Source organism: Podarcis filfolensis, assembly GCF_964270895.1.
Source record: "Podarcis filfolensis genome assembly, chromosome: 17".
NCBI classification, from domain to species: domain Eukaryota; kingdom Metazoa; phylum Chordata; class Lepidosauria; order Squamata; family Lacertidae; genus Podarcis; species Podarcis filfolensis.
In genome coordinates this window covers 6,019,518-6,141,611 of record NC_139621.1, presented here as the reverse complement: position 1 = coordinate 6,141,611, position 122,094 = coordinate 6,019,518, and the positions used below count along the sequence as shown (strand labels likewise).

Here is a 122,094-nt window from a genome sequence, read left to right as displayed (position 1 = left end):
CCAGAAGGAATTGCTTCTGTCTCAGTAATGGGCGACTTTAAGTCGGAATGGTAGATTTTCATCCATCCAACTGAAATGGAGTGGATGGAGGGCTCATCTGGGAATCTCCAGTTTGAGGGCAGAATGAATTCAATTCACAAACCCAAGCACCACACAGCAACTTGGACAAACACTGGTGGCAACATGAAAAGGTCCCGCCACTGAACTTGTGTGTGGGATATGCTGGATCAGGCCAGTGGTCCATCTATTCCAGCATCCTGTTTCCACAGCAGCCAACAAGATCCCATGGGAAACCCACAAGCAGGAGCAGAGTACAACAGCCCTATGTGCTCCAGAGGTTTCCAGCAATTGGTGTTGTTGTTTAGTCGTTTAGTCGTGTCCGACTCTTCGTGACCCCATGGACCAGAGCACGCCAGGCACTTCTGTCTTCCACTGCCTCCCGCAGTTTGGTCAAACTCATGCTGGTAGCTTCAAAGACACTGTCCAACCATCTCATCCTCTGTCATCCCCTTCTCCTTGTGCCCTCCATCTTTCCCAAGATCAGGGTCTTTTCCAGGGAGTCTTCTCTTCTCATGAGGTGGCCAAAGTATTGGAGCCTCAGCTTCACGATCTGACCTTCCAGTGAGCACTCAGGGCTGATTTCCTTAAGAATGGATACATTTGATCTTCTTGCAGTCCGTGGGACCCTCAAGAGTCTCCTCCAGCACCATAATTCAAAAGCATCAATTCTTTTTTTTTTAAGGAATATTTATTAAGATTTTACAAAAACAAATATACAAAAACACATAATAAAAAAATAAAAAAATAAGTAAACATACAAAAAAATAAGAAAAATTAAAAACAATTATTTTTCATAACTTAAAACTCATTTGCTTGTTTCTTTGACTTCCTCACACCTCCCCTTCTTGTATTGCCATTTAAATAATCAAATCAGCAAATCCTTACCCTCTTTCATTTATCTTATCTCTATAACTTAACATTTTATAACTCAGTATTTTCATCCATTATCAATTCATTTTTGCATATTCTTATTAACTTTGTTGCTAAACCCTTCTTCCATATTCTTAAAGCATTACAGCTGGAAACCACTTGATTTCTATCCAACATCATTCTAACATTCATTAATTTTACAATATTTCTGTAAATAGTCTTTAAATTTCTTCCAATCTTCTTCCACCGTCTCTTCTCCCTGGTCTCGGATTCTGCCAGTCATTTCTGCCCAAAAGCATCAATTCTTCGGCGATCAGCCTTCTTTATGGTCCAGCTCTCACTTCCATACATCACTACTGGCCAGCAATTGGTATTCCGAAGCATTACTGCCTCTGACTGTGGAAGCAGAGTGTGGAATCATGTCTTGCAGCCATTGATAACCCTTTCCTCCATGAATATGTCCAATTCTCTCTCTCTCTCTCTCTCTCTCTCTCTATTTGGTTTTATAAATTTTCCAGAAAAGGGATATAAGAATAACATAACTATCAAAATAATTGGTTTCCCCCCTCCCACATCTCCCCTAGAAGGCAAATACAGCAAATTTCCCCATAAATCTATATTTGTAGTTGCTGGGTGCCACTCATTAAAAATTGTCAATAAACCTATGCATGAATTGCATTGTACACCCCGATTCATAATTCTGCATATTTCTGTAAATACCCTTTTCTAAAATAACTGTACTAATTCCAATATCCAATACTCTCTTAAAGTCATCTCTCTCTCTCTCTCTCTCTCTCTCTCTCTCTCTCTCTCTCTCTGTGATAGTTATGGAAGGTTTTGCAATTAATTATATGCTTTCCACTCCAGGGCCGGAAACACAGTGAAGCATTAAAAATATACTTTTGGTTTCAGCCACCCATGCATTCTCATGTCGTGTCCAAACTTTTTTCAAAGAGGGCAGATTTGATGAAGGGCTGTGAGGGCCAACCATAGTTGTTAACCTTTTTTTAGGATTGAAGTTGTTGAGCTTTTTTATGATTTTACTCCAAAGTTATTGAGCTTCTTTTAGGATTGAAATTGCTGAGGTTTAGGATTTTACCCCAGGAAATAAACTGCCACAGGGGCCAATTAAACCAACCGGCGGCCCGGATTAGACCCCCGAAACGGACTTTGGACATGCCTGTCAGAGATCAACCATGGTTGCCCATGAAAACATGATGAGAACCATCTTGACAGTAGGCTTGGCAAAGCCTCCATTATCTGAGATTAACCTCCTGCCTGTGAGGTGAGCTTGAACGTGCTGAAACAGCTATTCTGGGGAATTAAAAATGATAGAATACGCAGAGTTAGCAGGTTTAACTAGTAAAATAAGAGAACAAGAGGTTCAAATATATAAAGAGGAATGGGAAAACTTTGTGGAGTATCTGGGAAATAACTGTAAACTATTCTGTAAACTATGCACCATGTTGGGGCAGAGAACTTGTGGCCCTTCAGATGTTTGGCTCCAATTCCCACCATGCATGGATGGCGATCAAGGATGATGGAAGCTGTAGTCCAACAAAAGCAGTAGGGCCACATGTTCCCCATCACAACACTATCTGGACTGTGTCTGCAATGGCACACTTACCAAGCTATAGAGCAGGGATTGGGGAACCTGTGGCCTTCCAGGTGTTGTTGGGCTTCAGCTCCCATCATCCCTGACCATTGGCCATTCTGGCTGGGGCTGATGGGAGTTGGAGTCCAGCAGTAGCCAGAAGAAGTCCATGGGTTCCCCATGTTGAAGGAAGACATAAGAAAAATAGAACCCTACAGTCTAGATGGAAAAACTCCAGGAAGCCACTAGGCATGATCTGGCGGATCACAAGTTTGGCCTAAGGAAGCTGGAAAGGAGGATTTTTGGCTTCTAGAGAAGGTAGCAACAGAAACTCTTGGAAAGGAGCAGACTTGGAGAACTTCTCTTTGGCCTTAGGTTCATTTCCCTATCAATTGAAAGTTGATTATGGAGTGTCTTTGCAAGTCAACCTTGGCTCCAGGCTTCTGAAACAGTTCCAGGAAGATGCTTATGATGGGTGGGGGATGTTGAGATAGTATGTGGCAGGACACTTAATCTTCCCATCACAAAGCCTCTCTGTCTATTGAACTTTCATTCAAATGCAGAGATATCCTCCCCCACCCCAACCCCCTATGGGCCAAAGATTTCCTGCCTGTGCCCTCCTCTCAAGACTCTTCCCAAAAACTATTGATATGCAGGAATCTTCAACTCCCCCCCCCCCAGCCCTTGCTGTAAGCCATCAACAGCCAGTAGAATGGGAAGCTTGATCCTGGTGGCCAGGATTCTACCCCCACCCACCCCACCTTCACTGTTAACCACTTCAGTTCTGGAGCAAGATTCCTGATGACGAAAATAAAATAACTCCTGTTTTCAGCCAGATTTGTCCCCAATTAGCACATCTTCTTTCATTGCTATGGATTTAATGGAAAGGGTCCGTATATTTGTGTGTGTGTTTATGAAGGATGATTTTATAAAGAATTCTTTATAAAAGTCCCATAGAGTTCAATCAACAGAGATTTCTATAGCAAATACTGTGGCCCAAAGTTATGCTTAAACACCATTAACTTAAAATGCATTATAAGATTACTCAAATTCCCCCCTCAATAAGTATTTATTTTTCCTTTTCCCCGTATTCCCTTTATTTCACGTTTCTGTATTGGTGTGTGAGAGAGGTTTGTTAGCCTCACCAATTTTGCTGTTTTCCCCAATTTGCTTAAGCAGTTTTATAGATTTCCATTTATATTTTGCAAATAACAAACATAAGGAAAGAGCAAGAATAAATGGCCTATATAAGCCTGTATTTACTATAGAAACTTAATTTTTAAAAATGCATTTATTACTACCTCTGCATTTGGCCATCTGATCAGTTCAATATTTTAGATGCCACTGTGAAAAACACTCAACGTACATCAAAACACTTAGATGTCCAATCTTTATAGTGCAGGCTTTGAAACTCAGGGCTACACTGACTGGGTAGTGTGTCCCAGACCTGGACCTGTTTTAATTCTTTGTATTACCTTTTTAACCTAATGTGCCGAGCCTATTTTGGGGCCATTATATGTTTTATATACATCTGCATTTTAGATTCCCGGCGCTGGCAACTAAATTTTTACATTATTGTTTTAGGGTAATTTAAATGTCACAATGCCAGTAATATCATTTGAATCTTGTTAGGTTGCTTCTCTCTAGCATTTTTGTCTTATCCTGCTATGGCTGTATGCTAATGCAATAAAGGTTTGATGATGATGAACTTAGATGCCTTTGGGGGTATTTTTTAATATGTTGTGAGACACTCTGAAAAAAAATTATTTTTAACAATGGAAGTATAGGATATAAATCCTCTTAAATAAATAATAAATACTTGTTCGCTCCCCCCCCCCCCGTCCCTTAGAATTAAAAGACACGCTGTTAATGTGTAAGGGAGTATGAGGAAGACAATCTACCCAAATATTCCTGGTTTAGGGAATTAATTCTGAATCCTTGATCTTCCATTATCACTCTAATGCTGATTTCCAAAGGATACTCAGAGATTACTGGATTACTCAGAAGCAGCTAAATCTGCCAAAGCAATAAATAATAGTGGAGGGGTCACTAATTTCCAGGGATAATTACCAGCAGTGGACTAATACTGTACGGGTTTTCAATCTTTCTTCCTCTGTTTTCTTCTTTTTTCTTTTTTTGCTGCAATCCTATACTGAGGTTCCTGGAAGCAAGTCTCATTTAACTCAGTGTGACTTATTTCTGACAGAGTAGACATTTATACAAGATTGTGCCAATAAAAATTGACTAGGGACATCAACAACAATAAGACTGAGCATTTTAGACTGCTGGAAGTTATTCAAAATCATTGTATTGTGGCCCTTATACCCCTGCAAATTAGGTCAGATTAATTACCTGCATATTTTGGATTTTAAGCCGCTCTGTTTTCTTCTGAGGAAGTGCAAAATATACCTGTTTATGCTTTTATGGTGAATGACATTGCACCCTGCACACACCTCGAAATCAACTGTTTAACTTACTAAAACAGATTGGAATGGAAAGGGAAGGAAATGCTTCACAAATATTTAGTATGCATATGAAAATTCTCAGAATCTTACATTTGAAATTGTTATGCACAGTGCTTTTTTCAGGGGGTACTCCAGAGTATGCAGTCCCAGCACCTCTTTTTGTTGTTGTTGTTGTTGTTGTTAAAAAGTGTGTCACAACTTCATGGTGAGTAGGTATACTTGTTTTTAAAAATACAAAACATTTTAAAAAATAAAATAATAATTGTGGGGTGGGGTGTAGCGGTGAAAATGGTAGATTAATACTGGGGAGAGTTGGGTTCAAATCCCCACTCTGACATGAAGTTACCAGGGTGACCTGGGGATACCCACTATCTCTCAGCCTAACCTACCTCACAGGGATGTTGTGAAAGTAAAATGGGGAGGGGGAAGTCATGGATGCTGCACTGAGCACATTTAGTCTTCCTGAGACAGCAGGGATAACTGTGGCCAGCTTCAGTGATCAATTGCTCTGGGGCTAGTTAATAATAATTCTGGGTTATTATTAAATTGCAATTTTGACTGTTTCGTGTGCTCCCTACCTTAAATCTTATTAACTGTAAGCAAGATCAATTTGATTGTCCTTGAAGAGAGGATATGGGGATTGAGGCTAAGAAATTGGGGGGGGGCTGGGGCTGGCTAAGACCACCTGTTTTGTCCATGTCAGAGGGAAATTTTCAGCTGGAGATTTTGAGATTTCCTTGCTCAGACCATGCTGGCTTTTAGTGCTACTGCCAACATGTTGGGCTAGGACTAGGCTTAAATCCTGATGCTATACAGCTCCCAGGGTAACCTCATAAAATTGGCTCCTGTGCCAAACCCCAAATTGTTATACTCTGACATGTTACAAATGAAAACAAATCTGGCACCAGCTTTCCTAGCTAAGGGCCTATATCATCAGTTGCATGAATCAGATAAGAGATTGATGAAGCTATACATGCACAAATATTATATACGTTGCTAGTCATCGTGTGAAGTCTATAGATGGTTGGCCTTATAAAACCATATATACATATATATAACACATATATACATTGTTATTTATCCTGCGAAATCTGTTGATTATGTGAAGGCTGCATATTATTTGCCATTTTTGGTTTTACATGTTTGTTAACCAACCCTGAGAAGAAAAACGTGTGTGTGTGTGGAGTGGGACAAAAATCTCTTAACAAAATTAAATAAAGTGTGCACATAAGGGAGGAATCACATAAAGTCGGGAGGGAGGAAAATGGTTTTGGAAGGTTAAAATGGAAGGAATAAAATGGATGAGCCCTCCAGCGTGAATAGATCATACAAGCCTATAGGTTTTCTTTCCAACTTCCCTCCTTCCTCCCAATACTTGGGCATTTTCAATTGATTCAAAATAATTGGCTTTAGCATGATGATCACCTCAACTTCTTTAAAACAAAGGGACTCTTCTCACTCCCCAGGGCTTAAGGAAAGGCTGGCCCATTGGAATGGGATGGGCGGGAATCTGCATGCTTGAGGCTCTCCTCTCTTTCCCACCTTCCTGGGTGTGGGGCTGATGGCTTGGCCCATTGTCTCCAGCAAAGGCTTGCGCTATCTGCCCTCCATCACCCCCTTGATTGTTTCACCTCTCTACCCCACCCATTCCTTGATCCATTCACCAGGCAAGGGCTTGGTCAGGGAAAGGTGGGAGGGGATGGGGACCCCAGCTATTGAACTTGATTGGAGGAAGATAGCCAATGGAGGGAAGTGGCGAGCCAATGGCACCCTCGAGGCTGCAGGCTTTATAAAGGGCGCCCCTCGACTGGGACAGCACATCTCTGGACCCCAGGAGCAGAGACCACCACGGAAGATGGCACGGCTGGTGAGCATTGGAGGGAAAGGGATCGGGGCGCTGGTGGGCTTGGGAAGACCTCTCCCAGACCATGCTTTGGATTTTGGGACGGCCAAGGGGAGATCTCTTTATCTGCCCGGGAGGTTTAAATTCTTGGGATTCTTTTGGCTCTGTTCATGGAAATTTGCAGGACGGGCCGGACTTTTTTTTTGTGTTCCCCGAACGTGAAACCTTTCAGGTTGATCTCTTTACCTTCAAAAGTCTATTTTTTTGCGGTTTCCGGGAGGTGGGATGCAGAAATTTGAACCTTATATAGCTTGCAGACGTAGGAGTTGGGGGCTTTAAACCGCGCAATGACACTTGGAGGGGGAATGGTCGTTTCTTAACTGGTTGTATTTTCAAGCATTACACAGCAAAAACCTCTCTACTCAACCCTGAATGTTTTTGTTTGGTAAATATGAGGGAGGGGATAACTGGGTGGGGGGTTTTCATATGGGGACTGGGGAGGCGTATTCATTTGGTTTGGGGAAGCTTTGAAAGAGTCTTGTCTTCCCAGAAGACTGGCAACTTAATACGTAATTTTCCACAATCGAGGCCACGTGTTTGAGATGGTCAAAAACTGGAAGTTTTGAGTTGTGGGCAACCAGTAGACGGGAGAAGGAAGTTAGGTCTCCTTTTCTTTGGTGTTGGTCTGACATCCTTTCTGCAGCTGGGGTAAAGGATCTCTTGTGGCGTTTCGCGGGGTTTTGGGGGGGGGTTGGGTCGGGACTGCATCCTGGAGCCACGAGGGTTGGACCCAAGCACGCTTTCTCCGCTGCCTAGACGCCGCCAATACGATAGCACTGCCTTGTGATTTTAAAACTGAGAAAGTGCTTCATTATATTGGCAACGTCTTGGTCAGGTTTTCGCTTAAAATTTCTTGACTTGGTCAAATGCCCAACCAGGTACACTGCTCTGGCTGCCGTCCATTAAAACTACCCGGGTGGTGGTTGAACTGTTGGCGCCTCTAGCGGTAGCAATCGGATTAGCCAGTTTCGCTCCGCTTTTGTCAACCCAGTGCAAATCTCTTGGTTATTTTTAATGCTTTTAGCATTTCTCGTGTTTTGAGCAGCGTGGGGTTATTCTTGTGTTCTTCATAGGCCAAGGTACCTTTTCCCGTGCTGTTCAGTATCCGCTGTGCAGAGTTTAAAGCAGGATCAGCTGTCTGCGCATCCCATCGCGACCGCAAAGAGGAAATCCCGAGTTCATCCCGAGCAATTTTAATGAAGGGCTGCAAACTTTTCCCCATTCCCACAGATCTGGAAACCGAGGGCCTTCTGAACTCCACGCAGACAGTGGCACTTTCTTGTTTATATTCAGAGTCAATTAAGTGCTATATTGTTTGTGTGGAGTTCAGGCCTGACTGAGCTACAAACTACAAGCTACAGCAGATTTTAACAACGATTTCTTCTTGTTCTTTAACTTCTCAAATTTGTATCGATCTTTCCCTAATCTTAAATCTTGTGATTTTTGAGGTGTCGGGAGTCCCGTCTTGCCTTCCAGATCTTTAACACTGTTTTTCTTGCTATTTTACAGGGAATATAAGCAAAGCCTGCACTTCCTCATCACCTGGAACCAAGTCAAAGCTTCTTTGACCAGACTAGGATTATTTATCTTCAATGTATCCTAGCAGGATGATCTTTGAGCCAACCCTTACTGAACCTTGCCCAGGCACTGGCACTTTCTGTTGCATTACACCAGGAAAGTGCTTCATTGTTTGGGTGAGGTTCTGGCTCTAGTTCACTCTTCAGAGACCTTGTCCATTGGTATATGTCCTCTTTTTGCAAGTCTTCCCTGCCAAAGGTGTTACTCCTTTCTCCTCCTCATAGGCTACTTCACCTCTGAGCACTTCTGTAGCCTGTACGCCTAAGTGCTCCTTGATGAAGTGGCTTCTAGGGGGTCCTGCACCAAAAAGGATTAATCTCTGGCCAGATGCTGCTCAAACATTAGCACTCTACTGTTGTGGCAATATGGGGTAAGTGCTACATTGTTTGGGTAGTTTCCAGTCAGAATTTGCAACAAGTGTTTTTCATAGTGTTTTCCCTATTTTCCCTAACATAATGTCACAATGTATGGTTGCATAAGTTTTGTTTAAACTAAAGCAAAAGGAGCGGAGAACACTGAATTAAACAAAACTTGATACATTCCCCAGTCATCTTGCTTTTTTAAGCTTGCAAAAAAACCACAACCCTCCCCTGCAATCTTTCCCTTTAACTAACTGACTAAACTTTGTTCTTTATTACTGTACACCTGTATTGTAGCTACTGCATGAAACTACTAAAAGCTGTTTAAATTAATAAAAATTGTGCTCTAATGAATTGTAATGTGACTTTTGTGGTTTTGTCAAAATAGTTTGCCATGCCTGGTAAATAGCTCAATAGACCCATTTCTTGGTCTCTCAACACTTGGGAGCCACATTAGGTCAAACAACATTAACTGTAAAACCTCAGTTGCATTTTGCACATAAACTAGATGTTTCCATCCTTCCGGTTTAATTCTCTTTTCCACACCCCCATACTTTTCCTCCCTTAGGTGTTCTATACACACTCACCTTGCACCATAACTAATGCTAGCCTTTTAAAACACCCAAATATTGCATGCTACACTAGTACAATTAAATTATTCAGTACTAGTTGGCTGCAGTGTCTTGTAGCCATAAGTGGCAATAAGATTGTCTTCCATAAGAAGTTTTAACCATGAGTCTGGAGGCCAATTCTGGATCCACACATCCTTCCACAGTGGGGACATTGGTTTCTGGGTGAGAGTTGATCACTGGATTTGCCGAGCCTTATCACTTTCAAGGGATCTGCTGCCCCTTATACAGTATTTGGGAAAACACATGCAAGTATTGTGTAGCTAGAGTTCAAATCCCCCTCCAACCATGAAATTAGATGACTTTCATCCATTCACTCTTAACTTTTTCAACTTATTACAAGATTAAGTGTAAAGTAGCCCATGTTGGTCACTTTGAGGTCCTTTGAGGAAAAGTTGAGATACCTCGACCTGCAAATCCTGTTGTCCTTATATAGAATATAGATCTTTCCAATGACTTAACAACAAACATACATGAACCACCACCAACCAGTGACCTATTTTCTCAATGTTGTAATGAAAAACAGTGAGGCTATATAAAGTGTTATTCACATTGGGGCACATTTTACACATTCCAGGGCAAATATTTGCTTTTTGGGAATTTAATTATTGAGGCAATTGTGGGATTTAATACTGTATTTTATCTAATGATGGAGCCACAATGTGTGCATCCCTGCAGTGGCTCCTGAAAATGGGAAGTAATTGGTCAAGAAACAACATGCATATTGGGAGAGGTGCATAGAGGTCAAAGACACCAAAATAAAGCTGGAGGGGTGTGGAATTAGCAATCATGGGCAATATTGTTTGTGCAATAGGCTCAGAACCTCAATTGTTGCTGGCCCAAGTCAGTGCCTTCCCCCCAAGGGTATGCAGTCAGCTATTTTTCTGGAAGATAGTTGGGATTTGAACCCTGCGCTCCCAAAGGTTACATTATGTAAAGGTTTAGCTGCTAAATCTGGCCAAAGGCCCAGCAGCCTGTTCTCAAGGTGGCCCCACAAGTAGAACATGAGCTCATTGCCAAGCAGCTGGTACCTTTCACAGCAAGGGGTTGGACTAGATGACTTACATCCTTTACAACTCTGCTACTATCACATCACTTTGTTAAATGACTCCAGATTCTTATTTTCTCAACACAGTGTATGATGGTATATGCCTCTGTAATGTTTTCTTATTTACTCCTTTTATTAATAAAAGGGGGGGGGAACAACCCAAATTGTGGGAATTATCCAACCCCCCCCCAATTAACAGTGGCCATATGCCTGTGAAACTGATGCATGCATCTTCCTCAGTGGTTCTCAGACTGCATTATGGAGAAGCCTGGGGCCTTGGAAGCTTATCAGGGATTCCTCAGTGGGTTAAGTGGTTGTGTTTGACAGATGCTTCCCCAGGGACAACTGGCCACCACTTTTTGCAATGCAAACCACTGAAGGCTGGCTTGTGGTGTAGTGGGCAGAGTCTCAGCCTAGGACACAAGAGGCCAGGATTCAAATCCTCACTCAGACATGAAGCCCTTGTTCCAGTCACTATGGCAGCATAAACACAAGAATTCTCGGAGCTGTAGTTAAGGGTTCTGAGAATTCTAGCTGTGTGAAAAGGAAATTACCATGATTATTTTTTTGGGTGTGAGGAGTGGAGGATGTGCTTAAAATGTATGGTGTGTACACAGCCCATCTCTTAGCAGACCCTGCCTCACAGGGTTGTTGCAAGGAAAAAGTGGAGAGGGAGAAGAACATCTATGTAATAATAAAAATAAATGTAAGAATAAATACAAATGTAAGTAAAATGTAAGAATTCTCCTATGTTCCTTGTTTAAACTGGGGGTATACTAGGGCCTTTTCTGCAGTGGCTCCCCATTTGTAGAATGCTCTCCCCAGGGAGGTTTGGTTGGCACCTTCGTAAAACGTTTTTAGGCTTTCAAATGTTCTGTGGAAGGTGGCTTATTTGTTCCCGTTCTTATTTTTATTGTATATTTTGTGTTTTTTATATTGTAATTTTATGTTGAGAACCACCCTGAGTTCTATCGGTATAGAGTGGCATACAAATTTAATTAACAAAATAAACAACCAACTTGTCCTTGCAGGAATCTTGTTTGCCATTACTGACCTTTAAACTGAGGAAGCCCCGATAAGGTCCTGAGGGACCTCTTGGAATACAGTTTGAAAACTTAGGCATCATAGATCCCAACGCGTCCCCTCACATGAGCTGCAATACACGGTACCTCAAATCACAGAGTCTGAAGAAATATTTTTATAGCACAAGATTTGGTTCTCAATGTCCAAGTTACAATCACTCTCCCCACTGCAGGGCCCAGCCGAGAGCTTTAAAAGAGTTTATTCATGCAGCACTATTTAGCTCCAGGAAGGCAGTAGTCCCAGGGCGCAAGCCACACATCCAGCGCCCAGCCCTTCCACAGCCGCCTTTCTGTCCTCCTTGTTATTCTCTCACAGAATACATCCTTTCAACCAGGCAGACAAATCGAGGCCTTCGCAATTTTCCCTCCAACCCATCCTGAGTGAGAGAAAGAAAGGGAATCTCATTAAAGAGAAATTCATGGATAAAGTATGGAATGTAAATTTACAGGATAGCTTCTGCTGTACAAGTCCCAAAGAAACAGACAGGAAGAGTATAACCTGTGCTTGGAATAAACTCATTCAAATTAACTAATGCACTGAATAAATTCAAAAACCTCTGGATCACACCTGAGAGTAATTCCTATAATTTCCAGGTGAGCTAAATGGTGGAAATTAGGACACTTTTTAATTCAATTCAATCTGTGTTCGATTGTGGCCATTGCATGTACCATTTTAAGCTATCTGAAAAGTGATGCTGCAGCAGACCCTACAAGTGTCCCTTTTTTCTAGGGACATCCCTGATTTAGAGAAGCTGTCCCAGTTTCTGATATGATCCTGAAATGCCCTACTTTTCCTTAGGCTGTCCCTATTTTCATTGGAGAAATGTTGGAGGGTATGGAGTTATCCAACCCCCAAGCCATCTAAGGGTAATCCTGTATAGGGAAGGTTTTTTAAAAAAAATGTTATGTTTTTATATATGTTGGAATCTGCTCAGAGTGGCTGGGGCAACCCAAGTAAGATGTATGGGGTATAAATAGTAAAATTATCCTTATGGAATGAGACATCCCTATTTTCATCGGAGAAATGTCGGAGGGTATGCTGCAGTTGAAGATTAAAGCTCATGATTGTTGGAAAGAAGAAATGAAACAAGTGTTCACATTACACTGGGGATGGTGGGGATTTAAAAAAAAATGTTTCATAGTCTTCTTAAGCAGATTTTATACTTTAGCAATTTAAAATTCTGAAGACTAGGGGGAAATGCTGAGAACCATGTGAATGAATTGTGAACTGAGCTGTGAAGTGAACTGGAACAGAGTTAGTTGCTTTCTGCAAGGGTGAACTGAAACAAAGTCCTTTTAAAATGAACTTTCCAAGCCCTGAGCATAACTCCATCTTCACCAACTGGATGATTTGGACTACAACTTCCATCAGCCCCTGCATCGTATGCCTGTCCCAGATGGGGCTCATGGGAACTGTAATCCAATACATCTGGATGGCACCAGACTGGCAAGGGCCACCATAACCAGACAACTAGCTTCTGCACAGCTGCAGAGACATAATGGTCCACTGGAATCTGAATGGTCAAGGAATCTATAATGTCAGGCTTACAATATGATTCTTCTAAGGGCCATAGCTCCATGGTAGAGCATCTGGTTTGCTTTGCAGAAGGTCCCGGGTTCAGTCCCCAGGAGCATCTCCAGGTAGGGCTGGGAGAGACCACCTGAAACCTTGGAGAGCCATTGCCAGTCAGTCTAGGCACAGTTGAGAGGGAAATGCCAATGATCTGACTCAGTATGGCAGCTTCTATCTTCTATGAGCCTGTGATAAACTCTTTAGGCTGGGGTAGCTGGCAGGGGTCTGATAGAGGTTGGAGTCCGCCACCATGGGCAGCCAGTGTGGTGTAATAGTCAGGGTGCCTGACTAGGATGTGGGAGACCAGGGTCCAAATCTCTACTCAGCCATGAAATTCACTGGGTGATGAGCGTCAGCCCTACAGCATCTGTAGGGCCACAGCTTCCTTACTCCTAAACTGTGGGGCTGTTATTGCATTTCTTCAATCAATGAACAAATCTGGTCTGCTGTAAAGGTAAAGGTAAAGGTAAAGGGACCCCTGACCATTAGGTCCAGTCGTGACCGACTCTGGGGTTGCGGTGCTCATCTCGCTTTACTGGCCGAGGGAGCCGGCGTACAGCGTCCGGGTCATGTGGCCAGCATGACTAAGCCGCTTCTGGCGAACCAGAGCAGCGCACGGAAACGCCGTTTACCTTCCCGCCGGAGCAGTACCTATTTATCTTCTTGCACTTTGAGGTGCTTTTGAACTGCTAGGTTGGCAGGAGCAGGGACCGAGCAATGGGAGCTCACCCCATCGCAGGGATTCAAACCGCCGACCTTCTGATCGGCAAGTCCTAGACTCTGTGGTTTAACCCACAGCGCCACCCGCGTCCCAGTCTGCTGAGGTTACCCTAAATAGGATTTTGTAAGAACAGGCCCAATGACTCCTGATCAGCTAACACTGAGATCTGAATTTTTTGGACCTTGAAATCTCTCTGTTATTTAAAAGTGTATCAGACTTAATAAGGGATTTTTATTTGGGCATTTTGTGGCTTTGCAAGGCAATTGTTCATTATTGCTTTTAAAATTATCCTGTGCATCAGATCCTTGTATGTGTTTGTGGTTTCTAAGTGCTATGTATTATATTTTAAAAAGATCGTTGCAATTCTGCACTATACAGTGGTACCTTGGGATGCGAACGGGATCCGTTCTGGAGCCCCGTTTGCATCCTGAATAGAACGTAAGACGCGACGGCATTTCTGCGCGTGTGCGGGTCGTGTTTTGCCGCTTCCTCGCATACGCGTAACATCATTTTGAGCGTCTGTGCATGTGCGAGCGGCGAAACCTGGAAGTAATGTGCTCCGTTACTTCCGGGTTGCCATGGAGCGCAACCTGAAAGCGCTCAACCTGAAGCACATTCAACCCGAGGTATGACTGTACTTTAATAATAATTTCTGTTGCTTGATTTCTTTGGATTTTTTCAACATTGATTTACCATCCATCTTAAGAGACAAGATCCTTTTGATGGCCTCTGGTTGTCCAGAGGATGGGGACTAACAGTAAGGCTGGATATCACCACAGTTCCTTGCTAACAAATTTCCCTGTTTTGCTTAGCATGCAGCAGAAGTGCAGGACCTAGTGGTGGTCACCAGATTCTACCCCGCTACCCCCGAGAGCTCCCCTTACCATGCTCCTAGGCCTCTTGGTCCTTGTGCTATCCTCATGGCACAGACAATGTCATCCTTGATGTCACTGGTCAGCAGATCTGTGGGGACAGAGGAAAAGAAGGCATGAGGGGCTGAGGCAACACCCGCAACTCCTGCTTCTGCAGAGGTGACCTTCTGCAGAGAAGAAGCCTGCAGAGGTGACCCATGAGTTACAACATCCCTCCGGAGCCTCTCTCCAACCAGCTCCTTAGCCTGCATCTTGTGCCTTCCTATTGGAAAGAGAATATCTCTGCAGACCAGCACATCCCCCTAGTACAGAAACCCCCAAAATGTCTGCCAGGGGACATAAACATGCCATGAGATGGACAGCCCTCCATAATTTGCTGGGCTACAACTCCCAACATCCCTGGCCATTGGTCAGGCTGGCTGGGGCTGATAGGAGTTGTACTCCAACAACATCCAAAGGTCCATGGGTTCCCCATTCCTTCTATAAGAGGACAGCAGGGAATCAAACCTCCCACCTGTGTGGATGTTTGCCTATTGCTTCTCTGCATGGGACCCAGGTCTGGCTTGGCCAGCTTCTGATGAAGCAGGCTTGGGGCACAGGTAATTCTGCCTTGTTGCCACATTGTCTGGGCATGGATCTTTCAATTGCAGCACCTTGGAGGAGGAGGCCAGTGTCTCTCTCCCTAGGTCCCTGTGCTTGCCCTCTTCCAATCAGAAGGTGTGTGTCCAAGATCAGTGGCTCACGCAGGACGCAGGAAGCAGGCTCCACTGAATGGACTTTACAAGCAAAGGCGGCAGCAGATGCTGCAGTCCCTGCAGGGAACTTGGCTGCAACCTGGTCCCATATGGCTGCTGAGCAGCGCCCTCTAATGCCAGGATGTAGAACTGAAGCCAACCCACTTCAGAGCTCACCGCTGCAATGCATTTTGCAGAAGTTTGGCTGGAAGTGTTTGTAATCTTCACACCAAAGGTGGCTGTTGATCTGGAAGATGCCATTGCTGGTGCTGCCGTCAGCTTCGTGGTCCACAATTGCCGTGTCAAAGTGGCTCTCATAGAAGGCCAAGCAGACCCCTATAAGGTGGAGAGGGAGAAGGATCCAGGAATTCTGCGCCAAGATTAACACAAATTCTGCTCCAGGAAATGCTGGGGTTTGGGCCACCTGTATAAATTATGCAAATTAAGCATATTTACATATAGGTCCTTGTTTTGCATAATTTATTTGCTTCTGTCAGTCATGCGGGAGGGACAAGGAGCTAGGCGGGGCACACATGCAGCAAGGTGGCTCAGATATTGCAATGTGCTCCATGCAAGGCTACGCTTGGGCCTGGCCTGCAGGCTGCCGCTGGTGAAAAGGCTAGACTGTTGACGGGAACAGAACAACACCAGCACATAACTTGAGTGCTTGAAAGCTTGCACTGGCTGCCCACACCTGGGCCAGGCTCAAGGTGTTTGTCTCAATTTACAAGGCTCTTAACAAAGCGCTTGAATCTTTATATCCTGCCCAAGCCCTGAGGTTTCCAGGGGAGACACTGGTAGCAGTCTCCCCACCCCCCAGCTAAGATGCACAGCTTAAATTTCCCAGGAAGAGTCCATTCAGCATTTGGGGCCCAATTTTATGGAACCGCTTTCCAGATGAGGTCAGACAGGCTCCCTCCCTTTTGAACTCCCAGAGCCTGTTGAAAATTGCTATGCCAGCAGCCATTTTAACTGAATTCTGATTTTATAATTTGAACCAATGTTCATTTTCAGTGTCTTCAGTTTCCCATACACCGCTTGGGGATGGATGACTGCAATTAAGCAGTAGATAAATTGTCATAATGTATAAATAATAAATAACTAAACGTACATTTCCAAGTCTTTCTCTTCACAGTCATGAGAGCTAGAAGTATGCCTTTTTCTTTTGGGGATTAAAGCTCACACATTCTCACCACTAAATTTCATGTGACACTTTTTTTTACTGCCCTTGCACATGCTTGTAGAACAGAGCTTTCCAAACTGTGCATTGTGACACATTAGTGTGTCATCTGCAGTGTGTAGGTCTGTTGCATGAAAGCTCCCTGTGCTCCTCGTGGGACAGGAAAGGGGTCAGTTTAACTTCTGGTTTGCTAGTAAAACTCAATTACTGTGTCGCAAATGATGCATGTCTAAAAAGTGTGCCACCAACAGGAAAGTTTGGAAAGCTCTGCTGTAGAATATGCAGCCCTGATTATTACAACCACCCCACCCCAATACCCAGGTCCTGAACAGGAGGGCCAGGAGATCCTGCTCCCCATACATGAGGGCTGACCTCAGTTCAGGTGAGAGGGACGGAGGGAAGAGATGGAGAGAAGCACTCACAGTCAGCTAGACTGTATCCACGGTAACCTTCCAAGCCAGACACCTTCAATAAGTGGGCCAGTTCACAGCGTCCGAAGATCTTTCCCCCAACTCTGGATGTAAAGCACATGAGGAGAGGCAGCAGGAAAAGAAGCTTCTTCCCTGAAAAAAGTGTTGGGAAGGACATGATCCCCGGGGAACGACAGGTGGGGCATGGGACTCCAAGGCAGCCTATGGAGAAAGAGAAAACCACCATGAGGCCCCTTGTGGTGGAAAGGTTCAGTTAGCAAGCAACTAGGCCACTGTGATTTGTCCTTACATTTGAGGAATGGGGAGAAAGCTCACTACTTATTCCTGGTGTGTGAACACTTCCATGCACATCACCAGACCTCATTCAGACTGTGCAATACTTGAGTCCTCAGACAAAACAATTCATCAGCTCACATTTCTGGATATGAATGTTTAAAACTTTTTGGATGCCGAAGACTACATGTATGATTATGTTTATACCTGATACTTCCTCTTTACATGGGGAACTGTGGTCCTCCAGATACAACTGGACTCCAACTCCCATCAGCTCCAGCCACCATTGAGAACAATGGGAGCTGTAGTCCAGCAACATCTGTAGGACCATCCCAGAAGAGTGAGCTAGTAGGCTTTGTCTTAGCCACACTCCCTGTCTTGGCCGTAGTGTTGACTAACTTTGTGAAAGGCAACAAAATGTTGGTCCCAGGGTATGTGGTCTTAACGCACATGATAAGACTCTGCACCCGGCTAAGCTAAGTAGGTCTGTGTTTGGTCACTGTCTGGATGGGGAACTATCGGGGAACCTTGGGTTCCATGTTGAAAGAAAAGCTGGATACAAATGTAAGATCAATGAAGAAAACTCTCTGGCACAGAAGCACTCCAGTCCTTCGACTATGCCCAGATGGCTATCTTTCAAGAGTACTCCTAAAGTGAAGATTGTCTGCTCCCCCTCTACACACAGTAAGTGTGCCTTAGCTGACTAAGATAAGGTTACCAGATTTTTTTCAATGAATCCAGGGACACATTTCAACTTCAATGGATTTTGTATGGGGACTGATCTGTAAATCTGGGGACTGTCCCCAGGAAACAGGGATGTCTGGTAACCTTAGACTAAGAGTTTGTAGCAGAATCAACTTTCCTTGTAGGATTTGAAAGAGAAGCCCTCCACAAATATACATTCCAGCCAATCAGAGATATGCAGATGAAAACACGAGTCCCCACTTCCCTTGTAGATCAGCTAGAACTCAAGAATTGAGCCTCATGCACCTGTTCCACTCTGTTTATCCCATGAGAACACATGTCCATCCCAAAGCTGTGGCTGAGGTCTACACATCATGACTCCACACCCAGCCTGGCTCTTCTCCCACCCTTCTAGAAAGCCACTTACTGAACAAGCCCTGCGTGAGTGAGAGAATCACTTGGGTCCCTCTGCAATTGGAGGCAGACGTTCCCAAGGGGCAGGTGCTTCTGGAATCCGAGGGGTTTCCTGTGACGTCACAGCAACTGGGCTTCTAGAACATGACCTGCTTCTGCTTCCCACTGCCAGCAGAGCTACGCTGCTGAGAAATGGGTGCACCCATCCCCGCCATTCTTCAATTTTGCGCCCGTTGTGAGCGGTGGGAGTAGGAGTCATGGGATCTTCTGGGTGATTGTCCAATAGGCTCCACAGCTGAGTCAGGATAAGCTAAGCTATATGTAGATAAGAGAGTCCATTCTGTACAACAGCTCTGAAGGGTATTCTTTATTGGCTTGCGTTTTGTGTGAAGGACTGACAAAGAAGCCACCATTTCCGTTTATTTGGTTGCTCTCTTGTGTCTATTTGATGGATTAAAGAGTCCCTCTCACCTCCTCCCTTTAGCAAATCTTTAAATACGGAGCTGATCTTATCACAACCCAAAAAAGTGGGGTTTATCGTAATCCCAAAAAAGGGGAGTCCAAGAACAACATTCACCTATAGCTGCAACTTAGCCCCATTAGCTACTGAGGGCTGCATGTGCACAGGTCTCAGAGACATTTTTTGGCACAGGATGGAGCCTCTGGATTGGTCAGACTTGGTCTATAAATAGACCAGGGTCTTCTTTCCCTTGCCTGTTCAAAAGAACAGCTCCTTCGGTCTGCTGTATTTCAGCAGGACCCTTGGGTCCAGCTCCCTGCTTTGGTTAGGAAGGTGAGAAGAGCGCAACTGGATCAAACAAAAGGTCTCTCTCGGGGTTGGGGAATCTTTTTCAGTCCAAGGGCCACGTTTCATTTATGGGCTACATGCCAGTGGTGGGTGGGGCCAGAGGCAGAAGTAGATGGAACAACAAATGTACATTTGCTTTTGTGCAATACAGTGGTACCTCGGGTTACATACGCTTCAGGTTACAGACTCTGCTAACCCAGAAATAGTGCTTCAGGTTAAGAACTTTGCTTCAGGATGAGAACAGAAATTGTGCTCCGGCGGCGCGGCAGCAGCAGGAGGCCCCATTAGCTAAAGTGGTGCTTCAGGTTAAGAACAGTTTCAGGTTAAGAACGGACCTCCGGAACGAATTAAGTACTTAACCTGAGGTACCACTGTACGCTGTTTTCTACCTGTGCTCCACACCCCATTTCCAGCTTCCATCCAGACAAGCAAAAGGCATCGTCAGAGTGCCAGGGCATATTCCAACCAGGCAGATATACTCAAGGAGGGTGTGAAGCAGGGCTGGTGAGAGGGGGGCCAAGGGAGAAGAGGTGTGTGGCTTGGGGGAGAATCCTGGGGGCTGGGTAGAGAAACTTGGAGGGCTGAATTTCCCCACCCTTGGCCTCTCTTGCCTACCATCTTGCTTCCCTGCAGTGGCCAACCAAATACCCGTGCAAACGGACAGTTCAAAACACTGGAAAGCCCAAACTCCCCTTCTGGCTTTCTTCCCACATACTTGTTTTTGTGCTTCACGTTACTTTATTGAAAGCTTGGGTGAAGGAAAGGAGAAGCAGGGCGGGTTGTCCTGACCTCCTGGCCCTGCTGCCCAACTCCCACATCTGCTCAACTCACCTGGATGCTTTGTCAGCCAGGGCTCCCTTTACCTCATGGGCTGGGGACCCTTAGCAGGGTTGTGCCACAAAATATTGGGCCACCAAGACCTGTTTTTGAAGAACTAATATGCAAGAATACACAGACATGAAAATACTCGGCACCCTTCCCAGCGGTGAAGGAACAGGCTGTGCCAGTTGACTGCCTTTGCAAATAACTAGGTGCCAGTTTTTCCACTGGACAAAAACAATAAGCAGGGAACAAATCCGAGGGCATCACTCCCACTGTTTGTTCTGGGTTCAGGAGGTGGTAAGATAAGATAAGGTGGTGAAAGTCAAGCGACAGCCATAGGAACGTCCTTTCGACTAGACCATGGAAATTGCCAAGAGCAGAGGCAAAGCCAATTGCTATAGTGAAAGAAGGTGTCATGTGGTTGAAGGGGTGCCCCATCATCATCATCATCATCATCATCATCATCATTTTATTTGTATGCCACCTTTCCACAGTTAGGGGATGTGGGTGGTGCTGTGGGTTAAACCACAGAGACTAGGGCTTGCCGATCAGAAGGTCAGCAGTTCAAATCCCCACGATGGGGTGAGCTCCCGTTGCTTGGTCCCTGCTCCTGCCAACCTAGCAGTTCGAAAGCACGTCAAAGTGCAAGTAGAGAAATAGGTACCTTTCCGGTGGGAAGGTAAACGGCATTTCCGTGCGTTGCTCTGGTTCGCCAGAAGCGGCTTAGTCATGCTGGCCACATGACCCGGAAGCTGTACGCCAGCTCCCTCAGCCAATAAAGCGAGATGAGCGCCGCCACCCCAGAGTCGGCCATGACTGGACCTAATGGTCAGGGGTCCCTTTACCTTTTTTCCACAGTTAATACTCAAGGCAGCTTACGATATGAAAAGATTTACATAATTACAAACATAGCAAAGTAGTCATAAAAATAAACAAAACACATCAAAAACTCCATAACCAAACTGAACAATTTCCACATAAAAAGAAAGATACAAAAAATTAATATCAATAACAACAAAAACTCCAAACAAAATTATCCCCCAAATACCCCAGTCCTTGCTAGGTGGCAGCAGCAGCAGCAGCAATTCTTACCAAGCCTGTCAGGCCCCGCCCTGAGCCAGGTGGAGAGAGGCAGGAATGGGGCCCTCAAGCTCTCAGCAGGTCAGACTTCCCCACCCACTTGCCTTTTCCTTGCCAGGCTGATCCTGATCCGGCTCTGTCCCATGGAGCCAAAAAGTTTCTCCACTTGTGCACTAGTGCAAAAAATTCCTTCAATATGGCCCGTTAGGTCTATTAATTTCAGCCGGTCTACGCTAAGTAAAACTTAGCTGAATACCAACCATAGAAAGTTCTCATAAATTACCCTATTTGTACATTAAAGTAAAAATTCTAATACAGGAATTAAATTGGTTAGATTGTGAATTTATCAACTATAGCATGGCAAGACTTTTTTTTTAATGAATGAATTAAAATCTAGTAATACAACATGGATCCTGGAGCTACAGCTCTCAGCACCTCCAGCACAGAGAGTGGGACCCAAAGAGTCATGTCCCCTTCTTCTTGTTGACACACACATGCAGATTAGCTAAGCAAGGTCAGGCTGAACGTCCTCAAGGGTCTGGCAACACCATGCAGACCTTGGCTGCTTTCCAGAGGAGTGCCCAAGAGCCCATATAAAAGCAGGCGTGACACCTTCACCATCTACCTTGACCTCCTGCACTACAACGATGAAGGCTCTTTGGCTGCTACCCTTCCTTGCTGGTCTCCTCACCACAGGAGAAGGCATGATCTATGGCCGCTGTGAGCTGGCTCAGAGGCTCCAGCAGCTGGGCTTAGATGGTTATGCTGGCTATAGCCTGGCCAACTGTAAGTCCATTGGGGGACATCTGGGTATTGGCTAGGCAAGCATTATGAAAAGACAGAATTTATCTGAGTGGGGGGCAGCAGGGGGCAGCGGTGGCAGGTGCACTGCATCTGGGGAGAGTGCTTAATCTTCTGGGTCTGACTGACTAGGTGTGTAGCTGTAATTATGAGAGGATGGTGTCCTCCCTCCGCATTTCTATAGCTAATTTGGAACATGCCATGCTGCATCCTGCTATAGGGCTGCTATAGGACGCAGGTGGCTCTGTGGTCTAAACCACAGAGCCCTTTGGGCTTGCCAATCGGAAGGTTGGGGGTTCAAATCGCCACGATGGGGTGAGCTCCCGTTGCTCTGTCCCAGCTTCTGCCAATCTAGCAGTTCGAAAGCACACCAGTGCAAGTAGATAAATAGGTACTGCTCCAGCGAGAAGGTAAATGTTGTTTCCGTGCACTCTGGTTTCTGTCATGGTGTCCCGTTGGGCAGAAGCGGTTTAGTCATCCTGGCCACATGACCCAGGAAGCTGTCTACAGACAAACGCCGGCTCCCTCAGCCTGAAAGCAAGATGAGCGCCACACCCTATAGTCACCTTTGACTGGGGTCCTTTACCTTTTTACCTTATAGGGCTGCAGGAATAGGGTGTAAATGATGTGTGTGAATGAATGAATCAGGGTGAAGAATGTGGTTTGTGCATCCACAGACAGAGAAGTGGAAGGGTGCAGCGTAGAGGTGGATGTGGTGAAGCCAAGAACTCACTGGACAGCTGGATTTTTTATTTTTGAATTTGCATTTTATTTATTTGTTAACATTCTTATATTACATCGGTAAATGTTGTCATATTACATTACAGGACATACTATAATATAATTTCCAACATGTATACAAAAATTATATAAAAAATTTATATACCTAGAAAAAAATGAAACAAAAAAAGAAAGAAAGAACAAAGAGGGAGGGGGAAAACAATTCCCCCCCAAAATCATATACATACCTTTTTAAAAAAATAAATAAATATTTATTAAGGTTTTGAAAGATTTACAAAATTAAAGAAAAAGAAAAGAAAAAAGAGCAAAAACACAGAAAAATAAAAAAATTAAGAAAAAAAACAACAAATCAATCCTTCCATAACTTATCTTTCATTTGCTTGTTTCCTTGACCTCCTCACACCTCCCTTTTTTGTGTTCTAGTTCAATTAGCTATTTCAGCAAATCCTTTCCATCTTTGTTTTTATCCTAATAATTTATCTTAATATAATGTAACTTTACATTCTCACCAATTAACAATCTATTTTTACTTAATCTTTTATAACCTTTCTGCTAAAACCACCTAACTTCATTCCAACATCCTTCTTACATTCATTAATTTTACAATGTTTCTGTAAATAGTCTTTAAATTTCTTCCAATCTTCTTCCACCGACTCTTCTCCCTTAAAATCATATACATACCAACACACTAGACTTCCTGTCTTTCCCGTTGTATATTCCTTTTTTACAAATGAATGTACTCTTATTATTGTATGTTTCTTTACATATTATCTAATACATTCCTATATCAATATGTGCTCTCAATGTATTTCTCAACTCAATCTCACTCCAATATCAATCAAATGCTAGCATAGATAGCGAACCTTTACTGTATTTTTGAACATGTTTTATATCTATTCCACTTTTCCGTAAATTTTTGTTTTGAATTACCTCTTAGGGTATTTGTTAACTGCGCCATTTCAGCAAATTCTTGTAGCTTATAATGCCAGTCCGTTCTTGTCGGGGGTTCTTGTTCCTTCCACCCCTTTGCCACCAAAGTCCGCAGCTCAGACTCACTGGACAGTTGGATAAGGCAGGATTTCGAAACACGTGTGGGTGTGAAGAATGGGGCATCCTCCTCAGAATCTGCACACTTAGTTCTTGACCGTATCATGCCTTCTGTCTCAGGGGTCTGCACAGCATGTCATGAGAGCAGCTACAATACCCAGGCCATACACTACGACTCTGATGGCAGTGCTGACTATGGCATCTTCCAGATCAACAGCCGTTACTGGTGCCAGAGTCCCAGCGAGCCAAGTTCCAACATATGCGGAATTCCATGCTCTGGTGAGAACCAGCTTCTCCTGGGGGGAGATTTGCCTCTTTCAGAGATGAAGAACCTTTGGCCCACCAGATGTTGATAGTCTACAATTTCCACCATCCCAGACCATCGGTCTTGCTGGCCGGGGCTGATGGAAGTTAGAACCAAATGACATCTGGAGGGCCACAGGTTCCCCACCCCAATCTAAATTGTGATGCACAGCACATCAATTGCTTCGGGGAGACAGAAAGGATCAGTTGTCCTTCCTCACCCTGGAGCATTCTGCTCCAGCTCTTTGCAGGTGTGGCATTTGCACTCCCAAAGAGAAAAAGTCAGATAGCTGTGGTTCAGCGGTCTAGGTTGACCAGCTTATTCATATGTTGATGTATCTGCTGGCTGGGAAAGCCCCAGCTTCCTACCTGAACTGCAGCCCTCCTAGCCAGGAGATTTCAAGTTCCACATGTAGTCTGTTTGGACATTAAATTGTGTAGTCAGATCATAGAAGATACATTTATTTGACTTGGAATTAGTAAGTGTATAAGGACTGTTCCCCATTTTTTACCCTCTGGATACAAAAGGCTATTTCAAGCTGCATGCTAATGGACAGAGGGTCAATCTAGGACAACTAGTTGTTGTTTTTCCCAGGCAGCTCCTGTTTCTTTAGCATTTGCAAAATAGACAGAAATTCCAAATAGAGCAGCCATGGCCAAACTTGGCCCTTCAGATGTTTTGGGACTACAATTCACATCATCCCTAGCTAACAGGACCAGTGGTCAGGGATGATGGGGATTGTAGTCCCAAAACATCGGGAGGGCCAAGTTTGGCCATGCCTGACATAGAGCTTCATCCCACCATCACGGCTTTCCCATGCTGGAGGAAGCTACACCTGTTGTATTTCTGACCGCCTCATAGGAGCCATGCCAGGTGGGAGGGGAGAAAAGGTTGCAACTATGGGAGAATCAGGCAATATTGTCTGGCCCTTTTTACATCTCTTTTGTCCCTTCAAAACTGCACCAGGCCTATAACATCCCAACAGGGCCCCTTCATGCCAGAGGTGGAGCTGGCCGCTCGGGCACCTGGAACGGTGCACATGTCATGCACCCGGGGGCAGAGTGATCTACCCAGGGGGTGGGGCAATCTGCCTGGGGGCAATCGCACAGTCCGCCCAGGGGGGATTTTGTCAGCTCCACTCTGGGATGACATCTGGGGTAGGCCACCACCCCCTTCCTACACCCTGCTTCGTGCACCTATTGCATCTGCTTTCCTTGCAGAACTGCTGACGGACAACATCGCCGTAGACGTGGCTTGCGCTAAGGTTGTCGTTGACAATTCACCCAACGGACTGGGTGCCTGGTAAGAAGCCTGTGAACTGTTGGGAGAAGGGTCTTCCCTTGTGAGAGGTGGAGGGACACCCTAAACACCACAATCATTGCAGAAGCACCAGTTCCCTCTGAGCTGGGGAATATGAGGGTGCCACAATTATGTTAGAAATACTCCTGTTTGATTTGCAAATGGAAGCCACGGTTGAGTTGAGGTGTGTCCACTTGAGACAGTCATTGCAAATGCACAGATGAACAGAATAGAAGTTGAATAGAAGTCTTTTGGGGGGTTGAACGTATAGGGAAACAAATCAGGTAACAAGCCTTGGATGAAGACATCCCCCCCACCCCACCCCCCAGGTGTGTAATGTAAAAATGTGAGTTGGAAGACAGCAGGGGAACGACATCACTGTGTTTCAAGCCACTAATGTGCACAACAGTCTAGGTTGCCATGCCTGTGAAATGTGCTGCATTTCAGTCTTTCAAGGGGGGCCCATGGCGATCTGTTAGATGATATTATTATACAGTGGTACCTCGGGTTACATACGCTTCAGGTTACAGACTCTGCTAACCCAGAAATATTACCTTGGGTTAAGAACTTTGCTTCAGGATGAGAACAGAAATCATGCAGCGGCAGCAGGAGGCCCCATTAGCTAAAGTGATGCTTCAGGTTAAGAACAGACCTCCGGAACGAATTAAGTTCTTAACCCGAGGTACCACTGTATGTTCTTTAACACATCTATTTTAGTTAAGAAAGTTTCACATAGGTAGAAGGGATACAAGTCAAGTAGAATAGAATAGAATAGAATAGAATAGAATAGAATAGAATAGAATAGAATAGAATAGAATTTATTATTTATACCCCGTCCATCTGGCTGGGTTTCCCCAGCTACTCTGGGCGGCTTCCAACAGAGTATTAAAATACAGTGGTCTGTTAAACATTAAAAGCTTCCCTAAACAGGGCTTCCTTCAGATGTCTTCTAAAAGTCTGGTAGTTGTTCTTCTCTTTGACATCTGGTGGGAGGGTGTTCCACAGGGCAGGTTCCGCTACCGAGAAGGCCCTCAGCCTGGTTCCCTGTAACTTGGCTTCTCGCAGTGAGGGAATCGCCAGAAGGCCCGGGTGCTGGACCTCAGCAGAACGATGGGGGTGGAGACGCTCCTTCAGGTATACTGGACCGAGGCTGTTTAGTGATAAAACAAAAGCATTGTGCACACATATTTTCTCTGTATCCAGAGTATTCCCACCACTGGTTTGTGAAGCAGCGTGCACACAACTGTAGCCACAAACTATGTCGATCCAGTTGTGATATAACTGCGTTTTGATGCATTCTCCCCTCACCCCCAGCCAGCTTCAATCCAAATGGAGAAAACGGACAACCTAGCTGTGTTTGAAGCTGATAAAATGCACACACAGTTCATTTTTCGTATCTGTTCATTTCCCCCTCCAGGGTGGCATGGAGATTATATTGCCAAGGCCAGGACCTGTCTCAATACGTTGCAGGGTGCGACTTGTAGAAAAAACACAATATCCTGGTGTCGGCAGGGATGCTAGAAAACTGACTCCAGCCTCAGTTATGTCTCAGCCTGTCAAGAAATTGTTCTAACTCAGTCGCAGAAATAAATGCATTAAAAAACAGTGGAGACCTGTTTTATAATGTCAGTTCAGCACCTATCCTTACATTTTAGGTGGGAGCACCTTGGGAGGAGTTACTACAAGGATGCCCTAGGCAGGTGAAGTCCTGGGTTATTCACGCATGTCGCAGAAAGATTGTAGGAACTACCTGGAAGATGACTTGTTTATTAAGAAGTTATTATTGTAGCTGTTAGTGTTTGCATTTCTTGCCTGCCTTCCACCAGCAAGTCCCATGGAAGGTTACAACAACTTAAAACTCAGAATTAAAAGCACACACACACATTACAGCCACAGGAATAGGGTGGGCCAAATGCCAGGATAAAGGAGTTTGTGTCTTCAGCCCTTGCTCAAACCTATAATGCCACAACTTAGGAGCTGCCACAGAGAAGGCCTTCCTACCTCAAGGCCAACAGCTGAGTTTGGGAACACTCTCAAGAGGCCGAATCTATACCAAAACATGGGTGAAGTCATGCCACATTGATATTTCAGTCCTCCATCTTGATTCAAAATAGTGCCCAGCATCCAAACAGTGACAGAGTCCACTGCTCTGACCTTGGTAAGCCTCATGGTGAGTTTTGCAATGATATATTTAGTGGTAGCTAAACCTATGCAAAGAAAAAAAGGTGGGGGCTGTCATGCCAAAATCGTATTTCAGTCTACCATCTTGAATCACAATGGTGCCCAGCATCCAAATATCAACAAAGACCATTGCCCCCGTGGTGGGAACCTCATGCCAAGTTTGTCGACAATATCTCAAGAGGTTGCCAAACCTATGCCAAAAAGTTACCCTCAGGATAACTTCCAACTCTACAATTCTATGATTCTATGGATGCAGCAATACAAAAGTCACATTTTGGTCCACCATCCAGATTCAAAATTGCACTGGGTGCCCACACGTTGATGTAGACCCGACCTCAGGAACCTTCATGACAAGGATATCTCAAGAGGTGGGCTGACCTGTGTAAAAAAAAAAGCAAAGTAACACCAAAGTGATTTGGCCTGCCGTATTGATTCAGAATGGCACCTGGCATTGAAATGGCAATGAAGTCTGCTACCCCCACCTCAGGAACCCAGTGTGGCAAAGATATATCAAGAGGTGACAGAGCCTACGCCAAAATTTGGACAAAGTCGTGTCAAAGTCTCTTTTCCGTCAACCATCTTGATTCAAAATGGTGGCTAGCATCCAAACGTTGACAAAGATTGCTGCCCCCATCTCAAGACCCCTCCTGCCAAGTTGAGTGGCAAGATCTTGAGCAACAGCCAAACCTATAGAACCACCCTAAGAGACAAGAGTCTCAAGAGCTCCTCTTCTTGGTATGTTGCTCACTTTCCTTTGTAAGGACATAAGAAGAGCTCAGCTGGATCAGGCCAAAGACCCATCTAGTCCAGCATCCTGTTCTCATAGTGACCCACCAGGTGCCCCATTTCAATTCAGTTCGGTCTCAGAATTAACCCTTGAATGAGTCAAGGCTAAAGTGAGTTCAGAAGCTGATAGCCCATCACAACAAGCAAACAGATGGAGTGTAGCTCCACAGGAACAGGGGGTATCATACTGTCATACATACAAAGGATATGTCATACAACTAATTTTGGGTAGCTGTTGTCAAAGAGGCTACACCAGCTGCACAGGAAAATATAAGAGTTGAAACCAACAGGTACAGCAAGGGCTCATCCATGCTTTGTCTTGACCCATATTTTGCTCATATTACAGGCTTCCTCAACCTCGGCCCTCCATATGTTTTGAGACTACAATTCCCAGCATCCCTGGCCACTGGTCCTGCTAGCTAGGGATGACGGGAGTTGTAGTCCCAAAACATCTGGAGGTCCAAGTTTGGGGATGTCTGTTCTATACTGTCCTTCATCAGAGGATCACAGGATGGTTTACCACATAAGAACACAAGTGGCTGACTTTCTTGGTCATGCTCAGCTTGGCTGGGGAAACAAGTAGGCATATGAGTGAGCGTCAGTAAACAGAACTTGCTCTTTCGGAAATTCAAGGTAGTTTACAGAATGCTAACATGGACACCCTTGGGTGGGCCAAGGAGGCTGTGCCAGAATCTTGTTTATCTCCACTCTCCACTGGCTGAGGGAAATTGTGCTTCAGGGAAGTGATGGCCCCCCTGACTAGCGAACCATGATGCCTTCAGTTGACATTTAAATTTTAAGGTGAGGCAGTCCACTTGTTGTGGGGAAATAATATGACGAATATGTGAACTTTTGTTTTTATTGCTTTGAAAAGCTTTGTCAACAACTGGAGTAATTTATCTTTTCTCTGCCAGCTCTGCCATATGCTCCTCCTCCTCCTCCTCTCTCTGTTGACCAGTCAGTACCTCCATTCTGATACCTGTCCTGTTTTGTCACTGCTTAGCAAGAAGATGGCTTTACGGCTGTGCTGTTCCCTTCTTTAACATCTGAGTGATCCTGAAGGGAACAAATGGTACACATAGTTCCATTGCTTCCTACAAGACTAGCAGATGAGGAGCAAGATGGGACTTCTTCTCTAAGTTCACCCAGATAGAATTAGGGAGACGCTTTAAATACATACATACATACATACATACATACATACATACTACACATTTGGGACGTTGATGCTGCAGCAATGGCGGTGGCAGAAGGGCGGCCGCCGCCTTGACCTGAACCGCCATGTTTCCCCTTCCTCTGAGACTTCTATCTCTTTTCTCCATGAGCCCGGGCAGCCCGAGTTGCTGGTTCTTCGGTGGTGGTGGTGGTGGGGAAGCAGTGTGCGGTGGATCAGGCATGGAAGGCGGAGGAGGGCCAAGAGCGGTGGTGGCAAGGCTCAGGCAGCGTGATACCTCCCTTCCCATCAGAGCAGCCCCAATCCCATTCCTACTTGCGTGGAAGAAGGAGGGGGAGGGCATCCCTCAGCTGGGAAGGGAGGCTTCACACTGCCTTTCGGAGCAGCCCCATCCCAACTCCTACTTGTGTGAGGGGGCAGGGATCTCTCAGGCAGCGCAATGCCTCCCTTCCCATCGGAGCAGCCCCAATCCCATTCCTACTTGTGTGCAAGCAGGAGGGGGCGGGGATCCCTCAGCTGGGAAGGGAGACTTCCCGTTGCCTAACTGAGAGATCCCTGCTCCGCTCCTGCTTGCACACAAGTAGGAGTTGGGAGGCTGCTCCAATAGGCAGTACGAAGCCTCCCTTCACAGCTTAGGTGCTGGGGTCAGGGAAGGTGGAGGCAGCCCGGAAGCGGCATCTTAGAGCCCCTGCACCACCATCATATGGGGACTTCCGAGCAGCTCCTGTAGCCAGCCAGAGCCAACTGCTCCGGGCTACTGAGACTTCTGCTGCTGCATTTCCCAGGGACATTAGATGAAATCCAGGGACGTTCCAGGGATGGGATTTGTCTGGGGTCTTATTCACAAATCCGGGACTGTCCCCGGGCAACAGTGATGCCTGGTAATCCTACCCTAACCGAGAAACTAGCTTCATCAGCTCTACTGGAATAAAGACCATTCATACTGGGTGAAGATCGCCCAACATCATGTTTAAGGATCAGAAGCCATTTATTTAGGTCCTTTGTTAGCTCCACTCCGCTGTTCCCGGAAGACAGAGACACGGTCACAAGTGGTTTGCGGTTAGGTATTTTTAAGCCCTTTAACAAAACAAGTTAAGATAAACAGTGGACCAGGTGCGTAAGAATCAGCCACCCCAGCCTATAATTAGCTCAGATGTGTTCCAGACTAATCTCGATTCATTTGGTTAGAGGAACCGAAAAGCAGCTGAGGTTCCAAAAGAAGGCCTCTTGTCCATCTGTTTGGCCGCTCGGGTTGTCTGTAGCCTCACCACTTGGGGGGTTTCAAGACAGAAGGCGACGTGTCAATTGATACTTAGGTCTTCAGAGGCCCCACCTCAGCTCCATTGTGCTATGAGCTCAACAAGGTCCTCATTTTCAGGAAACATCGCTCAATCTTCAAGCCATCGTCACCAGACTTGGGGTTGGCTCACCTATCTAGTTAATTGGGTAAAGCTCTGAGCCTGATATCTCAAGTGGTCACTTGATTTGCCTGCCCCTAAATCCGGATTTACACAGAAACTTCAGATAATGAACTTGGTTACTTCGTTCAGAAGGCTTTTCCTCAAAAAAGTGATGGCAACAACAACCAGCCATTTCTTACTGAGATGTAAGGTCTCATGATATTGCAAAATCACATCTTTCAGGTTACATATTAAAATTTCCAAAGTGAGCCTGCAGCAAACAATTGACTCAAGAGAGCAGTGATTAGTGGAGAGTCTTGAGCAATAAGTGTAGACACCATGTGTCGACCAAGCAACCTTTGACCAATCTGTGTTGACTAAGTACATTAGAACAGAAGCTGAGAAGCATTATTCCTAGCAGTCTGAATTAATCCTGTCAGGAGCAGCTTTGAAACTCCTTAGTTTCCAAGAAACAACCAATGCTATCAACACATCTCAGCAGGACAACAGTGTTCCTGGAAGCCTTTAACCTGAGACCTTAGGGTATAGGGTAGTATAGAAATGAAATGAAATGAAATATAAATAAATCATGTCTCCAACTTAAAGCAAACTTGGATTATGACAAATAATGGACTTCACATGCTCAACAGAAACTCTCAGCATCCTGGATGCCTTCCAATAAGCAAGACTTGAAAAGGCTGGCATAGGGCATCATACTGAAGACACACAGGCCTTTCTTTTCTTTCTCTTTAAAATAGTTTTATTGGAATTTTATTTACAACATAACATAAACCCCCCACCCCCCAATACACAATCCACCCTCATTAAATGTGAACATAACATACAGTGAGCATAACATACAACAATACAAACAATACCCTGTATCTGGCCTCCTTATTTACTTCTTATAAACTGTTTCCTTTATGAAGAATTATTAAGATTTTTCTCATTATAATTTAAATATCCACAAAGTCTCCTGCAGACATTAATCGAAACAAGTCCAGGTATGTAATTTCAGGGCACTGTTTTGTGAAATATTCTCTGCATTTCCCCCATTCTTTTTGAAACTCTTGTCTAGTGTGATCTCTAATTGCCTCTGTTAATCTAGCCAGCTCAATATACTCTAACAGTTTGTCTTGCCATTCCTTTTTTGTTGGCACAGTTTCATTTTTTCCAGTTTTTAGCAATTAGGACCCTTGCCGCTCCTGTGGCATAGAGGAATATTTTCTGATCTCTTGCTATACCTGTGTCCATTATCCCTAGTAGAAAAGCTTCTGTATTTTTAATAAAGTTATACTTAAACATTTTTTTTAAGCTCGGCATGTACTGTGTTCCAGAAGCTTTTGATTTTTTCACAGGTCCACCAAACACGTATAAGGACTCACAGGCCTTTCAATAAAAATGTAATATGGCTAAATGGGAAATGGATATGAATTGAAATCTACAGTCCACACATAGAACAGTCTGAGCAAGAGGACTCTGGGAGGCCAGTGTAGCACATTCCTTGAAAATGGGGATGTGACAGAAAAGTGGAGGGGAAGCTTGCTCTGTCTCTTCTGTGTTTCCAACAGCCTGGTTCACATATAACACAAAGCCATGGCTTGTTTAACAAACCGTGAGTTAAGGCAGCAACAAACCATTGCTTCAAATCATGGTTTGTTGGTGGTAAAAACAAACAGCAGTTAAGCTACTGGGCAGGGTTCACACATAACACTAAGTCATGATACAGCATTATGTGTGAAGCAGGCCATTGTTGTTGCCTTTATAAAATCTGCATTAATCCCTTGAATATGCATGTATGTTTTATTATATTCTTTTAATTGTAAATTTGTAAAGGAGCTTGAAAACTATTGTTGCAGGATGGAATGTGAAATCATTGTGTATCCTAATTCCCATTCTATTCTCTGAGTGCCGTAGCCTAGATATCCAAAACAGCCACACACTAGAAGGGAGTATAGGCAAACTTGCTTGTAAAACCAAAACTTCATTATTGTTGTTGTTGTTGTTGTTGCTTTAAAAAAAAACCTAAAGAAAGGGAGGGGATCTGCCCAAAAGCCCATTAAGGATTTGTGGAATGTGGACTGATAGTTGAGAGGAAAAACTGTAATACACTTGCTCTGTGAGATGTGACTTTATTTTGCCATGATTCTACTTCTACTGTGTACTTCGTTGTTCTTATTTATTGTTTGACTGGATTTGTTCATGTTGTATTTTTCTAAATGATCGATAAAATATATAATTAAACCAGAGAGAGAGAGAAAAGCAGAAGGGGTTACAGAAATCCAGGTTGGAGGGGAAATGAAATAAAGAGACTGCGAAACGACTATCGAGAAGGAGACACACACCCATTCCCTCTCTCTTTTTCCAGCCACTGCCCAGACCCCATCCTGCCTGTTCACTTGCTCTCTTGCCAGATGGCAGCTGCCTATCATTTATTCTAGTAGTACGACTCATGCAACACGTTGGCAACTAATATACACACAATAATTACCAAAATAATTATACATTCTTTCTCAATCTTCTGAAAGAAATATACAAAACCTTGTGCAAAGCCACAAAGACTTACGAACTACCCAACCTAAGATGAACTTATAATGTCTGGTTTCAATGGATTTTTCAAATGCTTAACTCAGTCTTTTGTTTTCTTTATCTTTTTAGGTAAGTTCATGAAGAGACCAACAAAGGGTAAGTTCGGTGTTGTTCACAATACTGAGAGATGCTACTGAAGTTGTAGATGGATGTTAATGAAGTTGTAGACAGGGTGCTGGTGTTTTGCACCTGTTTCGCCCTGGCAGTCCAGGTAAGGCTGCTGTTTGCCCCCGATGGGGCCCTTTTACTGGGGCTTGCAGATAGCACACTCCCAAGGTAGTTTTCTGGGCTTCTTCAGTGATCTAATCTCAAAGCCTTGATATGTAGATTGATATTCAATTTCATAAAGAATACTATTTCTTGGCTTAAGCTTAAGAGACTGATTTGCTCAATTCTTCTAGGCTGCCACATGACTGAAAAAGGAGATCTCTGAAGGCTGTCTATGTCCACACACCATTTTGTTGCGGGGCTCCAGTCGGATCACAACCTCCGTTCTCCAAGTACTGTTGCTTCTGAAGTCCAAATGGCACAACACATATACACCAAGAGGGAGGTAGCAGCAGCAGATTTGGGGGCCCCAGAACCAAAGATTTACATCAGTTTCTAAAAGGTGAAACAGCTTATGGAGGAAATGGGAAACCCTCAAAAACCATCCAATAAGGGCTGAGGATAGAAACCATAGGATGCTGCCTGACTGATGAGGAAAACTGGGTCATATCTACAACTTAATTTTAAAGTACTTTTATACAATGTTAAAAAGCACGGCTTCCGCCAAAGAACCCCGGGGGACTGTCGTTTGTTAAGGGTGCCGAGCACTGTAAGCAGACCCCCTATTCCCCTCATAGAAGAATGGTAGCTTTTGGAAGGGAGGAAGGGATTGCAGCACAAACTAGAGTTTCCATAATTTTTTATTTTTTTGAATTTGTGTTTTATTTATTTGTTAATATTCTTCTATTACATCGGTAAACGTTGTCATATTACATTACAGGACTTACTATAATATAATTTCCAACATGTATACAAAAATTATATACAAATTTTACATACCTAGAAAGAAAATGAAACAAAAAAAGAAAGAAAAAAGAGAAAAAACAAAAACAATTTCATACACATACCAACACACTAGACTTCCTGTCTTTTCTGTTGTATATTCCTTTTTTACAAATGAATGCACTTGTAGTCCTACACACTCTTATTATTGTATATCAAGGTCCATAAATAGCAACACCCTAGAGGTCCCAGGCCCTAAGGAAGTTAGATTGGCCTCAACCAGAGGCAGGGCCTTTTCAACTCTGGCTCCGGCCTGGTGGAACGCTCTGTCTCATGAGACCAGGGCCATGCAGGATCTGATCTCTTTCTGCAGGGCCTGTAAGACAGAGTTGTTCCGCCTGGCCTTTGGCTTGGAGCCAATTTGATTCCCTCCCCCTCTTTCTTTCTTTTTTCTTTTCCTTCTCCTGCGATGAGGCTACATTTTAATATTTTAATGTTCCATTATTTTAATGTTGTATTTTATTTTTGTTTTTAAGTTGTAATCATTCATCTTGTTTTTATTATTGCTTGTAAGCCGCTCTGAGCCCGGCCTTGGCTGGGGAGGGCGGGGTATAAATAAAAAATTATTATCATTATTATTATTATTATTATTATTATTATTATTATTATTATTATTTCTTTACATATTATCTAATATATTCCTATATCAATATGTGCTCTTAGTCTTATTTCTCAACTCAGTCTCACTCCAATGTCAATCAAATGCTAGCATAGATAGCGAACCTTTACTGTATTTTTGAATAGAGTTTCCATAATTCTTAGGGAGAATACATGACCATTTAAAGCACCTTTAAACGTACCGTGCAGACGACGTGTAAGTTTTGTTGCAGGTTTCACTTGTACAACTCTGTTAATCAGCTAGCCTTGCTAGTTAGCTCAGTTGGTTTTAATTCCTAGAGAATGCATGCAGTAGTTCACATGCTACAGAGAAACAACATATTCTCCACTGCTTTAGATGTTTTCCCCTTTCTCATTTATGCTAGACCTGAAGAATTCCAATTATCCAAAAAAAACCACTTCGAATTTACAGGTGAATATAATGGCCACATTTTCCAATCACACGGAGTCTAGCTCTGCTTGTGAAGGAACAGAAAACAGGCACAAATTCACAATGAAACACTGGGATGAAATCCACAGCTCTTTTCTGTGTGGCTCCTCAATGCAATACAGTGATACCTCAGGTTACATACGCTTCAGGTTACGTACGCTTCAGATTACACACTCTGCTAACCCAGAAATAGTGCTTCAGGTTAAGAACTTTGCTTCAGCATAAGAACAGAAATCGGGCTCTGGCGGCGCGGCGCGGCAGCAGCAGAAGGCCCCATTAGCTAAAGTGGTGCTTCAGGTTAAGAACAGTTTCAGGTTAAGAACGGACCTCCGAAACGAATTACCGTAAGTACTTACCCTGAGGTACCATAGTATGAATTTGCCAGACTCTTTCCGATGTCTGCCTCCAGCCAATGACAGAGCTGTGTTGCGCGAACCTCAGGGAAACAAGCAGCCTCTAGGCAAATGCTTGCAAATGAGCATGGGAGCCATAAAGCAATGTGCATGGTGCACATGCGCTAGAAAGACAAGCAGTTTCATCATCAAACCACCTCCAAGCAGAGAAGGATGGGCTCTCATATCCTGCTGTGTCTCTCTTTGGTTCTCTCCATCCATGGTGAGTACACGCATAGCTGGTTGCCAAGCTAGAGAGTCCAAGAACTTGCAATAGGCCAGTGGGAATGACGGGGAAATGAGGAATTTGGGCCTTGTGCTAGAATAGAGAGAATGAGTATGATGGGCTAGAGAAATCCGCACATCTCTTGTGTCTTTCAGTGGAGGTCAGTCAAGGGCTATGGTCTAGGAATGGCAGGTAGATGTAAAGGACTTCAAAGGTTGGTGTGCGCCTAGAAGGCTGGAGGAGAAAACCCAGACCCACTCATTCAATCATCCCTCCATCTATCCGCTAGTACTTATGAATAGCGATGGTGGGAAAATTCGACTCAGCTCAGGTTTAAAGGCAATCCTATCTAGTCCCCACTTTCTAAACAATATGCATGCTGAAGTATAGCCACCCATCAGAATGCACACTTCTCCGATTCTCGCAGTGTAGTTGTGCAGCCAAGTGAAGTGTATAGAAATGAACACTCTAGGGTGGAGTGTGCATAAGAAATGCATATATCAGTGACAATGACATGCACAAATATATTATATTCTATAATGTATAGGAATTTGCTCTGCAAAATGTGTGCGTTGGCAAAACTTGTATAAAAATATGTGTATACTAGGAGAAATTCACAATAAAATGCAGATGAGGTTTTTTTAAAAAAAAATCACAAAATGATGTGGAAATGTGGAAAACTGAATTTAAGACTAGAAAAGTTAAAAACTCAGCAGAACTGAAATGGACAAACTGGCCCACCGCTACTGAGCAGACTGAAATCATTTTTGAAATGCTGGCTCCGTAAGCAAAATACACTAAATACAAGGGGGTGCAGACTTTCAAGCTGTATAAAATTCACAGTTCACTCCCATTATCAGGCTGAAATTTTAGCTTCACAACAGCCACCTACTTCCCTCCTCGCAGGTGGAGCGCTGCAGCCTCTGCCCGCACAGCCGCCACAGGCCTCCTTTGCAGAGGGGACCACTGCTATCCTGCCGTGCCCTCTGGAGAGGGGCAATATCCAGGAGTACCATGCCTTCTGGTTCCTGCAAAAGCCAGGAAAAGGCCCGGTCTTTATACTGAAGCATCACATTGATGGCAAGGTAGAGCGTGCTCCTGCATTTGATGAACGTTTTGTGGCCATCCGGGATGCCAATACCTACACGTTGCAGATTCAGAAGGCGCGCACGGAGGACAGCGCCATCTATTACTGCCTGGCAGAGGCAAATTTTTTCAACACCGCTGTCTCAGGGAGTGGAACACAGCTCAGTGTCACAGGAGGTGAGTGAGAATACGATGGCTTACGAGTGGAGCACTTGGGCACAGGGAGCCCAATGTACTATGAGAAGCATGCAGGGGGGCTTGTGTAGCATAGAAGTTATGAAGTGTGCCCTAGGAAATTCCCAGCTCAGGTCTCGCTTTGGGCATGAATTCACAAAGTAGCCTTAGCCAGTTACAGATAGGTAGCCGTGTTGGTCTGCCATAGTCAAAACAAAAAAATTTTTTTTCTTCCAGTAGCACCTTAAAGACCAACTAAGTTAGTTCTTGGTATGAGCTTGTGTGTGCATGCACACTTCTTCAGATACACTGAAACAGAAGTTGCCAGATCCTTCTATATAGTGAGAAGGTGGGGAGGGGTATTACTCAGAAGGGTGGTGGGAATGAATGATTGGCAGATAGCTGTGATGAGCCTGTTGACGACTCTTAACGACTGCAATAGGTCTTACAGGAAAAAGCAAGGGGTGAGAAGGTGAAAAATGGCTTTGTCATGTATAATGAGATAAGAATCCAATGTCTTTGTTCAGACCAGGTCTCTCCATGGTTTTAAGTTTGGTAATGAGTTGCAATTCAGCAGCTTCTCTTTCCAGTCTATTTCTGAAATTCCTTTGTAGTAATACAGCTACTTTGAGATCTTGTATAGAATGTCCTGGGAGATTGAAGTGTTCTCCTACTGGTTTCTCTGTCTTGTGATTCTTGATGTCCGATTTATGTCCGTACCAAGAACTAACTCATACCAAGAACTAACTTAGTTGGTCTTTAAGGTGCTACTGGAAGAAAAAAAAATTTTTTTGTTTAGCCTTAGCCAAGCTGCTACGCCTCAGATTCATGCTTGCAGTGTAGGAATAATAGCACTAGCAACCTTATAGGGTTATTGTAAGGTGAACTGCTTAATATGAACACTCAGAAAAGTGATATCAGAAAAGTGGGATCCAACTTATGCATTCCAATATTGCAAGGATTTCCACTTGTGCAGCAGAACTTCCCCCCTGCCTCTTCTCGCCCGCCTGCGCTCCCTGAATCTGCTCTGGAGAGCAGAGGGAACCCAGAGCAGATTTAAGCAGGGGTATGAGGGGGAGTCCTGTTGCACAAGCTGAAATCTTTGTGTCAACAGGAAACTTACTTAGCACTTTGCTGCATATAGGCAGACTCCAACTCCCATCATCCCTGGTCAGTGGTTACACTGGCTGGGATAACAGGAGAAAGCGAGTCCAACAACATTTGGAGGGCTGCAAGTTCCCCAGCTCTGCCCGATTCTTTTTGTCCTCTAATGCCCTTTCTCTACAGCAGCAGACTCCATGTACACAACAGTCTGCAACGATGCCTTGCTTGCTCACCTGAAAAACAGATTTTGGGTGCTGGGTGGGGGGAAGGTGTCAGAAAATAGGATGAGGGCTTAGGCAAATTTACCTTTTGTCCCACTCTTTCTAAGCACAGGTCTGTGCTTTAAAGCTCTACATCTGAGCATTTGTTTGTTTGTTTGGCTTTTTTTATGCCCTGGAGCATTCCCCGTGAAAACCTGCTCTTTAAAGCTGAAGCACAGCCAATGGCAATTGCCATTTGCTCCAATTCTGCTTTAAAGAGTGGGTTTTGGTGTGGAAAACTCCAGACCAAAAAAAAAAAAAGTGCTGGGAAATACCTGAAAAGTATGGAAAGGCAAGTATGTATAAGCCCTCAGAGTGGAAGAGGAGCTCAACAACAGAAATGCTTGCGCAATCTCCACAAGAAAATCATCAACTCCAACCCATGCCTCTGGGGCCCAAATGACGCATTAAGTTATCAAGGGTGGCATTTTTGTGTGTGGGCTCAGTTAAGTACTGCTGGGGATTCTCAATTAACTTTGCTTGGAAACCCCCGTTCGGCACCACCACCCAAAAATAATCAGGTCACTTGGATTCTGTGAACCACTCCTGGTTTCTTTTTCCCAGGCAAATCAGCAAAGGAACCAGCTTCAGTCACCCTCTTGTCTGATGCTTACCAGACAGCTGACTCACCCACCATCCACGCCTTGTGCCTCGCCGAGAAATTCTACCCAGGGTTCCTAGAGATCAAGTGGAGTGAGGCTGGAGTCAACATATCAGAGGGGGTGACTGCTGGGCCGGTGGTCTTGAACGAAGATGGTTCCTACAGCGCCAGCAGCATCCTGAGCATCCCTCGCAGCCACCTGACCTCTGACATCTCCGTCAAGTGCTCCACGTACCACATCGCCTCCGGGACCAGAGCGGAGCGGAGCCTGGAGCAGTGCCAGGGAAAGTAAAGGCCTGCCGAGATCAGCAGCACCCCTGCCATCTCCTCCTTCATCCCTCACAGCCAGAGGGGCAGCTGTGCGCCTCCTTTTTTGTTTCACAATAAAGCCACCTTCACATCCCTACTGTGTATATCTAACCTCCATTATTGGTTGAACCTTGAATGGCCACAATCCACCCACCCACACAATCATTTCCGCCGCTGTGTACAGAACCTCACCAAGCTCTGCTCATTTCAGAGGCCAGTTCCCAGGTGGGACAATGCTGGGGCTTTGGCCTGCCTGGAAATCATGTTGTCTTGAGCCTGGAAGCTGGGCTGGTTGTGCTCACGCAGAGGTGAGGAAGAGGCTCTCAGCATGTGCTCAGAGGCACTCTCCTTTATTATTATTCCACAGGTTCCAGAGCTGGACCCCAACATACCAAAAAGGTCCTCAAACCAAGACATGACTCAAGTCAATATCTGAAGCTTCTTCAGTGAGAAATATCCAGTCGATTGGGCACATTTTTTACTGTGTAAGGTAAAGGTAAAGGGACCCCTGACCATTAGGTCCAGTCGTGACCGACTCTGGGGTTGCGGCGCTCATCTCGCTTTACTGGCCAAGGGAGCCGGCGTACAGCTTCCGGGTCATGTGGCCAGCATGAGTAAGCCGCTTCTGGTGAACCAGAGCAGCGCACGGAAATGCCGTTTACCTTCCCGCCGGAGCGGTACCTATTTATCTACTTGCACTTTGACGTGCTTTCGAACTGCTAGGTTGGCAGGAGCAGGGACTGAGCAATGGGAGCTCACCCTGTCACGGGGATTCGAACCGCCGACCTTCTGATCGGCAAGTCCTAGGCTCTGTGGTTTAACCCACAGCGCCACCCGCGTCCCTTTTTACTGTGTAGAGGCAACTATTTGGCTGTTGTTTAAAAACCAGCTGAAAGCCTGTCCTGTGGAACAAGCGGAGGCCGAGGGATGTGCGGGAGACCCCATCCTTTATCCACACTGCCCAACAGCTGCAGGGCTGGTGCTGTCATTGGGCCAGATAGGCAGCTTGCCTAGGGCACAAGCCTCAGAGGGGCACAGTTTTATACAGATTCATTTTTGTTATCTCTTATAAATTTCTAATAATATTTTACTTTTATTTTATATTTTGAAGAATCTTATCATTTTAAAGTAATTCATGCATTATTAGAACTGTTAGCAACTGGGGTAGGGCCTTACCTGTTGCACAACATAGGCTGGAACTGGCACACACAAACCTTGCTTCCCAAATTTTGATCTCAACCCATCATTATCACGGCTTCTTCCCTATTCCACCCTGGCATTGACAGCCCCAGCAGCAAACTGGGAAAAATTTCCTCTTCTCCTTCCTCCAAGCTGTATCCAGAGGGAATATTTATCGGTTGCACATCACTTCACACGGCACTGCTGGTCTCTCACCCAAAGCATTATGGCAGCAACTTTTGCATATGTTAATGTCGTGTGTTGCAGTCTTAGACCACTTTACCAGTCACGGCTTCCCCACAAAGAATCCTGGGAACTGTAGTTTGTTAAGGGTGCTGACTGCACCGAGATACAGTTCCCAGCACCCACAAGAAACTATAGTTCCCAGGGTTTTCCACGACTGTCAAAAGGGTGCAATAGTGCTTTAAATGTATGGTGTGGGATATGTGACCAAAATGTTGGAATAGATGAAAAGGTGTGACACTGTTTCCTGGACCTGCCTCTGTTGGGATAAGAGTTTGCAGACTTTGAAGTGAAGCTAACAAGTGGCACAGGGAAAAAGAAGCGACAATGCAGCAGGTTGAGAGTGGAAAGTGGAAAGAAAGTGTAGAGTGGAAAGAAATATCGCACACATTCAAAACTCAGGAACACTTCATAATTCAGAATTTGGACCAAAGAAATAGTCTGAGAGCACATGATGCTGTTGGATCAACAGGGGCGGCCCAACATTAGGCAGAGGGAGGGTGTCTCAGGCAAGAAATGCTGCTAGAGCAGGAGAGGAGTGGCAAAGATTCCAACCCCTACCTAGGCCACAATCTCCACCCCTGCCTATATTATCTTCATCAGTCACCTGTAGTGTTTCCAGATGGATCTGGCCCTGCAAGGACAAGGTTACTGGTACCAGTTACTCACAAGGAAGAAGAACAAAGGAAGCATATGGGAAGCACTGGAATTTGCTTTTGAAGTGCCCCCTGAGATGCGGCAGAACGATAGCATTTACCTCCGTGTGGTAAAAATCTTCATCTGGTAATTCATGCATATAAATCATCTGGGGCCGGATCTACCACTAGACAGAGTGAGGCGGCTGCCTCGGGTGGCAGATACTGAAGAGACAAGAGTGGTGGCAGGGTGACAAAGAACAGAGAGCTGTGTGTGTTGTGCACAAACTGGTGTGCACCTCCGCAGGTGCAATGGGGAATGCCTGTCCCTTCATCAGGGTTGAAACAAGATTTAACTGCCAGTCTGGTCAAATTGTTAGAGAGAGAGAGAGAGAGAGAGAGAGAGAGAGAGCATGTGCCATCTTGTCCATCTGAGGGAGAAAAATACCTTGGGTCAAACCTGCAGGGAACTGTTTTTGAGAACATGTGTAAGCCAAGCTGTCTTGAGGGCTACCCTCACCACCTCCACCTTCAGTTGGGAACACTAGGAAGAATCCTGCACCCATATGTCTCCTGATTGTGTATAGTTTGTGCCTCCCCTATTATTAGTATTAGTATTTTGCCCTATACTCACAGGTCTCAGGGCAGCTCACAACACAAAAACCACAATATAAAAACACAAAATACGTAATACAAATAAAAACAAGAACAGCTCAATAATCCCCACCCTCCCCAACACATTTTAAAAGGGCATCAGATGCCAATCAGCTGAAGGCCTGGTTAAAGAGGAACTTTTTTTGCCTGGCACCTAAAGGTGTATAATGAAGGTGCCAGCCAAACCTTTCTGGGGAGAGCATTCCACAAATGGGGAGAATCCAATTGCTCTAATCTGCATCAGACATGGGTAGGGGACCAGTGTAGACGCCACGGATGCAAAGTAACTAAAGATGTGTGTACTTCATACATTTAAGGCACATAACTTCCCACCAAGAATCCTGGGAACTGTGGTTTAGTCCTCTGAGAGCTATGACTCCCCGCTCCTTTAACTACAGTTCCTAGGATTGGGGGGGGGGTGTCTTTGAGTGTATGGTGTGTACACAGCATAAATTACTTCTTCGTTTCATATTTGGAATTTTTTTCTTACCATCCAGGGAAATAACAGATACAAGAAGCATTTTACAAGGAAAAAAACCCAAACAGCTCTGTATTGATGACATGAGAGATGGCAAACAGAAGGTAGACAGGTTTTCAGGGCTTACACCCCTTCACCCACTCACGCAGGTCTTGCTTTTCACAGTGCTTTTTCCACTCCTTCCTGCAGAAGGCAAATTGAAGAAAGAGGAAGTCTGTTACCACAATGGCTATTCCTAAGGACAATTTTTCATGCATAGGGATCATAGCATTTTCTCAAACTACAATGAAGTTGCAGAACAAAGGAATTAAACCATAATCCATCATGGAATTAAGCATGGTTCAAGCCACTAAATTCAAGAGAATTCGAGATGCAATTCCAGCAAAGCACACTTACTAAGGGGTAAGTAGTGTTGGACTGACTGGGTAAACATTACTTTCTCAGTAAACATTCATAGGAACTGGTGGCTGGTGCACACACACACACACACACACACACACACACATACCGCAAGGCCTTTTGGTGATTTTCATAATGGATCTTGGACTGCACCATTAATTCATAATGTGCCATTTACACTGAAGGCTCCTGGCTTCCACCTACTGCCCAGTGCACAAGGGGTGTTCCCAGAATACACTGGAATTATCAGGTGCAAATTAGAGGAAGAGTCCTGGGCATTTAACAGTTATGAACAGGTGATAACTTTGGCAAGTGAAGCTTCTTTTGTCACTGCATAACAATACCTGCCAAATTTCACCTACACAGCTATTCAGAAATGGTCTGTGGTTTGCCCTGTTCTCCTTAACATCCAAGTAAGAAGGCTTCCCCTATTACCGTATTTTTTGCTCTATAAGACGCACCAGACGACAAGACGCACCTAGTTTTTGGAGGAGGAAAACAAGAAAAAAAATATTCTGAATCTCAGAAGCCAGAACAGCAAGAGGAATCGCTGCGCAGTGAAAGCAGCAATCCCTCTTGCTGTTCTGGTTTCTGGGATAGCTGCGCAGCCTGCATTCGCTCCATAAGACGCATACACATTTCCCCTTACTTTTTAGAAGGGAAAAAGTGAGTCTTATAGAGCAAAAAATACGGTAAGTTGGGTTTGTGTTAACATGACATCCTCACACCAGTGGCATTTTAGCTTGTAATTCCTCAGGAGAGTGATCTGCGCTATTTGTCTTACGTTTTGTTCTCTATGTGTTGAAAATATTGCACAAATAAATGCAACCAAACCTCCAAGTACACAAGAATTCCTGCATGTGTTAAGGAGCCCCATCTTTGGTTAACCACCTGCATCTTGATGACACGGTTACCAACTTTTTTCTGCCAGGGACCCTGTGCCTTTAGCTTCTGCATAGTAAGTTAGAAATCAGCAGCTGTGGGGGTTTTTGGAACGGCAATTCAGTGATAGAGAAAGCTTCAGCTATGGATTCCTGCCTGTTTCCAGGTTGTGAAAGGCACTCACAGGGGTGATAAGACTTGGCAACTCTACTAACTGGTTTCCTTGGATGCCTCTGACTTAGGTAGCAATATCCGCCCTCCCTTCCCCACAGGTGGGCGGGGTTTGCGGCACCGAGCGGGGCTCACCTGGGTGGGTGCCACCCACCTGCTCGAGCTGGCCTTTGACCCGCCCTTGGCCAGGGAGGACAATGGATGGCCAGCCGGGGGTGGGCCTAAGGCCAAAAGAAAAGAGGCCGGCTCCTTGGCTCAAGCCTCTTTTGCTGTTCTTCCTTCCAGGATCACCCTCCCTCAAATTAATAATTTCTTGCTTATTAATTTCAGCCTAGGTCAGCGATCTTCAATTTAATGATTCTTTCTTTACAGGCTAATATTTTGCATTCCAGGTCAGCGGGCGCTGCTGCGGTCGTAAAATGGTTGCTGTATTCAGAACCGGGAAGGAATTTTCTCTGCATTGGCAGGTTTTGCCTTCCCCATAGCAATTTCGTCACAACTTTGGTGGTTTTTAAGCCTTGGCAAGGTAGTCTTTAGTCTAACATCAAGTTGGGGGGTGCATTCATGCTCCCTCCCCATGCAGCGGCGCTTGCAGGGCCCGTTAAAGGGCAAAACCGGGAGTCCCTGGCCCTAGAGCGGCAGCATGTAGGTCAAACTCCCGGGACGAGGTCGGTGGAAGGGCATGCTGTGTAAGTTTGCGCTTTGCAGTCCCCTCTCACTGGGCCTCAACTGCCTGCATATCCTCAGCCAGGCGGGCTGATAGGGTTACCTGCCAAGGCCTGTGCCAAGTTTCCCACTTCTAAAATTCAATAAAGTTCGGGCCAATTTGAACCCATACTCTGGTCTCTTGTCTCATCATTTGGGATAATGGGTTAGGCACCACAGACAGGGTTTAGCACATGTGCCCGCAAGCAGAATAACATAAAGTGAGCTTCTTTACTCCATTATCCAGCTTGTTTGAAGCCAAATGATTGATCCAGCACTGAAATATGACAATTTATTAGATCAAGCAGTGGAACCAATGCTGTTGGACTCCGGATCCCATCAACCCCAGCCAGAAAGACCAATGGCCAGGATTATGGGAGTTAGTGTCCCAGCAGCTTTTAGAGGCACACAGGACCCCCATGTCTGACTTGGATTTTTTAGTTAAAAATAAATCAAAGCAGGCCTGGCTTCTGTGCCTTCAACAGCAGCCTGGCACACATAAATTAAGGCCAGGGAGAAGATGTTCCTGTCATAAACTGATAGGAGAAATGCCACCTGCTTGAGACCAGCATGTAAGGCTGTTATAAAAAGCAGTGGGGGGTGTCTGTCAAGACTATTTCAGCAGGAAAGAGAAATACAGCTACAGAGAGAGCAGATCGGTTTTGGTAACACTGGAACAACCAGGCGAGGGAGGTGTTTGCAGAGTTAGCCCCTAGAGGGCATTCAGCTAGGTGGGGAAACAGAAGATGCTCTCATACCAGGTCCCCATGCCTTGGGGATCTTTCACAATCCTCTTGACACATAAGATATCATCGTGAATATCAGTATTCAATAAATCTAGAAAAGAGAATGAAAATGTATGAATGGAAGGGAAAGTCGGCAATTATTATCACAGGGTTAGAATAAACTAAAAGACAAACTTAAGGCTAATTGCAGAATCAAATCTCCCTAGTGTTGCCACCTCTAACGACATCCTTTAGCAGCCCCCATGTAGCAGGAATGGAAGCAGCCCACTTAATCTCTCCCCATTCCTCTCATCAACAAGGGTGGGGGTCAGGGGTGCCAACTTGAATAAAATATTGGGGGGCCCTGTTAACTCTGCCCTGCATAACCGATCACATGATGCGACACATGCACATCATTTGAATGGCAATACCCAGTGCAAGTAGATAAATAAGTACCGCTCCAGCAGGAAGGTAAACGGCATTTCCGTGCGCTGCTTTGGTTCACCAGAAGCGGCTTAGTCATGCTGAGCACATGACTCAGAAAAACTGTCTGCAGACAAATGTTGGCTCCCTTGACCAGTAAAGCGAGATGAGCGCCGCAACCCCAGAGTCATCCACGACTGGACTTAATGGTCAGGGGTCCCTTTACCTTTACTCTATCTGAATGGGGGAGCTGCTTTTAGATAAAATTGCTGAAACAGCAAAGCTGACTGTGTGGATGTAAAAATCAGGGACAGGTCACTTTGCCCAGTTCCATCACAATGGCTAAAACGCTTTGTTACTAAAGATGGACAAATCTGTCAGTCTTCCATTTGCTTCCATGCTTAAATTCAGTTCTCCGCATCTCCACAACAGTATGCAATCACCACCACCACCACCACCATCATCCTTGTGAAAATCTGCCAGCATTTTAGTGCTTTAAGGGTTGTTGTTAGGTATTGCAACTAGATTATGAAGCACATGTAATGAGCGCTTGAAAGCACATTACAAAATATTAGGCACTTGAGCAGCTGCTAAAGTATTAGCAGCCAGCAGGTGGTGCTGTTGTAACATAACTTCGTTACCTGAATGAGCCAATTGTTGATGGATGTACCGGTAATTGCTGAAATGGAAAACCTTACAGTCCGCATGTAAAAATTAGGGACAGGACAGTCTGACTAGTTCCAATGTAATGGTAAAAACACTTGAATACAAACCAAATAGGGGTTTTTTGGAGGTGGAATAGGAAAAGCTCGGCATTTGCTCCTGAATTATCCTTGAACCAGCTGCCAGTCTTTTGCAGCCTTATGAAACGGCTTACTGGCATTCTGAACAAGAGTAAGATATCCTTTTTTTAAAAAAGATCATCTTCTGCCTACATTTTTGAGCTGGATGATCATGTTTGGATGTATTAGCATTTTAAATATAACAATATTAATTTATATTTTTGAGCTGCATTGTTGTGTTTCGAGGGATCAACATTTTAACATAAAAATATGAATTCAGCAATGTGTTATTACTGACAACACTAAAAATGTGCTTACTAACCTAAGAGGTATTATGCTATTAAATCAAGCTCTATTTTAATTTGAAAATATAAAACAAAAATGTCAGGAAAGGCCAGTAGTATGTATCCCAAGGACTGGGAGGCTGCGACCCTCCAAGTTTTTGCTTTAATCATCCCTCACTGTTGGCCATGTTGGGTTGGGGCTGGTGGTAGCTTGAACAACATCTGGACAGCACCAGGTTCCGCACCTCTAACATAGCATTTAGCAAGCTGTTCCATTTTCTGCAGCACCCCACCATTTTGCCTGTCCCCTCCAGCACATTGCCACCTGTAGCGGAAGAAGGCAGGAAGGAACTCACCTGCACAAGACATGGAGCAAAGGTTCTCTGAAAGGGTACCTTCATCTTTACACCACCAGCCATTGTTGATATGGAAGATGCCGTAGTCTTTAGTGCCATCCTTGCGCCTGTCAACAGCCTCTGTGTCAAAGCCAGTCTCAAAAAACGACATGCAGATCCCTTCAGGGAGAAGAATAGAAGTTACACTTTGTAGTAGCGGCCAATTTATTGTTCCAAAAAGGCTGGGGATGGGAGCAGTTGGAAAAGGAGGAGCTGCAATCCAGGGGCATAGCTGCTGCAGATTACTAAAATATAAATCACATTCCAAAAGACCACCAAATCATCACAAACTTTAATCAGATTTTCATTGGATTGATGTTTGCTCTGATTTAGCACTAAATTTGGAGAGAGTTTTTTGGGGAAAGTGGTGAGGCAAAGCAAAACAGCCTAGAACGCATGAGACAAGCGGAAAACCGCCCAAACAGAAGTGTGCACAAGCCCTCAGCCAAAATCTGCCCTTTCAGCTCAAAAACCGAGTTGCACATCTTCCGGGATGTGCTGCCAGGTGAATCAATTGATGTGTGCTGTAATCTCACCCCCCAAAAACACTTTTTTTAGGGTGCAAGAGTGCAGCTCCCAAAATGGCCGCCATGATCTCGTGTGAAAAAACAGGATGTCCCATTTTTTTCTGAGGCACTTGGTGGATATGAAGTCTTAGTTTCTCAAATACATGTAGGGAAGGAGACATTTGCTATTTTTGCTTTCACTACAGCACATTTTACAAATCATACAAGAATCCTCCAAATCTGGGGGAAGACAAGTCTTTACCAAGCCTCCAGGTTTCCCTCATGATGGTTGTCCTGTCAGGTCAGGGCCCAGTGGGAGCTTCCCCCTCCTCAGGTGAAAAGCAGGTCAGCTGTGGCTAGGAGAGCTGGGTGTGGGTGGGTGGATGTGTATGTATATATATATATACACACTGTATATACACTGTATATATATATATATATACACTGTATACACTGTATACACACACACACACACACACACACACACACGTGTGTGTGTGTGTGTGTGTGTGTGTGTGTGTGTGTGTATACAGTGGTACCTCATGTTAAGTACTTAATTCGTTCTGGAGGTCTGTTCTTAACCTGAAACTGTTCTTAACCTGAAGCACCACTTTAGCTAATGGGGCCTCCTGCTGCTGCTGCGCCGCCGCCACACGATTTCTGTTCTCATCCTGAAGCACTATTTCTGGGTTAGTGGAGTCTGTAACCTGAAGCGTATGTAACCTAAAGCGTATGTAACCTGAGGTACCACTCTGTGTGTGTGTGTGTGTGTGTGTGTGTGTGTGTGTGTATACCCTGCTGACTGGCATGTCCCAAGATAAATTTGGTGACTGAGGCAGCAAGTAACCTGAGGCACCATCTGCCAGGAATTTCCCCTGCAAGAGGCCCTGTAATGTACAGGTGGAAAACTTGCAATCCCCCAGACGTTGTTGCACATCAACTGCTATCATCCCTGCTCATTGGCTGAAGCTGTGAGGAGTCTGGAGTGCAACATAATCTTGAGGACAACAGGTTCTCCAGCCCTGCTGTAATGTAATTTGGGCTCTGACCTGTAGCTCAGACCTCAGGGGCATGTTTTATTCCTGGAAAAGCAGGGAAAAACACAGATGAAGCCTGAGAGGATATCTGTGGGAACTGGTGAAGCACCGATTGATTGCAACTTAAGAGGTGAAGAAAGTTCCATCTAGAAATTTGGAAACAAAGGTAGCTCTCAGATTGCTTTTGTACAGTGCTTTTCTTTAAGGGGGAAAAAGGTGCAGGTGCTGTGGACCTTTGAGTACCACCAGAAAAAAGCACTGCTTTCATGTACTGTCAAGTGACTCTATGGGAAAAACCCAGTCTAACATAGGATGAAGCTGTGCAGATCTACAACAGAACTGATAGACTCAGAATCTGCAGAAAACCCAAATTGCTATATGTTCTAATTCAGTGTTAAATACAGGATTTTCCTGGATGATGATGATGATGATATTTATACCCCACCCATCTGGCTGGGTTTCCCCAGCCACTCTGGGAGGCTCCCAACAGAACATTAAAAACAGAATAAAAATTCAAACATTAAAATCTTCCCTAAACAGGGCTGCCTTCAGATGTCTTCTAAAAGTCAGATAGTTGTTTATTTCCTTGACATCTGATGGGAGGGCGTTTCATAGGGCATGCGCCCTCTGCCTGGTTCTCACAGTGAGGGAATCGCCAGAAGGCCCTTGGCGCTTGACCTCAGTGTCTGGGCTGAACAATGGGGATGGAGACGTTCCTTCAGGGATACTGGGCCAATGCCGTTTAGGGCGTTAAAGGTCAGCACCAACACTTTGAATGTGGCAATGGAGAAAAAAAAAGTGCTCAGACACAGACTGGGAAAGCTTGGAACTGTGCCTAGAAAGAGCAGGGCAAAAGGCAGGTGTGGATGAGCCCTGTGTCAGATCTGTGTACCTTCCATTTGTGTAATAGAAATCTGCTTCCAGAGAGGATCATCTCATGTTGCCTTATGGCAATGCTGGCTCAGAGCAAGAATGGGAAGTAGAGAGGCATTCATTCAGAGAGGCATTCATTCATTCATTCATTCATTCATTCATTCATTCATTCGGTCTTCAGATAATGGAGTGCTTTGCGGGAGCATTCCGAAGAAGGAAGCTGGGACAGGTTTTAGGCCAAAGCAAATAAATTGCCACCCCCTTGTGGACATAGAGACAAGGAAATGATGTCTGGAAAGACCATGGTTGTTATCTCACTCCTTCCTCCCCACAACATTTGAAGTATGCTCTGCGTTGAGAAGCTACACTCACAGTTGGCCAGGCTGTACCCCTCATATCCATCCAGTCCGCTAACTTTCAGCACGTGGTACAACTCGCAGCGACCAAAGATCTTGGCTTGCACAGTGACTGCAAAGCAGGTGAGGAGGAGGGTCTGTAATAAGTGGATCATCGTCTTAGCTGCTTAAATGTGATGGGAGGGAGTTGACAAAACCTCAGAAGTTAACTCCTTTAGGGGGAAGCAGAAAAACAGGAAGGTTGGCTCAAACAGGGGACAAGAGACATAATGTTTTAAGAGTGACAGAGGTTGGAAACACCCCTGCCCTCCCAAAATAATACATTTTTTCTGCCCTGGGCAATCTCTGGGTAGGTTTTTCAGCATTGTTCAGTTTGTACCAGAAAAATGCCAGCTGGAATGAACACTTTTTGGCTAGTACCAATCACCCCCCAACACATTCCTTGGGATATTTATGAGGGATGAACTTATATACTGTGCGTATAAATGCCCATTTGAAGCTCTAAATCAACAGGGATGGGGAAACTGTTCTTGGACTCCAACTCCAATAATCCCGTAGCATTGGTCATGCTGGCTGAGGCTGACGGGAGCTGGAGTCCAACAACATCTGCAATAATAATAGCAATAATAATAATTTATTATTTGTACCTCGCCCATCCTGTGGGTTAAACCACAGAGCCTAGGACTTGCCGATCAGAAGGTCGGCGGTCCGAATCCCCATGATGGGGGTGAGCTCCTGTTGCTCGGTCCCTGCTCCTGCCCACCTAGCAGTTCGAAAGCACATCAAAGTGCAAGTAGATAAATAGGTACCGCTCTGGCGGGAAGGTAAACGGCGTTTCCGTGCGCTGCTCTGGTTCGCCAGAAGCGGCTTAGTCATGCTGGCCACATGACCCGGAAGCTGTACGCCGGCTCCCTCGGCCAGTAAAGCAAGATGAGCGCCGCAACCCCAGAGTCGGCCACAACTGGACCTAATGGTCAGGGGCCCCTTTACCTTTACCCCGTCCATCTGGCTGGGCCTCCCCAGCCACTCTGGGCGGCTTCCAATAAAGATTAAAAATACAAGGGCACACATTGCCCATCCCTACTTTAAACAAAAGGAGATGGTTGGGCTGAAGTACAAAGCTTTTCATCTATCTTTCCCTGACCCTTCAAATGAATCTAGCTCTCAGTCTCTTCCTTTGAGGTAGTAGGGAGAGAGCTGCATGTTATGTCAAAGCTAAGGCAAGGCACAGAGAAGCTGTCAGCTTTACCAAGTGTGCAATGTGCTTAGCCACCTTGTGATTTTGAGTTGGAAATACATCAGTATATCCCCTTCATGGATCACTGCCTTGCCGTGGCGAAGGGGCTTGAATAACTCAGAGAAGCTATGGAGCTATGCCGTGCAGGGCCACCCAAGATGGACACGTCATAGTGGAGAGTTTTGACCAAACGTGATCCACCTGGAGCAGGAACCGGCAAGCCACTCCAGTATCCCTGCCAAGACACGTGTGTTCGCCTGACAGCAGAACTGTTAAAGGGGCACCCTTATTACTGATTTTGAGTTGGAAATACATCAGTATCTAACTGTCCATCTTCCACTCATCCACATTATTTGAACACAAACAATGCCCTCCGTTGAGGAGCTGCATTCACAAATGGCCTGGCTATGATCTTAGGAATCTCATGTTATTTGTATAGTATGAATATGGAGATGAGGTTGCTTTTTGCAGAGGAAAAGCAGCAGGTGGGAGGAGGCCTGATTCACCCTTCCCCTAGGCACTACTTTACTCCTACTCCTTACTCCTGCTCCTTTCTTTTCCCAGCTTCATCAAAGGCCAAAAAAACAGCACAGCTGGAAGAAGAGTCTGAGGGAGAAAGTGGTAGGTAGGATTAGATATCACCCCTCCCACCTACTGCTTCTCCCCTTTCAGATGCTTCATCTGTTGGTTAGGACAGAGCCCGGCTTTGCCAATATAATGTGTATTTCTAGAATGAGATAATGTGGTGCTTGGTGATAGTGGGATGGTTTCAGAACCCAAGCAGCAGTGAAAGTCAACAGTGAGGAGTCATCTGACAATAAGGCAAGATCTGAGACTAGGCTGAACCACAGGAGAAGAACTGGCTGTGACAACTCTCTTCAAGGCACCCATTACTGTCTCAAACACCAATAGCTCATGTGACACTATGAAAAAGGCAGGAGACCAGGCCTAAGATCACAGCCTTTCTAGCAAGTGGCTGCTATGAGTCAATACAAAACTGCCAAAAACTAAAAGATAAGCAGTGTAATATGTACATTTGCCAATAAGTTGCCAAGTAATTTAAGACCATTTTAAGGAAAGAAATACAAAGCACCCAGCCTTTGCTGTTCATTTCAGGGCATTTGGATTCCTTGGCCTAGGAGCCCAAATGGTGCCAGATCAGTGGATGTAGCAGGTGGAAAGGAGGATGCTGAACCTTCTGCCCCTACTTTTCCCTTGCAAACCTCCCTGCACCATGAAACAAATATACCTTTGGAATCCCGCCCAGGGTAAAAGCATCTGGCAGAGGAAGTAACCAGGGGAAATCAGAGCGTAGGGGCAGTGTTAGGCAGCACCTGCCCACCCCATCTGTGAGGTGAGTCCCAACCTCCCTTGCTGCTTTTCAGCTTGTAGACGACAAGCCAGGTTTCCACACCCAGCCCTACTGCCAGCCACATGTTGCAAGGCCCAGATTAATCAGGCAAGATACTACCTGAACTTTTCTTCCCTAGATCTTCCACAGGGAAAAGAAGCTAACAAAATGGCTAAGCCTAGCAGGTAACTCTACTGATCTCTATTTTTTATTTTTGAACATTTATTTTACGGAAAAAGACGGGGGATACTTTAAATAGCTACATACATAATAAATGAAAACAAATACGAACTCTGGGATGGAATGCCCAAAAGGTCTGTGATTCTGAACCAGTCTGGAATCCTTATGCCCCATCCAGTTCCCAGTTTCTGTGTTCAGACCTTGCTCAAGTGACTGCTTCATATTCCACCAGAGGACAGGGATGGCTAGCTCCAGAGGGTAGCAAGGGTGGGCATCTGCTGGGAACCCAAGACCAGCAAGGGGCCCCTTGCCCCCATTTACATTATGAGCACCCAAAATACTGGTGGTAGTGTGTGGGAATTCCTGTTCTGTGCAGCTTAAGGGGGTCCACTGAAGGTACCTTTCTGGAAGACACACACCCCTTAAATCCTGGGAGAGGAATAGATATAAATGGCAGCAATATTCCCAACAAGAGTTGAAATAATAATAATTATTATTGTTTATACCCTGCCCTCCCCAGCCAAGACCGGGCTCAGGGCGGCTAATACCAAATATAAAAACAATTGATTAGAATACAATGAATTTTAAGAGCGTTTGTTGGAATTGCTCTCTTTTCTTATGCATTGTAAAATGAAGACAAATATCAGAGATGTGGTTGTCCTCTCTAAATGACATGCTTCCCCTCAAACTTCCCAGCAGATGGAGCTGCAGGGCAGCTTCCAGAAAGCAAAAGCTAGTTACTGTTCCCAAGTCCCACCTAGGTATCCCCATCACCCTGTTCAGCTCACGGTTTGCAAGAAGAGGATGAGATCCTGCCAAGCTGGCCAGGGAAGCAAGGATGTCCTTCTTCACAAGGGGAAAAGCAGAGTGGGAGAGGCCAGGGAAGCCACCGTGGCTTTTGCATGGAAGCTGCTGCCATCAGGTTCTGACCCCTCTTCCTCTTCCATTTAGAACTTTCGAGGAATTCCAGAACTTCCTGAAAACTGACTATGAGATCATTTCATCGGAGGACACAGGAGGCCAACCCAAAGGCACTGTTTGCCACAAAGAGCACCTTCAGGTGCAAAGAGCAGGCAGGGCAGGAGTGGTGGGGGATTGGGGGTGCTCCACAGGAAAATATTGTGGGCCTCAATCCAGATCTAGCTGCTTTGTCTTTAAAATTAAGCATGCTGTTAAAAAGAGTCTGAAGGTGTTTTGGCTATTAGATCGCAAAGCTAGCTGCCAGTCATATATGTTAATAATAATAATAATAATGATAATAATTTTTATTTATACCCCGCCCTCCCCGGCCAGAGCCAGGCTCAGGGCGGCTAACACCAGTAAAATTACAATAAAAGCATAATAGGGGAAAAAAACAAACCAATTTAAAATACAGGTTAAAATGCAATTTAAAATTCAGCCTCATTTTATAAGTAGCCCATAAATCAAACCGTAAGGGGAAAGAAACAGAAGGGCCAGACTGAGTCCAAACCAAAGGCCAGGCAGAACAGCTGTCTTGCAGGCCCTGTGGAAAGATGTCAAGTCCCGCAGGGCCCTAGTCTCTTGTGACAGAGCGTTCCACCAAGTCGGGGCCAGTACAGTGGTACCTCGGGTTAAGTACGTAATTCGTTCCGGAGGTCCATTCTTAACCTGAAACTGTTCTTAACCTGAAGCACCACTTTAGCTAATGGGGCCTCCAGCCGCCGCGCCGCCAGAGCATGATTTCTGTTCTCATCCTGAAGCAAAGTTCTTAACCCGAGGTAATATTTCTGGGTTAGCGGAGTCTGTAACCTGAAGCATATGTAACCCGAGGTACAACTGTACTGAAAAGGCCCTGGCCCTAATTGAGACCAATCTAACCACCTTGCGACTTGGGATCTCCAAAGTGTTGTCATTTGTGGACCTTAAGGTCCTCCGCGGGGCAACAAGGCACGAAAAAACCCCTCAAGAAATGTTTGCATATGTACCTGAACAAGCGTGACACCCCCCACTCCACAGCTCAGCATATCCAACCAGCTCTGGTTTGTTGTTTCTGGACAAGCAGCTCCTCTTGGCGTTCTCCCCACAACCCTGCCCTGCCATGATGCCCACCCCCAGTATCTACACCAGGGACATGACAAAGTACATGGCAAGGCCTTGTCTGGGAATGGAGTTTATTTATCAAAATAGTGTTATGGCTTCAATCAGATTACATTATGGAATTACATCTGAAGACAAGACGTAGGTAGGCAGGGTGACTTGCAGGACATGAGTTCCATGGATGGCGCTATTAATTCACAGATTGCAGGCAGCGACCCAGTAACTCAGATCTCTGCCGCGGCAATGATCTCTCCAGCCATACCTAAGGAGAAAGGGGGAGCAGGGAGAGAAAGAAATGCAGACAGCATGCAAAGCCAGTCATGAGCCAGATGGATCCATGGCCTTAATGTGTAGATGGCAGCTTCTTACGTACTTCCATTGTAATGAAATGCAAAAGTGTGACATGACAGTATCAGGCTGTGCATTTCTCCACATCTGCCTCGTGTTGCTGGAGGACTGTGGGGAATTTGAATAGTGGCTCACAGAACCAGCCATCTGGTATGGGGGCCCAGGGTAGCTGTCAGTCTCCGTGGTCCCTTCTAGGATGGGAACGTTGGTGGAAACCAAATGCTGGACCCAGCAGGGTTCTTCTTAACTGTGGGGCCAGCAAAGTTTGGAGGTCCTAGTTGTACAACGGTGTGTCCTGAATGCATGTCAGGACAGCAATCTGAGCACACCATTAGTTAGACCCCCCCCCCCGACAATAGGCCAGGGTTGGGGGACCTGTAGCACTCCAGATGTTGCTGCACCACAACTCCAATCATCCCACCCCATTGGCCATTATGGTTGAGGCTAATGGAAGTTGGGAGTCCAACAATATCCTGGGCAGGGGAGCACAGGTATCCCACAACTGACACAGACAAAGGACACGGAGAATGCTTGTTTATAGTATCTCTCTGAAACTGCTGAGAGAAGAAATCAGATTCTGTGTTCTCGACAGTGTGGTTATTCTTCCTCGTGTGTCTATGACTCACTTGCCTGTGTGATATCTGGACATCTCCACTACTTTTGGGGTCTCTTGAGGCTTGACAACCATATGTCAGGAGTGCTCTGATGGTGTTTCCTGCTTGGCAGGGGGTTGGACTCGATGGCCCTTGTGGTCTCTTCCAACTCTATGATTCTATGATTCTTTAGCCCACTTGTCTTTGGGGTCTGAAACTTGGATCTGGGTCATACCAATTTAGATTGCCAATGGGGATTCACAGGACCACATGCTCCTTCATACAAAAACATCCCTGAACATAACAAAACTCAATGTCAGATAGCATGTCTATGTAGGGTGTTGTGTTGTTGTGTTGTGTTGTGTTGTGTTGTGTTGTGTTGTGTTGTGTTGTGTTGTGTTGTGTTTTGTATGAAGAAGCATCTAAGTCTTTGAGTGCAGTCTGAGTGATGCAGCACAGACTCAGGTTTACCACCTCAGAAAGAACAAGGCCTCAATCTGCACTTAAATTATCTTTTGGGGGTATCCTTGCCTTGTCTCGTGTGCCTAAAAAATCTGAATCTCTTTGCTCTGTAGATAATTTACTGCAGTGCCCTCTCTTTGTGGGTCAGTCTGGTCCAGAATGCAGAGGTGATCTGTGCTGGAGAGATAGTCCTCCTGGCTTTGGGCAAAGGGAGTGCAAGGAATGGACCATAACTCTCCAGCATCTTCAATTTAAAAAGATCAGGGAGCAGGTGATGGGAAAGACTCATTTCTGCCTGAGAACCTGGAGAACTTATGCCAAACAGATTAGACAGTACTAGACGCTATTGACTTGCAATAAGTTAGTTTCATATGTCTAGATGACTATGTGTTCATGAGTACCCAAACCTGAGGTTTAGTCCCAATGCCAGATTTCAGGACCCAGGCTATTGGGGAATACGACTGTGTGTGTGACTACATCTGCAATTCTCTTATTTGAAATATTTCTCCTACTCAAACACTGATCAGGATGGCAAAATTTTATTATTATTTATTACTGCTATTAATTCATGGTTTCAAACCAGAAATCTCAAGCAACCATTCCTTCCTTGCCCACCCTCCAATAAGAACTGGAAAATGGAATTGGCACAGATGCTTACTGCCAATGGGATTTTAAGGCTAGATGGACAGCTACCAGAAAGAGGAGATAATACAGAATGGAGAGGTGGGTAGAGCAAATAGACAAGGCTACTGAAAGACAAACTCATCCCCTTACCAGTCTGCCAAGCCTTCTGGTTCAGCTGTAGCTCGCTTGAGACAGATTATGTCATCAATAATTTCTTCAGTAAGTAGATCTAGGGTGTGAGGAGGAAAAGCCAATATTATGTACTGTACAATAATATACTGTTGGCATCTGTCTGTCTTGAGAGACAATGGAGTGTGCCTCTGGGGGTGAAGTCAAATCGCTATGTTAACAGTACCAAAGTGACCCCCCCCCCGGGTGCAGGACAGGCACCGTGTATGGAGGTCCTCACCTGCCCATATGACAAGGCCTTGCTGATGTGTTCCAAAGCAGAGGAATATGTTTGGCACCAGCTTGGCTACAGGAGTTGCCAGAAGGAGGTGCACAAGGAGCCATCCAACTGCCTCAGGGACTTCACTGTGGATTCATGTAGAGTTTACTCCCTTGCCTATTCCTCTCCTGAAGATATCCCGCAAGGCAGCAGAGATTTAGGATCAGAGTTTTCCTTCTCCTAGATGAGCTACCTTCCCAGGTTAACGAGCCTCATCTACCCCTCAATTCCCTCTACAGCACATACAGAAACTTCCTTCTTGACCGTTGGACCCTCTAATGGTCTCATTAATACACACTGAGATAAATATTGTTAAATAATTATTTATACTGAGCTATCTGTGTGCAGCAGTTTCATCAGAGTGCAAAAGGCCAGATTGAAACAGATTGTGTGCAAGTTGGTCCTATCATTAGGCAGAGTGATGCAGTTGCTTCAAGAGGGAAATGCCCAGCAAGGGAGGGACTAGGCGGTGGCATTTTTGCCTTCTTTTTGAGAAGATTGAGGAGTGTTTAGGGCTTGTGGGGGTGTTCTTTGATGCCAGTTTCCAAACATGCCCCTGTGTCCCCAAAGGTCGGTGACCCTGGCCTAGTGAAAGGGCAAGCGGAGAAAGGGAAATGAGTGGTTGGTGGTTGGGTGGCTAAAACAAGAGAGTTGGAACAGCCTGTGGTTCAGAGAAAGTGAAGGCCAGAGGAAGGAGTCTTGGGGAGGAAGGCAAACGGGGAAAGCAAAGGGTTGCAGGGGAAGAGTTGTTAAAGAGAGGAGGAAGGGAGGAGTTCTCATATGGATCTGAAAGCAAAGCCCAGATCTCTAGTTACAGGCCCCTATTAATAATATAACAGTGTTTCTGTGGCAGGTTTCCAAAGCGTACAAAGCACTTTAAATATATTAGCTCAGTGATCATTAGAGCAATTATTTAAAACAGATTTCATTTACTCAGTTAAACATAGGTGCCCTTATACATGGGACTCGGCTACGCTCATCAATTATATTGTTATAACTGCTTTATAAACGTGTGACACCGGATGGTGCTGTAGAGCTGTAGATTCGTCACCAATGGGATTTTCCATTAAAAGTGATCATAACACATTTTTTTCTGCAGTGTGTATAGATCCAGCCTGGGTCAGACTATAATTTTATAATATTTTATTTTATTTTCTGACAAGTGCAATATTGTCTACTCTGATTGGCAGAGGTTTCCCAGGAACTTTGACAGAGACTCTTTCCCATCACAGAAGCATGAGAAGGGCATTGCTGGATCAGGCCAGAGGCCTATCTTGTCCAGCATCCTGTTCTTACAGTGGCCAACCAGATGCATTTGGGAAACCTCCAAGCTGGATTTGATTGCAACAGCATTCTCCCCACTTGTGATTATCACCAACTGGTGTTTAGAAACATACTGTCTACAACAATGGATGTAGAACATGGTCATCACAGCTAGTAATCTTTGACAGCCTTACACTCCATGCATTGTTCAACAGTGGAACAGATTCTCACAAGAGCTGGTGGACTCTCCTTCCTTGGAGGTTTTTAAGCAGAGGTTGGAGGACTATCTGTCATGTATGATCTAGCTTAGATTCCTGCATTGCAGGGGGTTGGACTAGATGACCTTTGGAGCTCCTTTCCAACTCTGCGAGGGACAGGGATCTGTCCTACATCTTCTGCTGTGAAGACAGATGCAAAGAATACATTCTGCTTCCCTGAAATCTCTTTATCCTCCTTTAGCACACCTCTGATTTCCTTGTTGTCCAAACGTTCAACTCCTTCCTTAGGTTTATGATTCTAGCAATGGGCTCATCCATTCTGTTTGGGTATCCCTTGGTATCTGCTTGCACTTATCTTGCCAAGGTTTGTACTCCTTTTGTTCTTTTCAATTGGACAATACTTCCCTTTTCTTCCTTCTTGACTCTAATACTCTCCTTGACTCTGCTACTTAACCACGTTGCATCCCCTTGGGCCTAGTGATCTGCAATATACATTATAGCTCAGCTTCTCTTATGGTGGTTTTGAGCAACCCCCAAGCAGGCAGCTCCACACGATACATTCAAAGTATATTCAACACCAATCTAAAGTACATGGCTTCCCCCCAAAGAATTCTGGGAACTGTAGTTTGTTATGGTTGCCAAGAACTGTAGTTCTGTGAAGGGGGGACTGCAATTCCAAGGGCCTTCTGGCAGTTCCCACACTGCGAAAAGTGAAGCTACAGGGAACCAGGCAGAGAGCCTTCTCAGCAGTGGCGCCCACCCTATGGAATGCCTTTTGGTCGGATGTTAAGGAGATGAGGAATTATATAACATTTAGGAAACATATGAAGGCAGCCCTGTTTTTATATATGCTGGAAGCCGCCCATAGTGGCTGGGGCCTAGAATAAAATTTAAAATATTAACTGATGCAAAGGAAAGAGGCGGATTTGCCCTGCCAGACCTTAAACTTTACTATGAATCAGCAGCATTCTGCTGGTTGAAAGACTGGCTGCTTCTTGAGAACACAGACATTTTGGATTTGGAAGGTTTTAATAATGTTTTTGGATGGCATGCATATTTGTGGTACGACAAGGTTAAAGCACATAAAGCATTTAAAAACCATATTGTCAGGAAAGCATTGTTCAATGTCTGGATAAGATACAAAGACTTATTGGAAAACAAAACACCAAGGTGGTTGTCACCAATGGAAGCGAAGGCTCAGAAAAAGCTCAATATGGAGGCCAAATGGCCGAAATATTGGGAAATATTGGAACAAGAAGGAGACAAATTGAAATTGCAGAGTTTTGAGAAATTAAAAGATAAAGTGCAAGATTGGCTTCACTATTATCAAATAAGAGAGGCCTATAATTTGGACAAAAAAATTGGCTTTCAGGTGGAAAAATCAAAATTGGAAACAGAACTGCTAGATCCCAAAACTAAGATACTTTCAAGAATGTATAACTTGCTGTTAAAATGGAATACGCAGGATGAAACGGTTAAATCTGCAATGATTAAATGGGCACAGGTTATTGGTCATAACATCATGTTTGCTGACTGGGAACAGTTGTGGACCACAGGTATGAAATTTACGGCATGTAATGCCTTAAGAGAGAATATTATGAAAATGATATACAGGTGGTACATGACCCCAGTCAAGCTTGCAAAAATATATCATCTGCCCGATAATAAATGTTGGAAATGTAAAGAAATTGAAGGTACATTCTTTCACCTTTGGTGGACGTGCCCAAGGATTAAGGCTTTCTGGGAAATGATTTATAATGAAATGAAAAAGGTATTTAAATATACCTTCCTGAAGAAACCAGAGGCCTTCCTTCTGGGCATTGTCGGTCAATCGGTGCCAAAGAAGGACAGAACTTTCTTTATGTATGCAACAACAGCAGCAAGAATACTTATAGCAAAGTATTGGAAGACACAAGATCTACCCACCCTGGAAGAGTGGCAGATGAAGATGATGGACTATATGGAATTGGCGGAAATGACTGGCAGAATCCGAGACTTGGGAGAAGAGGTGGTGGAGGAAGACTGGAAGAAATTTAAAGACTATCTTCAGAAATATTGTAAAATTAATGAATGTTAAAATTATGTTCGGATTGGCAATAAGTGGTATTCAGCAACAAAAGTTAATAAGAATATGCAAAAATGAATTGATAAATGGGTGAAAATATAGAGTAATAATATGTTATGATATAGAGTTAAGATAAATGAAAAAGGGTAAGGATTTGCTGAATTGATTATGTAAATGGGAATACAAAAAGGGGAGGTGTGCGGAGGTCAAGGAAACAAGCAAATGAGCTTAAAGATATCAAAAAATGGATTTGTTTTTTGTATTTTGTATTTTCTTTTTTTCTTCTCTATGTATTTGTGTATTTTTTGTATTTTTCTTATTTTTTGTTTTTCTTTTATTCTGTAAATCTCTGTTTTTTGTAAAACCCTAATAAATATCTTTTAAAAAAACAACATAGTGGCTGGGGCAACCCAGTCAGAAGGGTGAGATATAATAATAATAATAATAATAATAATAATAATAATTATTATTATTATTATTATTATTCCCAGGATCCTTTGGGGGAAGCCATGTGCTATGAATGAGGATTTGCCTCTTTTTCGAGAAATTTGACCCTGCTATTACAGCCTGAACCTTACTTAATATGCCAGGGATCTTTACACAGGCCCTTCAACATGTAATGTCTATGTCTCTCCAGCACTGGACTATGATCCCACCCTAAAAATCCATGCAGTCTCTTAACTGAGCGACAGCCACTACACTGCCCTGATTTTCAATGGCTGCTGTTGCAGCTGTGGCTATGTGGATTCTAGCAAATTCTCAGAACGTCTGCTGGAGATTGGAAGACTGCAGCAGAGCTAGTTAGGAGCGTTCTCTGCAAAGGCATCTTTGAGCAGGATCATTGGTTTTAAATAATTTGGAGGTTTCATTTACAATTAAGAGGCATACAAATTCTGTTAAATAGATTTGCCAGGCCAGACTATGGGCTTGCCGTGCCCAGCATGGAGGTTGCACCATAACCCAGGCACTCGCCCTTCCTTCTTGCAATGACACTCACCAAAGCAAGATAAGCTGCACAGGTTCTTTGATAGAGTGTGTCGGTCAGCACACCAGGAGCGACTGTTGATCTGGAAGATGCCGTATTCGGAGCTGCCATCTGAGTTATGCATCACAGTTTCCGTGTTGAAGCCACTTGCAAAGTACGCCAAACAGATCCCTAAGATGGACAGGAGGACAGGTTAACCACTTTTCCCCCAGAAAGAAGTTCTTAGGAAAGCAGATTTTATCAGAGATGAAATTTCTCTCAAGGAAAATGTGAGCGGGCTTTCCCTCACTGGAACTCAGTTCTGGCTCCTCTCAGGTGGGAGCCATTGTCATTATAAGTGAACGAGGGACCTCTTTTTCTAGGAAAATAGCACTGGATATAATTATATGACAATTATCCTTCGAAAGTCACACCTCAAAATTTTGAGATGCAGTTTACCAACCAACCAGTCTTAAAAAATGCATTTATTAAGGGAAAGGGTATATAAAAATGTATACATTGGTGAAAATGATATATAAAATACATTATGTTGAGGAGAATTGCTTTTAAAATGTGCATATTAGTAAAAGCTGCATACAAAAATGTGTATATTAGGGGAAATTCAAGCTAAAATAGGGATGAATCTTTATGAAGATGTTGGTGCAGGAATGTGGAAAGCTGAATTTAGGAGTGGAAAACTGAGTGAAACTGAAATTGACAGAATCACTCATCCCTAGCTGTTCTGCACGCAAACATGCTAGCGGAAGAGATATGTTTTGAAAAGGATCTTGGGATTAGTGGGATGCCTTCTGCACACCCACAGTGTCAACATGCAAGCTTGGAATCTCACTCATGGCAAAGGATTTGACATTCTTTGATATGGATCTTCAATCTGATACTAGGCTTCCAGCCCTCATGAGCGCAGAGAAAAATATAATCAATAATAAAAACATAGTTATCTCCCAATTTCTTTGATAGTTAGTACATATATTTGCGGCCTAGGACCCTCATACCTACGGGACTGCCTCTCCTGGTATGCTTAAAGTAAACTTCGCTCTGCATTTTGCAGTAGCTTAGTACATTTCACTGTAGTGAAACATCTAATGGGACAAAGCACTGGCATGGGAGACACTGAAGGAATCCCTTCTAATCTGAATTATTTCTTCAATGGACAATAGCAATATAGCATCATTATACTACTAGCAACTGCATGGTAGGGCAGCAAAAATAATCATCACCATTTATGTAATGCTGTGAAATCCCTAAACCTGTGCCCATCACTTGTGGCATAGCCTTTTGGTTGGACTATTACCAGCACCAGCAACTTATTGCATACTCTGTAAAAGTGCCCAGGAGACAGAAAATTATGTTGGGGAAGAGAGAAGGGAATTCCCCTTGCTCCTCGGGTGGGGTGTGGGGGGAGATGCAAGGATGTGTTAAAGAAAATTAGAAAGGGAGAGAAAAGGTTAATATTTATTATTTTGTTAACATATAAATAAACTGGGACTAGAAAGGAAGGAGGACGCTGTTAGAGGAGAAAGTGAATGTAAAAAGAGGAGAGGAGGGCTGAAAGGTGTGAGAGATAAGGTACAAGTTGGATGTGAAAGAAGAAAGGGAGAAGAAATTACAGGAAATGGATAAAAATACAATCTGAGGCATGGTGGGCGGGGGAGGAAAAATATAAAAGAAAAGAGCTCCTCTACAGAAGCCATGAATCAGCAAATTCTGCAGAAAATGAGGGGGCTGGTTCATTAGATGCACAGAGCAAATGTCTGTATTCAGGTTAGCAAAAACAACACAGCTGTGGAACTTCTTGCCACAATAAAAATTCTGTGGCAAACAATTCAGCAAACTCTGCCTCCATCTTCTACCATTTTGTGTCTGGCTCCGCCCCAGTGCCGCCATTTTGTGACTGGTGGGCCTCAGTAATTTTCAATCATTTCAAGTGGGCCCTTAGGGTAGAAAGTCTGAGAAGCTTTCCAAAGCATAATGTCCATTGTTGTTTTCTTCAAAGTGGATTTGTCGTACTAGAGCAACAGAGTGCTTTAATCCAATTTGAATGCAGAAACCTGTAATTCCAGCATGCACTTGAAACCCGGCTGCAAAATATTGAGTCTGGAGGCTAGGGCTGCCATATTTCAAAAAGTAAAAACCAGGGCACCACCAAAATTGTTGAGCTTTTTAAAGGGAAACCCTAAAATTCACCCCAGACGTCAATTCCGCCTTTGAAATCCCAGTACAGTGGTACCTCGAGTTAAGTACTTAATTCATTCCGGAGGTCCGTTCTTAACCTGAAACTGTTCTTAACCTGAAGCACCACTTTAGCTAATGGGGCCTCCTGCTGCCGCCGCACCACCGGAGCACAATTTCTGTTCTCATCCTGAAGCAAAGTTCTTAACCCGAGGTAATATTTCTGGGTTAGTGGAGTCTGTAACCTGAAGCGTATGTAACCCGAGGTACCACTGTATTGTCCAGGAAAATCTGAGCATATGGCAGCCAGAGCAAGGTGGGAAACTGGTTTCTTGGGGCCACTTTATTTTCTGCCCACACACTCAATGGCTTTCTGCAAACTTCTCCTTGCCCACATACAAGCTGATCCTGCCAGTTTTGGTGATGCACCATGTCTTCACACCCTCCCACAAAACACAGTAAGCAAACTGACAACCGCTCATTGGCTACTCACAGTTAGCTAAGCTGTAGCCCTCATGCCCATCCATTCCCCAGCGTTTCAGTGTCTGTGCCAGCTCACAGCGACTGTAGATCTTGCTACGGACTTTCACCACAAAGCAGGCCATAAGGGGCAGCAGCAAAAGAGCCTTCATCTCTTCCCAGCGGCCTGGTCCTGCTGTCCCTGTTGCTAAGCAGGAGGAAGAGGAGACTTTTTCAGGCTGACCAGATCTACAAAAATGAAGTGTAGGGAAGAGAGAGTGACTTGGAGATCCAGGGAGAAGGAGGATACATTACTATTGTGGAGAGTTATCGTGATGTAGCAAGGAGACAAGATGTGCTGTGTGGGCATCTCTACCAGGAGTAGCTGGAACTGATGTGCAGCTGCCCCATGGGAGCCACTGAATTGCAGGTGGCAAGACTTCTCAGTGAAGAACCTTCTAAAACTAGAGTGACCTCACCCACCCATTGGATCTTTCTGGGCAGGTAGGAATATAGAGGTCTTCCTGTCCCAGCTGAGCCTTGCGTCATGGTTCATGACCTAGGGCCTGTCTCCTCTTAGGAGAAGAGACCATGGATATATGGGAGCATAATGGACTGGGAGGTAATTTTGCCCTTGGAACCTGCCTCCAATGTTCCCACCTGCTTAGAAATTCCAGCACCAGGCACCTGAAAAAGCTACATTACCGTCCAAGGACTCGAGCGTAGAGGCTGAAGTGCAGAACTTGAAAACCTGTGGACCTCCAGTTGCTGTTGGACTCCAGTTCCCATCAGCTCCAGCCAGTGTGGCTAACGGTTAGGGATGATGAAAGTTATATTCCAGCAGCATCTGCAGCACCCCAGTTTCCCCAGCCCTGCCATAGTGGGACCATAGTGGGACCCCAGCCACCCTTGTGCTACTGGAGAAAGGAGCTTATAAAGCAAGACGGGCCTCTTTTAAGAGTAGAAGTGCCACTCATGAGGGCTGAGGCTAGCTGTCTAGCAGAACCTGTAGCCCCACTTAAGGCTCAGTCTGGGCTTGCTGGCTGTTGCAGCAACACCAAAGTCTGTGTCCTCTGGCTTCTAGCCTAGTTTCCAACTGGAGCTGTCCAGGGTGCTACCTACCTTGGCCTCTACTTTGCCTAATTTCACTTATCTGGACCCATCCTCTGCTCTGCTTTCTTCTGCCCTACTGGTGCTTGACCTGTTCATGAGCTGAATCTGCTTACTGGATCCTGAGCTTGGACTTTGCAACCTTGAGTCCCTTAAATCTGTGCTTAGTACATGCCCCTATTTCCCCCTGGTTGGGACCACTAGCTGAGATCGTACATCTTGCTTGAGCATCAAGGGATTCCTCAGCTCTGGTGTATTCCTGCATCTGTGGTTAGTCCGGACTTGCAGATTTCTCCTTGACTCTATTGCCCCTTTTCTCCTCAGTGCTTGTCCCATGACCCAGCACTGGCAGTCACTGAAGGCTGTTGCTTGGCAAAAGTAAATGCATGGGAAAGGTTGGGATGGCTTAGTGCAGGCACCACAATACAGCAATTTGAAAATGACCAGATACAAATAAATAAAGTACCACAATCTTGATTTATTTGCATGTACATCTTGGGTATAAACACATGTACCACCTGTACACATGCACCACCTGTACATGTGCACAGATTGCATCCATATGCACACAACATAACACCTGGTTGACTAAGTATTTTATTACCCACAAGGCTTCATAGAGGCAGAAGCCCTGCCTCTCAAATTAAGTGCATTGCTCTGTCTTGATGCCTCACACTGTGTTTCGGCTACTACATTGCCTCAGAGCACAGCCCCTGCTTTCCCCCTGGGGATCCTTTAGAGAACAAACTGCCTTGGGGGACTGGTTGCTATAATTTCAATTCAAAAATATATGAGCAGTCTCTTCTGGTTCTGAGAGGCTGGTGATTCACTCTTATCGTTGGGGAGCTCCATTCAGAATCCAGCCTTGGTTGATTTAGGTGCCTTGAGGCCTCCTGGCAAATGGTCCAGGCTCTTGGTAAAGGGTGTGGCTAACAGAGGAATTAAAAGCTTTCCTCTTGGCAACATCCTCACCTAACTTACTATCCTCATGCCAATTATTCTCCCAGGGGAAGAAAAGCAGGAAACATACATAAGAGTGTGAACTGTGCAGCATGTCCTCTTGAATATTGCCTTAGTGTCTGCCTAACCCAGTGTTCCCCATATTTCTGACACCTGAGGCACACAATTTTTCCAAATGAAAACTGGAAGCATATGTCCCTCTCAAACCCAAAAGGACCAGAAGGAGATGGACAGGTTGGACGTCTTGTGATTCTGGCACTTAATGGTCTCTACTTCAGGTATATTTGGACCATTCCATTGCTCCAGATGTATAGAGACTGTGTGTGTGTGTGTGTGTGTGTGTGTGTGTGTGTGTAGCATTTATTGCCATCTCAAAGGATGGTGAGTTGAATGAGACTTCCTGGGAAACTATAATTATTTTAACGGCATATTATTCATGGCAAATTGTGTATCACAACACAAAGATACACATGGTGTATCTCAACACAAAGATTGGGAGCGACTGACCCTACTAACCTAGCATGGTTTGCCTGGTGAGGGTGGAGTTCAAATCCATTTCAAATTAGCGTAGTGGGACTTCTAACGTAGGCAAGAATTAGGCCTCAGTTTTTCGTCTTCAAGATGCCGAGTCCAGAAGCCATACAGTGCTAACTAGCAGAATGAGGAGCCTACCTTTGCCCAAATGCCTGCCTGAACCTCTCCAGGGCCACCACAAAGTTCTTAAACAGCCCAGCAAGTTACAGCAGGCAATGCACCCCACCCAGTGTTGGCAGTTCATCTGGCTTCTAGAACCTCAGCTCTGAGGTCGTCCTGTGATGTCACAGCCTGTTACCACTGCCCTTGAAGAGTCAGGCTCAGTCCCTCAATTCTGGTCTAAGATGGTTTTTGCTGCCTAAAGCAGAGCACCAAATGATGCCTCCACCGTACCCTGGATCTTGCTGCATCATTCAGAGACTATTTTCTGCTTTCATCTGCATTCTTCTAAATGCCACCATCTGCTTCACCTTGTTGCATGATAGGACTGGTGCTGCAGTATATAGGTCCTGAAGTACAATTACCTACCAGCACCAGAAAACATGGCCATTGGCCAGTGGTGATGGGAGTTGTAGTTCAGCAATTTCTGGAAGGCTAAGGGTGGAAACCTGATGTAGAGCAAAAGCATGGAGGGGAATTGGACTGTGACCCACTGGCTCTGCCCCTAACCTCTGTGCATCTGCTGACCTCACTCCCAACCTCCAAACGTGCCGTAGAAGTGGGGAATGGGCTGTATGCATGGGCACATGTACACATGTAGAGCCTGTTCTCATCTTCTGGCGAATGTACTAAGTCAGGCCAGTGGAAGTGCAGAGGTCAAGAACGCAGCCACGAGGCACAATCCTATTCACCCTTCATGTTTTCAGTCTGCATGTAAATCTAAGGGGGAGAATACACACTTTCTGCACTCCCAACCACACAATTCAAAAGTCACTTTGAAGTAGCAGGGGCTGCTGGCTTGCTAAGTCCTTTCTGGACCGTCAAACACTTAAAGGCACACACAGCATGAATGGAATCCCATCCCTGTGGTAGAACTATAAATGAGATAAAATTCCTAAGGAGATAATAGCAACAATAAAAAGTTTGGTTAGGAAAAGGCATCAAACTGGGTCAAGAATGCAGCGTTCTGCATTCTTGACCCATTTTTTGCATGCTCAAGGGAAGCATGTGGAGAAAATAGCAATTTGATGCTTTCCTGCCTTACAGAGGCAGCAAACATGGACATTTTAGGGAGCTACAAGGAAGACCTCTGTGTGAGTGTTCCTTAGGAACACCTACATTTCTAGCCAACTCATTGGTTCTTCATGCTGAGTTCATGATGGCTAGGTTCTATCTTTGCTGTTGAAGGCAGAACCACTAGTGGAGACATTACTGTTGCGTTCAGTTCCTGCTTGCAGGCTTCCCAGATGCATCTGGTTGGCCACGCCTGAGAACAGGATGCTGGACTACATGGTCCCTTGGTCTGATCTAGCAGGGTTCTTCTTATGTGCAAGGCCAGCCTACCACTAGGCAGAGTGAGGCAGCCGCCTTTGGCAGCAAGGCATTGAGTGGTGGAGAGCTGCTGCAGCCCCTGTGCTGGTTTGCGGCCGTCTGATGTGGTGGAGGATGTTGTTCCATCACTAATGTTGGCTTGAAGTCAGATTCAAATGCCAGAGATAACCATCTTCTCCTTTGCCTCACCTTGTGTGTGACCTGCATGAATAACATTTATTTATGAAATATGAAAATATAACAAGTGCTCTTAAAGATACACTGCTTTTAATCGTGAATATATCCCAGAGTGGGAGTTTAGGATTTCCATTTTGGGAATCCTCCCACCACAGTGTAGCCATATTTAGGGAACAGTGAACACACTTGAGGATGGGGCAAAATTGTCTTCATCCCTGTGCAGGTCCCCTGCAGGCATTCCCTTGAACATGCACCATTCTAGGGCAGAAACTGCCACCCCAATGCTACTGCCGCTTCTGCCGTACCTCTAGTTCATTGTACCTCTAATGAATGCCTCTGTAGGACTACCCAGACTGAAATCTCCCCCTACTGAAAACTGAAATGTCACCCCAGCTGCACCCTTACTAGTTTGACTAGTGAAGGAGAAGAAAATGTGCAATCAGTACTCCTCCTAGCTGCAAAAGTGGGCTGGAGCCCACCAATTAGACTCATTCGTTGGATTCAAAGAATCAACACTGTGGTCAAGACTTAACTATGATTTGTAAAAGCTTATTGACATATAGCGCTATGGGAGGGCTAGAGATTATTATTTCCTGCCATCTGCCACCCCCCATACCTTGTGCCATGTCCTGAGGGCACAGCCTCTCCTCTCCACATACGATTGCCAATTAGTAATAATGAGGAAGGCTGCCCACTGGGACCCAGAGGAAGGCTTAGCAATCACAAGGGCCTAATCACATTAAACTGCAATCGAAGGGCAATCAGCACAACAGCAACAGTCGATGCACAATTTCAGGGCTCATCCTTCTACTAACTTCCCAGAAGCTTTGGGGGGTTGCGGGGAGCCACACAGGTGGTATAAAGAAACAATACACAAGAGCACAAAGCATCGTATTGCTGGATGAGACCATCTTCTAGCCCACAGTCACATTTCCAAAAAGGCCACCCAGATGTTTCTGGGGTTGGACTAGATGACCCTCAGGGTCCCTTCCAACTCTAATTCTAGTTTTCTAAGGCGCATGTGCAATGGCCACTCCCTGCTGTTACTCCCCTGTACTCAGTGGTAGGGTTTCTGAACGTGGAAAGGTTCTGTTCTATCATATCTAATGATCAGTCTATCCTCTGTACATGTTATCTATTCTAGCCCTTAAGTGAACTGCACATTGTGTGGAGGTTTATTTCATTATTCTCAGTCTTGAAGAGCCTCTCATTGGGCGATTCCCAGAGAAAAGCAGCAAAATGTCCCTCTCTTCCTTTGCAATAGCAACCAAGCAGGTGCAGGATTCTTGGATCACTGCAGAGTTAGAACTCTTTGATGACCTGCTGTCCAGCCACCACCCACACTTAATGGCAGGCATGGCACTTGCGTGGCACAAAGCAGCCACCGGTGCCATTGCTGTTATCTTTCATTACACCGTGTCTGTTTTTAAAAGGGAGAGATTGGCTCCCCAGTGTTGGGGTGGGACATGGCCTCAAGCAGTGCCCAGCCACACTATTCACACCTTTACCACTACCCTGCAAGCAATGGTGAGCTGGAATGCTGGACTAGCTGCAGGTTCCCCTTACCTGCCAGACCAGTTGGCACCTTTGTCCCTCTGGAATTGCTTTTAAGCTCCACAATTGTGTCACAAAGACAAAAGCTTCAGCAAGGAAAACCCAAAATTATAAGCAGTGGCCTGATATGACCCCCACCTCACCCCTGTTAGGACAGCTGGCTGTGGATCTGAGTGTGGAGATGCTTTTGCAGTGGCTGGAAGGGCTGCAGACACTGCAAGTCAATTCCAAAGGGGATGTGGCAAGCAGAGAGCTTTTCAAGGGCCTCTCTGTGGACCGGCTGGCTCCTGCTGTTCCAAGGGATTTGCCTTGACAATAGAAAGTCATGATTGCTGGAACCTTATCCCAGGAGATGGGTTCAGGGTGGGCTGCCACCCACAGAGGGCCTCCGGAGTGCTGTCAAGGAAGGCATCAATTCAACACACTCACAGAGCAATTGGCATACCTCGGGAAGTCAAGGTGTGCACGCCACTCCAAGAGAGCCACAAAACTCTCATAAACAAAAACGCACACATACTTACAAGTGCATCACAGGGAACTGTAACAAAGCAACGCAACAACTCTCCACATGCAGACATATGCATCCATTCAGCAGCATTTTCACAGAGCATCTAGGCACATCTATAACCTGCATAAATAACTTTTAAAGTAACTCTGCTGCACAAATTCACATTCCGGACTGCACATATACCCAGAGTTCCAGTATCCTTCCACTCCACATGCCTTGCCTGGCCCCGTTCCCTTGATGTGAACATCCCTTCCCTTCCCCACCCCACCCCCCTCCTGCTCCTGGCCATCTCCATCCTGGGAGGGGGTGCTACAGGCCAAGGGGTGGGAGGCGACGCCGCAAAGCCGCACCCTCCACACGTAAGACAGACAACCAGGGAGGGGGTGACGTCAGAACTGGCTTAAAAGTTTGGTTGGGGGGGACACAGCAAGGATCAAAGGAGATGGAGGGTGGACGAACAGGGAAAAGGAAGAGCGAAGGGTTCACTGACGTATACCCTGAGACTGTCAGCTCCACAGCTGGTGAGTTTGGGGAAGCTTTGGTCTACAGACATGAGAAGGGGCACAGGGAGGCCATCTAGACCAAAGAGGGTCCAGATGCTACTGAACATTTGGGCGGAGGAAAAGCTGCATGTGAGGGGTTGTGCAGAGGGGGACTTGGGAGCCAGCACATCAGTGATGTGCTTCCAGCTCTGAGCAGGACTTGAAAACTGTGTGGAAAGAAGTCTACAAAAGCCTTCAGGAAACATTTGCAAGGCTTCCTTTTTAGAGCTTTTTATTAGAATCAAAAACCAGGATCAAGCAGGTCTGGGGTGATTTTGGTTTCTGTATGTTGTTTCTGTATTAAATGGGAAATGATATTTTTGTGGTATTTCTTCTTCTTACACCATTGTTGAGCTTTGGAGGAGAGACGGACAGTGAGATGGGAATATTCCAGGGCGGTGGTGTCTAGCTCTTCTCGTGATGACCTATTTATTGAGCATCTATCCTTATTTGCTAGCACAAAGCTTATGTGTTAGATTATATCCAGTCTCTATTGAGAATTCATTATTTGTAGGCAGGTTACATAGCAATGAGCATTCATTCTGATTTGCTTGAAAAGTTTTTATATAACTTCCCATTCATCATTTGTACATTCCACACTTCTCAGTGAATCTCCCTGTCTCTTTCCTAATCACATGAAGTCCATCTCTTTCTTTCTTTCTTATATTTATATGCTCCCTATTCCTCCAAGGAGCTCAATGTGGTTTTCAGAGTTCTCCTTACTCCCACTTTTCTCCTCACAACAACCCTGCAAAGTAGGTTAGGCTGAGGGACAGTGACTGGCCTAAGATCAGCCAGTGAGCTTGTGACTGAGTAGGGATGTGAATCCTGGTATTCTGGATCCTAGTCCAACAGGTACACTACACTGGCTTTATTAAAGTGGTTGTTGTGCTAGAATGGAGCACTTTAATCACTTTTAATTGTAAACCTAAATTTCCCGGTATACACTGGAACCCCTTCCACAGAATACTGACAGTCTGGAGACAACTTTGAGGTTGGGGTTTGGTAGGAGAGAATATCAGGAGAGCTTATTTGAATACTGTCTGTGGCTTTCAGAACCATCTTCTGTGCTAATCACAAACTTAATTCTGATCCGAGACCAAATTCCATGAAACCACCAGCAGATGGTGCCTCCTGGCCTTTTTGCAACCCCAAATCAATCCCAAATTTGTGATGGAAGCGGAAAGCAATGTAACTGTGGTTGCATGCACACCATACATTTCAAAGCACATGACTCCTTTAAAAGGAATCCTGGGAACTGTAGTTTGCTAAGAGTGCTGGGAATCATAGTTCTGTGAGAGGTAAGCTACAGTTCTCAAGATGCTCTGAGGAAATTCATGTGCTTTAAATGTATGGTGCATGTGCAGTTTCGGTCCCTTGGTTTCCTGGAATGGGCAACCCTTCCATGCATAGTCAAGGAACCATCTGTCCTAGTTCCAGATCTTGTTCAGTGTGATTTTAGCCAGGAGGTCTTTTGGAGGGAAGAGTTGCCACAGTCTCCACAAAAGCAGGAAACTTGTCCCAAGGAAAGAGCAAACTCATTTTCCACATGACAGCCTCTAAGGAGCTGGAGGAGATTGCTGAGTAGCAGGAGACTGAAATAGGCTGGAGGGGGGCTTGTAATCCCTTGGGGGCAGCCTCTCCCGAAACACTCGGATGCAAAGACATTAATGAGAAAGCTGTTTGGGCTCAGATCCCTGGGGGCTCAAGTTCCTCTATGCTGGGGTCCCAAATTAATTAGCTTTTCAGGTGAGCCTATTGTGCTCCCCTCACTCTCACGATCTCAGGTTCTCCCAGGGAGTGGGGGCTGGAGAATCATGTTCCCCCCAGTTAATCCTAGGGATTGCAGGAAGGAATTGGGGAAAGGGTGCGGGGAAATATTGTTACCGTTCCGGCACTTCATTATCAGTACAAGAGGTAAAGGTTCACAACACCTGATGCTGCCAGGTGCGGCTTCTGAAAAATTATTTGAAACGCTCACAGAACTTACAAAGCAGGAGACCCTTTCTGAAGAAGAGACAGTTGCAACACAGCTTTTTGCAGCTAGCTGAAGCAATATCCAAGTGGTTCTAAGAAATATAAGGTCTGCTTGCTGGCACCCACCAGGATCACATACCAGGGTTGGCTCAAGCTACACTATTCTGCTGCCCTGAGCCAAAAATAACAATTTCAAAAAAAAAAATCATTCTACAGGGTGGGAAGTGTGGGGAGCCCACACAATATGCAGGAGGAAGAGGGCCCTCTTTCAAGGGTCATTCCATTTCCAAGCTCCTTTCATAGAATCATAGAATTGTAGAGTTGGAAGGGATTCTGAGGGAATATGCAGGTGGCCCATATGGGGATTAAACCTTGATGTTATCAGCACCACACTCTAACCAGCTGGGCAGGAGTATGTAAGGTCCAAACTACACGGGGCTGGCAAACATGCATAAATGGAACTCCCAAGAGCCTTCCCAAAAGGCAAAGCAGCTTTGGGAGGAAATGATCTAGAACAAAGAAGCAAGACCAAACAGACCCCACAGCTGCAGAGTTCTTGTTGTAGCAATGTCACATTAAGAGGAGTGCTTCGAGATGTAAGCGGAGAGGAAGGTGGGGGTGAGGGTGGGTTAAAGGAGTAGGAGTTGAAAAGTGCTCAGTCCTGAGGGGCACTGGCAAAGTTTTGGATAAAGGTGACTTGTAGGTCAAGACAGAGAGATGCCAGTGGATCCTCTTCTTGCCTTCCAGATGTGGAAGTTCCCCTCTGTAAGAAGTTCCCCAATGTACCAGAACCGGCTGGGGTCTCTCCGGCTACACCTTCCTCCCTTCACACAGCTGCCGCCCCTACCAGGAGACGTCACCGGACTACCTTCAGCCAGGACCAGCTAGATCACCTGGAGGCAACATTTGCAAAAAACCATTACCCTGACATTTACTGCCGAGAGGAGCTGGCCAGGGCTATCAAACTCAATGAGGCTCGCATCCAGGTACCTGCTCAGTACGTAATGGCCCCAAGAACATATGGACACTGCCATATTGGACGTGTTAAAAGCAGCCTGCAAGGGGCCTTTTGGAAACTGGGTCTCCAAGGCACTTAACGTGCTGTGCCTTTCTACAACCATGGGACAAAGAAAGTGTGCTTTTTAAAGTCACATTTAGAATTAATTTTCCCCTTTGGTGTTTTTCATTCTATGTTTTCCTAATAGTGAGGCAGTGTTTTACTAACTGCATTAATGGGTGTATGGACTTGAAGCTCTCCATTTATGTAAACTTAAACAGTTGTGTTACATGTATTTCTTTATAAAAATATTTATAGATCACTAATTCATATAAAAAAATCAGAGTGCTTCACGACAATTGTACATAAAAATACATACAACAAAACCCATAGAAAATAGTTAAAATCAGAAACCAGGTAACTATTGTGGAAAGGTGCATTCTTAATTGCCTGAAGGAATGGAAAAGTTTTCAGCAGGCGTTTAAAAGTTGAAACAGAAGGTGCAGGACCAGACCAATGTTACTGGTTACATGTTGTTGTAACAGAGGTTCTATATGAGAAACTGAGGCATCCCCCTCCCAATACCTACTACTTTTTTATTTTAACAAACAAAAATATTAACCAGAGAACCAGCTGAGTGTGCAAAGTCCAGAAAGCTGCTAAGAATCTCTGCTTGGGCCCACAATTCCAATCTGTCTACCTACATATACCTATGTATAAATGTGCATCATCCCCCTTTTGCTTATTGTTTTGTAAGTACCGTATTTTTTGCACCATAACACTCACTTTTTTCCTCCTAGAAAGTAAGGGGAAATGTCTGTGCGTGTTATGGAGGGAATGCCTACGGGTGGCATGCCTATGGATTTTCCTCCTCTAAAAACTACGTGCGTGTTATGGTCGGGTGCGTGTTATAGAGCGAAAAATACGGTAGTCCATCCCAAACACACTGCACAAGCTTATCTCATAATTTCCTGCTTCTGGCAGATGTTTACCTTCTGCCGATGTCCCAGAACATTCTTGGTTTTCTTAAAAGGCTGGCACTGACAAGTTATGGATTTTCAGGAATAATTCTATTCTAAACATCATTGCCGAGATGGCTTGCCCAGGGAATACGATTCACAATATGCATTTTCTCTCTCCTTGTGCCGACAGGTTTGGTTCCAGAACCGGCGAGCCAAGCAGCGAAAGCAGGAACGAGCACTGCCCAAACCAGGCACCCCTGGTATCCTCTGTCCCCTGCCTACACCCCTACCTCGACAGTACCAATATCCCCCCACTCTTGGGTCACATCATCACCTGCCTCGCTTTCCCTCCACCTACACTCTGCCACCCCCACCTCCCCCTGCTACTTCTGCCCAGTTTTCCTGTCCTAACCCCCACCACCCTCAACCCTCCCATGCTCACGAAGACTGGTACAGCCCTCTGCGCTCCACAGCTGCTCCGCCACCTCCTGTGCTCTCTCTGAGTCTCGACCCCAGCACCCACTGGAACTAAGAGCTCCTTCTCTGCAGCAGATTGACAAGGTGCAGGAACACAGGGCAGGGGAAATGATCATTAAGATACCCAAAGATGTGAACCATTGTCTTGTTTATTCTGCTGGTAGTGGCTTCCATTAAGCAATTGTGCTGCATGTGCTTGACTGTTCCAGTGATAAACAACAACACACACACACGCACACACACCACTGCCAAACAGTGATATGCATGGTATCTGAAGAACAAGCTCAGTGTAACACCCTGTTTAAGCCATGTCAACGTATCTGCTGAAGAACCCCTGCCCCTTTGCTACAAAACTCCTGTGCTTCTCAAAGTCTTCTCGAATGGAGAGAGAGGACTTGGTCCATGTAAGGTGCTGCCCAGGCCAGTTGGGCCAAACCTTCACATGAACAACTTAGGGAGCAACCTAGAGCCCCAAACTTCTCAGTATCTGCAATTTGATAGTAGGGTGACCCGTTACGCATTGCCAAAAAAGAGGATTTGCAGCACCAAAAAAAGAGGGCACCAGTTTGCATAAAATTTGCATATGGTAATTTATATGTATAGACACAAATCTAGAAATAATTACTATAATTTAAATAAAATTATAAAACAACTCACCATAGTTTAGAAGATGCCAGGCAGCAGGTGCTACTAAATGTTGATGGGCCCTCCAGCTCTCCTTGTGGCTCCTTATTTTTAAACTGGATTTGAATTGGACAACCCTCAAACAGCTTCAATTAAAGGACTGTCCTTTTCAAAGGACATGTGGCTACCCTAACTGCAGGGGAAGATCAGTAATGGTGAGCAAACTACCTTTGAGAAAGCCCTGATAAACTGCTGAAGAACACTGGAGGTTTCCATTAGAGAGAGACATGCATATTTGAGCAGAAAGAAAAATTGAACTGTTCTATTTTAATTTGTTCTGAAATAAATGGATAGATATGAACTCGTATTAATATAGAACCAGGAACAGACTCCAGAATCAGTTCAAACAAACAGCAGAACTATGAAGACAAATGTGAATACCTAAACAAATGTAACTGCAACAGATGAAGAGACAGACAAAAATTATTTGTACAAATCAATAATGAATGAGATCTTAAATAACAAAATGAATGACAATAGGAAACTGGTGAGTGTTAGAGATCTTGCAAATCCCTGTTCCCAAAAATGCAGTCTGAAAACCATGGCTTTATGCTCTTGGAGGACAGATATAGCCCACTATATTCCTCACAAGTTCATCAAATATTTGCACCATTGTCTGTTTTTGTGTAATTTCAGGGATGCTATTCAAATCAGAAAAAAACACATTTTAAAAAGATACATAAAATTTTAACACACCACTGCCACAACTAATCCCATCTGAAAATTTCAGCTCATACATCAGAAGATCTTACAACACAGCAGCTGCTGGATAAAGCTTAGATAGTCCACCTCGGCTCTCACACAAAATGCCTGTATATTTTCATATACCTGTTATGCCTTTTAAAACAGTTTAAGTTAATAGGCCTGCTATTTTTCTGCTTCAGCCTCTCTTTCATTACACCCAGGGTGAATAAAAAGCAATTATTATTTTTTAAAAAATTAAAAATCAGGTTTTTTTTATTTAAATCAGATTTTTTTTATTTAAATCAGATTTTTAAAATAAAATGCTTTTGGAGGGAAAATCTTTCTAAAGATAGTTTTCTATTTAAGTTACATTGTAGTCTAAAGACTATTCATCAGGAAATAAGGATTTGTTTTCAGTTTTTCATGTGTACTAAATCTCAATCTAAGGTGTGTTTTTTTAAAAAACCATTTAACCACATCTGTTAACAAACATGGATACATATGCTATAATGTTATTGTTTTAGTTAAATAAATTGTTTTAGGTACCACTGTACCACTGTTTAGTTAAATTGTTAAGGTAATGATCGTTTTTCTCCTTCCAATAAAGTACAGCAGAAAAGTTGTCCAAATATGAACAGCTAACTTATTAAGCCTCACAATAATCTCATAATTATCTGTCAATGTATTTCTAATAGTATAACCAAATCAGTAATTTTTGATATAACTGTAAAAACTACTCTGAAAATTTATTATTCAAAAAATGAAACCTTCATCTGGTTGTAAATATTAAGATTATACCAACAAGAATGAGTCTTTCTTTAAAAAAAAAGATTTAAATCAAGTCTTACTGACACATGATTTAAATCGTGATTTAAATCAAATCCACCCAGGTTACACCCTTGCAAAGTATTTGTGTACAGTGGTACATACGCTTCAGGTTACAGACTCCACTAACCCAGAAATAATACCTCGGGTTAAGAACTTTGCTTCAGGATGAGAACAGAAATTGTGCTCCGGTGGCGCAGCAGCAGCAGCAGGAGGCCCCATTAGCTAAAGTGGTGCTTCATGTTAAGAACAGTTTCAGGTTAAGAATGGACCTCCAAAACGAATTACCGTATTTTTTGCTCTATAAGACTCACTTTTTCCCTCCTAAAAAGTAAGGGGAAATGTGTGTGCGTCTTATGGAGCGAATGCAGGCTGCGCAGCTATCCCAGAAGCCAGAACAGCAAGAGGGATTGCTGCTTTCACTGCGCAGCAATCCCTCTTGCTGTTCTGGCTTCTGAGATTCAGAATATTTTTTTTCTTGTTTTCCTCCTCCAAAAACTAGGTGCGTCTTGTGGTGTGGTGCGTCTTATAGAGCGAAAAATATGGTAAGTTCTTAACCCAAGGTACACTGTATTTAGCTTTTAGACCTTGAAGGATCTGAGATGGATGGTGGTGGATGTATTTCAATGTACCTTCACACCCTCCCACATTTCAGAGATGAAAATTGGGGTACTCTTGTGTATGTGTGATGTGCCTCGAGTGGCACACGACAAATCATTGCCTCAGAATGATTTTGTCCCTCCTCCGCCACCACACATTATGTACTGCTGAAAGCTCTTTTTGGCCTACTACTCCAGATTTCATTCATTTGCTCTGAAATAGCCTGTCTAGTCTAGCACTGGCCTCTAAAAGAGTGAAGCAGGATATATTAGTAAACTTCAGAGTTTTCAGTTTTGTTTTTTTACAAAAGACTTTGTTTAATAAAATGCTAAATGCTAAAATGCATCTGCTGGTTTTTGTTGCAGAACAGTTGCAACTCAAACAGGGAAAAAAAATTCACAGTGACATCTGTATTATCAGCATTGTTTGGGGAGGGAAAAGATGGAAGGAAAGTGGCACCAAGGGATTTTATGTCTGTATAATTTGCATGCTTGTGCCTTAAATGCATGCCCAGATGCATCTACCCACCTATTGGGAGCTTTAATTAATCTAGAGGAGCTGAACCGTGAAGAATTCTAGTGCATGTGTGTGCAAATTAATACAATTTTGTAAAGGCGTTCCCCAAAGACATAACAAGGATGGTATCTTTCAAGAGAATGATACAAGAATAAGGACTACCAGTAACTTTTACAAAGTGACTGCTGGAATGTGCTCACCTGGTCTCAAATGCATATGCGTGTAAACAACTGCACATGGAACACATGAAGAAATTATTATTATTATTATTATTATTATTATTATTATTATTATTATTTTGACTTATTAGTCACTTGTTATCTAAGAAGGCCTCCAAGAGACTTATATTTAAAAGCATAAACAAGAGCACATTATTCCATAAAAGAGAAATAGTCATTTTATTATTATTTTTATTATTATAAAACTTTTATGTTTTTTACCGTAATTCGAAACAATCCTTCCCAGCTGCAATAGAAAACTTTTGCATCACAATAATAATAAAACATAACACAGACCATCAAAAGTCGGGGAGGGAGGTACATTTTTGCCTAGTGCTGAAAATATGTCAGTGAGTGCCAGGCAGACCTCTGGAGAAAGCATTCCACTGTTGGGAAGCCAAAGCTGAAAAGGCCCTCTCCTTTGTCACCACCCTTCAAGTTTCCCTCAGAGGAGACCAGAAGATGGACCTCAAGTGAAGATATAACAGTCTAGGTTTATACTGGGAGAGGCATAAAAAGCCGTAAAGAGATTTAAAAGTAAAAAACAGCACTTTGCAGTGGGCTTGCAAGCAAATATATATGCAGCCAGTGTAATAGGAACAGTACTGGTATGCTTGCTTCAAACCTATGAGAAGTTAGGCTGCACTAATTGAAGCTTCTGCACTATATTCAAAGGCATCCTCACATAAAGCTCATTACAATAATCCAATCTTAAGGTTACCATGTTGTTGGTATTTGTCTCTCAAGAGACAATGGAGTGTGCCTGTGGGGGTGAAGTCAAACTGCTGCATTTGCAGCACCAAAGTGACCTCCCCAGGGCACAAGCCTGGGCAGTGTTCATGGAGGTCCTGGGCTGCCCAGACGACAGGACCACTCCCTCAGCCTCGCTGATGTGGTCCAGAAGAAAGCAGAGCAATATGTCTGGCACCAGCTTGGCTGCAGGAGTTGCAGGAAGGAGGCATACAAGGCACCATCCAACCACCTTAGGGACTCTACTCCAGATTTGTGTAGGGTTTACTCTTTAGCCTTCTTTTCCTGAAGATAGCCTGCAAGGCAGTGGAGGGTTAGAATCAGTGTTTTCTTTCCCCCCGATGAACTACCATCCCAAGTTGATGAGCCCCATCTGCCCCTCACTTCTCTCTACAGCATGTGCAGAAACTGCCTTCTTCACAATCGGATTCACTATTGGTCTCGCTCGTAGTGTTGTAAAAATCCTGCCAATTGCCCAGACCATCTCTGTATTCCACAGCTTTACTAGGACTTCAAAATATGAGCCAGCCGCGCCAACTAGAAAACTCCCCAGAGCTCTCTGGAAACCAAGTGGATTCATGAGCGTACAAACTGCCACGTCATATACATTAGTTGATTGAGATTTATTTTCCACTGTTGATAATCAGATGCTATAATTAGGCAACTGTGTTTTTTCTAAAAGGGAAACGTTTTCCAAATTGATGCAAGAAAGGCTAGGTAAAGGGACCCCTGACCATTAGGTCCAGTCGTGACCGGCTCAGGGTTGCGGCGTTCATCTCGCTTTATTGGCCGAGGGAGCCAGCGTACAGCTTCCGGGTCATGTGGCCAGCATGACTAAGCCGCTTCTGGCGAACCAGAGCAGCGCACGGAAACGCCGTTTACCTTCCCGCCGGAGCGGTACCTATTTATCTACTTGCACTTTAACGTGCTTTCGAACTGCTAGGTTGGCAAGAAAGGCTACTGCCACATAAATACAACATGCTGCAGCTTGAGAAGATCCTCTAGTAATGTATAATGGTGTGGGCCAAAATGCTCAAGCAGAATACATTTACAGCACACAAAAGCATCCTTATTGTCATTTTGAGACATGTTGCAGGGCAGTTATTTTATTACAAATTCCAGAAAGCTAGCTGTGCCTGTTGCAACAGTCTTCTCATGCAAATTTACTCAGGAGCAAGCCCTATGTTCAGTTGTGCAAGTCCTATGTTCCTTGTGCAAGGTTTTAAAGGAACAGCAACACTGAATTCAGTGGAACTTGTTTCGGGGTAAACATACATTAAGGTTAGGACTGCAGTCTGAGCACAAGGGAGCAAACTGCAGTCTAATGCAAAGTCCTCCAAGCAAACTGAGGAAAAATGGAGCAGTGGCGGGAAGCCTGCAAGACTACCATGGCAACAGCCTCTTTTAAAAGGCAATGTCATAAATCTCCTAGTATCAGGTTTCGTGATTTAGTAATGAAAAGGTTGGTAATGCTTTTTTGAGGTTACGATGCACGAGGTGATGAATCTCCGTAGTTATGAGCTATCTGGGTCCCATTTGTAAGTGGTCCATTCAATTTAATGTCGTGGGGAAAAGCTACAAATATGTAGGAATTTGATCCCGAAAGCAATAGTTAAGAAATTATCTTTATAAGAAACAGCTAACATGTCCACGGAATAGAGCAAGCTGTTGACGGCGGCTGCTTCGGTGCTACAGAGTATTGCAATTTCTGGCATCGCGTTCTTTATCCATGGCTTTTTCATTTTGAGTACAGACGGTACCGTCTGGCCTACGTCCACATATGCAGACGGGCGCTGCTGGCCTCGGGAACGGAGGTATTCAGAAGCCCGCGGGGGGAAGCGTTTCAAGCCTCGTCGGAGCGAGAGCAAAGGGGTTGCGAAGGTGGAACCGCCTGCGCGCACCGAGGTCCGAACCAGGGCCAGGCGGGCTACCAGCGCGTGACGCGCGTCAATCGGCTTCACCAACGTCGGAACGTGCGCCTCGCCCTTCGCGTCCCCTCAGCCCTGCGAGGCAGCCCCCGCAAACTTGGGAATAATAATAAATAATAATAATAATAATAATTTTATTAATGATTTAGTCCAGGTTTCCAGGACACAAAAACATCGTAAAACGTCAAACATTAAAAATTTCCCAATAATAATAATATTGTCCACGGAGGCCTCGGCCGCAAGAAACCTGTTTAGGGTCCCACATTATTTCCTCAGTTTGTCTTTCAAGGCACCACAAAACCCGCCTTGCTTCAAAGAAACCCGCGCGAGTCAAACGTCCCGCCCTTAACGGTCGGCGCTCTTCGTCTTCCTTCTGGCCCTTCTCCCTCCCTGCCCGTAAAAAAGGCTTCCTTCAGAAATGGAGGGAACAAGAACGACCATTTCGCAAAGCACGGCCTCAATTAAGCAGTCGCTCCCCCGCCCTACAATCCAGTCAGAACCGGAAGTGCAGGTCTCTATTATGTGGAATGGAGGGGGAGGCGGAAGCCTCGCGCGAGTGAACAAAGGCCCCGGATGCTGTAGCACATCTCTTTTTGGAGGGAAAAAGTTGAACGGATCCCCGGATGTCGGAGCGACCTCTCTCGTACCACAGGCGTAACGGTCGTGCGTAGTAAGCGCATGCGTAGTTTGCGCACTTAACCCTAGGAAGGCGCGGCGTCCATCACGTGATTGGTCGCGGTGGGCGGGACGCTATATAAGCGAAGCGCGGGCGGTGCCTCGGCCGCATTTTCAGCTGCTTGAGCCCAGGAAGCTTCTCTTCGGTAAGGCGGGGGGGGGGCGGTCTTGCGGGCTTCCTTTGTTGTCGGTGAAATGCACGGTGCGGGGGTGGGTTGTTTCCGACGCTTCCGTTCAAACAAGTACGTCAGTAGCGAGGTAACGGTGGCCGTTCCTCGGTAGCGACGACGTGAGGGGGTGGCAGTGGGGGCCGCGGCACCAAAGCGCACGCGCGTTCGGAGCCGCGTTCCGAATGCTGATGATGTGCGCATGCGGCGGAGGAGCCCGGTTCCCCTCGCGCCGCGAGAGAGAGAAAACAGCGGTCTGGCGTGGCGCGCGTGCGCGCTTTGGTTTTGGAACGGGGGGGGCGGGGCGGGCATGAGAAGAAGCAGAGCAAGGAAATGGCGGAGGGGGTCCCGGCGGGCGCGCGGGGCGCACTGGCGAGGCCATGCAGCGGCCTTCGTCGCCTGCCGCCATCTTTGGTCGTCCGGATTGCCCCTCTTTAAGCTGGGGGTGAACAAGATGGCGCTCGAGGCGGGGAAATGGAGGGCGGCCTCGAGGCGGGGAGGGGGAAGCGCCGTTTCCTTCGCCTTCGCGCCACCCCCACCTCTCGCCTTCCGCTGAGGAGGAACATGCGGTTGAAATAGAAACTGAGGCGGGGGTGTGGCTTAAGGCTTGCTCCTCTTTATTAATTTTTTTTTTTTTAAAGGCCAACAGCAGCCAGCCCTGAACTCGAAGCTTGTAGGTGCTTGAAGTGGGTCAGATTTAGCAACTGCTTCTGTGACGCGAAGGGCGGGGACGTATTAGCACGGCCCTGAGAAGCTTTCCTTTTCTGATTGGAAGTAATGCGCAACCACATGGAGCTTGGCTAGGCGAGGATTGGGGTGGGTGGAGGAGATGGGGGACAGCATGCGTTATAAAACATGCAACAGGTTTTCTTAGTGTTATGGCGCCACATGCAGGGTGACTTCGGGGGCGGGCAATTAAGCCACACTTGATGAATTGAGTGAACAGAGCAAGAGTACCGAAAATATTGGGACTGGTGCTTAACGATGTCTATTGTTTATGGAGGGTTGGGGGTTTTAAATTCTCCCTCACGTACTGGGACAGGTTGTTTGCAGCTGGATTTTGCTAACTTGCTCTGCAATAAGCATTGGTGGTTCTTCAAATTCTCGTAATGGAATTATTCCAGTATTAGACCTCTGATCCACAGTTGTGCACGTTTCTCTTCTTCAGACTCCTCCCTACCACCATTATGTCTTCTGAAGAAGGAAAGCTGTTTGTTGGGGGTCTGAATTTTGACACAGATGAGCAAGGCCTGGAGCAGCATTTCAGCTCTTTTGGACCCATTTCTGAAGGTAAGCAAGTGTGGTGTTGGGGATGGAGTTTTCCCCTGGGATCAACATAAAATTGGATAACTTTAGCTACTTTTGTTTTCTGTTCTTAGTTGTTGTGATCAAGGATAAAGAGACCCAGAGATCAAGAGGCTTTGGCTTTATCACCTTTGCCAATCCTGAACATGCATCAGATGCCATGAGAGCCATGAATGGAGAGGTGAGTACTTTGTTGTGGTGTGATCTGTTGTCTGTTCTACTGTGTCCTTGCTGCTTTAATTACATAATAATAATAATATTCCCCGGCCAGAGCCAGGCTCAGGGCAACTAACACCAGTAAAATTACAATAAAAACGTAATGGGGAAACCAATTTAAAATATGGGTTAAAATACAATGAGACAAACAAAAAGCAGTTTCCCAGGAACCATACTGCTTTGATTTTAGTTTTTGTGAAATGCCCTTAAATAAACTATATCAGAAAATGGCCTTTTCTTGCTTGCAAGTGTCAACCCAATAGTAGGGAGCTGTTGCAGTCTATGCAGGTTACCTAAAAGCACATGCGGTGATGATGCTTCTGATTTAGTGTCAAAGTGAGCGTTTTTAAGGTCATAAACTGGTGAGAGACAGCTACATTGGTAACAGGCACAGATGAGGAACCTGTGGACCTCCAGAGATGCTGCTGGACTTTTGCTTCTATCAGCATTTGCCATACTGCCTGGGATCTGGCTCTTCTTGGGAAGCTGGATCCTGCATTCTTCCAGATGTATTGAAAGCTCATTGAGTGGCATTGCTAGTTCACATTTCCACTACCCTTCTTACTTTCAGATAATAATATTAATGTTTATCATTTATACCCAGGCCACCTGGCTGAGGTTTCCCAGACACTCTGAGACAAGCTACTCTAAGATTATTTACCACCCACCTTTACAGGGTTCGCACCCAGCAGGAATCTCAGCAGCAGGACTGCTTTCTGTGATTCCATTTAAGGCTACCAGAGGTTTTGCTTGTAGATCTTTTGTAATGCAAGTGGCAGATACCCAAACCTACACAGGTGGAGAACTTCAGAATTCAATTTAGAAATAAATCAACTGAGCTCTACAGTATCTTAATAAGAGCAATAGTACTTGAAGAGTCATGTTTTATTAACAATTGGTTATGTGCATATGAAAATTCATGTAAATAGTTGCTTCGTTTGATCAGCTAGTTAAACAAGCAATGGTCATAATTAAAGTACTTGTTCATTATCAGTCTGTAGATGGGCGCCAGATAAGAGTTGATCACGCAGGGAAGTCTTCCCGTGGATCTAGAGGTGGCTACTTCGGAGGCAGGGGGCGAGGCCGTGGTTATTCCAGAGGTGAGTATAAGGAGATTGAAACAAATATTTGCATGCATTGGGGTAATGAAGTAGGTGGGGTTGCTGGTGGCTTAGCTGTCACTGAAATGTGTGTTTTTTTCCTCCTTGGAGGTGGTGGAGACAGAAGCTATGGTGGGCGATACGACAACAGAAGTGGAGGCTACAGCGGTTCCCGGGACTACGGCAGGTAATTGTACTGATGTGTGAGAGCATCATTAATGTTCAGTTTTAGGTGAGCAGATATAAAACACAAATGCTTTGTTTTCAGAAGTCAGGGAGGTTATAACGATCGCTACTCTTCAGGAGGCTCTTACAGAGACAACTATGACAACTGAGGTAAGTGGATTTTGGGAAGGGAGTGAAAATGCTGTCTTGCCAAAACGCTTGTGAACTATCAGTGTTCCGACTTCACACAGTAACAGCAGTAACTACAGCTCCCTACTGAGTTGTCAGTATCAAATATGTTTCTTTTCTTTTTTGTTTATCTGCCATTTGCTCAGATCTAAAACATTGCAGCCCTCAGTTCACATTACTGGTAAATAACTTTTAAGTGCATGTTGGACCTTAAAGAACTCTTAAATTCAAATTGCAAAGTTGTCAGAGTGCTAACTGGGGGAGGGCCTGAGATTCCTAGCATCACTAATCTAAAAAAGTCTAGGAGTGGTGAATTGCTGCAACATGTCCATATGCTTGTGCCTTTATGATTGTACCTGCTTCTTGTCCTCAGCTCACACCGAGTAAAAATCCTTCCTGAATCAAGATCGTCCTTCCAATGGCCGTATTTATAAAGATTTTTGGAGCTTCGCTGAATCTTGTTTAGTTACCTACTTGTATCTTCCCCCATATAGCTTTTGTCACATGCAGCCCGAAAGCTTCCTCTACAAGATGGCCTGTTTAGACTTTGCTCAAGAGTTGGTTTTTTCAAGAGTGGTTTTTAAGCAATTTTGAAATCGGTTTTATTTGTCTTGCTTTCTCAATCCAAGGTTTCTTTTAACGTGACACATGGGGCCCTACAACTTTAAACAGCTGGAAACTGAGCAAACCTTTTTTTTTTTTTTGAAATAGTGCAATGCACTTGAGTTCAACTCTTAGCATAGTAAGGGAGGGCAACAAATGCAAACCACCTTGGTATTAGTAAAAGAATTAAATGATTCACGCTGGTTTAGTAAAAAGCTATTTTACTGTAAAAAGTAAATCCAGAAATCAAAACTGAACGCTTTGAGAGGTTCTTGAAAATGTTTGTTTATATTGTCCTTTTTTTACTGGAAGAAACGTGCATAAATTGACATTGTATTTGAAGTGGATAAGGAAGTTCCTGTACTGAGTTTTTGGCTTTACGAAGCCCATTAAAATCCCATCTGAAACAATTCTCTGCTCTTGACGTTTGACATCACATTGCACCGCACAACTTTGATAGCTTAGTGACAAGGAAGCAAAAGCATGTTGGGCCTCACCTAGGTAAATCCCGGGGTTGGTACCCAAGTAATAAATTTGATATACACTAATACTTAAGCAGTTGGTGTGAAATGGTGGAAACAAGAAATCTTCAACATGGGGAAGTGGAAACATCTGTCTGCTCCTTAAACTGGCTATAGGATATTTTAGCATGACTTTAAGCTATAATTGTAGCATCTTGGTAGTCATGTTGTATCTGAATAACCTTGTGTCTAAATGATATATATTATCCTAATTGCATAAACCAACACATGATTCCCTAGAATGTTTATAGCTGTGCCAGTGCTATCCTGGGGAAATGAATCTGGGTAGTGGCTGGTGGCAGTGAAATACCTGTGGAGTCTTGTGTTTCAAACAAGACTCCCAGTGGAGTTCAGTACAGTGTTACCTGCAAATCTTGGGCTTTCTTTCTTAGTCTTCAAACAGTGAATTATTTAGCTGAGCCTTTAGTGAAGGCAAATCATTATTTTTGGTTTGGGAGTCACTACTACAGAGGGACCAAAATACAGGGTGCCAAGCCAAAACACGTGTGATGAAACATGTGCCCTATGTTTAAACATTTAAGTTCAGTGTTATAACCTAAAATGGGTTGGTTCTCCTTGCTACAATAGTAGTACACGGTATTGCTGTTGCTAGAGAGGAAGACTTGGGAAGGACCTGCCTCCTTACACAAATGCTAAAGTAGGATAATGTGTCCTACTACAACTGGAAAATTTCAGCTGTCAGATGAGCTGGTGGAGAAGGAAGTTTTTGAAACTGGGGGGCCTTGAGGCTTTGTTCAGGGTTAAGGCTGAACTGATATTGGGCCTAGATGGGCCTACCTGTAGTTAGCTCTGTCCTGTTCTTACACTGTGAGAATTCTCTGCTAGCGTGTGGAAGCCAGTGTCCTTGGAGACCCCGAAGTGTGTTGTGCCTCCTTCAGTGCGATCCATGTGAGACGAAAGCTGCTCTTGGCTAGTTCATTTGTGGAAATAGTCCTGTATTTCGAGGTAACTTTTTTGCTCATGTCTGCATCTTCCCTCCCACAGAGCTCCATTCTTGTGGCTACAGCAAACCACTGATTCTTATTTCTTTGACAAACGTACTGGGCAAGTTTGGGGTCTCCTCAGACCCCACGAGAACTTTGACTGAATCTGCTCCTTTTTTTATCTGGGGTGGGAGGGCCTATCTGGCTGTTGCGACTTGAGATTTGCTTTCAAAAACTAGAGGGAAGGTAGTTGGCCAAACGGTACTTGGGTTCATCCAGCTGCATTTGCTGTTTTGTCCAATATCTTGTAATTGTGCCTTGTGCTGACCTTGGACTTGTCAATTGGGAAGACTTCCGATTGCAACATTGTTTGGGTGTGGGAGGCTTCTATTTCCACTTAAGTTTTCCAATTCTTAGTGCATATGGTGGCTTTTGGACAAGAATCTAAAAGTGGGAGAAAAATCTGAACTTAATAACTTGGGGAATCTCCCAAGGGCTAGGTGAACAGCATCACCTAGGCTTGGAATATCCTGTTAGACATGTATAATCTGAATACAATGAGAATTTGAATGAACTTGTGTTAAGTGACACTGCCTTGTTTTTGACAGGTTAGAAGAGATGATGGTGGCTATTCTATCGTGAAAAAGTGTTGGCCACACTATCTTGAAAGAAGTGATGGAATGGAACAGGGACTCTTTGGATCCTGAACTTGAGCTACGAAGTAAACAGTTTCTCCCACATCAAAGTAAATATATATTTTTCTTAGAGGAAACCCTTTGCTTTCATATTCAGTAGTTTAAGCATGGCTATGTGTTGCTGTGCCATTAAACTGTGGCTATGGTACAAATTGATTTTGGCTATGCAAAAGTAAATAGATCAAACTTCCGTTGGAGAGGGTCAGAAGCATGTTACTCGTGAATTGGTACTTCATTAGTCACACACAGTGTTCTGCTAAGTGTTCTGCTTGTGCAAGAAGTGATAGCAGTGAATAGCTATGGTCACTTGTTTCTTGCAGCACTTGTTGAAAGTAGCGTGGCCCATACCTTCTGCATGATAAACTTGTGACAAACTTACTGTTTTTGATGCCACAGAAGTAACCATTTAAATTTTCTAAATTTAATAAGCAATTAGTTTATTTCTTCAAAACCAGGAACTTCATGCCTCAATGCTCATAAATGGCTGTTTCATATCTAGGGTGCCCTTCTATAATGACTGACCAATTCTTTTCTTGCAGGGTCCCTATAGCTACTGGGTATTAAGTGGACAAGAGGAAGATGCCTCTTGCAGAGACTTGTTCAGCCATTCAGACAGGTTGGTTTGTTTATTTTTTAAAACCCATTAAATTAGATGTATCTGAAGAGGGAGCAGGAGCAGTAAGCTCAATTGGTTTGAGTTTAGGTCGGATTTCTGTTAAAAGGCCTTGACCCAAACTCCTGTAAGAGTATTAACTGACTTAGCACATTAAATCGGTGAGTTCTGTGTGCTAATTTGTCCTCTTGCATTCTGTATTAGGTTAAGTGTCATTACTGGAATGAACCTATCAGCTGGCAGCAGTGGAGCAAGTAGATTACTACGGGGCCGTGCATTCAATGCTGTTGGAATATAAGTGCTTATGAGGAGGCTGGCTGGCTAAGAAGTGGAAAGTGCTCAAAAGTGAACTGAATTTAAAGAATTGTGGGTGCTCAATCCTGTGATACAGCACTTTCTGAAATGTTTAATTTAATTTGTAAAATGTGAATGCTATCTATATATAGTGTGTTTTGGGGTAGGCTTGCGAGCTAAAATCTTTTAATGAGACCTATAACTGGAAGAATGTATGAAACCTTAAGACCAAATGATGTAAAATTTAAATACTAATTAAAACAACTATTCTTCATGTGCTTTGAATTCCAAATATGTTAAACCATGGTTTCTAATAAAAATGAAACAGTAACTGACTTAGTGTTCAGCTTGCATTCTTCAGCACATCACCATCTTAACACATATACAACCTTATAGGGTAAGCAGCTGGTTAACATTAAAGAAGGGTGCATTGACTTCCAACTCCATGCACATCAGACGAGTAGGCAAAGGATTACCAAGTGTGGACTTAATGAGTATATTTGATAGGTATTTTACCATACCTTAAAAAAAAAATGTTTTATAAGAAATGCAGAACATGCCTCAGTGGAAAAGACAGGAACCTTCATATGACTTGGATTAACTAGTTATGTGCATGATTTTCTATTTCTGAATTTATTTAGTGATCAGAATACATAACATCAGTAACTCCTAAATTAAGATCCACAGGTAAATGGAATGTTGAGGGACTTGTCAACCAAAGTAAAAAAAAAGGTAAAGGGACCCCTGACCATTAGGTCCAGTCGTGGCCGACTCGGGTTGCGGCGCTCATCTCGCTTTATTGGCCGAGGGAGCCAGCGTACAGCTTCCGGGTCATGTGGCCAGCATGACTAAGCCGGTTCTGGCAAACCAGAGCAGCGCACGGAAACGCCGTTTACCTTCCCACCAGAGCGGTACCTATTTATCTACTTGCACTTCATGCTTTCGAACTGCTAGGTTGGCAGGAGCAGGGACCGAGCAACGGGAGCTCACCCCATCGCGGGGATACAAACCACCAACCTTCTGATCTGCAAGTCCTAGGCTCTGTGGTTTAACCCACAGCGCCACCCGTGTCCCGTCAACCAAAGTACACTTGGGCAAATAAGCACCTCCCCTCATAAAACTACATACAGCTACTAAGGCTAGAACTCAAACCCCCTGAACTATTTACATCCTATTCCCAGACTTTCTTGTCCATTAGAAATGCAAATCAAAAGATACAAGAAAGGGATAGCTGTTCCCAAGTTTTTTGCTTCAATAATACAAGACAGTTGCCTCTGCTTTTCTAGTGAGTTATTTCTTTCTATGTACTTTTGCTTTGGGTGGTAGCTAGGTTCTATTATTACTGGTCCCAGTAACCTGCAGGGAGTGCTGTAGCAGGTTTGTAAAGGGGCAAGCATAGGTGGTTCATTTTGAAGGGAATAAAAGGTCTGAAATGGGCAAGTCCTGTGGGTGAGGTTTCATAATGCAAGTAGAAGCAATGTTTGCCTTTCATTGGGAACTTGAGTTTACCTTGCACCAGAATGTAAATTGTTTTGCTGCATTGCACAAGTTCTGCCTTCATATTTGCTTTATCTCTATAGAGTCCTATTGCAACACGTGAAATCTGACATGGGAAGGTAATTGTTGAATGGAAAAAAAATACAAGTCTAAATCATTCTGGGTGCAAAATTAACTAGGCACCAGCTGCATTTTGCCACCTATCTTTTGACCACTTGTGACCAAGTGAAGATGTCGGGCGCAAGGATGGTACCTGACGTTTTCACCATCTGGAGGTGCATGTCTGGGAATCCTTGGATGTGGACTATTTTCACACACTAATAGGCTATTCTTGTGGAATTCTCAGTTATATTTTTTTTGCACAATTGGAATGAATTTTAGGAACCATAATGCTTTTTCTGTGCATTTTAAGCAGGAGCAGTGACCATTTAAGGCCAATATGTATGTGGATTGTCCCTTGATAAAGTGTCTGTTCTCAGAGCTCTTAACCTAGCTCACATCTCATCCAAAAATGCCAACTGGACATTTCATTTTGGCAACTGTAACCTTGGTTTAAGGAGCCATTTGGCACCTAGTTTATATATCTTTTAACACTGGGAGTGCTGGATGTTGCTTCATCCTCTGATAAACCACCCAAGGCAAAGTTAGGACAACTAGCAAAATGTCACTCATGTTCTTGCCTATTGTGATAGATGCACTCCTTTTCTCTTGTTCTCCATATTGTGTAGTAATATGCTTCCATGGAAGATTTAGTGTCTTGGATTCCATTTGCACATGAAGAGTGCTGTAACATGCCTAGTTTCCAAGCATGTATCCATAACAAAGAAGGGTACGCATAAAATAGGGATCTGGGCTGTTTCCATTTCTGTACATAATAATAATAATAATAATTATTATTTATTATTTATACCCCGCCCATCTGGCTGGGCCTCCCCAGCCACTCTGGGCGGCTTCCATAGAAACCAAAAATACAGTAAAATATCACACGTTAAAAACTTCCCTGAACAGGGCTGCCTTAAGATGTCTTCTGAATGTCAGGTAGTTGTTTATCGCTTTGACATCTGCTGGAAGGGCGTTCCACAGGGCGGGCGCCACTACCGAGAAGGCCCTCTGCCTGGTTCCCTGTAGCTTTGCTTCTCGCAATGAGGGAACCGCCAGAAGGCCCTTGGCGCTGGACCTCAGCGTCCGGGCAGAATGATGGGGGTGGAGACGCTCCTTCAGGTATACTGGACCGAGGCCCTTTAGGGCTTTAAAGGTCAGCACCAACACTTTGAATTGTGCTCGGAAACGTACTGGGAGCCAATGTAGGTCTTTCAAGACCGGTGTTATATGGTCTCGGCGGCCACCCCCAGTCACCAGTCTAGCTGCCGCATTCTGGATTAGTTGTAGTTTCCGAGTCACCTTCAAAGGTAGCCCCACGTAAAGTGCATTGCAGTAGTCCAAGCGAGAGATAACCAGAGCATGCACCACTCTGGCGAGACAGTCCGCAGGCAGATAGGGTCTCAGCCTACGTACCAGATGGAGCTGGTAAACAGCTGCCCTGGACACAGATTTGACCTGTGCCTCCATGGACAGCTGTGAGTCCAAAACTTGCAAGTTATTTTTAAGAGCCTTTGTTTTTTAACACAGTGGTTTTCACAAAGCTTACACACTTAAAAAACGCAAAACCACGTATTGCTCCTTAAAATAGCTCATGTGAGCAATGAAAGTCTTAGTAGGGGCCACCTTTCAGGGGAACAGACATTTTTCTACTTCTGAGTGATCAAGATTAATATAAAATCGTAACTTAAGCAAACTACCCTTTATTGTAAAGTCGAAATGTAGGAAACTTGAGAGGAATCTGGGCGATGGCTCAATTTAGCCTTGGCCACCATCAACTAGCAACCAGAGGAGCACGGATCTTTCCTTTGTTTTCTTGGCGCTCTCACATTATGGGAAGGGCCTGGCTCGGCGGAGCGGCGTCTGCCTTGCAAGAAGGCTCCAGCCTCCATCCCCGGCAGCATTTCCACGTGGGCCGAAACCCTCCAGAAAGAGCAGCTGCCAGTCCGTGTAGAGCAGAGGCAGGCAAGCTCCGGCCCGTGGAGCCTCACGAGGCAGACACCTGCCATCATACACGTCCGGCGGGTAAAACCTTGGCTCTATTAGCATCACTCCCCTCATCCGACACTCCCTGCCTGAAACCCTGGAGAGCCGCTGCCAGCCAAGGCAGGCAGCGCGGAGCTAATGGGCCAAGAGCCAGAGTTCGGCATCCTTCCCGCGCCGTTTGGGCCGCAGCCTTTTCTCGCCTTCCGAATGAAGAGCGGCTGGCGAAGGCGGGCCTGCTTAGGCGCGCTTCCTTAGGAGAAAGCGAGGCGAGCTCGAGTAGGCCGCGGCTTTTGTCGGTTATCTTTTGGAAAAAGGGGGGGGGGAGGTGGGGGAGGGGAGGGGGAGGGGCAGGCGCGCAGGCGCACGTGAGGCGACGAGGCCTCGGAGATGAATTGGGGGGAGCGGGAAGGAGGGGGAGGGGCGTGGCCACCATTGTGGTTTGGCCCCGCCCTCCGCGCGCCCAGCCAATCCCGACTCGGGAGCCGCGTGTCGGGCGTGGCCTAACCGCAGCCTCGCTTTCATTCTCCTCGCTTGCGTCTCTCTCTCTCTCTCTCGGCGCCATCGCGATACCCTCTTGCCTCAGTGGCTAACGGCTCTCTTCGCATCCTGCTCGGAGACCGGCTTCGGTGAGTGCTTTGACGCCGGGGAAGCGCCCAGGCCGCTGCAGGAAAGCCGTAGGAGGGGCGCTGCATCGAGCATTGGAAGGGGGGAGCCGGGAGGGTAACGGGGAAGAAAGGCTCCTCTTCGCCGTGTGAGGCGGGGGAGGCTGAAGGGAGAGACGCTCCACAAAATGGCGGCGGCTGCCCATAAAGAACGAGAGGGCCCCTCTGCGCACACTCTTGTGTTTGAAACGCCGCTCTCTCAGGCTCCCTCGTGAGGAGTGATGCGCTGCTGAACACCACCGGGAAGGGATGAAATTGCTCCAGGGGGATGGAGAGCATTAGACGTGGTCAAGTCCGCTGTAGCAGCAGGTTTAACGCGGGGGCGGGAGAGGAGGAGCCCTTGGCTTACTGCGCCTGCGCGAAGGCTGTTCGCGGAGCGCGGGACAGCAGCGGGGTAGTCTTTGCGCATGCCTGCTGGGGTCTCAGTCCGTAGAACGTGAGAGGCGCTGAGCTCGCCTTCCCGCATTCTGCTCAGACCACGTGTTCGCGGCCATTTTACCAGGGGGGAGGGGTGGATTGGTTGGGGCAAAGAATGGGAGCCCATTCTCTCTGCACGTCTGCCTTGATAAGCCGTCGGGAGCCGCTGCAACGCTCACTCACTAGTTCCTGCTTGCCTTCCTTCCTTCGATGACTTGTTCCAGCTATTGATGCACTGAGTAGATTGCAGGATCTTGCCATACGCACCTGATGGATGAAATCTGCCTCAGGTCGTCAGCCTCATGTTACCAAAATTATTGACCACAAAGTAGTTGCTGCACAGGGTGGAGCCAATACCAGGCTTCATAAGATGGTTCGAGAACGCCTGATCTTAAAATATTTTTACATTGAAAGTAAGATCCACCTGTATGGCTAAGGACTTAATCCTAGCAGATAAACACTCATTTTCCTGTGAAATAGAAAACGTGCTGAACTATTAGCCCTCATACTAGTTGCAATGAGTTTGCCATAATAATTATAATATTTTATTTATATCCTGCCCATCTGGCTGGGTTTCCCCAGCCACTCTGGGTGGCTTCCAACAAAATACTAAATATTTTAAAAAAAAACTTGTTTCAAAGTGTGTGTTCACCCTAATCACTTCAATCATAAATAGTATGAAAGGTGGCTCCCTACTAGGGAAGTGGCTTAACACTGCCACCTCCTTTTCACATCTGAGAAAGATTGCCTGCATGCTTCCTTCAATTAACCTTCCATTTTTCTGAAGTAGGCATTGGTGAAAATTGAGAAGTGCTTATTAGCATTTCGCCTTAGTATGTCCAAACCTCAAAAGTGACTGATAGCTTATCAGATGCTCTGGAGAGAGCAAGTCAGATAGGCACTTCGAGTAGGGGAAGTAAGCATCTTCCATCTTCATTTAGGGATTAACACAGTTATATCACTGGGAAAATAAGTTAACTGCTCATTTGTAGCTAATTAACTCCTCCCTGCTTATAGCTAAGCCCAGTCACCTGTATCTAATTGCCTCTACAATAATGAAGAACTGTATCAGCTAGGCTCATTCTGTGTCCAGTAAAATGTACTTTTATGCACTCTTAAGACTGTCCTTTACTGTAGAAGGCTCAAGATATAAAAACTTGTAACATTAAAAGTAATGGCACAAGAACACCTTGTCTGGTATTAAGATAGGAAGCATCAAAAGAACATTAGCAATCCTACCTATATGCTGCTTTATTGCATGCTTATTTGAGAGTAAGTCACATTGTTTTTAGTGATGCTTATTCCCAGATAAGTTTGCACAGGATTACAGTTAAGACTGCAGTTCTGTGCACAATTGTTTGGGAGTAAGACCTACTGGAAATAATACTTCTGAGTAAACGTGCATAGTCGCCTGGAAATAAGCAACATTGATTTTTCAGTTTGTTGCTTCCAGATAAATAGCTGCAAATAAAAACAGAATAATTTTTCAGGTTCTCAGTGTCTCTGCCTCAGGGCATGCAGGGGAAAGTAAACATGTTAAGTTTACAATGCTCAGTTGGAATAGATAATTATGGGTCTCAGTTCAGTGGGAAACAGATAGTAAAACAAAGTTAAGAGGCTCCTGGCCTGGAAGTGAGACTGCTACTGGAAGTCAAGCAAGTAAGCTACAAAAGGAAGATGTGACCCTGGTCAATATGGGCAACCTATACATCAGTGACGACCATACAGCAGATTAACAAGAACCCTGGCTTTGTACCAGATTATTCATTGGTTTAATGAATATTAATTTGCCCCTGTCCAGCAGAAGGAAAGAAACTGGGTTACAAAAGAGCAGCAAGCCTTGGATGTTTTGCTGACAGATGAAGAATAATGATAATCTTTTCCTGGAAAATAAAAACGGGCTGTTAGTTGTCAGTGAGCAGCTACTTGTAAATTGCTAGTGTAGCCTGTTATCTTTTGTCCTTATTCCCACCTATGTTGGCCAAATCTAAACACATTTCTTCCCTACAGATCACTTAAACAATGGCATCGGATGAAGGAAAACTCTTCATTGGAGGGCTCAGTTTTGACACCAATGAGCAGAATCTGGAGCAGTTGTTCTCCCCCTATGGAGACATTGCAGAAGGTGAGGAAGGGTGTCACACCTGATTTTATTCTGTAATTACAGAAGTTCTGAATCTGTTAATGTTTCCACACCAGGAAACCAATTTGTAGGGCTTTGGGGTTTGCAAGTGCATGCACTCACACAATGCTAGCAACTATACTATGATAAGTTAAAGACTCGTCACATCTTTCATTCAAGGCATGATAACTCTTTGGCTGAGGCAGAAAATCGCCATTCTTTGTTGAGGCAAGCAAGAGCCACCATTGTAATTCAAGGATGCATTCCAGAAAACAAAGCTGCTTAGAGTTTGTTGAGTGGGGCTGATGAGGGGTGTGGCCTGGAAAAGTCCCTGGGGCCTGATAGAGAGCCTTCCATGCCCACATTTGGCCTGCAGATCATAGGTTCCTCACCCCTGGGTTAATGTCAGCATCCTTGAATGATTTAGCACAGGGGTCAGCAACCTTCAGCCGTGGGCTGGTCCACCATCCCTCAGACCATGTGGTGGACCAGACTGCATTTTGGGGGTGGGGGGATGAACGAATTCCTATGCCCCACAAATAACCCAGAGATGCATTTTAAATAAAAGGACACATTCTACTCGTGTAAAAAGACTCTGATTCATGGACCATCTGTGGGCCGGATTGAGAAGGCGATTGGGCCACATCCGGCCCACGGGCCTTAGGTTGCCTACCCCTGATTTAGCAATTCCTGTGCTGTATCGCTTCAGATCACAGCTGCGGTTTGCCTGCTCATTCATGTAAAATCCTTTTTTCTGAATGTACAAAATGAGTGTGTGATGAAGACTGTCCAACCATGTTCATATTGAACAAATGGGGTTTTGTTAACATGAGAGAGCACTTGATACATATCTGCAGTCTGAAGTGATACTCCTGGTAATATATAGTGTTAATAATGATGTGCATCTTGCTTTCTCCAAATTGTGTTGTAATTAATCAATACTATGGCTTGCTCATTTGATCTGTTTCAACATTAATCTAATTAAACTGAAATTGCAAGCTTGCCATTCAGTCCCATGGCTTGCTTTAGTCATTACCAAACACATCCAACCTTTCCCCCATTCCTCTCTAAAACAGTTCTGTAAATATTCACAATGGTTTCCCAGCCCTGTTCAGTTTCCTCACCTCTTCTTCTCAACTCTATGCACACTCTTGCACATGTGTGAGAAAACCATGAAGTCAGCCTGTTTACTTCCCCTACCCTGCAGGTTATAAAAGCATCCTTTACTATATGTTTTAGCACATGCTTCCTCAACCTCGGCCCTCCAGATGTTTTGAGACTACAATTCCCATCATCCCAGACTACTGGTTCTGCTAGCTAGGGATCATGGCAGTTGTAGGCTGAAAACATCTGGAGGACCGAGGTTGAGGAAGCCTGTTTTAGCAAAATGTTTCAATATAGCCTGAATTTTATAAAACCTTGATCCAAAGTTGTCCTTATTATTTATAGCTGTCAAAATGGGATGAGGGGCATGTATAAGTTAGATATGAAGAATGCCAATGATATATGGCTGCATCTTCTTTGTTTTCAAAGTGATTAATTGTATTCAAAAATACAAAGGTATCAATATGTCTAGTTGGGAGGGGTTGTGCTTTGATACTACAGACCCTTGATGTATAGGTCTGAGGTTTCCTGGAAGCAAGCTCTTGTGATTGAGAGATTGGTTAATCAATTAACTGAGCTCATGAATAACAGCATCTTGTTTCCCCAGTAAGCTAGACAGCAGGGTTTTTCTTATTCTTCAGCATCCAGTTCTTGGAACTTATTTCCCGGATGTCCCTGTGTGGTTATAATGTCCTTCTAAGCAGTCTTTGAGTCTGAAGTGGGGCTAAAGAAGGGACCTGGCAAGGGACACTGGCTGTCATCTACATGTAGAAAAAGAGCCAGGAAAATAATCTGTTACAATTTTTTCTCTCTCCAGTGGTTGTGGTGAAAGACAGGGAGACTCAGCGGTCCAGGGGTTTTGGTTTTATTACCTATTGCCGTCCTGAAGATGCCAAGGATGCCATGAGGGCCATGAATGGAGAGGTAAGTGTCGCCCGCAGAGATTGTTCACCATTTCCTATTCATTCTCTATTGCATCCACTTTCTTTGTAACTTCCTGGAATATGGAGGGCTATTAGATGTGAACTTCTGTCATGCTTGTATTGCAAAATGTTGTAACCACCTACTATTATCTTGGTGGGTGTGCTGCACAGTGAGCAGTAATAATTTTTAGTCCCGAATTACAGCTCCAGGGTTGCTTAATTCACCTTTTGTTAAAGCAACTTTATGATGCTGTTCTAAACTGGGGTGGGGAACCTCTGGCTTGTCAGCCCAGAATCCACATTTGGCCCATGAGGCCGTTTCACTCCCAAGTTACACTCACCTGATGTCATAAGTGATGTCAGTTGTGTGGAAAGTTCAGTCCTGTTTGGTTGGGGTGCACCAGTGAGATAAACAAAACTGGTGTTCCTGAATTCAGCTTTTAAAAAATACATTTTAATAAAAATATTTATTTAAATGTATAATTAAATTAAATATTTATTCTGTGGGTATTCCATAGCATTCAGCAGAACAGGGATTTGTTCTGCTTCCAGTGGCAGAGGATGCAAATCTTTCAAAGCAAAATTTTAATCCTAGCTTTGACTATATTGGACTCCTGTCTCCTTGGTAGCAGGTTGGAAGAGTAGCTTCATCTTGTTAAAAGATCTGGCTCTGATTTGTTCTCTTGCTTCTCCCCAAGTCTGTGGATGGGCGTCAGATCAGAGTGGACCAGGCTGGAAAATCCTCCCGTGGCTCTTCTGGAGGCAGAGGGCGTGGACGTGGATTCTCCAGAGGTGAGCTTTCCTGTGGCATGTGCCCTTCCGTGCTAACTGCTTAGTGGTGTGGGAGCAAATAGGCTTGATAAACATTCGTGTCTTTGCTGCAGGAGGTGGAGGATATGGAGGTGGCCGTTATGATAACAGAAGCGGTGGCTATGGTGGATCTAGAGACTATTATGGCAGCAGGTAAGACCAGCACACACACCTAAGAGATACTTGGTTGCAGCAGATTGTGGTACCTACAAATATGATGTTGAGATCATGATCCTTTGTGTTCTGTATTAGAATAACAATTTGAGAGTTCCTTCTGAACCATTAAACTTTTCCTTAGAGGTAGCAAAAGAGAGCTGTTGAAGTGCTCCTGATTATTTTAGCACTAGGACATGGGCTTAGCCAGCTGTGTGCTGCTATGGCATGGAAGCTGCAGGTATTGCTGTTTTACTAACAACAGCCTATCATGTAGAAAGGAAGACTAGTCCTGCCATGCCTGTGTTTCTCTTCTAAATAACAACACAGTTGGTGGGTATGAGTCTGCCAGTAAGACTTGACTTACTGTAATTGGAATTGTTAACGTTAAATGAATATCAAATTACAGTGCTGCTGTATGCCCTTGTTCCTTCATGTATTGTGATTGGCTTATGTTTCATTTTGGTGGGCCGTGGTGGCTGGAATCTAGTCTGGGATGATGCCTGGTTTTCAACATTGCTGAGATACATCGCCCAGTCCAGGCCCCTATACCTCTCTGGCTCATGTGAACCGGAGGGGCACCACAATTTCCTTAAACTGCTCAGCTGGGGGATGCGAATCCTCCAGCCCCTCAGCTGAGCGAGCCCACATACTGCTGCAGCTCGCACAGGCCAGGGGACTTACTCAAAGGTGCAGGCAGACGGAGCCTGAGAAGGTGGTTACCCAGAACTTCTTCAGGCGCCGTCTGCTTGCGCATTTGCCGTCTGCAGGCAATTTGAGCTGATGCAATGCATTGTCAGCTTAAAATGTCTGAAACTGGTATCACGATCTGAACAACAGTGGAATCCTGCTTTCCAGCTGGTTTCTCTTTGCCCCTAAAGCAACTTAGCCAAAGTGGTGCCTTTTTTATGCTGCTGGACTCCCATCAGCCTCAGCCAGCGCAGCCAATTTTCAAGGAAGATGGGAGTTGTAGTACATCAACATTCAGAGGGCCATAGCTCCCACCGCGTCCTGGCTTTGTGTTGTGATTCTGGTCATTTTGTGATGCAGATCTATGCCCATCACCTATGCCATCTGTGTACATGGTGCTTTACAAAAACTGCAAGAAGCAAAGAAGTAGTTGCCATTTTGCATTCATATAGGTGCTTACTGGGTGTACAGTATTGGAAAGACATCTTGAAAAACTAGTATAGCTAGAAATGGATCCTAGTTTTTTATAACCTTATTACTAAATCGGTCCTTCTCTTAATGACCAATTTATATACAGCACTTAAATAAGAATGAGGTTTATAAATGAGCAATTCTGTATTGCACGTAAAGGTTCTTTTTGTGATTTTGGCATTATAGTGATATTTTAATATGCCCACCTGTACAATGGGACATCAGCCCCAAAATAAGTTCTGGGTGGTCTTCCGGGTCCCCAGATCAGATTTTTTTCCCCATGGGCAGGAGGAAGCAAAGAAGAATCTCCACTGCATGAGTGGATGGATGCCTGCTTATACTACATTGAATCTCACTCAATGTATAGCATTTAACAGCAGCTCAGCAGTGACATATCAGTCTTTTGTGCTTTTTCCCTCAAGGAATCAAGGAGGCTATGGAGACCGTTACTCTGGGAGCTCCTACAGAGACAACTATGATAACTAGGTATGTGTATGTCTAAGCACCATCTGCTTCTGATAACAGGATAGCTACTAAAGCATAGGACTTAGTTCTCTCACGTCACAGACTAACTTTGTCAGCAGAACTCCTTTCCTCATCAGCAAGTCTAGCATAATTGTGTATGGAGAATTGGCCTGTTGCTGGAGTAAAGCAAAAAATAAAAATGGGACAGTTAAACCCATCCACACACTTTTTTTTTTTAAGGGACACTGTTGAACCAGTCTATAAAAACCATGACTACAGCCTTTTATACACGGAAACTTTCTCCGAACCGTAAGTTTATGGGAATTAAACCTCCACATTCCTAATAGGGTCTTTTAAAAACAAAAAAGGTGTATGCAAATATTCATTTACTGGCAGATAATTTCCACCCTGCATCATCTCCAAGGCTGCAAACAGTTGCCCTGGGCTGGGAGGAGGGAGACTAGGTTAGCATCATGCACCAATGTTCTTCAGTGTACTTTATGATTTGTACCTGCTTCTTGTCCTCAGCTTGCACCGAGCATAAATCCTTCCTGAATCAAGATCGTCCTTCCAATGGCCGTATTTATAAAGATTTTTGGAGCTTCGCTGAATCTTGTTTAGTTCTCTACCTGTATCTTCCCTTTTTGTAGTCTTACCACAAGCAGCCCAACAGCTTCTGCTACAGGATGGCCTGTTAGAGCTTTCTGAAGGAAAACATTTTAATTTGCCTTTTTTTTTACAGGTGTGTTTAAGCATTTTTGAATACATACTTTTATTGCTTTCCCCCACCTCCACCCCCTGGATTTCTTTTAACACACCAAGATGGGGGTTCTGACCTATTCTTCACCTATAATTCCCCAGAGTCTGAGCAAGGTGTGAGGATCCTCCTTGTTTTTATAAATGCATTAATACCTTGTAGTTTTGTAAAAGTCCTATGGTGTAGCAAGCAAGGGGTATGGTGGAAGGCAAAACCCCCTTGATTATAAAGGGAGACGTGTGTTTGATCTTCAGAAATCAGAATTTATACTGTATGATGTACCTAGAACTGAAGCTTGCAGAACTTGCAAGTTGTTCTTGAAAAACCGTTTGTTTATATTTTTTTTTAAACTGGAAGACACACATGTAACTCGATATTGTACTAAAAGTGGTTAAGGAATTCCTGTATTCAGTTCTTTGGCTTCACGAAGCCTATTAAATGCCCTTCTGAAAATGAAATTTGTTCTTGACGTTTTAACACTTCAACTATGCCCAATCTAAAGCCATAATACATGGCACATATTTTAAACTGCTGTGTATTTGTTAAACCTTGGAGAGGAGATGCCGAGGAATTTCAGTACTTAGTTCAGTGGGCTAAATCCCACAAGCATTTGTATTTGGGTGCTTTGTATATTGTCAGTTTGAAACTTTGTGCCATTTGTGTTTGGGATTCTTTCTATATTGGCTTCTGTGCCACAGAACCTCTGCTGTTGAGGTATTCTGGGATGAGCATGTAAGATACCAGCCTGGCCTGTGAAGCCTGAACTGGATGCATCCATGAGTACGGGCTATCATCCCTTGGGTGGTATTCAGCTTGACTTTTACCAAAAAGCATACCCATTGATAACAAAGTTTGCCCATTAATTTCAGTATGTTTACTCTGAGTAAACTTTGTTCGATACCACTCCTTGTTTGACAATATACATCACAGAGGAATATCCGTAACAGTGGCCAATCTGTCTTAATAGGGCAGGTTATCTGCTGTTGCCAATGTCTGTACTCTGGTACCTAAGAAAAGGGTCCCAAAGCAGTGTGTGAAAACCACTGAGCTAACGTGTAGGTGGGCTCTATGCCATGATTCAATGGGAATTAAGACACCACCACTTTACCTCACAAATGGTGTAAGGTGTACACCTTGACTTACAGAAAATACCAGGCTTTGATTTAAAAAAATAAGGGGGAAACATGTTTTAGTATCGACAATATGCCTGAATATATATTTTGGGGAGAGGAGAGTTGACCTACTAAAATCTCAGAAGCTGCTATCCCATTGTGGGACCAAAGACTTGGAAGTGCTTTGCACGCCTTCTTGCCTTTCCTTGTGGGTAGCAAAACTAGACTAAGTCATGCAGTGTAAACATTCATTGCACAATTGAAATAAGAGCATAGCAAATTTGGTGTATTTGCATTGTGTGTTCTAGATGTAGAATGCAGCTGTGTTTTGCACAGACTCTGCAAGGGTACACAGACCTCTGCATAGGCTGTATTTCATAGCCAACCTGCGTTTTGTCACATTGACGTTAAGGCTTGTTTTGTGATAAATCTCAGGGAACTATTATGAGACCCTGAAAAGGGCAGGGGCAACAAATACATGGGCATCAGAACAGAGTCAATACTTCATTAGAAGGGATTCTTGCTGTGGCTTCTGGTGTCCTGTCCTTTCCTGCTGGAAGAGTTTGCTGCTGCTGCTGCTACTGCTGCTGTTGTTGCTGCTGCTGGCTGAGCACTTACTGATCTTGGTGGTGCCTGAGGTAGTGCCTCCTGCTTCACTGCTTTTTCTGTTCTTTATTTCTTTATAATTTACTGGAGCTACCAAAAGCCAGTAGTTTGGTACAGTTTTGAGACAGATACAAGAGAGTTTCCACTGTTGGCTTTTTAAGCCATTTATATACACCCTTCATAAACACATACGTCAGTATGATTTTCAGTACAGTTTAACATCTAACAACAATAAAAATACACAAGACATTAAAAACCAAGAGAGTAATTAAATGACAGAGTGGAAAAATAAAATTACCAGTTGTTTCAAAATACGAACTGGTGGTTTTAGTAGGCAAGCTCCACCAATGCTACTTTGGCATCTTATGAGTGGCAGGCTGAGCTTTCTGACCACAATAAACTGGTTTCTTCCTTTGCTTTGTTTAAATGGAGCAGGGAGAAAACTCCACAAAGCCAAAAGTCTTGAGTGGGGTGGGTGGTTGTGTTTCAATGTAAGTGTTTTTGAAATTACAGTAAAACCATTCCTGGGGGGGGGGGGACCTGGGCTGGTGTGTGTGTGTGTGACACCTTGTAGGTATTTTGATGGGAATGGTAAGCACACATTGTCGTGACTTTAAAATCTTAAGAAATCACTCTGGACTTGTTTGATGATAGATGAAAGCTGATGGGTGTCTGCCACTTTACCTGCATCTGTTGAAACCAAATCAGATTTAAATACATCTCATTTCAGTCGTAGTGAGAGGAGCTAATGGTACAAGAGTCAATAACATTCTATAAATTGCTGCATCAAGTGTAGGATTTTTGATTGAGAATGCTTAAAGATTATCAAACTTGTGCAATCATTGTGTAGCCAGGTTGTTTCAGTGGCCCATTGGCTTAGTTAGGCAGTGGTTTCTTGTGGTTGCTTTTAAAACCATGGTGATAACCCTTTGCTCCAATCCCATTTTGTGACTAGAGGATCAAAATACCCTGTCTTCAAGAAGGAAGATGGAATGCCTGTAAAATATTTAATGTGGATTAAACGCAAGACATCTGAATTCAGCAAGCAAGGCTCCATTGACAAGATAGTCATGGTATTGAGTATTGAGCCAGAATTGTAACATGGCTTTATTTGGCAGGTGGAAGGGGCACCCCTGGATCCGGAAGTGAGTTTACCTCAAGGCTGGAGTTGAGAAAAGACTTTCCCTTTGGGTACCTCTCTGGAGCTCCTGTCTTGTGCGTATATTAATGTGGTCATTCTAAAATATGAGGGGCAAACCTTCCAATAAAATGAAGTTAGGCTGTGGGGGGTGGAATGAGTACTAATTAAGTAATGCAAGTACACTTGCACACAGACACATCAACAGTGGCATCTGCTGTGGCATGGATGCATCATCTGAAAAGTGCTTCTCCCCCCCCCCCCCATCGAAACGAGGCATCGAAACTTGGTTTTTATTAAAACTTTACTCCAGCTGGTGTAGCTTTCATAAAAACCAGTGTTTTCCCATGTCCCCACATCGACAGATGCCATCCAATGAGAGAAGAGAGCATTCTCTGTAAATTGCTGCATGAAGTGCTCCACGAGTGTTCATTGAGAATGCCTAGAAAGTCTTGTGACTCGTGCAGTTTTTGTGTGTTGAGGTTATTTCGGTGGCTCCTCCAGTCTTGGGCTCTGGCTTCTTGTGGGTGCAGCCTACTTAAGAGCAGGACAGAGTTTACCCATCTCTGCTCCTTGTGTATAAAGTTTCCTCTCCCTACTGCTTTTCATTCTGCAGCCAAAATAGTGCAACTTCTGCCAGACCTTTTAGAACCTGCTTCGTTTTGGCTCTAAGCTGGAAGCAGGGACATTGCTACTGCTTGATGGCACTATTCCATTCCTCTCACCAAAAGCCAGGGTGGGAAGCTCATTTTCTTCCCGAGCCCAAGAGCTGAACACATTTCTTAGCTGTGGTTTGTTAGAAAGCTGCAGAACCTGATCCACATACACCTGGGTGACTCCAGAAAATGTATGGGGCATAGTTAGCTCATCCCCATCCTGTTCTAGAGCTTTGGGTCTCTGGCTGACAGTAGGCTGTAACAAGATTTGTTTCCTCTATTGTCATAAGTGGCCATCACTCCATTTAAAATTCAACCCACTGACCACAGGACCTTAAACACTGCTGTTTCAGGAAGTGGAAATTGATGGTATCAGCTGGGAGAACTGAAATAGTAAGTTTTCGTGAGAACACCCTCAGTTCTTGCTGAGTTTAGTTTTGAATTTCTTGTTGGTGTTTTTCGAGCCCTCCTCCAAGTGTGTGTGGGGTGCAGTGTTGCTGAGAGCACCCTTTAATTCTCTACTGTGGGAGCTTGCTTTTGGCCCTCAGGAAGTTATTTTGTGGCCTAGCACTGTTTTGCTTGCTGGTTGATTTATGGTGTTTCCTTGTACTTTAGCGCATATTGTGTGTTTAAAGGGATCATCACTTCAAAGCAGTATATATGATAGCAATGGGATCAGGGCAGGCATGGAGAGGAACTTAATCCTTTCCTCCCCTTCTGTGGTCCTGGGGGGGGAAATCCTTTTCTGAAGAGGAAGTCCCATCTGTTGGTGCTGAGGAAAGCCTTCCCCCACCCCACCCCAAATGCAAATAACACCTTTGGAGAAGGGATTTTCCTCAGGATGAGTAGAAACGAAGGAGGAAAAGGGTTACATTCCCTCTCTGATCCCACCAGCTGACTCAATATCCGGTTTTTAAAAACACGCTGGTTAGATGCTAAGGTGCATTTGTCCTGAGACTAGGTTGTGAATTTTTAATATCTTCATGCTTAGAAGGCTTCCAAAAGCTGTAAAGCGTCAATAAATTATTTTCCTTTCTTTTAAAAAGGTGCATGCACTGTTGCAGACCAGCTTAGGTTTTCCTGTTGAAAGTCAGTATGTGGTGCACACATTTAATTGAAGTGGGGCACACAGTGCAATGGCAATTGGAATTGCTGCTCAGGGAAGGGGAGATATGGAAGGCTCCTTACTCTTCAGAGGAACAGAATCCTGCTGGATGTCTCTTTGTAGCTTTGGTATCCCTCTGCATTGGACAGTGGCACTTGAGAACTCATCTCCGCTGACTCAGAAACTGATGCCGCTACTACAAGCACTGATGGTGCCCCACCTCAAAGCAGCCTGGAAGAAAGTCCTCAAATCATTAGTAGGGTGGCAGAAAGGTAAAGAGCCTGACTGAGTTCTGCTATGAAGGGACGGGGCAGTGCAAGGTGGGTGTAATTGCTTGTGTGGTTTTCCCCCCCAAGGAGGCGATCTGTTCCAGAGGTGAGTAGATGTTTGAAGACCAAAAGTATTGTGCTTCCTTTCTTTGTCTTTCAGAGTGAGCCAGTGAGAGAACCTGAGAAGGACTGCCGGTACCACACAAGTCCTGAAGAAGCAGCCTTAGCAAATGCTGCTTTTCAGAGAAAAGGCAGGCTGTATTAGTGCTTAGAATCAGATGAAATACTGGGGAGCGTTGAAGGAAGGTGTCCTTTACCTTCATGCCCAAACTTTCTTTTTTGTCCCCTGTTCCCCCTTCCAGGGGCAATTTGGCAAGCAGGGTTGTGAAGCCCCATCAAAGTAGCGGGGACTTACTCTTAATCCTCTTGGAGATGATGAGCGTAAGATGCAGCCTTCGAGCATTTTGCCAGAGATGGTTTTTTGGTTTTTTTTTACAATAAACATCTTCCAGAAATCATTAGGTACCTTGTTTTGAAGAATTTATTTTATATTGCTCAAGCAATATAAAGGTGCTGAAGCCTGTGGCAACATCTCAGCTCCAGAGGGTTTTGAACGATCTGGATTAATTCTATTCCAATCTGGTTTCTAGCCCAAATCTAGGACCGAGACATCTTCCAACCCTCAAGAGATAATCTACACCAGGGACTAGTGGGGCGGGGTGAGTCTATCCCTGTTCAGTCTGGTTATTTATATCATCAACCATAATATCCTTCCACAGTTCCTGGCTGGGGAGAGGGGACTGCTTTGTGGCAGCAGTCTTCCCCTGTTGATGCTTAGCTGAAAGCTCCCCTTTCTACAAGAAGCAGCTGCCACTATACATACATTTGAATACATACATTTGCATGCAAAGTAGTTTGCCTTTTCTACTACAGGGTGAGTCTGATCCTGCAGAGGTTTCTCCATTCTGATTTAAATCAGGGGTTTGTTCAATTTATATCTCCCTCCCAAAGTAGCCCAGAGCACGGTTGATTGATTTTATGTACAAAGGCCAAGAATGAGAAGCTGAGGATGTATCCAGATGTGAAATGGGATATTGGCAATCAGGATATCCTGTGACTTTTTTTATAAAAAAAGCAGTGGTATTTCCTAAAATTTATACATACTGATTGTGAAGAAGAAGAAGAAGATGATGATTTTACTATTTATATCCCACCCATCTGGCTAGGTTTCCCCAGCCGCTTACAGCAAATATAAAACATAGTAAAATATCAAACATTTTAAAAAGGGGAAACCATCTAAGCAGTTTACAAAAAATAAAGCAAGAAAATCAATTTAAAAATTACAGCAACAGTATAATTCAGGTTAAAATAGGATACGTTATAGACTAGTTTCAGCATTCTGTGTCACTCGATGACAGATCTACGGAACCAAATAATGACTCCTTATTTCTACCTGATTATTTCAGGTATCTTTGATATGCATGGAGTCAGATTGAAATCCAACAGGCAGAAAACGAGGTGTTGGGTCTGAAATAGATAGCTTACCTCCTGCCTCACTAGCAAGGTCCTGATCTGGGTTGGGGGGGGGGGACCTCCAATTTACAGTTTTTCTATCTATTTATTATAGAACTAATTGTGGAAGGGTTGTATTGTTTACTTTTGCCACCTAAATGTTTCCTGTCGGCAAGAAACTGGTGAAGAGCAAATTGAGGTAGTTTGGATCCAATCTAGATAGCTTTTTTCTCCCCTAACTGAAACGGCAATCTAAAACACTATATTTGTGTCACAAGGGAGCTTAGAGTTGGCAACTTGACCAGGAAGAAAATGAATTCTCTGGAACCAGAAGCTTGAAAAACTCTTCTTTCTTTTTTTTAGAAGTAGGACATGCCTGAAAGATGCCAACTCCATTTCCTGTTGAGAAGCAGTGTCAATAGTCTTATATTTCCTCATAGAAAAAAAATTCTGAAGATCTGCAGAGCTCAGAAATAAAATGTATCTGGGCAGTATTTTAACTGCTTTTGCAAATTGTGCAGTTCCTTTGATGGCAATACATTTTTTCAGTATCGTGCTACATACTTGCATTTGACTTGCTCAGAGATACTCTTGTCAAAAGTACTATTTTCTGTACCTGTTCCTGGTAATTACTGTGCCCCCCACTTTTTTGCCTTTTGGGAATGTCATATTAAATTTTTGTTGGCTGGTGACATTCTTAAGGTTTCAGCTTCTTTCAAGAACACACAGTTCTCTTGAGAAGAGGGGCAGCTGCAACTTTTTAAATGCATGAGCAACTAAAAGCACAGGTGTTAAACTGCAAGGTGCTGTGTACTGCACAACCTGCCATTTCACACTGCTTGAAGTGTTGCTTCAAAAAATAAGAGAACAGGCTGTTTTTCTACTATTACTTCTACCAAGAGAACAATTGCCCTCTTACAGCAGCTGCAAAAGGAAGGGGAGGGAGGCATTTTAAATGAAAAATCAAATTCTAGAATTCAACTGTGCTGTAAAGACACAAAGTTCCTAAGTCTGGGAGCAGCCACCAAGAAGGCCCTGTCCCATGTCCCTGCCAGCCATGCTTGTGAGGGTGGCGGGACCAAAAGAGGGCCCTCCCCCAAGGATCTCAGAACCTGGCCCAGTTCATAGGAGGTAGTAGTATCTTGAAGGTGTAGATTGAATACAGATGGGGAAGGATGGCAGTGGTCAGTCCAGCCCCAAGCTGCAGAGGTTAAACTGACCACCTGTGTAATCTTTACATATAGACAAACTATGCATGTAGTCAGTGTACAAGGGCTTGGGAGCTGCACACAAAAACATGAACATACACAGATTCTGATGTGGATACAATGGGGCTTCTCATCTCTACCTTCCTGCCCCCTCCCAGGCACATGTCTCCCCCCCCTCTTGGGGACACCCCTGCGGCTATCAGCTCATGTGGTGTTAACCTCTTTGCCTCATTCCTAAAGATTTCCCCCCCTTTTATAAATTCACAGTTGTACCTTGGGAAGTCGAATGGAGGCTGTTCTGGAAGTCCGTTTGACTTCCAAAACATTTTGAAACCAAGGTGCAGCTTCTGATTGGCTGCAGGAAACTCTTGCAGCCAATCGGAAGCCGCGTCGGGTGTTCGGGTTCCAAAGAACGTTTGCAAACTGGAACACTCCTGGGTTTGCGGTGTTCGGGAGCTAAAACGTTCGACTTACAAGGTAAGACTGTATACCAGAGGTCAGCAAGGCTTAGTGGGCATGGGCTGGGTCACTGCGCATGTCTGTTGCGCCAGAAATCACTTCTGCGCATGCCCAGACGCCAAAAATTGTGCCTGCACAGAAGTGATTTCTGTAGCCATGGACATGCACAGATGCAATTTCCGGTGTCTGGGCACGTGCAGAAGTTATTTCCTGAGCCGCAGAAGAGTGTCCCTGCGCTGCACTGCACTGGTTTAACGCAGCTTGCAGGGACTCGCCGGGCGGCTCGGCTCATGGGGCAATTAAACAGCCTCTGTGGGCTGCTTCTGGCCCATGGGCCTTAGGTTGCTGACCCCTGGTGCATACAAAGGTAGCCTGCTGCAAAATGCGCTGTGCAGAGTGCTCCTCTTCAGGGTTCCAGCCACCAGCAGCTTCTGCGGTGCTCCAATTCACCCCCCCCCCCCCATCTTCCTTTGCTCGAGGCAGTCCATGTTGAGCTGCTTCTGGGTTTTCCCTTTTGAGATTCCCTCCTCCTGTAATAATTTTTTGTACACCTTGGGGTTCTTGTAAGGCTTGCTGCTATTTCCCTCTTCTATTGGGACGGGGCAGATTGGTCTGGGTAAGGACCCACACTTGAAAAAAATGGGTTTGCTGCTTTGCACAGCAGGAGTGAGACCAACGTTTCTGGGTTCAAGAACAGGAACCAATAGTTCAGTAACAGGAGCTTTATTTAGAGGGGCCTCTAAGACCTGCTGCTAAAACTGAAAGGCCTAAGGAGCTGCGCAAGTTGTGGGATTCTAGGGCAAGTCTTCAGGCTGCCGCTTCCAGAGCATTAAAGGGACCAACAAATCACAAGCTCTACCAATGCCCTCTGGGCAGTCTGCAGCGCATGTTCCCTGCTGCTGCCTCCCCTGAGCACATTCACCTTGCGGGAATGCAGCTTGATACACAAAAATAAAAGCCAGTTTTGTTTCTCTGCCCTTCACTGGCATTCGGCCCCAAGGAGGTTGCCCAAGAGAAAATGTGGCCCTCCGTCTTGAAAAGAGTCCCTGCCTCTGGTATAGAGGTTGTGCATACTCTGCCTCCCCCTGGTGGTAATCCCTTGCCATTGCAATGCAACCAAAAGCACATCTTTGTCCCCAAAGCCGCCTTTTGGATGCAAAGGAAATGCTCATGAAACACATCCCACAGCATGTTGGCCTCTGCGTGCTGCAATGAGGTTCTGGCCCACAAAACAGCCTCAGTGAGAGGCTGTTAAGAGTTTCTTTGGAGTTGCTGAAGATGCGTCTCTACATGGTATTTGACCCCCGAGACATGTTTTAGGATTCACCCTATTCTTTTGACTATTCTGTTTTAATACAGTATTTTTAAATTGCTGTAACGCAACCTGGGGCTTTGTGGTCAAGGGCAGATAAGAAATAGAATTAAAAAATAAATATGAAGATGATGATGCCTAGTGGTGCAGCTATAAAACTGCTAACACATTTGCAAAGCTAAGCAAGGCCCAGTACAGTTTCAAATTGGATGGGGGACTGTGTGTAGAGATTTCTACATTGTAGGGCAGCTTTCCAAACTTTTCATGTTGGTAACACACTTTAGACATGCATCATTTGGCAACACAGTAATTTAGCTTTACTAGCAAACCAGAGGTTAAACTAACCCTTTTCCAGCCCTTGGAGGAGAGTGGGGAGTGTTTGCGCGGCACACCTACAAACTGCAGCCGACACTGATGTGTTGCAGCGCAGAGTTTGGAAATCTTTGTTGTAGGGGGTTGGGCTAGAACAGATGACCCCCCCCCCCCCCGTGCCACCTACAATTCTATGATGCAAACCAACCACAAGCCTTTCTATCTGGGCAAAATGGAAATGCAGCAAATTTTTTGAGTGTTCTTATCTTTTTGTAAACCACTTTGATATAAATAGGGTCTCAGCTGGCATACTAAAAATGGAGCTGGTAGACAGCCACCTTGGACACAGAATGGACTTGTACCTCCATGGACAACTATGAGTCCAAAATGACTCCCAGGCTGCGCACCTGCTCCTTCTGGGGCACCAGTACCCCATTCATGACCAGGGATTCCTCACACCTGCCCCCCCCAAAACAATACTTCTGTCTTGTCAGGACTCTGCCTCAATCCATTAACCACCACCCATCTTCCAACCACCTCCAGACACACAGGACATTCACCACCTTTACTGGTTCCAGTTTAAAAAGAGGTAGAGCTGGGTATCATCCACATACTGGTGAACACCTACCCCAAACCCCCTGATGATCTGTCTCAAGAGGCTTCATATAGATGTTAAAAAATGGGGGGGGGGCAGAGCCCTGAGGCACCCCACAAGTGACTTCCCAGAGGTCTGAACACTTGTCCCCCCTCCAACACCACTTTCTGGACACAGCCTAGGAGGGATAAGAACCACTGGATAACTATGTCCCCAACTCCCAACTCCTCTAGATGGTCCAGAAGCATACCATGGTCTGTATCAAAGGCTACTGAGAAATCCAGCAGGACCAGGAGGCAGGCTTCACCTCTTTGCATAGCCTGCCGGAGATCATCAATGCAACCAAGGCAGTTTCAGTCCCGTGATGGGGCCTGAATCCTGACTGGCGATACAGACGAAGAGAGGTTAAATCATTCATTTAGGACAACATGAAGGGGATACAAATAGTTCAGTTTTGAAGGAAAAGGGTGGAGTGAAGGGAGAAGGAATTCTCAAAGTCTTTCAGAGCTTGTCAAATTGCTTTTATTTTTATGTCTGCCTTCTCACATCAATACAGCAGGAACCTCTCCATCTTTCACTTGGAGGCAGAAGAGGCCGAGAATGAATCTCGCTTCATATGTAAACTCAAAGTTAATCGTTATACCAGCTTGTTTCTATGCCTTCCCATGTCTCCCTCCTCCTCTGGAGGTAAGATTCAGAAGCCACATTGCAGAACTAAAACACATCAATCATATCCCAGCAGAGAAAAGACATTTGGATGGAAACGTAGAAGCTTTCATCGGGATTTCTGGGCTCCAAGTACCAGACACAATTCCAACTCCACAACTGAGATTGTGGACCCACAAAACTATTCTGTTTCAAGCTTTTCCTGCATAATGAAGCTGTATGTAACATATAGCGTATGGCTTACCAAAGAAATGCTGAGCATTTCAAACCAGAGCTACAATAATCCAACTGTTCTTTTACCTAAACTGGGAATCAGATACTACTTTAGAACACTTCACATTTGATGTCCACACACTGTGGTTGAAGAACAGACATAACCAGTGCTTCAAAATGATTTTTTTATTTACCAGTTGTTACCTGCCTTCTCTCTCACACACACACATTAAAAATGGAAATAATTCCTAATGTAGGTGGAGTCTGCTTAGGCTTAATTTCTATTGTTGAAACATTGTGAAATGCAAAATAAAAACAATAAAAAATTTGAAATAATTCCAGTAGTAACAGCCCACATTTTTTGGACAATATATGAAAATGATCAATCCCAAACCCAATTCAACACTTTTTGGAAAAATAACATTTTCATGGGGTCTGTGTGATTATTGCTTTTCTAGCCCCAGATATTTGCTTCAAATATCAGCTGCATGTTGACTTAACAGTATTATCCCCTTAATGTCACCAAAACACATAGAATCTCCCGTTTGGCCCTTCTCATTCCAAAGTACCTTGGATGATCAGCGGCAGAGAACTGAAATGTCCACAAAGGCAGTGCTTGGCCTGTTCCTCCCCCCCCCCCAATTTCTAAATGAAGATCAAGGTTCCTATTAGCAACTGGATTCCAGCTAGTTTCAGCTCCCCTCCCCCGCAGCAGCATCCGATCTAGAACAGCACACTCTTCCGCTGGATCAACTTCTGAATTTGATTCGGGACTGGGCAAGGTGGGACAGCCAGCGCCAATCTCAGCCGCCAAGAGAACAACCAAAAGAGCAAACCTTTGCCAAATCCCCACAGGGGAAAGCTTTAATGCTGCTCAGGCAAAGCTGGACAGCTCCCTAAAAAGAGGCTCCGCACAGCAGAAAGATCAAGTTTTACAATCACGGCGTATGTATAAAGCATGCTGTGCACCTGACAACAAAGAATGAACTTCCCCCGCCTGCTTTGGTAGGTTCAAGAATAGACTGAGTCTGCTTGGCTTATAAAAACCCAGCAGCCAGCAGCTAAACCAGGGTCAGCAGCAAATCTGACATTCCAGAGGACAAGCGCTACTGTTGGATATTGAAGATCTTGGATAGCAGAGAGCTGTTTGACTGGGATTTCTGCTGGATCTCAGCAGCCCGGGCCAACTGCTTCTTCAGGCGCTTGTTCCCTTTGCTGGTCTGGATTTCTTCCTCAGTCTGGCGCTGGACAAAGCCCCAGCTCTTCTCCTCCTGTCCTCCCCGATTGCCCTTTTCTGAAAAGCGCTTGCTCTTCTCTACATTCTGCAGGTAGAAATTAGTCTCACGCTTGGCCAGTGAAACTTCGGCCCGCATGCGCTGCTGCCGCACCTGACGCTCATAGGCCAGTCGCTCACTCAGGTGAGTCCACTTGAAGCGGTGCAGATACTGGGGACAAAAGACAAGGAAACTTAAGAAGGGCCCTGCAGGATCAGGCCAAAGGCCCAAGTCCAGCACTCTGCTTCTAACTGTGGCCAACCAGATGCAAGAGGGATGTCCTCCACAGGCCACTCCCAGCAACAGGCATTTAAAAGCATGCCACCTCCAACAGCAGAGGTACAGCATCTTCTTAACACTGTCTAAGAGTGATACTTTATACAGTGCATAGAGTCCTGTGGTCTCTTTTCCTTCCCTTTACAGTGGTTAAGAACCTCGGGTTAAGAACATAATTCGTTCTGGAGGTCTGTTCTTAACCTGATACTGTTCTTAACCTGAAGCACCATTTTAGCTAATGGGGCCTCCTGCTGCCGCTGCACCGCCGCTGCACAATTTCTGTTCTCATCCTGAAGCAAAGTTCTTAACCCGAGGTAATATTTCTGGCTTATCGGAGTCTGTAACCTGAAGCGTTTGTAACCCGATATACCACTGTATTAACAACGTTGGCTTAAAAGATTTGACAATCGTGCAACCAGGAATGGCCAACATCCAAATGATCAAGAAGCACCTCTGTTCTCCAGACATTAGTCTGGGGACCCCTGCTCAGTGGGTTAATCTCCATAATCATGCAGCATTAAACATTTTAGTGATATGGAGAACTCGTACTTGGATGATCTGACATCATCAACAGGAGCTGGAATGGGAGCAGAGAAATGACTGTACTCCCCAAAAAGGATCCCCTCATGACCCACATTTGGCAGCAGCCCATTGCTATTCCAGAATGTAGCTGATTTGCCAATGCAACGCTGTTTGCATATGAAAAGATACCCATATGGATTCATTGTTTCTTCTCCTTGGAAGTGAAATATTACTTTGAGGGTCAACTCTGGACTTGACCATCCCTGTTTCTCCAACCCCCCCCCCCAGCTCCCTGGGCTTTGGGAGCAAGAAGCACTGTGATATTTGTGCCCACCCTTCCAAGCATAGTTTTGTAAAGCTGTTTTGCATCACATTAATGAATAGAAGATGGATGTGAGAGAGGCTTTTGCACACTCATGACTTCATCCAATAAGAGAGTGAGAGGGAAGGTCCAGTACCTTCAGAAACGCCACTTTACACCTCATTCCTTCACCCCCATCGTTCTGCCCGGACACTGAGGTCCAGCACCGAGGACCTTCTGGCGGTTCCCTCGCTGCGAGAAGCCAAGTTACAGGGAACCAGGCAGAGGGCCTTCTCGGTAGTGGCACCCGCCCTGTGGAACGCCCTCCCACCAGATGTCTAATAGAAAAATAACTACCAAACCTTTAGAAGACATCTGAAGGCAGCCCTGTTTAGGGAAGCTTTTAATGTTTAATAGGTTATTGTATTTTAGTGTTCTGTTGAAAGCCACCCAGAGTGGCTGGGGAAACCCAGCCAGATGGGCGGGGTATAAATAATAAATTATTATTAGTAGTAGTCACAAGATCAACTAGATGCGAAGGGAGTAATCCTTATTTACTGGCGCAGTCCTCAGCACCCACTTACCTTCATATTCCAGAGGTCATAATGAAATCGGCTCCTCTTGCGGACACCCATGGGCGTATTGTGCAAACTGGCAGCTACCACCTTTGCCACACGCTTATCCCTGAATTCTACCCAGCCTTCAGTGAAGTTCTTGGCATTGCTACCTGCTTTCTTCTTTTTCTTTCGTATAAATCGCTCTGCAGGACACAGAGAGGAGGGTTACAGGTTTGTGCGAAATGTGACAACGGCCTAGTTTTAAATGCAACCTCAGTCCACACATCCACTGGCTTCTAGATTTCTGTAGTTTTTTCATACCCTTTGAAAATGTAAGAATTGCACAACGCTCCAGTTAAGGTGGCATACAGATCATAAATCAAATAACACTCTGAAATCAGCTTCTCTACACTAATCTCCATGTCTTTCATACGCTCCTCATACCAGATGCTGACACTGGTTCTAAGGCGCCTGCACCCAACATGATATTTTGCTTTGTAGCCTTTCACCATGGCGTTTATTCTGCCTGACCCTGTTCAGATGACTGGCAGACCCACCCACCCCTGCCCACTGCTCCCCAATACACAACAAGAAGGCTCACCTTCAGGCTGCAGGAAAATACGTCCTACTTCACCATGCACACTAAGCAAGTTACGGACATGTCGTGGCCGGAAGCGAGGAGGGATGTGACCAAGGTAAATTATGCCTGGCACAACTTTTTTGGCACCATCTTCAGTGGAGAGATCCAACTGAACCTCACTTCCTTCTTCCTTCTGGTCAGTCACTGCCTCTTCCTCTTCAGTGTCCATTACCAAGTCTTCAGCTCTTGGTGTCTCCTGACACTTCTCTACACCTTGATCAGCCATCCAAGTGTTGCTCTTACTGCTATTATTATTATACTGGATGGCGTTGGGGAAAGAAGGGAACGTTGCACTGGGAGGTTGCTTTCTTCCTGCAAGGAGAAGAGACATTTCAAAAAATAACAACACTCAGGAATCTGCAAGGGAGAGAATGCTTCTTGTTAACACCCAGACCCTCACTGTCACCCATGGGGATCCCTCAGTATCTCAGTCCATGACATTTATTGCCACTTGACATTTATATTGCTCCTTATCCCATAAGCCATGGATAGGCAAACTAAGGCCCGGGGGCCGGATGCGGCCCAATCGCCTTCTAAATCCGGCCCACAGACGGTCCAGGAATCAGCATGTTATTAAATGAGTAGAATGTGCCCTTTTATTTAAAATGCATCTCTGGGTTATTTGTGGGGCATAGGAATTCGTTCATATTTTTTTTCTTTCCAAAATATAGTCTGGCCCACCACAAGGTCTGAGGGACGGTGGGCCGGCCCATGGCTAAAAAAGGTTGCTGACCCCTGCCATAAGCCCTGGGTCGCAGCAGACATCTGCGCCACTACAGGGCAGGATGATAGAAGTCTGTGCTGCCCAGTCCTGTCTGCTTCTCGGGCGCTATACTGTGGCCTGGTAGACTGAACACAATGCCAACAATACGGCATATAGCAGTGGTTCTCAAAGGGGGTAGCAGGAACAATCAAGGGCGATTACACGTGCTGCTGCCCTGCATGATGTTGCGTGCACGCCTTCACACGTGCGCACACACGTGTCCATGCCAAGCAGGTCAAAGCCTTAAGCCTCCATGCCCCTCCGCTCCACTCTCCTGCCTCGCCCGTGTCCCGTCCCCGCCACTCGCTCCCTTCCGTACCCACGAAGAACTCTCACTCTCGGCGCCCACCTGGAATCTGCGCGGAGCACTTCCGGCGCTCACTTACGGCAGCTGTCGCAAAAGGAAGGGGCCTCCCCACCCCATAGAGATAGGAAAATAGAAGAGTGACACGCATGCGCATCTACTCAGACTCCATTCAAAAGGAGAAGCCGCCTTTGATCTGGCAGGACTCAGCCAGAAGATATTTTAGGCCCGTCTGAAGAGATAATTATTGAATATATTTTTATTTTTATTTTTTCAGTGCAAAATTACAACAAAAATTACAACACTGAATCCAAAATAAAACTATACAAACAAGAAAAACAAAACACCAAAAATAAAAAGGGGGGAAAAACAACACACACATCTACAAATAAAACCCTATCTTCGTTCTAATCTAGTCATTACATACATGTACACATATTGCCTTCCTTCCTTTGTTCTAAGACCTCAAAAATTTTACTCTTTCTAAATTGTTGTGTCTAATGTTGATTACCTCTACTTTTATACATTTTAAAGAAAAAGAAATTATTGAATCTTTATTGATGTATTTACTTACTTATTTTTCTTTTATTTACACAAAGCAGCTAAAATCTGCTTTAAAAACAAACACCTCCGAGCAGTGATGCAAGCTGCTGCAATTCCTGCCAAAGCGCCCGATTCTCTGATTTTCAGGGTCGAGGAATCCAATGCAGCCCCTTTTTCCGCTGTAGACACGAGCAGGGCGCAGCTGCCCTGGCGGCATCCTTGGCGGACGTATGGCAAACGGGGAAAAGGCATGATTTTTGCAGAATTACTCTGATATTTTTTAATGCATCCCCCTCCGCGCTCATTTCCAGCTCCTTGCCTATTATTTCATGGGTAGGCAAAATAAGGCCTGGGGGCCAGATCCAGCCCAATCACCTTCTCAATCCGGCCCGCGGGAATCAGCGTGTTTTCCGGGAATCAGCGTGTTTTTACCTGAGTAGAATGTGTGCTTTTATTTAAGATGCATCCCTGGGTTATTTGTGGGGCATAGGAATTCGTTCATATATTTTTTTCAAAATAGAGTCTGGCCCCCCACAAGGTCTGAGGGACAGTGGACCGGCCCCCTGCCAAAAAAGTTTGCTGACCCCTATACTATTGCATCCCTTCTGCAAAGCCTACGACAGCCCAGTCACCTACATTGTTCCCATCCGCTGCCCACCAAATGCGGTTCACCATTTCTCTCCTGTTGCGTTTTATTTTTTTCCTAAACTATGTGCAAAATGAATAATTGCTTTTTTAAAAAATAAAAAAATTAAATTAAAAAGCCAGCTTTGAGGTCACAAGGTACGGGTGAGGGCCAGGAGTGCCAGCTTGGCCCCGTGACTGTGGGGGGCCAGGGGCCAGGGCCGTAGGTGCCATGTAGTAATAACAATAATAATAATTTATTATTATTTATACCCCTCCCATCTGGCTGGGTTTCCCCAGCCACTCTGGGCAGCTTCCAACAAAATATTAAAATACAATACTCTGTTAAACATTACAAGCATCCCTAAACAGGGCTGCCTTCAGATGTCTTCTAAAAGTAGTTGTTTTTCTCTTTGACATCTGGTGGGAGGGCATTCCACAGGGCGGGCGCCACTACCGAGAAGGCCCTCTGCCTGGTTCCCTGTAACTTGGCTTCTTGCAGTGAGGGAACTGCCAGAAGGCCCTCGGACTGGACCTCAGTGTCCGGGCAGAACAATGGGGGTGGAGACGCTCCTTCAGGTATACTGGACCGAGGCCATTTAGGGCTTTAAAGGTCAACACCAACACTTTGAATTGTGTTCGGAAACGTACTGGGAGCCAATGAAGATCTTTCAAGACCGGTGTTATGTGGTTTCGGTGGCCGCCCCCAGTCACCAGTCTAGCTGCCGCATTCTGGAGTAGCCCCACGTAGAGCGCATTGCATTAGTCCAAGCAAGAGATAACTAGAACATGCACCACTCTGGCGAGACAGTCCGCGGGCAGATAGGGTCTCAGCCTGCATACCAGATGGAGCTGGTAAACAGCTGTCCTGGACACAGAATTGACCTGCGCCTCCATGGACAGCTGTGAGTCCAAAATGACTCCCAGGCTGCTCACCTGGTCCTTCGGGGCACAGTTACCCCATTCAGGACCAGGGAGTCCTCCACACCAGCCCGCCTCCTGTCCCCCCAAAACAGTACTTCTGCCTTGTCAGGATTCAACCTCAATCCGTTAGCCGCCATCCATCCTCCAACCACCTCCAGACACTCACACAAGACCTTCACTGGTTCTGATTTGAAAGAGAGGTAGAGCTGGGTATCATCTGCATGCTGATGAACACCCAGCCCAAACCCCCTGATGATCTCTCCCAGCGGCAGTGCCAGATTTACGTATAAGCTAAAGAAGCTATAGCTTAGGGCCCCACTTTCTTGGGGGCCCCCAAAAAAATTAAAGGAAAAAAAATTGAATGTACATTTCCAAAATATAAGATAAAAAACAAATAAAATAACAAATACATACAGCAACAGTGTTTTGTGTTGTGTAGGCTCCTATGATGTAAGTAATGGGCCCCCTCTGCTAGCCTGCTCCCTAAATATCACTGGTTTGCTCATTTCTATATATAGGGTGCCTGCTTTCTGCATGGACTGGTTGCAAATGGCTTTAGATACCTATTAGGTCCATAAATGTCCATATAGCATATATTCAACACAAAAACAGCAACAATTTGTTGTTGACAAAGGACAGCTGGACATATAAAGGGCCCCATTACTTTCAGTAGCTTAGGGCCTTGTCAAACCTAAATCTGGTCCTGGTGCCATGCAACGTAAATGGCCCTGGCACTGAAATTTGTGGGTGCCCGGTTCCTTCATCGGAATTTTGTGGGTGCTCGTGCACACATGGCCCCAGGGGATTGGCACCTATGGTGGGGCGCTCCAAGCCCTTATCCTATCAATGGCGAAACCTCTTGCACTTTGACAATGCGCACACAGTCCAATCCGTGTCCCGGAAGTTCCTGGTAGTGCGGCGACGACGCATTCTTCCGATTGGGTTTGTTCCTAAGTCTATGGCTTTTCTGTGTCTTCCTGGGAAGGAAGGCACATGTCCTGTTTCGAATACAGAGCCTAGATGGAAGGAAGGAGCTCTTGAAGCCGAGTGCACAAAAAGGTGCCTCGGAAAAGATCTTGCAAAGCTGGATGCAAAAAGGGCCTCGGGAAAGATGAAGGGCAAGGGGGAAAAACACAAAGTTATGACTTCATGGGGGGGGGGCTTAGTTTAGAAAAAAAAGGGGGAAGTGGGGGAAGCTAGAAAGAGGAGACATGATAAGAGGAGCATAAAATTAATCATGGGGTGTGGAGAAAGTGGATAGTGAGAAAAGGAAAGGAAAGCTCTTTCCTTCAAAAAGAGTCCCAGAATCGCTTCTTGATCTTTGGAGGAAGGGCGATGTATTAACTTAATAAGTAAATAAGACTCAGGGCAGGCAAAATAAATTCACCCTGTGGAACGCAGATGTCAACAAGATGACTACAACCTTTAGAACAGGCATAGGCAAACTTGGCCCTCCAGATGTTTTGGGACTACAACTCCCATCATCCCTAGCTAACAGGACCAGTGGTCAGGGATGATGGGATTCTAGTCCCAAAACATCTGGAGGGCCGAGTTTGCCTATGCCTGCTTTAGAAGACTATAGGCAGCCCCATATAGGGAAGCCTTTTAATGTGTAATGTTTTATTATCTTTTCATATATGTTAGAAGCCCCCCAGAGTGGCTGGGGCAACCCAGTCAGATGGGCGGGGTACAAATAAATTATTATCATTGTTAATTGTTATTTGAATTGGCTCCAGCAAGAGGCAGGGATGGCCACCAACCCAGATAGCTTTAAATGGGATTAAAGGCAAGTTTGCGGAGGAGCCAGCTACCAACATGGCTATGAGCCACACCATGGCTGTTCGGCCTCCACGGTCGATGTAGCACACCTCTAAATACCACTTGCTGGGGCGTGCGCTATTGCTCCCTTGTGGGCTTCCTAGAGAAGTCGGGCTTTAAGTGTATGGTGTGGTTCTGCCCTCAATTAAGCTATGCAAACCCCTCAAGTAGCCACTTAGGTGAAGGTAAAGGACCCCCGACAGTTAAGTCCAGTCGCGAACGACTCTGGAGTTGCAGCGCTCATCTCGCTTTACAGGCCAAGGGAGACGGCGTTTGTCTGCAGACAGTTTTTCTGGGTCATGTGGCCAG

The 122,094-nt window shown here is 44.8% G+C and overlaps 9 protein-coding genes and 1 long non-coding RNA gene across 26 annotated transcripts; 6 read left to right on the top strand and 4 right to left on the bottom strand.

The window, feature by feature from the left end:
- Positions 1-11,689: 11,689 nt before the first annotated feature.
- On the bottom strand, positions 11,690-18,601 carry SPACA3 (sperm acrosome associated 3). Of its 3 annotated transcripts, none has more exons than XM_083594117.1 (5): positions 18,484-18,601; positions 17,091-17,300; positions 15,666-15,824; positions 14,767-14,845; positions 11,690-11,965 (listed from the first exon to the last, which is right to left on the bottom strand). In XM_083594117.1, exons 2-5 carry the CDS (start codon positions 17,254-17,256, stop codon positions 11,899-11,901), a joined length of 471 nt encoding a protein of 156 aa, XP_083450243.1. In that variant the 5' UTR covers positions 17,257-17,300; positions 18,484-18,601; the 3' UTR covers positions 11,690-11,898. The 3 variants fall into 3 exon arrangements, 2 of the variants coding, with proteins under 2 accessions (XP_083450243.1, XP_083450242.1); XM_083594116.1 differs by having other exon boundaries at positions 18,363-18,491; XR_014543052.1 differs by having other exon boundaries at positions 11,905-11,965; positions 15,654-15,824; positions 18,363-18,491.
- A 3,196-nt stretch (positions 18,602-21,797) lies between these two features.
- Positions 21,798-26,977, top strand: LOC310752963 (lysozyme C, milk isozyme-like). Its single transcript, XM_083594157.1, has 4 exons — positions 21,798-21,966; positions 23,890-24,048; positions 25,294-25,375; positions 26,790-26,977. Exons 1-4 carry the CDS (start codon positions 21,828-21,830, stop codon positions 26,854-26,856), a joined length of 447 nt encoding a protein of 148 aa, XP_083450283.1. The 5' UTR covers positions 21,798-21,827; the 3' UTR covers positions 26,857-26,977.
- Positions 26,978-35,997: 9,020 nt separating this feature from the next.
- On the top strand, positions 35,998-39,846 carry LOC310752902 (immunoglobulin gamma-1 heavy chain-like). Its single transcript, XM_083594057.1, has 3 exons — positions 35,998-36,215; positions 37,125-37,481; positions 39,407-39,846. Exons 1-3 carry the CDS (start codon positions 36,167-36,169, stop codon positions 39,733-39,735), a joined length of 735 nt encoding a protein of 244 aa, XP_083450183.1. The 5' UTR covers positions 35,998-36,166; the 3' UTR covers positions 39,736-39,846.
- Positions 39,847-42,995: 3,149 nt separating this feature from the next.
- LOC310752965 (lysozyme C, milk isozyme-like) lies at positions 42,996-54,200 on the bottom strand. 2 transcript variants are annotated; one of them, XM_083594160.1, is made up of 5 exons: positions 54,005-54,200; positions 50,496-50,691; positions 47,669-47,827; positions 45,857-45,935; positions 42,996-43,124 (listed from the first exon to the last, which is right to left on the bottom strand). In XM_083594160.1, the coding sequence occupies exons 2-5, from the start codon at positions 50,632-50,634 to the stop codon at positions 43,058-43,060; spliced, it is 444 nt and encodes a 147-aa protein (XP_083450286.1). In that variant the 5' UTR covers positions 50,635-50,691; positions 54,005-54,200; the 3' UTR covers positions 42,996-43,057. The 2 variants fall into 2 exon arrangements, with proteins under 2 accessions (XP_083450286.1, XP_083450285.1); XM_083594159.1 differs by having other exon boundaries at positions 54,036-54,197.
- On the top strand, positions 43,875-106,317 carry LOC310753020. The gene is made up of 2 exons (XR_014543067.1): positions 43,875-44,032; positions 106,241-106,317. It is a non-coding gene; the product is annotated as an uncharacterized lncRNA (long non-coding RNA).
- LOC310752966 (sperm acrosome membrane-associated protein 3-like) lies at positions 55,363-67,934 on the bottom strand. 2 transcript variants are annotated; one of them, XM_083594161.1, is made up of 5 exons: positions 67,526-67,934; positions 64,974-65,188; positions 62,324-62,482; positions 57,483-57,561; positions 55,363-55,567 (listed from the first exon to the last, which is right to left on the bottom strand). In XM_083594161.1, exons 2-5 carry the CDS (start codon positions 65,110-65,112, stop codon positions 55,501-55,503), a joined length of 444 nt encoding a protein of 147 aa, XP_083450287.1. In that variant the 5' UTR covers positions 65,113-65,188; positions 67,526-67,934; the 3' UTR covers positions 55,363-55,500. The 2 variants fall into 2 exon arrangements, with proteins under 2 accessions (XP_083450287.1, XP_083450288.1); XM_083594162.1 differs by having other exon boundaries at positions 67,682-67,934.
- Positions 71,453-76,861, top strand: LOC310753014 (homeobox protein prophet of Pit-1-like). Its single transcript, XM_083594228.1, has 3 exons — positions 71,453-71,794; positions 74,540-74,778; positions 75,942-76,861. Exons 1-3 carry the CDS (start codon positions 71,716-71,718, stop codon positions 76,281-76,283), a joined length of 660 nt encoding a protein of 219 aa, XP_083450354.1. The 5' UTR covers positions 71,453-71,715; the 3' UTR covers positions 76,284-76,861.
- Positions 83,010-90,255, top strand: LOC310752948 (RNA-binding protein 3-like). 5 transcript variants are annotated; one of them, XM_083594133.1, is made up of 9 exons: positions 83,010-83,254; positions 84,444-84,565; positions 84,655-84,761; positions 85,791-85,896; positions 86,008-86,083; positions 86,165-86,232; positions 86,624-89,063; positions 89,553-89,629; positions 89,831-90,255. In XM_083594133.1, exons 2-6 carry the CDS (start codon positions 84,463-84,465, stop codon positions 86,229-86,231), a joined length of 459 nt encoding a protein of 152 aa, XP_083450259.1. In that variant the 5' UTR covers positions 83,010-83,254; positions 84,444-84,462; the 3' UTR covers position 86,232; positions 86,624-89,063; positions 89,553-89,629; positions 89,831-90,255. The 5 variants fall into 5 exon arrangements, with proteins under 5 accessions (XP_083450259.1, XP_083450262.1, XP_083450261.1 ...); XM_083594136.1 differs by having other exon boundaries at positions 83,019-83,254; positions 86,168-86,232; positions 88,927-89,063; XM_083594135.1 differs by having other exon boundaries at positions 83,019-83,254; positions 86,168-86,232.
- On the top strand, positions 93,846-108,974 carry LOC310752962 (cold-inducible RNA-binding protein-like). 6 transcript variants are annotated; one of them, XR_014543053.1, is made up of 8 exons: positions 93,846-94,128; positions 96,592-96,706; positions 98,625-98,731; positions 99,429-99,522; positions 99,615-99,693; positions 101,277-101,340; positions 104,913-105,009; positions 107,123-108,974. XR_014543053.1 is itself a non-coding variant. In XM_083594156.1 (7 exons), the coding sequence occupies exons 2-6, from the start codon at positions 96,604-96,606 to the stop codon at positions 101,338-101,340; spliced, it is 447 nt and encodes a 148-aa protein (XP_083450282.1). In that variant the 5' UTR covers positions 93,846-94,128; positions 96,592-96,603; the 3' UTR covers positions 107,123-108,974. The 6 variants fall into 6 exon arrangements, 2 of the variants coding, with proteins under 2 accessions (XP_083450282.1, XP_083450281.1); XR_014543054.1 differs by having other exon boundaries at positions 104,913-107,013; XR_014543055.1 differs by lacking the exon at positions 107,123-108,974 and adding an exon at positions 105,942-106,317.
- A 3,885-nt stretch (positions 108,975-112,859) lies between these two features.
- Positions 112,860-118,738, bottom strand: ABT1 (activator of basal transcription 1). 4 transcript variants are annotated; one of them, XM_083593902.1, is made up of 4 exons: positions 117,922-118,738; positions 116,771-117,121; positions 116,197-116,372; positions 112,860-114,684 (listed from the first exon to the last, which is right to left on the bottom strand). In XM_083593902.1, exons 1-4 carry the CDS (start codon positions 118,031-118,033, stop codon positions 114,346-114,348), a joined length of 978 nt encoding a protein of 325 aa, XP_083450028.1. In that variant the 5' UTR covers positions 118,034-118,738; the 3' UTR covers positions 112,860-114,345. The 4 variants fall into 4 exon arrangements, with proteins under 4 accessions (XP_083450028.1, XP_083450029.1, XP_083450030.1 ...); XM_083593903.1 differs by having other exon boundaries at positions 117,892-117,980; XM_083593904.1 differs by having other exon boundaries at positions 117,909-117,961.
- Positions 118,739-122,094: the final 3,356 nt, after the last annotated feature.

Excerpts from the sequence above, each read along its gene's own strand:
- LOC310752902 (XM_083594057.1), top strand. The coding sequence starts at position 36,167 with ATGGGCTCTCATATCCTGCTGTGTCTCTCTTTGGTTCTCTCCATCCAT. Across the intron at positions 36,216-37,124 it reads TTTGGTTCTCTCCATCCATG|GTGGAGCGCTGCAGCCTCTG; the intron begins GTGAGTACACGC and ends CCCTCCTCGCAG. Across the intron at positions 37,482-39,406 it reads ACAGCTCAGTGTCACAGGAG|GCAAATCAGCAAAGGAACCA; the intron begins GTGAGTGAGAAT and ends TCTTTTTCCCAG.
- LOC310752963 (XM_083594157.1), top strand. The coding sequence starts at position 21,828 with ATGAAGGCTCTTTGGCTGCTACCCTTCCTTGCTGGTCTCCTCACCACA. Across the intron at positions 21,967-23,889 it reads TGGCTATAGCCTGGCCAACT|GGGTCTGCACAGCATGTCAT; the intron begins GTAAGTCCATTG and ends CTTCTGTCTCAG. Across the intron at positions 25,376-26,789 it reads CCCAACGGACTGGGTGCCTG|GGTGGCATGGAGATTATATT; the intron begins GTAAGAAGCCTG and ends TTCCCCCTCCAG.
- LOC310752966 (XM_083594161.1), bottom strand. The coding sequence starts at position 65,112 with ATGAAGGCTCTTTTGCTGCTGCCCCTTATGGCCTGCTTTGTGGTGAAA. Across the intron at positions 57,562-62,323 it reads GTGCAGCTTATCTTGCTTTG|ATCTACTTACTGAAGAAATT; the intron begins GTGAGTGTCATT and ends CTCACACCCTAG. Across the intron at positions 55,568-57,482 it reads CCAGAAGGCTTGGCAGACTG|GTATGGCTGGAGAGATCATT; the intron begins GTAAGGGGATGA and ends CTTTCTCCTTAG.
- LOC310752965 (XM_083594160.1), bottom strand. The coding sequence starts at position 50,634 with ATGATCCACTTATTACAGACCCTCCTCCTCACCTGCTTTGCAGTCACT. Across the intron at positions 45,936-47,668 it reads TTGCTCCATGTCTTGTGCAG|ATTTATTGAATACTGATATT; the intron begins GTGAGTTCCTTC and ends TCTCTTTTCTAG. Across the intron at positions 43,125-45,856 it reads CCCCAAGGCATGGGGACCTG|GAAGGAGTGGAAAAAGCACT; the intron begins GTATGAGAGCAT and ends TGCCTTCTGCAG.
- ABT1 (XM_083593902.1), bottom strand. The coding sequence starts at position 118,033 with ATGCGCATGCGTGTCACTCTTCTATTTTCCTATCTCTATGGGGTGGGG. Across the intron at positions 116,373-116,770 it reads TATTTTCCTGCAGCCTGAAG|AGCGATTTATACGAAAGAAA; the intron begins GTGAGCCTTCTT and ends TGTGTCCTGCAG. Across the intron at positions 114,685-116,196 it reads ATGACCTCTGGAATATGAAG|TATCTGCACCGCTTCAAGTG; the intron begins GTAAGTGGGTGC and ends TTTTGTCCCCAG.
- LOC310752948 (XM_083594132.1), top strand. The coding sequence starts at position 83,656 with ATGCAGCGGCCTTCGTCGCCTGCCGCCATCTTTGGTCGTCCGGATTGC. Across the intron at positions 83,721-84,443 it reads TGCCCCTCTTTAAGCTGGGG|ACTCCTCCCTACCACCATTA; the intron begins GTGAACAAGATG and ends TCTCTTCTTCAG. Across the intron at positions 85,897-86,007 it reads AGGCCGTGGTTATTCCAGAG|GTGGTGGAGACAGAAGCTAT; the intron begins GTGAGTATAAGG and ends TCCTCCTTGGAG.
- SPACA3 (XM_083594116.1), bottom strand. The coding sequence starts at position 18,432 with ATGATGTGTAGACCTCAGCCACAGCTTTGGGATGGACATGTGTTCTCA. Across the intron at positions 15,825-17,090 it reads TGGATACAGTCTAGCTGACT|GGGTCTGCTTGGCCTTCTAT; the intron begins GTGAGTGCTTCT and ends TCCACCTTATAG. Across the intron at positions 11,966-14,766 it reads CCAAGAGGCCTAGGAGCATG|GATGGGTTGGAGGGAAAATT; the intron begins GTAAGGGGAGCT and ends TCTCTCACTCAG.
- LOC310752962 (XM_083594156.1), top strand. The coding sequence starts at position 96,604 with ATGGCATCGGATGAAGGAAAACTCTTCATTGGAGGGCTCAGTTTTGAC. Across the intron at positions 96,707-98,624 it reads CTATGGAGACATTGCAGAAG|TGGTTGTGGTGAAAGACAGG; the intron begins GTGAGGAAGGGT and ends TTCTCTCTCCAG. Across the intron at positions 99,523-99,614 it reads TGGACGTGGATTCTCCAGAG|GAGGTGGAGGATATGGAGGT; the intron begins GTGAGCTTTCCT and ends TCTTTGCTGCAG.
- LOC310753014 (XM_083594228.1), top strand. The coding sequence starts at position 71,716 with ATGGAGGGTGGACGAACAGGGAAAAGGAAGAGCGAAGGGTTCACTGAC. Across the intron at positions 71,795-74,539 it reads GACTGTCAGCTCCACAGCTG|ATGTGGAAGTTCCCCTCTGT; the intron begins GTGAGTTTGGGG and ends CTTGCCTTCCAG. Across the intron at positions 74,779-75,941 it reads TCAATGAGGCTCGCATCCAG|GTTTGGTTCCAGAACCGGCG; the intron begins GTACCTGCTCAG and ends TTGTGCCGACAG.